The sequence below is a fragment of the Scyliorhinus canicula genome, chromosome 31 (assembly GCF_902713615.1).
Source record: "Scyliorhinus canicula chromosome 31, sScyCan1.1, whole genome shotgun sequence".
NCBI lineage: Eukaryota > Metazoa > Chordata > Chondrichthyes > Carcharhiniformes > Scyliorhinidae > Scyliorhinus > Scyliorhinus canicula.
In genome coordinates this window covers 4,203,810-4,345,992 of record NC_052176.1, presented here as the reverse complement: position 1 = coordinate 4,345,992, position 142,183 = coordinate 4,203,810, and the positions used below count along the sequence as shown (strand labels likewise).

The 142,183-nt window shown below is 53.6% G+C and overlaps 4 protein-coding genes and 1 long non-coding RNA gene across 6 annotated transcripts in view; 3 read left to right on the top strand and 2 right to left on the bottom strand.

The window, feature by feature from the left end:
• Nucleotides 1-12,681, top strand: part of LOC119958928 (mucin-17-like) — a 26,616-nt gene extending 13,935 nt beyond the window's left edge. Inside the window, exons 6-14 of the mRNA XM_038787449.1 lie at nt 611-782; nt 2,114-2,221; nt 3,037-3,201; nt 3,632-3,758; nt 7,694-7,962; nt 8,940-9,124; nt 9,794-9,868; nt 10,885-11,044; nt 11,435-12,681. Of these exons, the coding sequence (XP_038643377.1) occupies nt 611-782; nt 2,114-2,221; nt 3,037-3,201; nt 3,632-3,758; nt 7,694-7,962; nt 8,940-9,124; nt 9,794-9,868; nt 10,885-11,044; nt 11,435-11,497 (1,324 nt within the window). The 3' untranslated portion in view covers nt 11,498-12,681. The remainder of the gene's footprint in view (nt 1-610; nt 783-2,113; nt 2,222-3,036; nt 3,202-3,631; nt 3,759-7,693; nt 7,963-8,939; nt 9,125-9,793; nt 9,869-10,884; nt 11,045-11,434) is intronic.
• A 10,225-nt stretch (nt 12,682-22,906) lies between these two features.
• Nucleotides 22,907-77,633, top strand: LOC119958827 (solute carrier family 22 member 6-like). The gene is given in 21 exon segments (XM_038787330.1): nt 22,907-23,349; nt 28,151-28,254; nt 30,343-30,497; nt 33,816-33,984; nt 37,528-37,651; nt 41,395-41,443; nt 41,446-41,509; nt 43,288-43,502; nt 45,317-45,425; nt 47,316-47,519; nt 55,753-55,964; nt 55,967-56,151; nt 57,530-57,633; nt 61,123-61,277; nt 62,848-63,016; nt 66,860-66,983; nt 68,277-68,392; nt 70,706-70,920; nt 73,554-73,662; nt 74,370-74,573; nt 77,063-77,633. Coding segments are annotated over 21 exon segments (3,270 nt in total). The 5' UTR covers nt 22,907-22,959; the 3' UTR covers nt 77,157-77,633.
• Nucleotides 77,634-82,651: 5,018 nt separating this feature from the next.
• Nucleotides 82,652-94,196, top strand: LOC119958981. The gene is made up of 3 exons (XR_005459115.1): nt 82,652-83,289; nt 87,958-88,156; nt 93,628-94,196. It is a non-coding gene; the product is annotated as an uncharacterized LOC119958981 (long non-coding RNA).
• A 5,830-nt stretch (nt 94,197-100,026) lies between these two features.
• mrpl49 (mitochondrial ribosomal protein L49) lies at nt 100,027-111,712 on the bottom strand. Its single transcript, XM_038787514.1, has 4 exons — nt 111,582-111,712; nt 109,644-109,803; nt 104,554-104,678; nt 100,027-100,344 (listed from the first exon to the last, which is right to left on the bottom strand). Exons 1-4 carry the CDS (start codon nt 111,633-111,635, stop codon nt 100,198-100,200), a joined length of 486 nt encoding a protein of 161 aa, XP_038643442.1. The 5' UTR covers nt 111,636-111,712; the 3' UTR covers nt 100,027-100,197.
• A 6,405-nt stretch (nt 111,713-118,117) lies between these two features.
• tm7sf2 (transmembrane 7 superfamily member 2) overlaps nt 118,118-142,183 on the bottom strand; it is a 32,620-nt gene continuing 8,554 nt past the window's right edge. For both annotated transcript variants that reach the window (XM_038787513.1, XM_038787511.1), the window contains exons 2-11: nt 140,771-140,981; nt 138,911-139,107; nt 137,112-137,166; nt 133,364-133,558; nt 131,764-131,867; nt 126,440-126,559; nt 125,022-125,190; nt 124,601-124,681; nt 119,453-119,575; nt 118,118-118,330 (exon numbers count right to left, since the gene is read on the bottom strand). In XM_038787513.1, the coding sequence (XP_038643441.1) occupies nt 118,170-118,330; nt 119,453-119,575; nt 124,601-124,681; nt 125,022-125,190; nt 126,440-126,559; nt 131,764-131,867; nt 133,364-133,558; nt 137,112-137,166; nt 138,911-139,107; nt 140,771-140,828 (1,263 nt within the window). In that variant the 5' untranslated portion in view covers nt 140,829-140,981 and the 3' untranslated portion in view covers nt 118,118-118,169. The remainder of the gene's footprint in view (nt 118,331-119,452; nt 119,576-124,600; nt 124,682-125,021; nt 125,191-126,439; nt 126,560-131,763; nt 131,868-133,363; nt 133,559-137,111; nt 137,167-138,910; nt 139,108-140,770; nt 140,982-142,183) is intronic.

The window sequence follows — 142,183 nt, the reverse complement described above, 5'->3', positions numbered from 1 at the left end:
GCGGTGCCCTCTGTCGAGACTGGCAGTCCCTGCAGGTGAAGAATGGCTGCTTGGGCAAGATGCCGGGGACCCCCTCTCCGGCCAACTCTCCCTTGTGGGGTGGTACCCGAGTGAGAGTCGGTGACTCCAGGAGCGACCAGCGTGTTTCATCGTGACTAATGCAGTAAAAGCTCCCAAGGCTGTTTGCTCGGAGTGGTGGTCTGTTAGGCTTTGACACGAGGGCAGGTGGAAGCTTTAGTCCAAAGCGGGGGGGGGGTTCAAGGAACATCCTTAAAGGAAAGAGCTTTAGGGAAGGAATTCCAGAGCGTCGCACCCAGGCAGCAGCACCAGCGGTGAACCGTGCGAGTGGCCGGGAATGCATCTCGGGAATGCCCTGGGATAGCCGAGATGGGGAAGGGCGAGGCCACGGAGGGATTTGAACACGGGGGTGCGAATTTTAGAATCGGGCCGTCGCCCGCCCAGGAGATAATGTGGGTCAGCGAGCTGGGGGCGGGTGAAGAAAGGGGTAAGCGGGGATGTGGGGGGGGCGCAACTTGCCCGAAAAGGGGCGCGGTGGCAGCTTTGCCTAAACGGGAGCCGCGCTCTAACTCCAGGTCTCCCTGTCGCCCAGGTTTAAGGAGCACGTGCAGAGCTACTCGCCAAAGGACATACTGTCCACCGACGAATTCCTCCGGCTCAGGTCAGAGGTCGTGAGCAGCCTGGCGACGGCCGAGGCGGAATTCGACGAGGGTCCGCCCGGCGACGACCCTCCCCCCGGAGTGGGGACCACCGACCAGGAGAAGGTGACCCATTACGACTTTACCTCCGCCTGGGAGTCAGTCGCCCCCCCAGCTTGTCCGGCAGGAGCCTCATTTGTAACCTGCCCATCAGTGCAGAGGCTGATCCCAGAAGCTGCCATCCTGGGGCTGATGCGTTCGTCCTTGCGGGGGCGGGGGGGGGGGGGCAGAATTGGCTAATTGTGATTGCTGACCTGTTATCTGCTGTGTGGGGTGGGAAGGGGGGGAAAGATTTTGAACATGTGAATGCCTAGCAGGTGAATGCGGTCAAAAGAGCCTGTCTTGGAAATCACTCAAACGGTGATTCGGCTCTCGAGGATTGAGGCACAGTGGGACCTTCCCTCTTCAAGACAAATGTGCAAAATGGTCACCAATCGCCCTGTACTATCTCTGGCCTAGCATCAGCCACAACCAGTTTGTGCCGGTCCTGAGCACAGGGATCAGGCCCTTCGGCCCTCCAAGCCTGCGCCGATCCTGATGCCCGTCTGAACTAAAACCCGTCTACACTTCCAGGGTCCGTATCCCTCTAGTCCCACCCTATTTGCCTCTTAAACGTCGCTATAGCACCTGCTTCCACTACCTCTGAGCAGCGGGTTCAGGCACCCCCCTACCCACTGTGTAAAAATACTTCCCTCGCGCATGGGGCTGGTTTAGCTCACTGAGCTAAATCGCTGGCTTTTAAAGCAGACCAAGGCAGGCCAGCAGCACGGTTCGATTCCCGTACCATCCTCCCCGGACAGGCGCCGGAATGTGGCGACTAGGGGCTTTTCACAGTAACTTCATTGAAGCCTACTCGTGACAATAAGCGATTTTCATTTTCATCTCCTGTAAACTTTCCCCCTCGCACCATAACCTTATGTCCCCTAGTAATTGACTTTTCCACCCTGGGAAGAAAACTTCTGACTATCCACTCGGTCCACGCCCCTCACAATCTTGTAAACCTCTGTCAGGCCGCCCCCTTAACCTGCGTCGTTCCAGTGATAACAATCCCGAGTTTATCCAGTCTCTCGTAGCTGACCAACCGGGGCTGTGCTGTGGACATTAAGTTCACTCACCGAGTGTTTCATTCCATCCACTCCTCCGCTTCCTCATGAAGATGTTGGCCATACCGGGGGAGGGCGGGGGCATTCTGTGCCATGAGCTCGTGTAGCTGTTACATTGCACAGACCCACAGTGCAGCCAGCGTGATTCAGGAGGTCAGGTTTTTAATATGTATTATTTATATTTGTGCGGGAGCCGTTTTGCGCCTTCAAGTGCCAGTTCTCCGCGCTGATATTTCTTTCTCCACCATGCATCCCCCCCACCACCACTCCCGCCCCCCACCACTCCCGCCCCAGGCCGACACGGAGTTGGAGAAGATCCGAGCGCACTTGATGACCACTCGACATGAGCTGTACCTGCTGAACGAGGAGGAAGTCAGCAAGAGGTGGAATTTCGAGGAGGCGGTAAGGTTGAATCGGTGCATCCCCGCCCTTCCCACTGTCCGGCGCATAATCTGCTTTAGCAGCGCCGCTGTGTCGAAAGCAGGGCTGTGGTGCGGTGAGCTCGCAAGGTGGGCAAAGATGGGGGAAGAGTGGCCTGAGCTGAGTTGTGCGTCTCACTGTAAAGAATGAATAAGCAACCGCTCCACCATTCGGCTTGTACTACAGGCCAATCCTCCGGTGCCAGTGCTGAGGATGTGCTGCACTGTCTGGAGGTGCAGCCGTTGAGATATCAGAGGCCCTGTCTGCCGTTCAAGTGGCTCAGTTGGGGGGGGGGGGGGGGGGGAGTGGCTTTGGAAAGGAGCAGAGGGATGCGGGAGGACATAAGCAAGGAATTGCTGAGTTCAGGGCCCAGACAGCTGGACGGTGGGAACAGTGGTCAACGCAGCTGCCTCGCCGTGCCGGAGATCGATTCCAGCCTTGGGCCGCATTCTCCCTGGGTCTCCTCCCCACAGTCCAAAGATGTGCAGGTGAGGTGGATTGGCCGTGCCAAAATTTCCTCTCGGTGCCCCAAACAAAAAATGGTGTGGTTTAGATTAAGGGGTTAGTGGGATAGGGTCGGTGGAGCGAGCTTGGGTGGAGTACTGAAGAGGGTCGGTGCAGACTCGCTGGGCCGAATGGCTGCTCCCTGCACTGTAGGGATTCTAAGACATTCGACGGCGAAGCAGTTCAAATCGGTGAGGGAGGGGGGGGGACGAGTCCCCAAGATATCTCGGTTAACGGCGGGGTTTTGTCACCTATGGCCACTCCTGTCGCCCTCTTTCTTCCCCCACCCCCAGATCAAGCGGCCGTACTTCCACGTCAAGCCCCTGGAGCGAGTGCAGCTGAAAAACTGGAAGGACTACCTGGATTTCGAGATTGCCGGCGGCACCAACGAGCGGGTTCTGGTATTGTTCGAGCGCTGTATGATCGCCTGTGCTCTGTACGAGGACTTCTGGATTAAGGTGAACCCCCCCTTCTCAGAAGCCTAGCGCTCGGGATGCAGATCCCAGCGTTCCTGCCGATCGGACCCGATCGGCGGCTTCTCTCTCTTTTTCCCCCCTTTTTTAATTTTTGTGTTTGTTGATTTTTTTTGTTTTATTTGCAAGCGTTCCAACAACAAAAAAGAATTTCACGTTTTTACTTTTGATGATCTGACTTCTAACATAATCTTTTAATTCCATTGCTGTTTTATCTGCACGTGTTGCTTCAAACTAAAGAAGTTAAGGGATTGCTGAAGAAATGTGTAAGCGTGTTATCACTGTGAGTGCCCCCTCCAGTTCTCAATAAGCAGTATACCATGATGTCTTTTTATTTTTTAACACGGCGCCGTGTGCGTCGGGCCCACTTGATCCCGCTTTCCTTCATCCCTCTCTGGCCTCCTTCTGCCCGCAGTACGCCAAGTACCTGGAGAACCACAGCGTGGAGGGGGTCCGCAACGTGTTCCAGAGGGCCTGCATGGTCCACCTGCCCAAGAAGCCCACCCTGCACCTGCTGTGGGCGGCCTTCGAGGAGCAGCAAGGTAAGAGGGCGCCCCTCCCGCCCATCGATCGATCGCGCGCACCTCCCTCGTTTAAAAAGCATCTGAATCCTGGTAGCTTAGATTGTGGGGATGGGGGGGATGTCTGGTTTTGAAGACTTCACACAGGGGTAGTCTTCACGCTGTGCGTTACCCCCCCCCCCCACCCCGTGTGGGTCAACCCCAGCGTTTGACCGGAATGAGCGACGCTTCGGAGTGGATTGGCGAGTTTTAGATTCCCTCGGCGCAGTAACGTACTCAGTGAGGGCTGGACTGTACGGTGCAGAACCAGGGCAGATTGGGAAATTGGTGAGCCAGCACAGTGGTCTGCACCGCTGCCTCCCGGTGCCAGGGTCCCAGGTTCGATTCCCGGGCTTGGGTCACTGTCTGTGCGGAGTTTGCACGTCCCCCCACCGTCCCCCCGTGCCTGCGTGGGTTTCTTCCGGGTGCTCCGGTTTCCTCCCACAAGTCCCAAAAGACGTGCTGTGAGGTGAATCGGACATTCTGAATTCTCCCTCCGTGTACCCGAACAGGCACCGGAATGTGGCGACTAGGGGCTTTGCACAGTAACTTCACTGCAGTGTTAATGTGAGCCTACTTCTGACAATAAAGGTTATTTTTTAAAGCTGCAGACTGTCGTTTGAAACCCCCGCTGATCCCCCCCCCCCCCCCAACCTCCATGCTTATTTGACTTTTTTAAAAATAAATTTAGAGTACCCAATTATTTTTTCCAATTAAGGGGCAATTTAGCGTGGCCAATCCACCTACCCTGCACATCTTTGGGTTGTGGGGGTGAAACCCACGCAGACACGGGGAGAATGTGCAAACTCCACACGGACAGTGACCCAGGGCCGGGATTCGAACCCAGGTCCTCAGCGCCATAGGCAGCAATGCTAACCACTGCGCCACCGTGCTGCCCCGCTTATTTGACTGTTAAAATAAACCACTGCGATGACATTGATAACCAATTAGTGTGCCTTGTCCTCAAATACAATTAGTTTTTAATGAGTGGCAGAATCTCAAGAATAGGACGACTCGGCTTATTTTCTATTTATGGGTTGTGGGCATTGCTGACTGGGCCAGCATTTATCGCCATCCCTAACTGCCCCCTTGAGAAGGTGGCGGGTGAGCCGCCATCTTGAACCCGCCGCAGTCCCCGTGTGGTGTAGGTACACCCACCGTGCTGTTAGGGAGGGAGTTCGCAGGATTTTGACCCCAGCCACAGTGAAGGAACGGCCGATATATTTCCGAGTCGGGATGGGCGAACTGCTCGGGGGCGGGGGAACTTGCAGGCGGGGGTGTTCCCCGTGCGTCTGCTGCTGCCCTCGTCCTTCTAGACGGTAGAGGTGGCGGGTTTGGAAGGTGCTGTCGAAGGAGTCTTGATGAGTTCCTTGACGATGGAAGTGATGACCCAGCGCCGAGAGTCCCAGAGTTGTGCTGGGTACTGAGTATTAACCCCATATCTGCCTTTGGGGTGGGTGACTGACTTCCCCCCCCCCCCCCCCCCCCCCCCAGCAGTGTGGCTGACCTCTATCTGCTCCAACCTGGCAGGACAGCTGGACACTTCGAGCTACGGTCCAGAATCATGGTAATCAGATGGACCGCAGCGGAAGACCCACCTGCCACGTCCTGAGGAATGGTCTTGCCAGTGACTGCAGAGGGTGAGGGGGTAGATTGTCCTGTTCGCTGTGTTGGAGGGGGGGGGGGGGGGAAGAGCAGCAGCAGGTTAGAGAGACACCCTTTGCAGACGTGTAGAAATGCCAAAACTCCCATTAAAGACACACATCGCCAACAATACAGGGGCGGGTAAGAGGCGACCGTGTTTGCCTTCCCATTCCTGGGCTGGCAGAGGGCACGGGTCACCCACGGCCGCCACACCCGGTTACTCCGCATTGGCCAGTGTGGATGTCAAAATGAACACTTCCCTTCCACCGCCCCCAGTACCCGCAGAGTAGGTGAGAGCCGAGGAGCCCTATCCCGGCACGTCTGCCGTGAAACCTAACACTCGGCTGGTCAGAATAACTTGATTGGAAACATCTAGTGGTGATTGCCCATCAAATGGGCGCCATGTTCCATGTTGTCCTATCAGCCACTGTCCGCCTGCTAGACTATGGGTTGTAATTGATCTAACAGAGACCTAAAGCAGCTGGAGAAGGCCATTCAGCCCCTCGAGCCTGCTTAACCAGTTATTGAGATCATGGTTGATCTCCTACTGCTCCACTTCCTCGCTGTGTCCAGATATCGGTCTTGGACAAACTCCGCTGACTAGCAGCAACTCCTCTGGGGTGGAGAATTCCAAAGATATACCACCGTTTGGGTAAAGAAATTCCCCACCCCGCCTCGTGTACTGGTGTCAGGACAGCCAGGGGAAAAACAACCTCTCCGGATCCGCTCTGCCGATCCCTTCCAAGAATTCCATCAGATCCCCCCCCCCCCCCCCCCCCCCCGTTCTTCTAAACACCCAGGGAATGTCTGGGCCCGTTCTGCTCGATCACTTGGGCCCTCCCACTTTTTGAACCGGCCCCAACACGTTAGGGGGCGACCAGGCTACGTCGGTAATAGTTACAGAGGCTGTGGTGTTGACCGTGCACAGGAAGTGAGTTCAGCGACCTTTAAATAAAGATTAGCAAGGACATTGTGTCCCTTTTCATAATAATTACCGTTTTGCAAGCCTGCTGCAGCACACGTCCGTCCCGGCAATTCCGCCTTGGGCTTCCTGCACGGTTCAGGGTCAGGCTGCGCTGGCACAATGCCCATGCCAACGCAGACCACCGACCACGACCGTTTTCAGACCAACCAAATTCCTGGAGGCCGTTGCATGGGGTTTTTTCTGGTCACGCTTGTTCCCAGACGATTTGTATTACAGAGAATTTGTGAGCCAGGCTGGTACGATCCCAGACCAGTTGCCAGGATGTCAGACAGAAACCCCATTATTTTATTTAATGTGCAAGGCTGCGGAAAGGCTACCTCACTCTAGGATGACTCCACGCACAAATATGATAATGGTATATCAAAACAAACTTTTTATTACTAACGCAGTGTCACAAACTTTAACATCATGCAAGAAAATAGCTTCTTTCAATTACCCAGTAAACAATAAAATGAAACCTTTTTAACGCCTAACTGCTATCTCGCGAATCTCCACTCAAGCAAAACCCATCTCTGGTCAGAATCCATTTTTGAACACAGTTAGCAAACGCAGGGTTGCCTGCTGGTGCACTTGAATAGAGTTCCTTTTCAAAGACTGGAGAGAGTGATAGAGAAAACCGGTCAGGAAACAGCCTGCAGATTCTTGCCCGTGTCAGACTCCTGTTTAACCTGCCAATCTTTTCACAAAGAGCTGTTCTGTTCCCAGGCAAAGTCTAAACTGTTCTGAGAGAAGCTCCTGGTCTGTTCACACCCTAGTCTTTAACTGAGCTCCGCACCTGACTGCTTCAGCCCCTAGCCCATTAACTACAGCATCTTGATCTACTCCCCAGGGAACCTTCTCCATACAAACAAAATTGCATGAGCCCTTACTTTTACGGTGCTTTAATTATCCCTTTTGGAACCACAAAGTCTGGCTATCTTTCAAATCCGGATTTTATAAAAACATGACTGCTGTAGGCTTGAGGGGCCGAATGTCCTCCTTCTGCACTGTAAATTATATGACTTTGAATGCTGGCGACCGTCTCTCCCCCCCCCCCCCCCCCCCCCCCCCACACACACACCTGCTTCACAAGCTTGGCTTGCTCAGAGCTCCGCGACACAGCTCACCGTGCCCCCCCCCCTTTCCGGGTCCGTGGGGCTGGCAAATTGCTCTTCGTACAACTGCCCGCGGAAGAAATCTCCGCAGTTTTAGATTCCCCCCCCCCCCCCCCCCCCCCCCACCCCAAATGTTTGCCGTTCAAAACCTCCCCACCTTAATGTGTGAATTTGCTCTTGTGTTCCTCACCTAGGTGACCTCGAGGAAGCCCGGCGTATCCTGAAGTCCTTCCAGATGGTGGTGCCCGGCCTGGCCATGGTGCTGTTGCGGCGAGTGAGCCTGGAGCGGCGGTGCGGGCACCTGGAGCAGGCGGAGGAGCTCCTGCGCGAGGCCATCGAGCAGCACAGGGACACGGCCCTGGCCTCCTTCTTCGCCATCAAGCTGGCGAGGCAGCTCCTGAAGGTGCAGAAGAGCCTGGCGAAGGCCAGGAAGGTGCTGCTGGAGGCCGTCGAGAGAGACAAGGTGAGGGCTGGTGGGGGGGCCCGGGGGGGAAAGGGGGGGGGGGGGGGGTACTTCTTTACGGCAAATCAACGCGACTATATCAAAAATTGCAGCTCCTCAAAGGGACGCGGCGTCAAAGTAAACAGAACCTCAAAGGCAACTTAAAACGTTAATCCAAACCACGATCAGGGTCGATAACCCACCTCGAGTCGCCCGCATGGCCCCATCAGGCGCGGAAGACCTCGGCGGGAGAGGGGTGGGCGCGTAAGCGTTCCTGTGTGCGCTGGGGTTCTGCAAGGTCAGGCGCAGTAATCCTAAGGCGATGACGCCCTCCTCTACCCCATGGGGTGGATGTCAAAAAGAGTCTCTCCCTTCTCCCCCCCCCCCAGGCCACTGTTACAAAGATCTGCCTTGGTCTTGACCCCAATCCTTGTCTCTCGACCGACGTGATTAAACCAGGCGAGCAGTGTCACGTTGCGGAACCTTGCTGTGCACAAAATGGCCGCCCCGTCTCCCGCCTGCTCTTGAGGAATACCCGCGGGGCTCAAGTCTCAGCTGAAGTGTGATCGAATAGAGTTCCTCGCAAATGTGAGGGACTTTGACAAACGAAAGGTTGGGGGGGGGGGGGGGGGGGGGGGATGACTTGCACTGGTCAGTGAATTAGTAAGTAGGGGCAGCGATTTAAGATCACCAACTACAGAAAATTAACGGTTGAAAGAAATCGGTTACCCAGTGGGCGGCCAGGAACGTGGATTCCTAATTCACCAATTCGGTTTCCAATCCTGGGTAGTTTCCCGAGCAGACACCAGGTGGGTGGTCAGACGATGGCTCTCCTGACCGAACAGCCCATGCGAGTGGTGCGAGCCACCCCGGAGGCCCATGCGTGCGGGAGACTGGGAGAGCGCGCCAAGTTACTGGGGGACGGGAGAGCCGTGCGCGATGGGGTTCGGTGCCCTCCCACCTCCCCGCTAACGTGCCGTGACCTTTGGCCCCGCTAGGAGAACACCAAGCTGTACCTGAACCTGCTGGAACTGGAGTTCAGCGGGGACATCCGAGTCAACGAGGGCAACATCTTGGGCTGCTTTGAGCAGGTGCTCACCAGCTCCCTCCCCCTCGAGACCAAAATCGTCTTCTCCCAGCGGCGAGTGGAGTTCCTGGAGGATTTTGGCTACAACGTACAGACGTGAGTGTCAATCTCCATGTCTGCAGCAGGATGGGGGGGGGGGGGGGTGCGTGTGCGTACATGGGGAGGGGGGGGGGGGGAGAAACATTGAAGTCTGGGGCAAGAGCAAAACCAGGAACCATTAAATGCGAGAGTCTAGGAATCCAGTAGGGGAATCGGGGGAAACGTCTTTGGCAAAGGGAGCGGGGAGAATGTGGAACGCTCGCTCGGGGTGAATAGTTACAGATACGCTCGCCCTCGCTGTCGTTCACTGCCTGTGACACCTGTGTGTGACAGGCCAATCGATATTCCAGCCGGATCCTTCAGTGGGACACCCACAGCCGTTCAGCATGTGGGGGGGGTGGGGAAACAGTGATTCCTCAGCTGCCCGTCGCTGGCTGCAACAATGCCACCGTTAACTACCAGCCTGGCCAAATCCGGCGCAGTTGGGTGTTGACCCAGGACTTTCCCAGGTCTGCATGCACGCGGGCCCCTCTCTCGTCTTCAGTCAGGGTTTGAGAGAGATGCACTCGGGGCAATGTCAAAGTGCCTAAACGCTTCAGAGCAGGCTTTGAGCTTCTGTTTATTTGAAGCTTCGGGTCTCGCTGCTGCCCGAGGTTATGTATCTGTTCTGGTCTCTCGATGCCTGACATACGTCTCGTGTTTCTCTCCCCTTGTCCCCCGCTGCAGTTTGCTACACGCCTACGACGAACATCAAAGGCTCCTCAAACAGAACTCCAGTAAGAAGCGGGCAGCTGAGAATGGGTGAGTGCCAAGTTCCTGAATGGCGTGTTCACTGTATCTGCACGGGCACCACGAGGAATGTGTCATGTCCGTAGAATCTCTCCAGTGTAGATGGAGGCCGTTCGGCCCATCGAGTCTGCACCGGTCCTCGGAGGGAGCACTCTGCCTGGGCCCACATCTCTGCAATCCTGTTGCCTAATTGACACATCTTTGGACACTAAGGGGCAATTTATCATGGCCAATCCACCCAACCTGCACAGCCTTGGACTGTGGGAGGAAACCGGAGCACCCGGAGGAAACCCACGCAGACACGGGGAGAACGTGCAGACTCCGCACAGACAGTGACCCGAGGCCTGTAGAGAACCTGGTTCCCTGGTGCTGTGAGATAGCAGTGCTAACCACTGTGACCGCCGTATTGGTATCAATTTTATAACGTAACACTTGTAAAAAGCCTTTCTCTGGATATCCTGTGTAGGTATCAGAGCAGCCGGCCAGCTGTGCCTTGTCAGCCTCTACGACTGATGGCTGATCCAAGTAATTTGGTTTTAATATACGTTGGGGTGAATGTTGGAAACTTGCAGCACACCGAAGGCTGTTGAGCCCATTCTGCCTCCGACCTGGTTTTGCAATGTCAAACTTCCCTGTGCTTTTCCCAATAATGTCGTAGGATCTCTAATGTCCACATGGGAGCCGGGTTCGATTCCCAGCTTGGGGGTCACTGTCCATGCGGAGTCTGCATGTTCTTCACCCCCCCCCCCCCCCCCCCCCGTGTCTGCGTGGGTTTCCTCCGGCTGCTCCGGTTTCGTCCCACAAAGTCCCGAAAGACGCTCCCTCATCGCTCCCCCCAGCGGGCCGACGTAACACCCCCTGAACGTCAGCCCTCCGCCAGCGCAATGCGCTCTCTCGGCGCCGCATATGGCCAAAATCCCCTCGCCCACAATGCATTGCCGCCGCCATTATCGGCCGGAGTCCCCGCCTTCCTCTCCAAAGAGACACGGAGAGGCTGTTTATTGACTGTTCCCGCTTGGGCTTCGCAGCACCGAAGAGCCGGAAGGAGAAGGAAAGCAGGATTGGATGACCCGTTCCACCGTCCAGCATCGTGAGCGCGTGCCGGCCACCACTACCAACTCCACCGCCTTAATGAGCGGCGACGTAACCAGCAGCCAGGCTGCCTACAACTACAGTGCGTGGTATCAGGTAGGCCTAACTGCACGTCTCCTTCCCCGCCCCTCAGGCCATCCATGGGAAGTAAGGCCTCAATACCCCTTTGATAATTTCACACCAAGTCCTCCGTGATCGCCCTGAAGCCTCGAGTGTGCGCGTGGTCCGCGAATTCCCCCCAGCTACTCGGTCGCATCTTCGAAAGCACCAGGGGACCAGTCAACCGCTGGCAGCACAGACACGGGGCGTGGGAAAAATTCCCCGCTGTGGCCCCGAGGTTCCTGCTCCGGGCGTCTCTGGACTGGGCCTCGAGCAAGGGCACCTTCAGGCACGGATTAAGGGGGTGGGTAGGGTTGGGAGTTCCGAGCCTTGGGGCACCGCCCCTCACTGATTACTGTTTTTGTTCTTCCCTCCATCTCTCCGCAGCCGTACGGATCGTATGGTTATCAGAACCCGTGGAACTACAGTCAATATTACCCACAGAGCTGAGAGGAGCTGGGCCCACAGAATGTGAACTGTGTACATAATCAAACCAAGGGACCGATTTCTGTTTTTCCCCCCCCCCCTCCCTGTCTTTTCTAAAACTCCTGGTTTCCCCCCCCCCCCTCCCTCGGTCATCGAACATCGTCCCCACTCCTCGAGCAGGACGACACAGCCAGGACAGTCAATCTGCCAGGGGCTTTGCGTCTATTTGCAGATGTGACGCTGTCGTGGAAAGATGCCAGACTCTGGGAGAAGCGGCGATCTCCGCGTACGGTTCGCAGTCCCTGTTTGCAATTGAAGTTTCCTTTTCTCTCCTGTTATTTATTTTGGAAGGGGGAGAGGGAGAGGAAGTGAGAGCAAGGGGTGGGGGGGGGGGGGTCAGTCTGTGGGCGACGTCAGGCGGGTTCTGTTGGCGCGGCCTCCTGGGTGATCCCTGGCATGTTGTTACCCCCACGCCAGCCTGTTCTCGAACGAGATGGGAGTGGAGAGCGGCAGACTTCCGTCCTACCGCCCCCCCTCCCACCCCCAGATGGGAGTATGTAATCGGTGACCCCTGTTCAAGGTGGCCATTTGGAACATTCCCCGTTTCCCTCCACGATATGGAGCAGGCCGATGTGACAGGTGAACACGGTACCAGAGCTGCTGCAGACGTCTCCACAAACACAGGGTCCGTTTCATATCCAGCCAAGGCCCCCACCACCACCACACACAAGCACTTGACGAATCACGTGACAGCAGCCTGCGGGCAGGCGAATTACATTTTCCCCTGGGCGTGCATGGGAGAGAGTTCTCGGAAGTGAGGCTTCGCCCTCGAGCGCAGATACAGCAGCCTTCAGCGGGGGCTGGGGCCCTTGCTTCCCGGCCTGGAACCCCGGGTGACCCTACCGGGGGGGGGGGGGGGGCAGGCGTCGCGCGCATCGACCTCCCGAGATGGGTTTAGGGTCCACTGTGTGGACGAGCCGCACTTGTACGGCCGCCTGGCTCGTTTTCCCGGGGGCGCTGCTTTATCGTGTCCGATCCGCTGAGCGCGTTTGCCGCTCAACATCCTCTTCGTACCTTCGCAAAGCACAAATTATTCACCGGCTGGGGTCTGCTCCGTCCTGACTCTTCATCTGGCAAGCAGACCTGCTGCCCGGGCACATTTTCCTTGCCAACATGTATTCCCCCCCCCCCCCCCCCCCCCCCCCCCCCCCCCCCCCCCCCCCCCCAATCTCTTCGCAGGCCCCCTCCCCTCTCCATTTTCCCCCTTCCCCATTCCAGCCTCGTCGCCAGATTTAAATAGCAAAGCTACAGCTGCCAGGAGAAGGATGGGGGACAGGCCAGCTCTGCGGGCTGATCACTGAAGGCCCAATGCTCTCCTGAAAGGGGCGTTTCTCTCTCTTTCCCCCCCCCCCCCCCCGCCACAGGGGTGCCCCCTCCTCTCTCCCCCCCCCCCCCCCCCCGACCCAACACTAACCCGCTCTTCAATCTCTATGTGCTGCTACGTTGGTATTAATGTTCTCTGCATTTGTTTAGTGCTGTGACAGCACCGATGGAAGTCTGCAAGTTGGCACGGGGAAGGGGGGGGGGGGACATCTCGACCCTGCCTCAAGGCCACAGTAGCTGACAGCAGGTCCCAAATGTGAATCGTTTTTTATTTTTAAATTTTTCTGTACAAATCCTTGTTGAGGAAAAAAAAAACAGACGCCGTTTTTTTTTTTTTTGCGAGTACTTTTTTAAAAAAAAACAAAATCGAATGTGACGTTTCTCCTTTTTTTTGTGTGTGTGAGAATGGATGGTGCATATAAATGGACGATAAAGAGACCGGGGGGGGGGGGGTGCCTGTTTCTCTGCCTGCTGTCGGAAAAAACGCACCGCGCAGGGTTTGGGGGAGAGGAATGCTGGGAAGGATGGAACTGGCGTGCCGAGGGCTGACCGTACCGAATGGAAGCTTCGAGTGAGCGGGGCCGGTCTTGCCTGCCTGCCGCTGTGTCAGCCTGGCTCCGAATTGGACCAAAACACTCCTGCACACCGCCCATCACATCTTCCTGAGGTCGGGGTTAATCGCCTCTTCTGCCCCATGAACTCGCGGGTAGCCCACACAATCTCCTGACGGCTGCAAACCGGTGCTTTTGAGTCTATTCTATCGGTTCCTACGCTTTGCAGCCCAGGTGGAGGGCAGTTGGCCCACCTGGAGGGGGACAGGAGTAACCCAGTCAGTCACTCGAGTCGAGGCAGCACGGTGGTTAGCACTGCTACCTCGCAGCGTCAGGGACCCGGGTTTGATTCCGGCCTTGTGTGACTGTGGAGTCTGCACATCCCTCCCGTGCGTGGGTTTCCTCCCACAGTCCAAAGATGTGCAGGTTAGGTGGATTGGCCGTGCTAAATTGCCCCTCAGTGTCCAAAGATGTGCAGGTTGGGTGGATTGGCCGTGCTAATTTGCCCCTTAGTGTCCAAAGATGTGCAGGTTGGGTGGATTGGCCGTGCTAAATTGCCCCTTAGTGTCCAAAGATGTACAGGTTAGGTGGATTGGCCGTGCTAAATTGTACCTTAGTGTCCAAAGATGGGTGGGTTAACGGGGATAGGGCGGGGGGGGGGGGGGAGTGGGCCTGGCTCGGCTGCTCTTTCAGAGGGTTGGTGCAGGCTCGATGGGCCGAATGGCCTTTTCTGCCCTGTAGGGATTCTATGGAGTCCCTTTCTGAGATCGTGGCTCAATTATCCCCAACCCATTCCCCGTGAGATCCTGCACCAGCAGCTGAATTGGTAATTTTGCCTTTTGCGTAAAGAGTTGATACCTCGCCCTTCCCCGGCTTGCAATTTAAGGTATTCCCGAGATTCCCCACCGGAGGGGAAGGTTTTACTTTTTACGCTGCTCCCATCAAATGGCACCTTCATCTGATTTTCCCAGTTTTCCCTCATAATCTTAACGCTTGAAGCCCTGGTAAAATTCTGGGGAGCGCATTGTTTGTTGGAACAGTCAAACTTCCCCCCCATGTCAAAATAATGTCAGGTTTACTCCATAAAGGTGCTCCTGTCTCTGCTTCCCCACAAGAGTAGCTGAAGCAACCCCGAGCCTTGCTGTAAAGAAATATCTGCTACTGCCGCTTTCTCACTTTCTTTATTGTTTGAAGGAGTGTGAGGGCAGTGCTCCGGAAGCTAGTGATTCCAAACAAACCTGTCGGACTTTAACCTGGTGTTGTCAGACTTCTTACTGTGCCCAAATATTGACAGCAGCGGACATCCTAACCCCCACGCTATCGGACATGGTCTCGAAGGACGAGGTCAGATCAGTATTGGGCAGAGGTTACCGGATTCACTGGCCCCCTCGGGCACCGTTCGCACCCATACTCCATCCCAGGGAAGGACCCACTCGTGGGCGCTCGGGTGAGCCCTTTGTACCTCCCGCAGGTTGTATCGGGTTCAGCCCAGGGAATTCACTCCCTGCAAAACCTCTCTCCGGAGCATTTCCTCCAGCTCAAAGCCCAATTCGTTCTCCCACTTCCTCTTTGCATCCCCCCCCCCCCCCCCCCAGTTGGGATGAAAAACGGACCCCCTTGCAAAGAAAGACTTGTACCTGCAGGTTCCTGAACCCTCCCCCCTTGAGTTGAAATTTCTTCCATCTACTACGTCCACGTACGGGTCCCTGAATCTCTACCCCCATTCCTCATCCACATGTTGCATCCATCCCCGACACAATTCATTTGTGGTTACTGCATATTGGTGCCAAGGTGGACGTTGTCTCTCCCCCCCCCCCCCATCCCAGTCTGAAATGTAGCCGGAATCGGCCCCAGATTCTCAGGGATGCCACCACCACTGGGCTCATCGCGAACCTGGCTGGCGAGAACTGGCATGGGGCCGCAAGGGCGACCATGCGCACCTCCTCCATCTGCGGCCACTCTGACCCCGGTTCCCCCAAGCCATCCCCGCACCCTGCCGACGGTCGCCGCCCAGTCGTGAAACATTGGGTTTGGTCATTCTAGACCTTCCCCGATCGATCGCCGTCTCCTCTGCAGGTCAGCTCCTGGGTGTCTTCCCTGTCCACACCAAAGGCCAAAATTAATGGGGAGGAAGAGCAGCAGATCATCCACAGAGAGATACTCCTCTTCCAATGCCTCGATGACCTAAGTGCAATGGCCAGAGGTTCAATTGACAGAGCGAGCAACAATGGGCATCCCTGCCTCGTGCCCCTGTGCAGCCGGAGGTAGTCCGAGTTCACCGCGTTTTGTCCGGACGCTCACCATGGGAGCGTTGTACAGCGATTTCACCCACCAGCCGAATAATGGTCCAAACCCAAATCTATCCGAGACATCGGAAGGGGTGCCTCCACTCCACCCGATCAAAGACCTTCTCTGCGCCCGTGGAGAGCATTACTTCAGGTATCTCCTCCATGGATGGCGACATGACCACGTTGAACAGTTGGCTGATCTGCTCTTCTGCAATCGCCAATAGGAAGCGACCCTCCACCCACTTCGGCAGCACCTCCGCATCGGTGTTCAGTCGGGCGATGGGTCTGTACGACCCACACTTCCCCCCCCCCCCCCCCCCCCCCCGGCCGGGTCCGTGTCTTCGCCCTGACTAGCTGCCCCCCACTCTCATCCCTAACCTGGTCTATCTGCCTTGCGGCCTCCTCGACTGGCCTCGACACCGGGCTTGTAAAGGGCCCCTTGTGAGCTACGGAGTTGGTTCACTGCCTTCCGATTGAAACCAGCTCAAACCTCAAGATGGAATCGTTTCCTTTCCGCTAGCGGCCTCCGTCGTCGGGGCTTCGGAGTACTGCCTGTCCACCTATGTCCGTCCGCTCCCTCCTCTACCCCTTGTATGAGATAGCCTCCTCTCCGATCACTGCCTTCCGTGCCTCCCATTCTGGTCGTCACTCACGTGCTTTCCTACGACCGAGGCCATCTTCTCACCACCCCAGGAAGTGCCGATTTTCCCCACCGCAAGGCAGTCTACCAGCCCCTCCTTTGCTTCGCCCAGTTTACGAGCGCAGCCATTAGAGTGGTGGCCCCCCCACTTAAATGCAAGAACCGGACCCGAAAGAGCCCCAACCCCGTTCTCCCTGTCCAAAGTCACCAGCGCCGGAGGGAGAAAGAATAACAAATAGACCCCAACTTTCAACCAGATGAACTATCGCAAGCACCTATATGGTTCAACGTTGGGACCTCGATCTGCAAAACCTTTAGCGACTCCGGCTGCTGCTCCACGCTGGCCAACGATGAGCGAAGGGGTGACGCCGCCACCACGATCGCCGTGCCCAGGTCTTCCTTCGCCGGCTGCCCGTGCCTCTGGAATTCGCCCGGAATCCATCAGCTTCTCCGTGGGTGACTAGGGCGGGCGTCGGTGAGGCGTAAACATCAGCCATATTTCCCGACACCGATGCTCGTTTTACCGGGGGGGGGGGAGAAGATCTGAAATCGGGTGTATAAGTGGGAGCCCACCCTGTGTGTGACCATTTCATTCCGTGGCTACCACCGGTCGTCGTCTCCGATTCTTGCACGACTGGGAACGGTTTTATCCGATCTGCTCTGTCCAGACCCCTCACGATTCTGAACACCTCGATCAAATCCCCTCTCCCCCCTCCCCCCAAGGGTAAAAGTCCCAACTTCCCCAATCTATCTTCATGGCTGGAGTTCCACATCCCTGGAACGGTCCTCGTGAATCTTTTCCACGCACTCTCTAATCTCTTTGCATCTTTCCCGAAGTGCGGAGCCCGGATTTGGATGCAACGCACCAGCTGAAGCTGAATGAGTGACTTATGGAAGTTATAACATAACCTACTTGCTCTTGTACTCAATACCCCTATTAATAAAGCCCAGATACTGTACACGTCACAGAATAATAGTGCAGAAGAGGCCCTTTGGCCCATCGAGTCTGCAACCACACATGAAAGTCACCTGACCTGCCAATCCTAATCCCCATTTGCCAGCTCTTGGCCCATAGTCTTGAATGTTGTGACGTGCCAAGTGCTCATCCAGGTACTTTTTAAAGGATGTGAGGCTACCCCCCTCCCAGGCAGTGGGTTCCAGACCCTCACCACCCTCTGGGTAACAAGGTTTATCCTCAAATCCCCCCCTAAACCTCCCGCCCCTCACCTTGAACTTAGGTCCCTCTCGTAACCGACCCTAAGGGGAACAGCTGTTCTCTATCCACCCTGTCCACGCCCCTCATAATCTTGTCCACCTCGATCAGGCCGCCCCTCAGTCTTCTCTGCTCCAGCGAATACAACCCGAGCCCTATCCAACCTCTCTTCATAACTTAAACGCTCCATCCCAGGCAACATCCTGGTGAATCTCCTCTGCACCCCCGTCCAGTACAATCACATCCTTCCTATAATGTGGAGACCAGAACTGCACCCAGTGCCCCAGCTGTGTCCTCACCAAAGTTCTCCACAACTCCAACGTGACCTCCCTGCTTTTGCAGCACGGTAGCATTGTGGATAGCACAATCGCTTCACAGCTGCAGGGTCCCAGGTTCGATTCCCGGCTTGGGTCACTGTCTGTGCGGAGTCTGCACATCCTCCCCGTGTGTGCGTGGGTTTCCTCCGGGTGCTCCGGTTTCCCCCCACAGTCCAAAGATGGGCAGGTTAGGGTGGATTGGCCGTGATAAATTGCCCTTAGTGTCCAAAATTGCCCTTAGTGTTGGGTGGGGTTACTGGGTTATGGGGATAGGGTGGAGGTGTTAACCGTGGGTAGGGTGCTCTTTCCAGGAGCCGGTGCAGACTCGATGGGCCGAATGGCATCCTTCTGCACTGTAAATTCTATGTAATCTATGCCTCGATTGATAAAGGTAATAATAATAATAATAGCTTATTGTCACAAGTAGGCTTCAATGAAGTTACTGTGAAAAGCCCCTAGTCGCCACATTCCGGCGCCTGTTCGGGAGGCTGGTACGGGAATTGAACCCGCGCTGCTGGCCCTGTTCTGCTTTACAAGCCAGCTGTTTAGCCCACTGTGCTGAACCAGCCCCCAAGTGTCGGAATCAGGCAACGCATACACCCGACAAGAAAAAGAACAGCGGAATGGACTGCGGAATAATAATATAGGAAAAATTATCTTTGAGTGTCACATGTAGGCTTACATTAACACTACAATGAAGTTACTGTGAAAAGCCCCTAGTCACCACACTCCGGCGCCTGTTCGGGTACACGGAGGGAGAATTCAGAATGTCCAATTCACCTAACTAGCCTATCTTTCGGGACTTGTGGTAGGAAACCCACGCAGACATGGGGGGGGGGGGGGGGGGGAGAGAACGTGCAGACTCCGCACAGACTGTGACCCAAGCTGGGAATCGAGCCTGGGACCCTGGCACTGTGAAGCAGCAGTGCTAAGGGCCGTGCCGCCCATAATGCTGCGGTGCAGAGGGATCTGGGCGTCCTTGTACATGAATCACAAAAAGGTCAACACGCAGGCGCCAGAACTAATCGGGGGGGGGGGGTAAAAGAAACGTCGCCCCCGGGGAAGCCTTGCAGCAAATGGATAGGGTGAGGCCGCACTTGGAGCACTGGGTACAGGTTTTATTTAGATCACCTCAACTTCGTGTCGTACGTGCAGTGGAGGAAGTTTGGAGAACGTTTGCCAGGCTGGGTTCTTGGGAGGAAGGGTCTTCTCTTCATGATGGAACGGTTGGGCAAGTTGGCTCAACACCCATTGAAGTTGAGAAGCGAACCCCTTGAAAGGTAAGATTGAGGAGGCGTGAGAGGGTGGATACCGAGAGGATGTTGCCCCTCACGGAATGGGAGAGGGAGAGAGGGGGGTGGGGGAGGGAGAAGGAATCTAGAACAAAAAATAAGAGTTGTCCTAAACTTAAATCGCCAGAGAAATGTTCCAGAACAAAGAAAATTACAGCACAGGAACAGGCCCTTCGGCCCTCCCAGCCTGCGCCGATCCAGATCCTTTATCTAAACCTGTTGCCTATTTTCCAAGGATCTACTTCTCTCTGTTCCCCGCCCGTTCACATACCTGTCCAGATGCATCTTAAATGATGCTATCGTGCCCGCCTCTACCACCTCCGCTGGCAAAGCATTCCAGGCACCCACCACCCTCTGCGTTAAAAAACATTCCACGCACATCTCCCTTAAACTTTCCCCCTCTCACTTTGAAATCATGACCCCTTGTAACTGACACCCCCACTCTTGGAAAAAGCTTGTTGCTATCCACCCTGTCCATACCTCGCATAATTTTGTAGACCTCAATCAGGTCCCCCCTCAACCTCCGTCTTTCCAACGAAAACAATCCTAATCTACTCAACCTTTCTTCATAGCTAGCCCCCTCCATACCAGGCAACATCCTGGTGAACCTCCTCTGCACCCTCTCCAAAGCATCCACATCCTTCTGGTAATGTGGCGACCAGAACTGCACGCAGTATTCCAAACGTGGCCTAACCAAAGTCCTATACAACTGTAACATGACCTGCCGACTCTTGTACTCAATACCCCGTCCGATGAAGGTCCTCTCCGAGGTTGTTATTTTTTGGAATGTTCTATCCAGGGGAAGCTGTTGGTCATTGAATATATTCAAGGCCAGATTCGGCAGATTCTGTTGATCTTATCAAGCAGTCGAGGGAGAGGGGGGAGGGGGTATGAAAGTAGAGTTAAGGCCACTCTAAAGAACTGGTCATTGACTTCAGGAAGTAAAGCACTGTACACACCCCTGTCAGCATCAACGGGGCCGAGGTGGAGATGGTTAGCAGTTTCAAATCCCTAGGTGTGCACATCACCAACAATCTGTCCTGGTCCACCCACGTCGACGCTACCACCAAGAAAGCACAACAGCGCCTAGACTTCCTCAGGAAACTAAGGAAATTCGGCATGTCCACATTGACCCTTACCAACTTTTATAGATGCCCCATAGAAAGCATCCTATCGGGCTGCATCACAGCCTGGGTATGGCAACTGCTCGGCCCAGGACCTCAAGAAACTTCAGAGAGTCGTGAACACAGCCCAGTCCATCACACGAACCCGCCTCCCATCCATTGACTCCATCTACACCTCCCGCTGCCTGGGGAAAGCGGGCAGCATAATCAAAGACCCCATCCCACCCGGCTTACTCACTCTTCCAACTTCTTCCATCGGGCAGGAGATACAGAAGTCTGAGAACACGCACGAATCGGCTCAAAAAAAATCGGCTCTGGGTGGGGTGCAACATGGGGGCGGGGGGGGGGGGGGTGGGAGAGGGTGCCTCTAATGGCCATCCCCAAAAAAACCCTTGCCCAACGCCTATTGGCTGCATGCTGTTGGGCTACATACTTGGTATGGGGCCTCCCGCTGGCGTGGGTGGCAAGGCGGGTGAAGCCCCTTACGTCTACATTAATCGAGAGCTCATTAAGTGGCCACTCAAAGGCCTCAATAGGCCCCGGGGGAAAACAGGCGGCCACAAATCTCAACCGTGCGTTACCCGCTCACCCACCCCGCAGAATTGGGAGACAGGCTTGGGGGAGGGGGGGGGGGGGGCGGGTGGGGTCACCGTTTCGGGGGGTGAGGGGTCAATGGGAAGGTCGGGGGTCGCTGACTTTCGGAGGGCAGACGGCTGGCATGGGGGGAAAAGCTAAAATCCAGCCCGATGTTTCCAGTCCGTCGAACCATGGAATCCCCACAGTGAAGGATGAGGCCATTGGCCCATTGGGTCTGCACCGGCCCTTTGAAAGAGCACCCTACCCAGGCCCACTCCTCCCCACCCTATACCTGTAACCCCACCTAACCTTCACATCTTTGGACACTAAGGGGCAATTTAGCACAGCCAATCCACCTAACCTTCACATCTTTGGACACTAAGGGGCAATTTAGCACGGCCAATCCAGCTAACCTGCACATCTTTGGACACTAAGGGACAATTTAGCACGGCCAATCCACCTAACCTGCACATCTTTGGACACTAAGGGGCAATTTAGCACGGCCAATCCACCTAACCGGCACATCTTTGGGCACTAAGGGACAATTTAGCACAGTCACTCCACCTAACCTGTACACCTTTGGACAGTAAGGGGCAATTTAGCACGGCCAATCCACCGAGCCTGCACATCTTTGGACACTAAGGGGCAATTTAACACGGCCAATCCACCTAACCTGCACGCCTTTGGACTGTGGGAGGAAACCGGAGCACCCGGAGGAAACCCACGCAGACACGGGCGAGAACGTGCAGACTCCGCACAGACAGTGACCCAAGCCGGAATCAAACCTGGGACCCTGGTGCTGTGAGGCAACAGTGCTAACCACCATCACTGAAAAGTGAGTTTAATGCCGGATATCTCTCTGGGGCTGGTAGAAACACACAGGGCTGAAAACGGCTATGATTGTGGGACGCTATAAATAGTCCTATCTTTTAATCGGGACAGAATGCGATACACAAGCGATGCAGTATCTAAGGAAGGATGTGCTGGGGCCTTGGAAAGGGTCCAGAGGAGGTTCACAAGAATGATCCCTGGGAATGAAGAGCTTGTCGTATGAGGAACGGTTGAGGACTCTGAGTCTGTATTCGTTGGAGTTTAGAAGGATGAGGGGGGGGATCTTATTGAAACTTACAGGATACTGCGAGGCCTGGATAGAGTGGGCGTGGAGAGGATGTTTCCACTTGTAGGAAAAACTAGAACCAGAGACAATCTCAGACTGAAGGGACGATCCTTTAAAACAGAGATGAGGGGGAATTTCTTCAGCCAGAGGGTGGGTGAATCTGCGGAACTCTTTGCCGCAGAAGGCTGTGGAGGCCAAATCACTGAGTGTCTTTAAGACAGAGATAGATAGGTTCTTGATCAATAAGGGGATCGGGGGTTATGGGGAGAAGGCAGGAGAATGGGGATGAGAAAATATCAGCCGTGATTGATTGGCGGAAGAGACTCGATGGGCCGAGTGGCCTCATTCCGGTCCTATCCCAAATGGTCTTAAGTTACAATGGCTGCTTCTTCAGGCAAATGGACAAAGAATACAAAGTCAAGGTTCGGTGTCACGCAGTGTGCGTTCTAACAATCTGTAGAGTGCAGATGGATGGATGAAAGCAGATACTAGGTTTCAGGTCCAATATGCTGCAGTTGAAGTGGGTAACACTTCAATTCTTTATCGTCTGCCCCTCCACTTGTAATCATTTCAGCCGCGTCAATTGTTTTTTGAGCTCCGGGAGAGACGGTCGGGGAGCGAGGGCACGGGTGAGATGCTGCCTTGCCCACTGCGGGAATGTGCCCGATCAGATACAAACGTTGGTGGCAAGCACAGCCACATTGACCAATAACTCCCAAACCCCCCCCCCCCCCCCCCCCCCAGCCACCACGGCGCTGTGGCCTTTCTCTCACAGCCTCCAAACTCCTTGAACCAGGTCTGTCACAGTGGAGTGAAAATAGTAACTCTGTTATCGCCAGGTTAAACATTAGGCAACGAATGGATTAATGATCAGTCCGGCACCCAGCCCACACACTCTGTGCACCAGACTGTCCGTCAGTGTCGCTCTCTCTCAGTCAGGAACAGTCCTTCTCCCTCTATGCCTGCACCTTCTTGAGGTTTAGCCATGAGCTTCGAGGATATCTTGGAGGATGTCGGGAGTATGGGAAAGTTCCAAATCATCCACGTTTTCTTACTGGTGGTCCCTTCTTTCCTTTCGCCCAGTCACAACATGCTTCAGAACTTCTTGGCCGCCGTGCCGGACCATCACTGCAGGATCCCCTTGGGAACGAACGTCTCCGGGTCCCTCAACGCGACGGCGGAGGACCTCCTCCGGGTCTTCGTCCCCCTGGACGGGAATGGCCGGCCGGAGAAATGCAGCGAGTACTCCCCGCCCCAGTGGCACCTCCTGGGCCTCAACGCCAGCCGGAGCAACGCGACCGTGCCCGCCACGCAGGCATGCTCTGATGGATGGACGTACGACAGCTCCATGTTCAAAGCCACGATCGTCACGGAGGTATGTCTGAGAACGTGTGTGTGTTTGCTAAAAGTCTTCAGTAACGTTGTGCGTAACGTGGAGCCGAAGGAAGGTGCGGAAATGAATGTTTCCACCTTCCCTCGGGAGAGTTCGCAGTCCAGGCATCTGTAAACATGTGCAGGTGTGCCAATGCGAGGGGGGGTGGGGGTAATGCCAACATTGGCCCCCCTTAACAGCCCAGTGGGCAAAGTCCGCACCGCCGTGATGCGAAGGCTGGAAGATCCCATGCTTGCGTTATGCATTGAATCGGCCCACCTTGGGTGGGGTGACGGCGGTGACCACTCAGAAGCTGCAAATGTGGGGAACGAGCGGAGCGTGAGGCTGGGCGCCTGGCATCACCTTTGAGATTCACGGCAGACCGAAGGGACGACCGATATCGCCGTCGTGGCTTGTGGTTGGAGAACGGCTACTGCGGGAGGGGGGTGGGGGGCGGTGCAGAGGGCCACCAGCGGCTGGAGACCTCAACCAATGCCCACCTGACAAGATCACTGGGGTTTTAAAAAAAATAAACACTGTCGCTTACATATCGCTGAGTAGAATAAGCGCGCCGTCGAGGATTTCTGTCTGGCACGCGTCGCGGCAGGTGCAAGACTGCCAAACTTCAAGGGGGTGGGGGGGGGGGGGGCAGAGATTTAAGCTGCATGAGTAAAAAGGTGCCAATCGATTGGTTGACACGTCAACTCTGGCCAAGGAGTTGCCATGGATATTGCAACAGGGAGCAAGTATGCCCCGCATATTTAAATGAAAGGAAAAAATGCAATGCCTGGACCTGTACCTTTTGCTTGCAAAGGGCTGATCCCTGCGAATGAATATATGTCGCTTCCATCCAGCGTGGTGAACCCGACTGATGACCTTAAATTGATGGTTTAATGTAACTCTGCCCTGCAAGCGTTAGCTGTGCCCTCCCCGCCCCCCCCCCCCCCCCACCCCCCACCCGCCATTTCTCAAATTTCTGACATCATTCACCCCCCCCCCCCCCCCCCCCGAGATAGTCTGGGCTCTTTTGGGGGTACGAATCAAGAGGGAGGAGGTCGGAGGTCGTTCCGTGGATAATGCGTCTCTTGTGGAAATGTTAACGAGGGCGGAGAGGGGTTGCCGTGGCAAGACCACCCATTGGGCACACGAGGTTTCGTTAAAGCCGATAGCAACCGGGCAGGTTGGGACTGTTCTTCGCTCCGAGAAGGGAAGGCGAAGAGGCATTCAAAATCATGGCTAGCACCCTTAACGAAGAGATGTGTAAATTCCACAAATTCCGTACGCGATTGAACTTTCACCTGGGTTTCCAACTACGGCCAAGTATGTGAACGGCCGTCTTAAACAACTCTTGGCCACCCCGCTTTTCGAAATATAGCTTTAAAATTTGCAATATCGTTGTTCCTGGACTGGGAGGGCTGCTCGATCAAAAGAGTGAGTTTATTGTGCTTATTTATTTTGACATGTAGCGGGCGAAGGGAGGTCCATTGAGAACCAATCGAATGATAACATTTACAGAGCAGAAGGAGGCCATTCGGCCAATCGAGTCTGCACCGGCCCTTGGAAAGAGCACCCGACCCAAGCCCACACCTCCACCCCATCCCTGTAACCCGGCAACCCCACCTAACCTAATCCCACCCAACCTTTTTGGACACTGGGGGACAATTTAGCACGGCCAATCCACCCTAACCTGCGCATCTTTGGACACTAAGGGACAATTTAGCACGGCCAATCCACCCAACCTGCACATCTTTGGACACTAAGGGGCAATTTAGCACGGCCAATCCACCCAACCTGCGCATCTTTGGACACTAAGGGGCAATTTAGCACGGCCAATCCACCTAACCTGCACATCTTTGGACTGTGGGAGGAAACCGGAGCACCCGGAGGAAACCCACGCACACACGGGGAGGATGTGCAGACTCCGCACAGACAGTCACCCAAGCCGGGAATCGAATCTGGGACCCTGGAGCTGTGAAGCAAAGGTGCTTACCACTGTGCTCGATACGATTTACATAGAACATAGAACAGTACAGCACAGAACAGGCCCTTCGGCCCTCGATGTTGTGCCGAGCCATGATCACCCTACTCAAACCCACGTATCCATCCTATACCCGTAACCCAACAACATCTTTGGACTGTGGGAGGAAACCGGAGCACCCGGAGGAAACCCACGCACACACGGGGAGAACGTGCAGACTCCGCACAGACAGTGACCCAAGATGGGAACTGAACCTGGGACCCTGGAGCTGTGAAGCATTTATGCTAACCACCATGCTACCGTGCAACTAAACCCGCGCAGACACCGAGGGGGGGGGGTGGGGGGTAGAGCATAGGGTGTCCTTATATGCCGACGACTTGCTGTTATGTGTGTCGGAACCGAGTGTGTCGATAGGGGGAATATTGGAGCTGCTTCGAGTGTTTGGGTCTTTCTCAGGGTACAAGCTGAACCTGGACAAGAGTGAGTATTTCGTGGTATCTCGGCCGGGGGTGGGGGCAGGGGTGGGGGGCGGGGCTGCCATTCCGTAGGCCAAGGACTCACTTTCGATATCTGGGGGTGCAGGTTGCCCGGGAGCGGGGGGGGGGGGGGGGGGGGGGGGGGGGGGGAGGCTTCGCAGGTACAACATCACTAGTTTGGTGGGGAGAGTGAAAGCCGATCTGGCGAGGTGGGATGGTCTCCCTCAGTCAGTGGCGGGTTGGGTACAGACGGCTAAAATGAACGTGTTGCCGCGATTTCTGTTTATTTTTCAATGCCAACCGATTTTCCTGCCAAAGGCTTTTTTCAGGGAGATTGAGGGAAGGATTACTTTGTTCATATGGGGAGGGAAGGTGGCCAGAGTGAGGAAGGTGCTGCTACAGAGGGGAAGGCAGGCAAGGGGGTTTGGGTCTTCCGAATCTGATGTACTATTACTGGGCGACGAATGTGGAGAAGGTGCGGAGCTGGGTCAGAGGGGTTGATTCCCAGTGGGTCAGAATGGAGGAGAGTTTGTGCAGGGGGTCGGGATTGGAACCACTAGCAACAGCGCCGCTCCCGATAGCTCCGGGGAAATACTCAGGGAGTCCGGTAGTAATAGCTTCATTGAGAATTTGGAGGCAGTTTTGCCAACACTTCGGGGTTGGGGGCGGGGTCAAGGGAAATGCCGATTCGGGGGAACCACAGATTTGAGCCAGGGAGGTGGGATGGAAATTTTCGGAAATGGGAGGAGAAGGGGATTAAGACGCTAAAGGATTTGTTTCTTAGGGGTCAGTTTGCAGGGTTGAAGGAGCTGGAAGCAAAGTATGGGCTGGAGCAGGGGGAAATGTTTAGATACATGCAGGTTGGGGATTTTGCCAGAAAGGAGATACAGAGCTTCCCGGAGGAACCGGCCTCCACGTTGCTGGAGGAGGTGCTGACGACAGGGGGACTGGAGAAGGGGGTAGTGTCGGCGGTTTACGGAGCTATTTTGGAGGAGGAGAGGGCACCACTGGAAGGGATCAAAGCAAAGTGGGAGGAAGAGTTGGGAGAGGGTATGGAGGAGGGGGCCTGGTGTGAGGTGCTCCGGAGAGTGAATGCCTCCACCTCGTGCTCGAGGTTGGGGCCGATACAGCTGAAGGTGGTATACAGAGCACACCTCACAAGGGCGAGGACGAGCCGATTCTTTGAAGGAGTAGAAGATGTGTGGGAACGTTGCGGGGGGGGGGGGGGCGCTAACCACGTTCATATGTTTTGATCCTGTCCAAAGCTAGAGGATTACTGGAAGGAGGTTTTTAGGATAATTTCTAAAGCGGTGCACGTGAACCTGGACCCGGGCCCTCGGGAGGCCGTATCCAGGGTGTCGGACCAGCCGGGGTTGGAAACGGGCACGGAGGCAGATGTTGGAGCCTTCGCCTGGTTGATCGCCCGAAGGCGGATCCTGATGGGATGGAGAGCAGCCTCTCCACCCTGTGCCCTGGCGTGGCGGGGGGGGGGGGGGGGGGGGGGGGGGGGGGGGGAACCTGCTGGAATGCTTGACCCTTGAGAAGATTAAGTTTGAACTGAGGGGAAGGATGGAGGGGTTCTACAAGTCACGGGCATTATTCATCATGCACTTTCAAGAACTGGATAACATCGAACATTAGTTGGGGGGGATGGGTGGGAGGGTTGGGGGGAGGGGGGCTGTGTGTGACTATGGGCGATTCCTGATTCCTTTTTGTCAGTTGTTTGTGTGAACATGCGGCTGATGTTTGGGGTTTGGTAGGAGGATGGGATCGTTGTTATCGATATGGGGATTGACATATTTGTTACTGATTATTGTTTATTGTTGGTGGGTGCAAATTTGGGAGAAAATGTGAAAAACGAGGGGAATAAAAATATTTTGACAAAAAAGAAGCACATCAGGTTTAAATTCACTACTGAGAACATTTATAATTCTGAATTCACCAAATGATCAAGAGATAGTCTTTTGATGGCAGAGAGAACAGCAGCACACCTGCTCTGACTGGCTTCAGCTCCAACACTGAAAACTAAACTAAAACACACCCTGCAGCAAACAGCCTAAAACGAAAGTAAAAAGCTGACAGACAGCCCAGCTCCACCCACAGTCTGACATCACTGCAGTAGTAAACACCCATTTCTTAAAGGTACCCTCACTACAGATATTTATATACACACCCATTTATAAACACCCCTTTCTTAAAGGTACACTCACATGACTCTCCTTTCCTCACAGCTTACAAATCGAACAATTATTGGTGTCTGGTCCTGTGTACTGATATAAATTGGGGTCGGGTACTGTAATACACTGAGGGTGTAAAGTTCTCAATGACGATTGGCTCCATTCTTTGACAGTGGGACCTGGTGTGCAACTGGAGGTCACTGAGGAGGATCTCGCAGTCTATCTACATGGCAGGCTTGCTTACGGGCGCCATCGTGCTGGGCAGGCTCTCCGACAAGTAAGCAACCGGCGACACGGGCTCAGTGAGTTTCTACGGCAATCGATGATCGTTGTCACGGTCGCCGTTACCGAGCTTTACAATTCCAGATTTTATTCACTGAATTTAAATTCCGCCGGCCGCCCAGGGTGGGGTTCGAACCCGTCATCCCTCTGGAACACTAACCTGGGGGGTGGGGGTCTCCGGATTACTAGCCCAGGGACGTAACCCACTCCGCCACCATCTCCCCCCCTTTCAGAGTGGTTTGAAATGGTGGCATAGGAAGACACGGGCACGGGGAAAACCACATTCACTGCGCTGAGCGGGCCGGGTGCCAAGTCAGCCATGGGAGAGTGACGGGTGAGTGGGACGGAACAAGTGTCATATGGGGAAGGAGGGTGGTGGGGGTGGTGGGGGGGGGTTGGACAAGGAGGTGAGTGGAGAGAGACAGAGAGAGAGGGGGGAGAGAGGGAAGGGAGAGCGGGATGAGGAGAGGGGGCGAGAGAGAGAGAGAGGACAGAGAGGGGGGAGAGAGGGAGGGGAGAGAAGGATGGGGGAGAGAGAGGGGGCGATAGAGAGAGAGGGGGAGAGAGGGAGGGGAGAGAGAGAGGGCGAGAGAGAGAGGACAGAGAGGGGGAGAGAGGGAGGGGAGAGAAGGATGGGGAGAGAGAGGGGGCGATAGAGAGAGAGGGGGAGAGAGGGAGGGGAGAGAGAGAGGGCGAGAGAGAGAGGACAGAGAGGGGGAGAGAGGGAGGGGAGAGAAGGATGGGGAGAGAGAGGGGGCGATAGAGAGAGAGGGGGAGAGAGGGAGGGGAGAGAGAGAGAGAGAGAGAGAGAGAGGACAGAGAGGGGGAGAGAGGGAGGGGAGAGAGAGAGAGAGAGGGACAGAGGGGGGGAGAGGGAGGGGAGAGAAGGATGGGAAGAGAGGGGGAGAGAGGGAAAGGAGGGATGGGGAGAGGGGGCGAGAGCGAGAGAGGGGAGAGAGGGAGAGACAGAGAGGGTGGAGAGAGGGAAGAGAGAGAAGGATGGGGAGAGGGGGCGACAGAGAGAGAGAGAGGGGGAGAGAGGGAGAGAGGGCGAGAGAGAGAGAGAGAGGGGGAGAGAGGGAGAGGGAGAGAGGGCGAGAGAGAGAGGGGGAGAGAGAGACAGAGAGAGGACAGAGAGGGGGGAGCGAGGGAAGGGAGAGAGGGATGGGGAGAGGGGGCGAGAGAGAGAGAGAGGAGGAAAGAGAGAGGGGGCGAGAGAGAGAGAGAGAGGAGGAGAGGACAGAGAGGAAATAGAGAGAGAGGGGAGAGAGGGAGGGGGAGAGAGGGGGAGAGAGGGAGAGAGAGAGGGGAGAGAGGGAGGGGAGAGAGGGGGAGAGAGAGTGAGAGACAGAGAGAGAGAGAGATTCACACAGAACGATCCCAGAGGTGATGGGGTTTTAGCTCTGAGATTCGGATTGGAGAAGGAGTGGAGGAGATCGGCGGGGGGGGGGGGGGAGATTTGATCAGGCCAGACAAGGTGATGACTGGCTTGATAAGGTGAAGGAAGGGGGGGGGGTGCGGAAGAACATTATGTCCAAAGGGACGTGGGCTGGAGCTAGAGGAAGATAAACCAGTTGGGTTTAAACGGGTAGCGCGGGGGCGAGGGAACGGGTCTGACGGAATCGGCGCACTGGGGGGGGGGGGGGGGGGCGCATGGACCCAGAGGGCCGAGAGGCCTCATTCCGTCAGGTGACGGCTCTATCCTTCGGTGGCTGAACTCCGATTCCTCGCCTCCAGATCCGGGGAGTATTTCCGGCGCTTCCCGTTTCAATTGCTGAATTAAGCGGAAGCCCCCGTAACCTGGGGGGGGGGCACGTCGGAGGGCGGGAGGAAGAGTCCCCCCCCCTCCACCCTCCCCCCCCAGTCGCCGTGACACATCAGCGCTGGCTCACGGCAATGACCGATAGCACTTAACTCCCTCGGAGTCGAAAGGCCGTGTTGAACACCAATTAAATTATTCCAACACATTAAGCACATCACCAGACAGTGACACAGCCTGGAGGCGCATGGCTAAGCCACACTTTTACGTCGCCCTGTTGAACTCCCTCCTCGCTAACCTTGACCCTGTGTTTATCATTGTCAGGCTGGGACGAAGAACTCTCCTGCTGTGCTCCCACTTCACGATAGCCGTTTCAGGGATGTGCGGCGCTTTCTCCACCTCCTTCACCCTGTTCTGCTTCTGGCGGTTCCTCTGTGGAGTGGCCATGTCGGGCAACATGCTCAACTCTTTCTCCCTCAGTAAGTGCGACATTTAGTACGATTGCCAGGCGATGACAATCCCCACCCCGACCCCCCAACAAGAGGGAATCGAGCCCCTTAACCCCCCCCTTGACATTCAAAATGGCAGACAAATGGTTTGGAAGTGATTTGAGGAAAAGGGGTATCAGTTTGCTGCACATCTTTGGACACTAAGGGGCAATTTAGCACGGCCAATCCACCTAACCTGCACATCTTTGGACACTAAGGGACAATTTAGCACGGCCAATCCACCTGACCTGCACATCTTTGGACACTAAGGGACAATTTAGCACGGCCAATCCACCTGACCTGCACATCTTTGGACACTAAGGGGCAATTTAGCACGGCCAATCCACCCTAACCTGCACATCTTTGGACACTAAGGGGCAATTTAGCACGGCCAATCCACCTGACCTGCACATCTTTGGACACTAAGGGGCAATTTAGCACGGCCAATCCACCTGACCTGCACATCTTTGGACACTAAGGGGCAATTTAGCACGGCCAATCCACCTAACCTGCGCATCTTTGGACACCATGGGACAATTTAGCACGGCCAATCCACCTGACCTGCACATCTTTGGACACTAAGGGGCAATTTAGCACGGCCAATCCACCTAACCTGTGCATCGTTGGACACTAAGGGGCAATTTAGCACGGCCAATCCACCTGACCTGCACATCTTTGGACACTAAGGGACAATTTAGCACGGCCAATCCACCTAACCTGCGCATCTTTGGACACTAAGGGGCAATTTAGCACGGCCAATCCACCTAACCTGCGCATCTTTGGACACTAAGGGGCAATTTAGCACGGCCAATCCATCTAACCTGCACATCTTTGGACACTAAGGGACAATTTAGCACGGCCAATCCACCTAACCGGCACATCTTTGGACACTAAGGGGCAATTTAGCACGGCCAATCCACCTAACCTGCACATCTTTGGACACTAAGGGGCAATTTAGCACGGCCAATCCACCTAACCTGTGCATCTTTGGACACTAAGGGGCAATTTGGCACGGCCAATCCACCTAACCTGCACATCTTTGGACACTAAGGGGCAATTTAGCACGGCCAATCCACCTAAACTGCACATCTTTGGACTGTGGGAGGAAACCGGAGGAAACCCAAGCAGACACGGGGAGAATGTGCAAACTCCGCACAGACAGTGACCCGAAGGCGGAATTGAAAGCAGGGCCTCTGGCGCCGTGAGGCAGCGACGCCAGCCAGCCACGCCACCCCTGCCTCCCATACGTCCTGGGGAAGCCTGGAACTAGGTAGAAAATAACCCACAGGCCCGAGACTGCACGGAGAACGATCACCTGAGGCACAGCGACCCAGGTATTCCCGTGTTCCTCTCAGTGAATTGAGCCTCATGGACCCCAGATAGTGAGGAATTCGTCATTCCAGCACCTGGTTCCTCTATTCAATAGGATCATGGCTGTCTGGCAGGCTAACTCCGGGAGAACAGCCTTTGCCCCCACGTCCCTTAATCGGTGAACAGCATTCCGTTAATCTCAGATCGAGAAGTTAACGATTGATCGGGTGTCGGTTGCTGTTTGTGGGAGAGAGTTTTCTAAACCCCCCCCCCCCCCCCCCCCCCCCCCCCCCCCCCCCACGACGCTGAAATGTGATATGACTGCTGTTGTTAACCGAGGCCTAGAATACAGGCCCCTCACTGCAGAGGGCAAAGGTCAGCCGCGATCCCTGTTCGCTGTTCAGGGATTAGTGTCCACGCCTGGGTGTCAGGCGAGGCGCGAATCGGGCTTGTAAATTAGCCCTGAACCTGTGTCCCGCTCAGGAAGGTGTTCGAGCGTAAAACTAAAACCGTTCAAGCGGCCAAAGAGCCTGCCGCTGACCAACTCCCTCCTCCCACCAACAGCCTGCCAGCATTGACTCCCGAGGTTGGCCCGAATGGCCACCCCATGAATCGTACCCCCCCCAAGCGTGAGCTGGCATCCTGCGGAAGCAAACGTGCGTCAGCCACGTTTTATGCCCCCCCCCCACCGCGTAGGAGGGGGGGGGGCCGTGTGGCGCAGTGGGTGGAGTTTAGCGTCCCCCCCTGCCCCTGGGCACGAAGAGGCCCACCCCGGGACCTGTCGGCCCTGGGAAGGTGCGTCGCTAACCCGGCCGAAGGCAGGTTGTGGGCCTGCTTGTAAATGCTTCCGGTGGCAGGTTGTCAGAGCGGGAGGTATTCCTGGTCGGCCCGGAGAGATATTGGAGCAACTCAGAATCCTTGGGTGGGGGGTGGGGGGGGGGGGAGGGGGGATTCGATCTCCCATCTCGCCCCGATCTGGCTGAGGTGGCTCCAGGCCCCGCCTCCTTGCCCCACCTCTGGTAGACGCCCCGACGGTGTGAGGCGGATCCGCGTCCAGGTTGAAAACCGAAGACCCCTCGGGACGTCAGCTCGAATGGGATTCGCTATTGCCCCGATTCATCGAATCCCCACAGTGCAGAAACAGGCCATTCGGCCCATCGAGTCTGCACCATGTGGTGATATGCATCACTGTATGGGTTAATGTAAGTACACGTAGACTAGCTAGAGGGAGCACCAGAGACATGACGCACAGACACTCAACCTATAGGTCAGTAAGATAGGACACGACCAATGGGCATTCACGATACACACAGAGGTGACACTACCACAGGGGGGCATTACACCAACCCATATATAAAGGACATAGCCCACACGATCTTCCTCTTTCCAGTGGAGACACTCAGTGAGTACAGACACAGGGTTGATTGAACATCACACCCACCACGTGGATTGTAGCAGACTGGTTCGTCAGCCTGAGTAGCTATAGAAGGATTAACAGCAGTGGCGAACCCAAGTAGGAGAATTGTAAATAGTTCAATAAACGTGTTGAAGTTATCTCCACGTCTGAACCTTCCTTTGTCAGTGTGAACATCAAGGAAGCAGCTTATGCTACGCCAACAGCACTGTAAATTCTATGATCTAAGAGCATAACAAGACACGCCAACCCTCTGAAAGAGCACCCGACGTAGGCCCAAACCACCATCCTATCCCCATAACGCAATGGCCATGCCACTTAACCTGTACATCTTTGGACACTAAGGGACAATTTAGCACGGCCAATCCACCTAACCTGCACATCTTTGGACTGTGGGAGGGAACCGGAGCACCCGGAGGAAACCCACGCCAACCCATGCAAACCCCGGCACAGACAGTCATCCGAGGCCGGAATCAAACCCGGGTCCCTGGCCTCATGAGGCAGCAGCGCTAACCACCGTGCCTACCCTGTAATGGCTATTTTCATGTGTTCTGTACCTTGAACCCTTCTTTATCTTCCTGCAGAAGTTGAATGGATTGCCACGAGATTTCGAACGTGTGTCTCCATGATTAGTGGTTACCTTTACACGTTTGGTCAACTGTACCTGGCGGGAATGGCGTACGCAATCCAGGATTGGCGTTGGCTACAGTTCGCCGTCTCTCTCCCCTACATCATTTTCTTCCTCTACTCCTGGTAATGTCAAACGCTATTTGTGCCTTTCACAGATTGTAGCAGAGATTATCTGTCAGTAAGCAGGGGCACAGAATCCCAATAGTGCAGAAGGAGGCCATTCAGCCCATCGAGTCTGTACCGACTCTCTCTGAAAGAGCACCCTACCCAGGCCCACTCATCCCATCCTATCCCCATGACCCCACCTAACCTGTACATCTTTGGGCCGTGGGAGGAAACCGGAGCACCCGGAGGAAACCCACGCAGACACGGGGGGAGAATTATAGAATTTACAGTGCAGAAGGAGGCCATTCGGCCCATCGAGTCTGCACCAGCTCTTGGAAAGAGCAGCCTACCCAAGGTCCACACCTCCACCCTATCCCCATAACCCAGTAACCCCACCCAACACCAAGGGCAATTTTGGACACTAAGGGCAATTTAGCACGGCCAATCCACCCAACCCGCACATCTTTGGACTGTGGGAGGAAACCGGAGCACCCGGAGGAAACCCACGTACACACGGGGAGGACGTGCAGACTCCGCACAGACAGTGACCCAAACCGGGTGACCCACCGCCACGTCACGGTGGCGAAGTGGTTAGCACTGCTGCCTCACGGCACCCAGGACCCGGGTTCGATCCCGACCCTGGGTCACTGTCCGTGTGGAGTTTGCACATTCTCCCCATGTTTGCGTGGGTCTCACCCCCACGACCCAAAGATGTGCCGGGTAGGTGGATTGGTCACGCTAAATTGCCCCTTCATTGGAAAAAATGAATTGGGTACTCTAAATTTATTTTTAAAAATGAAATGAAAATGGCTTATTGTCACGAGTCGGCTTCAATGAAGTTACTGTGAAAAGCCCCCTAGTCGCCACATTCCGGCGCCTGTTCGGGGATCAAACCGTGCTGCTGGCCTGCTTTAAAAGCCAGCGATTTAGCCCAGTGAGCTAAACCAGCCCCTGGAAATAAAAAGAAATAAAAAAGAACTGTCCTCAACTTCAAATGGTAAAAACAAACAAAGCATTTACACTTTGCGTGGAGAGGGAGCGCACGGCTCTCACACTCACTTCACTCGCCCCTCGCTTTGCAGGCGAATCACTTCAGCCAGACAGGCAAGAAAAAAAAAACACGCGGATGGAAATCAGTGGAATGCGGCCAACCCGCGTGGGAGGGGGGGGGGGGGGGGGGCAACGGTCAACAAAACGTCTCTCGTGGGGAAGCACTCAGAACCCAGATGGGCAGAATCTGGCCCCCACCCAGGCCGCAGCTTGCCCACCTCTGAGCTTACGCCCTTCAATGGTGACCAACTGCGGCCAATGATTACAATATCTTCATGGTCCCAGCAGACAGGGAGTCAAAGCATGCTGGGAGGAAGGAAGGTCAGAGACAAGAACAGGCCCCCGGCGACTCCAAAACTTAGACCTTCGGTACTGAAATACTTCACCCATTTTGTCGGGGGTTGGACTTCGATCGAACCAATTCGGGCTTTTAAAAAGAAATTTAGTGCACCCAATTAATTTTTTCCAGTTAAGGGGCAATTTAGCTTGTTCAATCCCCCTACCCTGCACATAGAACATAGAACAGTACAGCACAGAACAGGCCCTTCGGCCCTCAATGTTGTGCCGAGCAATGATCACCCTACTCAAACTCACGTATCCACCCTATACCCGTAACCCAACAACCCCCCCCTTAACCTTATTTTTATTAGGACACTACGGGCAATTTAGCATGGCCAATCCACCTAACCCGCACATCTTTGGACTGTGGGAGGAAACCGGAGCACCCGGAGGAAACCCACGCACACACGGGGGGAGAACGTGCAGACTCCACACAGACAGTGACCCAAGCCGGGAATCGAACCTGGGACCCTGGAGCTGTGAAGCATTTATGCTAACCACCATGCTACCTTGCTGCCCCAATCTTTGGGTTGTGGGGGCGAAACCCACGCAGACACGGGGGAGAATGTGCAAACTCCACACGGACGGTGACCCAGAGCCGGGATCGAACCCGGGACCTCAGCGCCGTGAGGCAGCAGGGGCTGACCCACTGCCCCAAATCAATTCTGGCCTGACCTGACCTTGGGGGCCGGGCAGAGGCGTTCAGCTGTGCAATTCTGCAGCGTATAAGCGTCACTGTGAATCTGTCTGCCATTAAATCGGGGGAAGAAAGTTAAACTCTGAAGGGACAAGTTACCCATTTGAGATTGCGTGCAGTCGGGCGGGATGTTGGACCCTCGTCCTTGGCAGGACTGTGCGCACGGCAGTAAAACCACATGGACCTGGAAATCCTGAACTTCGACCCCTGCCCTCGTGCTGGTCACCTTCCCTGATCCGGGGCTGGGACGATCGGGAAAGTCGGTGGATGGGGGTGGGGGGGGTAGCGACTGGGATGTCTCCATAAAGATTGATGACTTGCATGTTGTTGTCGGGAGGGGCCTTGTCACCGTTTGCACAGTGACCGATACGGGAGATAGTCTAGGACGTAGGGACATCTGACTTCGGGACAGGAGGGAGGCCACTCGGCCCCTCCCCCCGAGCCAGTTCCGCCGTTCAATAAGATCACGGCCTCTCTGATTGTCACCTTAACACCAGATTCCTGCCGACCCCCCCGATAACCTATCGCCCCCCCCCCCCATTAATCGAGAATCTACCCACCTCGGCCTGAAAAGTATTCAAAGATTCCGCTTCCTCCGCCTCTCGGGGAAGACGGCTCCAGACTCGCCACCCCCATCCTAAATGGGTGACCCCTTATTTTCAAACTGTGACCCCTGGTGCCAGGGCAGCAGTTCTTGCACGGCAGGAGGTTTGGGGAAATCAGGGGAAGTGACGCAAAGCAAAATGGCATTGAGAATCTAGCCTTCGGGCAGCACGGTAGCATAGTGGTTAGCCCAATTGCCTCACAGCTCCAGGGTCCCAGGTTCGATTCCCGGCTTGGGTCGCTGTCTGTGCGGAGTCTCCACGTTCTCCCCCCCCCCCCCCCCCCCACCGTGTCTCTGTGGGTTTCCTCCGGGTGCTCCGGTTTCCTCCCACAGTCCAAAGATGTGCCGGTTAGGTGGATTGGCTGTGCTAAATTGTCCCTTAGTGTCCAGAGATGTGCAGGTTAGGTGGATTGGTCGTGCTAAATTGTCCCTTAGTGTCCAGAGATGTGCAGGTTAGGTGGATTGGCCGTGCTAAATTGTCCCTTAGTGTCCAGAGATGTGCAGGTTAGGTGGATTGGCCGTGCTAAATTGCTCCTTAGTGTCCAAAGATGTGCAGGTTAGGTAGATTGGCCGTGCTAAATTGCCCCTTAGTGTCCAAGATGTGCAGGTTAGGTGGATTGGCCGTGCTAAATTGTCCCTTAGTGTCCAAAGATGTGCAGGTTAGGTTACGGGATAAGGCAGGGGAGTGGGCCTGGGCCAGGGCGCCCTTTCGGAGAGTCAGTGCTGGCTCGATGGGCCGAACGGCCTCCTTCTGCCCCATCTGGATTCTACGACTCCACGAAGCTCCCTCGCCGCTGAATGACCTGAGAGAATGTTTGCCGCTGCGGTCAGAATAATAATCCGAAGTATCGGCGTTCCTGCTCACCCCCAGGTGGTTCCCGGAGTCGGCCCGCTGGCTCATCCTGAACGACAAGGCCGACGTGGCTCTGAAGCGTCTGCGGAGGGTGGCGAAGCTGAACGGCAAGGAGGCAGAAGGGGAAAGGCTCACTATCGCGGTAAGCGGCGATTGGGGGGGGGGTTTTCTTCCAAAAAAGGGGCAACATTTTGACGCTTGTGAAAATGGGGAGGGGGAGGGAGGGTTGGGTTGGTGTCAACCATTTAGCTCTGCTCACCCTCGCTCAGACTTTCCACGTGACTCCAGTCGGAAGGTACCCGCAGACATAGAACATAGAACAGTACAGCACAGAACAGGCCCTTCGGCCCTCAATGTTGTGCCGAGCCATGATCACCCTACTCAAACCCACGTATCCACCCTATACCCGTAGCCCAACAACCCCCCCCCTTAACCTTACTTTTTAGGACACTACGGGCAATTTAGCACTGGCCAATCCACCTAACCCACACATCTTTGGGCTGTGGGAGGAAACCGGAGCACCCGGAGGAAACCCACGCACACACGGGGAGGACGTGCAGACAGCGCCGGCCCTAGGGTTGCTGGCGCCCCGGGCAAGCTGAACTTCGGCGCCCTTGGGGAGGGGGGGGGGCGGGACCTGGGAGGGGGGGCAGGGCCTGGGAGGGGGGGGGCTGGGAGGGGGGGGTGGCTGGGAGGGGGGGGGCTGGGAGGGGGGCGGGGCCTGGGGGGGAGGGCCGGGCGGACCCGCAGGGGGGGGGGACCCGCGGGGGGGGGGGGGGGGGCGGACCCGCGGGGGGGCGGACCCGAGGGGAGGGCGGGGGGGGGTGGCGGACCCGAGGGAGGGCGGGGGGGGTGGCGGACCCGAGGGGAGGGCGGGGGGGGGGGCGGACCCGCGGGGGGGGGGGGGGGGAGCGGACCCGCGGGGGGGGGGGGAGCGGACCGGGGGGGGGGGGCCGCCCTGGGGGAGGGGTGCGGTACGTTTCAGCGCCGCCACTTCAGCGCCAGGACATTTCAGCACCAGAAAAAATAAATCATACAGCAGGAAAAACAAGACCTTGGGGAACTGCCCCTCATAAGCATCCTCCAGAAGGAACATCCCAAGTACCCAGGGACAACAGGATACTGGCCATATCATTGGACCTGCACCCCATCCAAATCCAAACCTCTCCCGTCCCAGCAGGGAAAATGTACTGTCCCCATTCATATTAAGAGGAAAAGGATAATCACTCCAGCCCCAGCCAGGGGGACCCCGGGAAACTAACCCGACCAACAGAGTGCACCATGATTAGAAATAACACCCTCAAGAGAGACGAAAAGAATGAAAGGAGCGGGATGCAGTCATAATAATAGTCCTTGGGGGGAGTGATAATTGATAATTGATTATTGAAACCGCATGAGCAGATGGTAAATTGTTTTCTAACCTACACCAGATGACATGTAGTTCAACGGAGGGTTTTTCAAAACTCTCACTGACAGTTTCAGCTTTTTCTCCCCTATGTTTAAAGAGCATGGGATTTTTATCCCCATGTTTAAAGAGAAGCAAATTTTAAAAGCATCAGACATGACATTTAAGCAGACCTTGGGGGTGAGGCTTCTGTATCTGGGTTCTGCACACCACTTAGCACACAGTAATAAAACTCCAAAAAAAGGCCAAATAACTAAGTGTTATAACTAAGTATACCTGTGTCACCACCTTTGCACTGCAGCTTTTTGGCTCCCCTGTTAATCTCGTTGCGCTTGTAAAGTGACCTGTGAATGAATGAGCGCTGGCCAGCTGAAATTTTTGGCGCTGAAATTTTTGACGCTGAAACGTCCAGGCGCTGAAACTGCAGCGCTGAAACGTCGGCGCTGAACTGTCCCATTCCCCTGGGGGAGGGCGGCCACAGCGGGGGAGGGCGGCCACCGCGCATGCGCTGGTTGGCACCGGCCCAACTGCGCATGCGCGGGACCCGAGTCTGGCGCCCCCTAGCACATGGCGCCCGGGCGACTGCCCGAGTTGCCGGTGCCTTGAGCCGGCCCTGCGTGCAGACTCCACACAGACAGTGACCCAGCCGAGAATCGAACCTGGGACCCTGGAGCTGTGAAGCATTTATGCTAACCACCATGCTACCCTGCTGCCCCTTAACGTTCAGTTAAGACCTGCTCTGTCCTCCTCCTGTGCAACGGCCTGCGGTTTGACATGCCACATTTTTTTATACAATGCCTCGGTCATCTTCATAGTGTCCGATACATGAAATTCTTTTTTTAAAAATAAATTCAGAGCGCCCAATTATTTTTTTTACCAATTAAGGGAGTAATTTAGCACGGCCTATCCACCTAACCTGCCCATCTTTGGACACTAAGGGACAATTTAGCACGGCCAATCCACCTATCCCGCACATCTTTGGACACTAAGGGACAATTTAGCACGGCCAATCCACCTAACCTGCACATCTTTGGACACTAAGGGGCAATTTAGCACGGCCAATCCACCTAACCTGCACATCTTTGGACACTAAGGGACAATTTAACACGGCCAATCCACCTAACCTGCACATCTTTGGACACTAAGGGGCAATTTAGCACGGCCAATGCACCTAACCTGCACATCTTTGGACACTAAGGGGCAATTTAGCACGGCCAATCCACCTAACCTGCACATCTTTGGACACTAAGGGGCAATTTAGCACGGCCAATCCACCTAAACTGCAGATCGTTGGACACTAAGGGACAATTTAGCACGGCCAATCCACCTAACCTGCACATCTTTGGACACTAAGGGGCAATTTAGCACGGCCAATCCACCTAACCTGCACATCTTTGGACACTAAGGGGCAATTTAGCACGGCCAATCCACCTAACCTGCACATCGTTGGACACTAAGGGGCAATTTAGCACGGCCAATCCACCTAACCTGCACATCTTTGGACACTAAGGGGCAATTTAGCACGGCCAATCCACCTAACCTGCACATCTTTGGACACTGAGGGGCAATTTAGCACGGCCAATCCACCCAACCTGCACATCTTTGGACACTGAGGGGCAATTTAGCACGGCCAATCCACCTAACCTGTACATCTGTGGACACTAAAGGGCAATTTAGCACGGCCAATCCACCTAACCTGCACATCTTTGGACACTAAGGGACAATTTAGCATGGCCAATCCACCTAATCTGCACATCTTTGGACACTAAGGGGCAATTTAGCACGGCCAATCCACCTAACCTGTACATCTGTGGACACTAAGGGACAATTTAGCACGGCCAATCCACCTAACCTGCACATTTTTGGACACTAAGGGACAATTTATCACCGGCAATCCACCTAACCTGTATATCTTTGGACACTAAGGGACAATTTAGCACGGCCAATCCACCTAACCTGTACATCTGTGGACACTAAGGGGCAATTTAGCACGGCCAATCCACCTAACCTGCACATCTTTGGACACTAAGGGCAATTTAGCACGGCCAATCCACCTAACCTGCCCATCTTTGGACACTAAGGGGCAATTTAGCACGGCCAATCCACCTAACCTGCACATCTTTGGACACTAAGGGGCAATTTAGCACGGCCAATCCACCTAACCTGCACATTTTTGGAAACTAAGGGACAATTTAGCGTTGGCCAATCCACCTAACCTGCACATCTTTGGGTTGTGGGGGGTGAAACCCACGCAGACACGGAGAGAATGTGCAAACTCCACCCAGAGCTGGGATCGAACCAGGTCTCGGCACCATAGGCAGCAGTGCTAACCACTGCGCCACCATGCCGCCCTGTGAATGGATGAAAGCCGTGGATCAATCACATGGTTGAGGACTGTGATGAAAAGGAGCGGCTTAGTAATGATGCGTGTGCGCGTGTGCTTCTGCGTACGTGTGTGTGTGCATGTGCGTGTTTTGCAGATTCTCAAGTCAACTATCGAAAACGACCAGTTGGCCGCCACAAAAGGCGCGGCGTGCTCGACCTGTTCAGGACCCCGGCCATCCGCAAGATTGCCTGCTGTACCATGCTTGTTTGGTAGGTTACCGGGGAACAGGGGGAGGGTTTTGTAACTTGAGCCAAGGTTAGCAAATGTGCGTGGTGGAAATCTCCCAGCTCGGTTATCAAGTGAAAGGCACGAGCCCGATGATGCCAGAGGGAACGGTGCAGCAGAAGGGGAAGGAAGGTCACCTTCGGCCTTTCAGAGATTGCAGCATGGCATCACTCGGAGGGAAGTGTGTCACGTCGTCCAGCTTCAGTCTGGCTTTTCACCTTCAGCGGAGGGGCGAGCGCACAGCTCTGATGTCACTCTATCCATGTACCACCTGTTCCACATGTGCCTCGAATGAATGAATTAACCGACAACGTGTTTGCACAATTCCTTAAGAGTGATTGTCGCCGTTACATCATTGCAGAAGCAAGGGGGCAGCGCGGTAAAGGCCTGGGGGGGGGGGGGGGGGTGTTAGACGTAGATCTGGCCACCACCGATATTGCTGTCCACTTGCCCAGGAGGCGGGCGGGCGTAGCAAGAGGTAATGGGCCAAGTCGCAACCGGGTCACAGATTAATAATAATAATCGCTTATTGTCACGAGTCGGCTTCAAATGAAGTTACTGTGAGAAGCCCCTAGTCGCCACATTCCGGCGCCTGTTCGGGGAGGCCGGTACGGGGAATTGAACCCGCGCTGCTGGCCTTGTTCTGCATCGCAAGCCAGCTGTTTAGCCCACTGTGCTAAACCAGCCCCCCCGGTGGCTGGTTTGTGCCAGATGGCCAGGGAGTCGTTACCAGGAATTAAAGGTGCGACTACTGGCCTCCGAGAATAGCCTGAAGCTGGGGGCCCTTTCCCCAGGCCTCAGGAGTTAAAGGGGGGGGGGGGGGGGGGGGGGAGAGGGGGGGGGAGGGGGGTGTGTGCCTACAATGAATCTTCCTGTCTTTGTGATGTGGGGTCTGGAGGCACATGTTATGGGGCGAGGGCAGCACCACGGGGATGAGAAACATGTCAGCCATGAACGAGTGGCGGAGCAGACTCGATGGGCTGAATGGCCTAATCCTGCTCCTTAAAAGTATTGACGGGCAGAGGGATCTGGGTGTACAGGTCCACAGGTCACTGAAAGGGGCAACGCAGGTGGAGAAGGTAGTCAAGAAGGCATACGGCATGCTTGCCCTCATTGGCCGGGGCATTGAGTATAAGAATTGGCAAGTCATGTTGCAGCTGTATAGAACCTTAGTTAGGCCACACTTGGAGTATAGTGTTCAATTCTGGTTGCCACACTACCAGAAGGATGTGGAGGCTTTAGAGAGGGTGCAGAAGGGATTTACCAGGATGTTGCCGGGTATGGAGGGCATTAGCTATGAGGAGAGGTTGAATAAACTCGGTTTGTTCTCACTGGAACGACGGAGGTTGAGAGGCGACCTGATAGAAGTCTACAAAATTATGAGGGGCAGAGACAGAGTGGATAGTCAGAGGCTTTTCCCCAGGGTAGAGGGGTCAATTACTAGGGGGCATAGGTTTAAGGTGCGAGGGGCAAGGTTTAGAGGAGACGTACGAGGCAAGTTTTTTACACAGAGGGTAGTGGGTGCCTGGAACTCGCTGCCGGAGGAGGTGGTGGAAGCAGGGACGATAGTGACGTTTAAGGGGCGTCTGGACAAATACATGAATAGGATGGGAATAGAGGGATACGGACCCCGGAAGTGTAGAAGATTTTAGTCTAGACGGGCAGCATGGTCGGCACAGGCTTGGAGGGCCGAAGGGCCTGTTCCTGCGCCGTACTATTCCTTCTTCTTTGTTCTTCTTTGTTCTTCTTTCTGCCACTCCAGGTTCTCGACCAGTTTTGCATATTATGGGTTGGCGATAGACCTACAGGGGTTTGGAATGGACATTTACCTCATCCAATTGATCTTCGGGGCCGTGGACATTCCAGCCAAGGCCATTGGCTATGTCTCCATGACTCTGATTGGGAGAAGGTTCACGCAAGGCATGTCTCTCATCCTGGCAGGGAGCGCCATTCTGGCGAACATCTTTGTCCCAAAAGGTACGGCTTTATAATGATGCGTCGTCTCTGTGCCCCCCCCCCCGGATCCCCCCATCGGACACAGAAAATTGGAGCGGGAAGCCATTCGGCCCTTCGAGCCCGCTCCGCCATTCATTATGATCGTGGCTGATCATCCAACTCAATAACCTGACCCAGCCTTCCCTCCATATCCCCTTCGCCCCAAGAGCTGTATCTAACTGCTTCTTGAAAACATGTTTTGGCCTCAACTACTTCCTGTGGTAGTGAATTCCACAGGCCGCCCACTCTCTGGGTGGAGAAATTTCTCCCCATCTCCGTCCTAAACGGTCTACCCCGTATCCTCAGACTGGGACCCCTGGTTCTGGGCTCCCCCCACCATCGGGGAACATCCTTCCTCCGTCTACCCTGTCCAGTCCTGTTAGAATCTTAGAGGCTTTTATGACATCCCCATCCCCTCATTCTTCTGAACTCCAGCGAGAACAATCCCAACCTCGTCAATCTGTCCTCGTGTGACAGTCCCACCATCCCTTGAATCAGTCTGGTAAACCTTCGCTGCCCTCCCTCGACAGCAAGAACATCCTTCCTCAGAGAAGGAGACCAAAACTACCCACAATGCTCCAAGTGTGGCCTCACCAAGGCAACACATCCCTGCTTCTATACTCGAAACCTCTCGCAATGAAGGCCAACATACTATTTGCCTTCTTTACTGCCTGCTGCCCCTGCACGCTTACCTTCAGCGAATGGTGCACAAGGACACCCAGGTCCCGCTGCACACTCCCCCTCTCCTCATTGATGACCATTCAGATAATAATCTGCCTTCACGTTTTTGCAACCAAAGTGGATAACCTCGCATTGATCCACATTAAACTGCATCGGCCGACCACCGGAGGGTCGCTGATAGCACATGGACGTATGAATCAGGAGCCAGGCCACTCGGCCCCTCGAAACTGCTGCAATTGTGCAATTGAGATCATGGCTGACCTGTTTAGAATCTCAGCTCCCTAAACGCATCTCATCGGGAATCGGTGTTTAAATCAGAAGCACAAAGGGACCTGGTTCACGATTCTCTTCAGGTTAACGTGCAGGTTCAGTCGGCAGTTAGGACGGCAAATGCGATGTTAGCATTCATGTCGAGAGGGCTAGAATACAAGAGCAGGGATGTACTTCTGAGGCTGTATAAGGCTCTGGTCAGACCCCATTTGGAGTATTGTGAGCAGTTTTGGGCCCCGTATCTAAGGAAGGATGTGCTGGGGCCTTGGAAAGGGTCCAGAGGAGATTCACAAGAATGATCCCTGGGAATGAAGAGCTTGTCGTATGAGGAACGGTTGAGGACTCTGGGTCTGTACTCGTTGGAGTTTAGAAGGATGAGGGGGGATCTTATTGAAACTTACAGGATACTGCGAGGCCTGGGATAGAGTGGACGTGGAGAGGATGTTTCCACTTGTAGGAAAAACTAGAACCAGAGGACACAATCCTCAGACTGAAGGGACGATCCTTTAAAACAGAGATGAGGAGGAATTTCTTCAGCCAGAGGGGGGTGAATCTGTGGAACTCTTTGCCGCAGAAGGCTGTGGAGGCCAAATCACTGAGTGTCTTTAAGACAGAGATAGATAGGTTCTTGATTAATAAGGGGACCAGGGGTCATGGGGAGAAGGCAAGAGAATGGGGATGAGAAACCTATCAGCCATGATTGAATGGCGGAGCAGACTCGATGGGCCGAGTGGCCTAATTCTGCTCCTATGTCTTATCGTCTAACACCAGGCAATTCTCATCAGTTAATCACTTTGTCCAAAATGTCAGACAGTAACATTTGTACGCTTCTGTCTCCCCTACAGACCTGCAGGCCTTACGAACGACATTTGCTGCTGTCGGGAAGGGATGTCTCGCATGTGCGTTCAGCTGTTGCTATCTCTTCTCGGGCGAACTCTACCCAACCGTGGTCAGGTAAGTGCGGTCCGTCAACGCTGGAGGTCGGACAAGGTCAGTGACTGCGTTTGCGAGCATCAGGATGATAAGGCCATCAACGGAGCGCAGGCAGATTGCGACAGAGTGAACGCATCGCAGCAAAGTGGACGGGGGGGGGGGGGGGGGGTTGACCAACCTGGGACCCACCCCACCCCCGGGTTAGGCCGGGAATGGTGAAAAACCCACCAGAACGCTCCGATTCCCGCGACCTCGTAACTCTGAGCGGAGAGTCTATTTGAGGGTGAATTTCCGTCAGACTTTCTCGTCACGCCCCCCCCCCCCCCCCCCCCCAGCACGGTCGCACAGTCGTCAGCATTGCTGCCCCAGGGATCCGGGTTCAATTCCCGTCTCCGGTGACTGTCTGTGTGGAGTCTGCACGTTCTTCCCCCATGTCTGCGTGGGTTCCCTCCGGGTGCTCCGGTTTCCTCCCACAGTCCAAAGATGTGCAGGTTAGGGGGGATTCGCCGTGCTAAATTGTCCCTTAGTGTCCAAAGATGTGCAGGATAGGTGGAATGGCCGTGCTAAATTGCCCCTTGGTGTCCAAAGATGTGCAGGTTAGGTGGATTGGCCGTGATAAATTGCCCCTTAGTGTCCAAAGATTTGCAGATTAGGTGGATTGGCTGTGCTAAATTGCCCCTTCGTGTCCAAAGATGTGCAGGATAGGTGGAATGGCCGTGCTAAATTGTCCCTTAGTGTGCAAAGATTTGCAGGTTTGGTGGATTGGCCGTGCTAAATTGCCCCTTGGTGTCCAAAGATGTGGAGGTTAGGTGGATTGGCCGTACTAAATTGTCCCTTAGTGTCCAAAGATGTACAGCTTAGGTGGATTGGCCGTGCTAAATTGTCCCTTAGTGTCCAGATGTGCAGGTTAGGTGGATTGGCCGTGCTAAATTGCCTTTCGTGTCCAAAGATGTGCAGATTAGGTGGATTAGCCGTGCTAAATTGTCCCTTAGTGCTCAAAGATGTGCAGGTTAGGTGGATTGGCCGTGCTAAATTGTCCCTTAGTGTCCAAAGATGTGCAGGTTAGGTGGACTGGCCGTGCTAAATTGTCCCTTAGTGCCCAAAGATGTGCAGGTTTGGTGGATCAGTGCTATAAGGCAGCACTGCTAACCACTGTGCCACAGGGCTGCCCCAATGTAGATGTCAATAATTTATGAGGGATTAACTAAGCAGGCCATAGTGGGAGGAGACTGGGGAATGTCGTATGCTTGGGAAACAGATGGTGTCACTAATGAGAGGAGCCAGGTCTGTCTGTAGTTTTGTGGGTTTGCCACAGGATTTTGGTCTGACAAGACAGAAGGATTTTCAGGTTGCTCCAGAAACGGCCTGCACAGAGATGCAAGTAACCCTTAGTGTTAACTTTATTTATAAGGGGCATTTGAGCTGTGTTGGGTTGCTTAATTGGAATAGTGGCAAGTGCAAAGAGGGAGTTATAGTTTTTCCCCCCCCTTTTATTTAAGTACTTTTTAACTGTGTTGCTAATATTATAATTATTTGTTTAAATTAAAGTTTGTTTCAACGCAATAGATACCAATTGGTCAGTGTTGTAACTCTTGGGGTTTAGTAGGCGACCCTCACAGCCTTGATGATTGCTTGGATTCCCGTTCAGGTGTCCTAACAATAGCCTCCCGGGTAATAGCAGCATGGTTCATGACTAGCGATTTGTGTGTGAGCTCTTGAGCTTTGGGGGGCATCAGGAAATGACCTGCGGCATTCCAGCGAGTTGCAGTCAGAGGTGCGAGATCTATCAGGGCCGTTCAGTGAAGGAGGCCGGTGTCAGATTCTCCCTGAGAAGAGGGAAGGACGTTAGAAGGTGAAATGTTTTATATTTATCTGTTTTCTCTCTCTCGTTTCTTTGCGTATCCCTCGCAGGCAGACAGGAATGGGATTCGTGAGTACGTTGGCTCGGATGGGAGCCATGATAGCACCGATCATACGGATGAGCGGCGACTACGTTTCGTTCCTGCCGCTCACTATATTCGGCGGGATGGCGATAATAGCCGGAGCCACCGCCTTTTTCCTACCGGAAACATTAAATATTCCCTTGCCGGAAACTATCGAAGAGGTTGAGAGGAGGTTTGTAACGCCAAACACTCACGGGTGGCTTGGGGGCACAGATTCAAAATGGCAGCCGGGATGCCAACGTAGAAACAAACTCTTTTAGGCTTCGGCCTAGTGCGCTGATAGTCAGAGCACAGGCCGGGGGGCCTTCGCAGTGAGAGTTGTCCAAATATTGTGGGGTTGTAGTGCAACCGCAAAACTACAGACAGACCTGGCTCCTCCCATTAATTACACCATCTGCACCCATGACCTTTTCTAGGAAGAGTGGGATATTCTGAGGGGGCAGCCCGTGTATTAATAGCCTGCCTCTTTATACAGAAGTGGTCACTGGGAATTAAGTTCCCGCCTGCCATTTGGCCCATACTGCCGTGCCTGTGCTGTTGTGTTTTTTCCTCTGTGTGACCCACTTAGTCTGATCCACTCTCTGGCGCGCTTGCCAAACCTTTCGATGTTCCCCTTTCTCAAGCCATTCGCCTTCGAAAGAATTTCTGGACTTTGCCTCAACCGGCCTGTCGAGATTTCCCCGTTCTATCGGCCTCCCATGATAGGTAGCTGTTGGGAGCCACAGCCTCGACCGACGAGGCCTGTCTCAGGCCTCAGCCACTCCCAGCGTTTCTCACTGAACTCACTCTGCAGCTAACTCCTGTCGGGAGGTGTGTGCGATGCTTTGGTTGTCCGGTGAGAAATACGTTTTAAACGTAGTGACGGTGCGCTCGATACTTTCTCTAACCACACTCACACACACACACAGGCACATACTCACATACACATACTCACACACACACACACAGGCACACACTCACACACACACACTCACACACACACAGGCACATACACACACTCACACACACACACACACAGACACACAGGCATGCACTCACACAGGCACGCACTCACACACACACACACATACACACACAGGCACATACTCACACACGCGCACACACACTCAAACGCACACACACACTCAAACGCACACACACTCAAACGCGCACACTCAAACGCACACACCCAAACGCACACACACTCAAACGCACACACCCAAACGCACACACACTCAAACGCGCACACACACTCAAACGCGCACACATACCCAAACACACACACACACTCAAACGCATACACACACACATGCACACACACAGGCACATACTCACATACACACACTCACACACACACACACACACACAGGCACACACTCACACACACAGGCATGCACTCACACACACAGGCACATACTCACACACGCGCACACACACTCAAACGCACACATACACTCAAACGCACACACACTCAAACGCGCACACTCAAACGCACACACACCCAAACGCACACACACTCAAACGCACACACACTCAAACGCACTCACACACTCAAACGCACACACACGCTCAAACGCACACACTCAAACGCGCACACACACTCAAACGCGCACACACACTCAAACGCGTACACATACCCAAACGCACACACACACTCAAACGCGCACACTCAAACGCACACACACCCAAACGCACACACACTCAAACGCACACACACTCAAACGCACTCACACACTCAAACGCACACACACGCTCAAACGCACACACTCAAACGCGCACACACACTCAAACGCGTACACATACCCAAACGCACACACACACTCAAACGCACACACACACACAAATGCACACACACACACACACAAATGGACACACACACACAAATGCACATACTCACACACACAAATGCACGTGCACTCACACAACACACACACACAGGCTGTTGAGGGGCTGTTTAGCACAGGGCTAAATCACTGGCTTTGAACGCAGACCAAGGCAGGCCAGCAGCACGGTTCGATTCCCGTACCGGCCTCCCCGAACAGGCGCCGGAATGTGGCGACTAGGGGCTTTTCACAGTAACTTCATTTGAAGCCTACTCGTGACAATAAGCCATTTTCAATTCATTTTTTCATGAACACGCAAGCCCGCACAGACATACACACTCACAAATGCACTTACACACAAATGCGCGCACGCACACTCACGTGCACGCTCGCAACTCACATGCATGTGCACACACATGCGCGCACCCTCACAACACACGTGCGCACATACGAGCATGCATACACACTGACACACGCGCATGCACGCCCACAAATCACACATGTGCACACACACACACACACTAGCTCACACGCACATACTCGCGCGCAGGACAGACGAGGGAAGAAACCGGAGCCCCGAGAGACAGATTGGCCGTTTTCCGTCTGTGATTTTATGCCTTCTTTGTTCCCAGAGCTTTGAGAGACGCCGAAAAGGACAAACGGTCCAACAGGAATGAGGACCCGCGGCAGGAAACGAACCTATCACTGATGAAGCAGACTATTTAACCAGACACAGCTCCCTCCCAACAATCAGCAGCCCCTGGAGCACAACCGATAAGAGAGAGTCCGTAATCTGTGTCCACCTTTCACAATAGGCCCCTTCACTGACATATTAACCTGAAACGTTCCCTACAAGCACATTAAACACTCATCAACTGATAAGGCAAAGCTGAAAGGAAGGACCACACGCCATGGGTTGAGACCGTAACAATTCAGATGCTATGCTTACATGGTTTGTAAGAATTCCAATTTGCTTATCGCGCCTCCCCAGTGGCTCAATTCTGAGAAGACAATTTTGAATTGAACAACATTGGAGATCCCAGGGTCGACCTCTGATCTCAGCCCGACCTCTGATCTCAGCCCGACCTCTGACCTCAGTGCCTGGGGCTCAGGGGGAGGGGCAGGCTTTGTGTCAAAATGTTCTCGAACGTGAGGTTAACGCTGCCGAATACTCCTTGATTGACCGTTTGTTAGTTTCAATGTAATCCTATTAAACGACCATTGCCCCTAAGGGATGCATAACTTCTTGTCTTGATTGTGTGTGTGTCGTGTATTCATTTTTTTTTTTTAAATTTAGATTACCCAATTATTTTTTCCAATTAAGGGGCAATTTAGCGTGGCCAATCCACCTACTCTGCACATTTTTGGGTTGTGGGGGCCAAACCCACGCAGACACGGGGAGAACGTGCAAACTCCACACGGACAGTGACCCAGAGCCGGGATCGAACCTGGGACCTCAGCGCCGTGAGGCGGTTGTGCTAACCCCTAGGCCACCGTGCTGCCCTAGTGTCGTGTATTCATAATGACGTACGTGAGTTCAGAGGACAAGATATAGGAGCAGAATTAGGCCATTTGGCCCATCCTTCCTGCTCCGCTACTCTATCATGGCTGATATGTTCCTCATCATGGCCGATGACACCACAGTAGTGGGTCGGATCTCAAACAAGGACGAGACAGGGCACAGGAATGAGATAGAGAATCTGGTGAACTGGTGCGACGACAATAATCTCTCCCTCAATGTCAACAAAACGAAGGAGATTGTCATCGACTTCAGGGAGCGTAGAGGAGAACATGCCCCTGTCTACATCAATGGGAACGAAGCAGAAAGGGTCGTGTTTTTAGGTGCCCAGATTACCAACAACCTGTCCTGGTCCCCCCCATGCCGACACTATAGTTAAGAAAGCCCCCCAACGACTCTACTTTCTCAGAAGACTGAGGAAATTTGGCATGTCAGCTACAACCCTCACCAACTTCAACAGATGCACCAGAGAAAGAATTCTTTCTGGTTGTATCACAGCTTGGTATGGAGCCTGCTCTACCCAAGACTGCAGGAAACTACAAAAGGTTGTGAATGTAGCCCAGTCCATCACCCAAACCAGCCTCCCATCCATTGACTCCGTCTATAATTCCCGCTGCCTCAGAATGGGAGGGCAGCACGGTAGCATGGTGGTTAGCATAAATGCTTCACAGCTCCAGGGTCCCAGGTTCGATTCCCGGCTGGGTCACTGTCTGTGCGGAGTCTGCACATCCTCCCCCGTGTGTGCGTGGGTTTCCTCCGGGTGCTCCGGTTTCCTCCCACAGTCCAAAGATGTGCGGGTTAGGTGGATTGGCCATGCTAAATTGCCCGTAGTGTCCTAAAAAGTAAGGTTAAGGGGGGGGGGGGTTGTTGGGTTACGGGTATAGGGTGGATACGTGGGTTTGAGTAGGGTGATCATTGCTCGGCACAACATCGAGGGCCGAAGGGCCTGTTCTGTGCTGTACTGTTCTATGTTCTATGTTCTAAAGGCAGCCAGCGTAATTAAGGACCCCCACGCACCCCGGACATACTCTCTTCCACCTTCTTCCGTCAGGAAAAAGATACCAAAGTTTGAGGTCACGTACCAACCGACTCAAGAACAGCTTCTTCCCTACTGCCATCAGACTTTTGAATGGACCCACCTCGTATTAAGTTGACCTTTTCTCTACACCTTGCTATAACTGTGACATTATATTCTGCAGTCTCTCCTTCCTTCCCTATGTACGGTATGTATTGTTTGTACAGCATGCAAGAAACAATACTTTGCGCTGTATACTAATACATGAGACAATAATAAATTAAATCAAAAATCTGCTCCCTACAATGTTACAGACCGAGAGCTGGATTGCGAAATGAGCCGGAGAATCTCCTCCCTGGAACGCATGAGCTCGGAGTGGGAGTCGGCCTCTCGGGCCTGACTCCCTCAATGTGATCGTGGCTGATCCCATCCTGGCCTCAACTCCACCGCGCTGCCCGTTCTCCATAACCCTTCACCCCCATCACCAATCAAAAATCTGTCTGACTCCCGCTTAAATTTAGTCACTGTCCCAGCATGCACCATACTCTGGGGTAGCGAATTCCACAGATTCATAACCCTTCGGGAGAAGTAGTTTCTCCTCAAATCTGTTTTAAATTTGCCGCCTCTTATTCCAAGATTAGGACCGCTCGTTTTCGAATGCCCCACACGAGGAAGCGCCCGCTCCGCGTCTACTTTATCCACACCTTTTAGCATCTTGTATACCTCAATTAGATCTCCCCTCATTCATAGAATTTACAGTGCAGAAGGAGGCCATTCAGCCCATCGAGTCTGCACCGGCTCTTGGAAAGAGCACCCTACCCAAGGTCAACACCGCCACCCTAGCCCCATAACCCAGTAACCCCACCCAACGCTAAGGGCAATTTTGGACACTAAGGGCAATTTATCACGGCCAATCCACCTAACCCGCACGTCTTTGGACTGTGGGAGGAAACCGGAGCACCCGGAGGAAACCCACGCACACACAGGGAGGACGTGCAGACTCCGCACAGACAGTGACCCAGCCGGGAATCAAACCTGGGACCCTGGAGCTGTGAACCGATTGTGCTATCCACAATGCTACCGTGCTGTCCCACTTCTAACCTCTGGAGAGTACAGGCCTAAACTGTTCAATCTCTCCTCGTACGACAAACCCCTCATCTGTGGAATCAGCCTAGTGAACCTCCTCTGAACTGCCTCCAATTTTACTACATCCTCTCCTCAAATAAAGGGACCAAAGCTGTGCTCAATACTCCAGGTGCGGTGGTACCAATGCCGTGGACAGTTGCAACATCACATCCCTACTTTTCTACTCTGTTCCTTTAGATCTGAAGGCCAAAATTCCACTTGCTTTCCTTATTACCTGCTGTATCTGCACGAGGACACCCAGATCTCTCCATTTAGATAATAAATTGCCTTTCCATTCCTACGACCAAAAAGGACAACCTCAAACATATCCACGTTAAACTCCACCTGTTTGTTTGATTTGTTTTATTCTCACGTGTCCCGAGGTAGAGTGAAAAGTGTTGTTCTGCCGACAGTCCAGACCGATCGTTCCATACGTGAAGAAACACAGGACATACGGTAAATACACAATGTCAATACGTAGACACAGGCATCGGGTGAAGCATACAGGAGTGTAGTACTTACTCGGTAGAGAAGATAAGTGGAGAGATCAGGTCAGTCCCAGAAGAGGGTCGTTTAGGAGTCTGGTGACAGCGGGGAAGAAGTTGTTTCTGAGCCGATTCGTGTGTGTTCTCAGACTTCTGTATCTCCTGCCCGATGGAAGGAGTTGGAAGAGCGAGTAAGCCGGGTGGGAGGGATCTTTGATTATGCTGCCCGCTTTCCCCAGGCAGCGGGAGGTGTCGATGGAGTCAATGGATGGGAGGCGGGTTCGTGTGATGGGACTGGGCTGTGTTCACGACTCTCTGAAGTTTCTTGCGGTCCTGGGCCGAGCAGTTGCCATACCGGGCTGTGATGCAGCCGGATAGGATGCTCTCTATAGTGCATCTGTAAAAGTTGGTAAGGGTTAATGTGGACATGCCGAATTTCCTTACTTTCCTGAGGAAGTATAGGCGCTGTTGTGCTTTCTTGGTCGTAGCGTCGACGTGGGTGGACCAGGAGAGATTGTTGCCACATTTTGGCCCACTCGCTGAACCGTGCAACATCCATTTGTAAATTTCTTATTTCCCCATTGCAACTTACCGTCCCTACTATTTTTAGTGTCATCTTCAAATTTGGCAAGAGAATCTTCTATCCCTAATCAAAGTGATTAATGTATATTGTAAATAGTTGGGACTGCAGGACCGAACCCTGTGACATCCCACTGGTTGCATCTTGCCATCCAGGAAAAGAACCATTTATCCCAAGTCACTGTCTCCTGTCCATCAGCCAATCTTCTGTCCAAGCTGGCTGGTTTAGCACAGTGGGCTAAACAGCTGGCTTGTAACGCAGAAACAGGCCAGCAGCGCGGGTTCAATTCCCGTACCGGCCTCCCCCGAACAGGCGCCGGAATGTGGCAACTAGGGGCTTTTCACAGTAACTTCATTGAAGCCGACTTGTGACAATAAGCGATTATTATTATTACCCCTAATCCCATGTGATCTAACCTTGTGAATTAACCTTTTGTGCGGAACCTTATCAAACGCATCCCAGAAGTCTAGATATGCTACATCTACAGGGTCTCCATTATCGACTTGATTTGGAATGGAAATCGCTTATTGTCACAAGTAGGCTTCAATGAAGTTACTGTGAAAAGCCCCTAGTCGCCACATTCCGGCGCCTGTACGGGGAGGCCGGGACTTGTTACATCTTAGCAAATTAGTCAAACACGCTTTGCCCTTCGTAAAACCATGCTGACTCTGATGGATAGCGTTTTGACTTTCCAAATGTCCTGTTATCGCTTCCTTAATAATGGACGCTAACAATTTCCCAACGGCAGACGTTAAACGAACCCGTACCCCAGTGAGAGTCAGTGTGTGTGGGACCCGTACCCCAGTGAGAGTCAGTGTGTGTGAGACCCGTACCCCAGTGAGAGTCAGTGTGTGTGGGACCCGTACCCCAGTGAGAGTCAGTGTGTGTGGGACCCGTACCCCAGTGAGAGTCAGTGTGTGTGGGACCCCTACCCCAGTGAGAGTCAGTGTGTGTGGGACCCGTACCCCAGTGAGGTCAGTGTGTGTGGGACCCGTACCCCAGTGAGAGTCAGTGTGTGTGGGACCCCAGTGAGAGTCAGTGTGTGTGGGACCCGTACCCCAGTGAGAGTCAGTGTGTGTGAGACCCGTACCCCAGTGAGAGTCAGTGTGTGTGGGACCCGTACCCCAGTGAGAGTCAGTGTGTGTGAGACCCGTACCCCAGTGAGAGTCAGTGTGTGTGGGACCCGTACCCCAGTGAGAGTCAGTGTGTGTGAGACCCGTACCCCAGTGAGAGTCAGTGTGTGTGGGACCCCTACCCCAGTGAGAGTCAGTGTGTGTGGGACCCGTACCCCAGTGAGAGTCAGTGTGTGTGGGACCCGTACCCCAGTGAGAGTCAGTGTGTGTGGGACCCCAGTGAGAGTCAGTGTGTGTGGGACCCGTACCCCAGTGAGAGTCAGTGTGTGTGAGACCCGTACCCCAGTGAGAGTCAGTGTGTGTGGGACCCGTACCCCAGTGAGAGTCAGTGTGTGTGAGACCCATACCCCAGTGAGAGTCAGTGTGTGTGGGACTCATACCCCAGCGAGAGTCAGTGTGTGTGGGACCCCTACCCCAGTGAGAGTCAGTGTGTGTGGGACCCTTACCCCAGTGTGTGTTTTGAAAGTGCGACCATTCAGTTGTAATAATTTCACTAACTCTCCCAAACCCCCCAGCCACCACGGCGCTGTGGCCTCCCTCGCTTAGCATCCAAACTCCTTGAACGAGGTCTGTCACAGTGGAGTGAATATAGTAACTCTGTTATCATCAGATTAAACATTAGGTAACAAATGGATTAATGATCAGCCCGGGACCCAGCCCACACACTCTGTGCACCAGACTGTCCGTCAGTGTCGCTCTCTCTCAGTCAGGAACAGTCCTTCTCCCTCTATGCCTGCACCTTCTTGAGGTTTAGCCATGAGCTTCGGTGATATCTTGGAGGATGTCGGGAATATGGGAAAATTCCAAATCATCCACGTTTTCTTGCTGGCCCTCCCAACCGTGTTCTTGACCATGCACAACCTGCTCCAGAACTTCTTGGCCGCCGTGCCGGACCATCACTGCAGTGCCCCCTGGGGAACGAACGTCTCCGGGTCCCTCAACGCGACGGCGGAGGACCTCCTCGGGTCTTCGTCCCCCTGGACGGGAATGTCCGGCCAGAGAAATGCAGCGAGTACTCCCCGCCCCAGTGGCACCTCCTGGGCCTCAACGCCAGCCGGAGCAACGCGACCGTGCCCGCCACGCAGGCGTGCTCTGACGGATGGACGTACGACAGCTCCAAGTTCAAAGCCACGATCGTCACGGAGGTATGCCAGAGAACGTGTGTGTGTGTGTTTGCTAAAACTCTTCAGTAACGTTGTGTATAACATGGACCGAATGAAGGTGTAGTAAATGATTTGTATGCACTGGGATAACCCCACATACATGAGGCAATCTCAAAGCACAATTCTGTGCAGGATCTGGTGGATTGGCCGTGCTAAATTACCCCTTAGTGTCCAAAGATGTGCAGGTTAGGTGGATTGGCCGTGCTAAATTGTCCCTTAGTGTCCAAAGATGTGCAGGTTAGGTGGATTGGCCGTGCTAAATCGCCCTTTAGTGTCCAAAGATGTACAGGTTCGGTGGATTGGCCGTGCTAAATCGCCCTTTAGTGTCCAAAGATGTGCAGGTTAGGTGGATTGGCTGTGCTAAATTGCCCCTTAGTGTCCAAAGATGTACAGGTTAGGTGGATTGGCCGTGCTAAATTGTCCCTTAGTGTCCAAAGATGTGCAGGTTAGGTGGATTGGCCGTGCTAAATTGCCCCTTAGTGTCCAAAGATGTGCAGGTTAGGTGGATTGGCCGTGCTAAATTTTTTCTTTTTCTTTTAAAAAAATTTAGATTACCCAATTAATTTTTTCCAATTAAGGGGCAATTTAGCGTGGCCGATCCACCTACCCGGCACATCTTTGGGTTGTGGGGGCGAAACCCACGCAAAAACGGGGAGAATGTGCAAACTCAACACGGACAATGACCCAGAGCCGGGATCGAACCTGGGACCTCAGCGCCGTGGGGCTGCAGTGCTAACCCACTGCCCCACCGTGCTGCCCTTGGCCGTGCTAGATTGCCCCTTAGTGTCCAAAGATGTGGCGATTAGGTGGATTGGCCGTGCTAAATTGCCCCTTAGTGTCCAAAGATGTGCAGGTTAGGTGGATTGGCCGTGCTAAATTGCCCCTTAGTGTCCAAAGATGTGCAGGTTAGGTGGATTGGCCGTGCTAAATTGCCCCTTAGTGTCCAAAGATGTGCAGGTTAGGTGGATTGGCCGTGCTAAATTGCCCCTTAGTGTCCAAAGATGTTGAGGTTAGGTGTATTGGCCGTGCTAAATTATCCAGGGGGAGGGGCTACTTTTGCTCCTCATTCATATGCTCGTACGTAATGGGCCCACTGGGGTCCCTCTCGCTTGTGTCGCACAAAGTAAACACGGGCCTTCGCAGCCAGCTGAGCCGGTGTCCACTTAATAACTGGGGCTTTGGGGCGCCGGTCGAAAATAAGGAGGGCCCCCATTTGAGGCGGGCAGGAGGAGAAATAAAATATTCCCTCTCAAACCTCCGCCGGCCTTTGGAACTCGTACGGGGGTTGGGGGGGGGGGGGTGTTGGGCCCCCCCCTCCCCCACCCCCCGATAACCGTCAGCTGCCATCTTGTTTTGACAGTGGGACCTGGTGTGCGATCAGAAGTCCGTGAAATGGATCTCTCAATCGGTCTACATGGCTGGCCTGCTGGTGGGGGCCATCGTGCTGGGCCGCTTCGCTGACAAGTAAGAAACGGTGGGCGGCGCTGTGCTGTACTGGGTTCAAGCCCCGGGGTCCTCAGTCCCTCCGGCTCCTTGCTCGGATGGGGCTGGGGGGGGGGGGGGACGGGGAGGAGGGGGGAGAGGGGGAGAGGGGAGGGTAGGGGGGAGGGAGGGTAGGAGGGAGGGGGGGGGGGGGGGGGGGGGGCGCTCTCTGCCGTTGCCAGCTCCTCCAGAACTGGGCCGGGGTCTCCAGGGTCAAAGGTCAATCTCCCCCCCCCCCGGATAACGCTGTGCGAAAACCTCCTTGGTTTATTCTCCCATTCTCTTTGCACATTTCTCATGACAAGATTCTGAAAATGGCGGGGGGTGGGGGGGGGGGGGGGGGGGGGGGGTGCTGTTTGCTTGACGGTCGAACATCATCCAATCGGGTAACGAGTCCTTTTTCTTTCCGATTGTCGGAGGAAGGCCGTTGCGCCACACGGGTGGACGTGTTGATTGGCTGATAGCTGGAGTGTGGGGCGGAGGGGTGGAGGGAGGGGGCTACCTCCAGGAAGACCATTGAATCCAGCTGGCAGTCCGATATGAGGTCCAGCTGCTGCCCCCGTGACATCGGGTCGTCCAGCACAGAAACGGGCCCTTCGGCCCACCGTGTCAATGCTGGCCATTGAGCGCCAATCTGTGCTCATATCCCGTTCGCCAGCCCTTGCTCCATTGACGATTTGAGTGCTCGTCCAGATGCTTCTCAGACGTGACTGGGGGTGGCGGGGGGGGGGGGGGGTTTCCTGCCTCCACCACCCTCTCAGGCGACGCGTTCCATATTCACAGGCCGCCCCAAGCGCTCCGCCTGCCTTCTTCGCCACCCTCTCCCCCTCTACTGCCAACTTCAGGAATCCATGGACTCGTACACCCAGGCAACCCTCTGTTCCTCAATAACTCCCTCGGGCCCTACCGTTCCTCCCCTCGGCAGACTCCCCAAAGTTAAACTCCAGCTGATTATACCTCCTACACTTACACCACGGTAGCACAGTGGTTAGCACAATTGCTCCACAGCTCCAGGGTCCCAGGTTCGATTCCCGGCTGGGTCACTGTCTGTGCGGAGTCTGCACGCTCTCCCGTGTCTGCGTGGGTTTCCTCCGGGTGCTCCGGTTTCCTCCCACAGTCCAAAGATGTGCAGGTTAGGTGGATTGGCCGTGCTAAATTGTCCCTTAGTGTCCGAAGATGTGCAGGTTAGGTGGATTGGCCGTGCTAAATTGTCCCTTAGTGTCCAAAGATGTGCAGGTTAGGTGGATTGGCCGTGATAAATTGCCCCTTAGTGTCCAAAGATAGAACATAGAACATAGAACAGTACAGCACAGAACAGGCCCTTCGGCCCTCGATGTGCCGAACAATGATCACCCTACTCAAACCCACGTATCCACCCTATACCCGTAACCCAACAACCCCCCCTTAACCTTACTTTTTTTAGGACACTACGGGCAATTTAGCATGGCCAATCCACCTAACCCGCACATCTTTGGACTGCGGGAGGAAACCGGAGCACCCGGAGGAAACCCACGCACACACGGGGAGGACGTGCAGACTCCACACAGACAGTGACCCAGCCGGGAATCGAACCTGGGACCCTGGAGCTGTGAAGCATTTATGCTGACCACCATGCTGCCGTGCTGCCCCTTATTTAGAAGGAGGCCATTCGGTCCATCGAGTCTGCACTGGCTCTTGGAAAGAGCACCCTACGCAAGGTCAACACCTCCACCCTATCCCCATAACCCAGTAACCCCACCCAACATTAAGGGCAATTTATCGCGGCCAATCGACCTCCACCTACCCTGCACATCTTTGGACTGTGGGAGGAAATGGGAGCACCCGGGAAAACCCACGCACACACGGGGAGGATGTGCAGACTCCGCACAGACAGTGACCCAAGCCGGGAATCGAACCTTGGAACCTGGAGCTGTGAAGCATTTGTGCTATCCACAATGCTACCGTGCTGCCCCATGTGCAGGTTAGGTGGATTGGCCATGCTAAATTGCCCCTTAGTGCCCAAAGATGTGCAGGTTAGGTGGATTGGCCGTGCTAAATTGTCCCTTAGTGCCCAAAGATGTGCAGGTTGGGTGGATTGGCCGTGCTAAATTGTCCCTTAGTGTCCAAAATTTGGGTGGGGTTACTGGGTTATGGGGATAGGGTGGAGGTGTGCGGTTGGGCAGGGTGCTCTTTCCAAGAGCCGGTGCAGGCTCGATGGGCCGAATGGCCTCCTTCGGCACTGTAAATTCTCTGAGCATCCAAGTCTAAGTCATTGGTGCACATAACAAGCAAAGGTATTCAGTGTCGGTGAGGCAGCAGTGCTAGCCACTGTGCCGCTGTGCTGCCCTCTTGTGGCTTGTCTTCTGCGTTCATTAGACGCTGCGGGTTCCTGTTAGACTCCGACATCGGGCCTGCCTCCTGATGACAGCAGCCCAGAGTGGTTGAAAACTCGGGAGGACTGCCCTGACCTCACCAACGAAGATGCCCCAGAATAGTTCGGCAATTTCTGCCTCTTCCCCGCCTGTCGCCCGAGCTAAATTCCGCCTCCGACGGCCTCCCCGTGGTGGCCGTTGTTTAATATCCGCCTCCAGTTCCCCTCAGAGGGCGACGGAGAGCAGCGGGTGTTTCCACAAGCCGAGAGCCGGCATTTACATCTCTAAAGTTCCGGACAAGACTGATTAAACACGGAACGGAACGTGCTCCAAATGTTCTTTTTCTATTGGTTCAGAGGATGTGTAATGCCCCTCCCTAATTGCCCTTCAACCGCGTGACTCATTCGGCCATTTTGAAGGGGGCAGATAAACGGCGTCCATGTTGCTGTAAGTGTGTGTGTGTGGGGAGGGCGGGGTCTGGAGTCACAAGTAGGCCAGACCGTGGTAAGGGCGGCAGATCTCCCCCTTCCCTCAAGCGAAAACGTTAGCGAACCGGGCGTTTTTTTTTACCACAATCGGCAACGGTTTTGTGGTCGCCTTTTAATCCCAGATTTTCCACTGGATTCCTGTTTCACCATCTGCCGGGGTGGGAACCGAAGCAGGGCGACGAACACAGAAACGAAGGAGTCGTCCGAATCGAAGGCTTTAATCTACAAGAACCGCGCCCAGCAGCAGGAGTACAGAAAGAACGATGGCTGCTGGGGCAACACGGGTTCTTATACTCCGCCGCGTAGGCGGAGCTACCTTACATTCCGACCAATGAGAAGACAACACTAGGGCCAATGGGCAGCGAGCCTTCTACACCAATAGCAGCTCACACCCCCAGGTACCGTAGTACCTCTAGTCATACTACCACACAGGGTCTCCCCCCCCCCCCCAGATCATTATCTTGGGTCCCTGGATTGCCAATCCAGTGACAATACTGGTGACAGCGACAGCGCGATGCCACCTCCTCTGCCAAGACACACACGGGGATGAATGACTCACTAATATCATGATGTTACACTGTTTGACACGGAACGGTAACGGCTGATTTTGCTTCATGTTTATGGTCCGTTAGGTTTGGTCGAAGGACTCTCCTCCTCTGGTCCTATTGCCAACTGGCAGCCACCGGGACGTGCGGAGCTTTTTCCACCTCCTACCCGCTCTTCTGCTTTTGGAGGTTCCTCTGTGGCATGGCAGTATCCGGAATCATCCTTAACAGCTTCTCCCTCAGTGAGTGAAAACACCTCGCGCGCCCCACGGGCCATTGCCAGAGATGGAGCAGGCACCCCCCCCCCCCCAAAATCTCTCATGGGGGGGTGCCTACAAACGAGAACATCGCCATCGCCTCAAAGATTAGATTAATAAACCTGTCATGATATGCACATAACGAGATACAGACAGGCAGTGACAGACACCCAGTACAGCCAATCAACACACAGGACAGCACACAACCAATCACCAGACAGAACACCAGAGCACAAGTGGCTAGCACTGTGGCTTCACAGCGCCAGGGTCCCGGGTTCGATTCCCCGCTGGGTCGCTGTCTGTGCGGAGTCTGCACGTCCTCCCCGTGTCTGCGTTCGTTTCCTCCGGGTGCTCCGGTTTCCTCCCACAGTCCACAGACGTGCAGGTTAGGTGGATCGGCCATGCTAAATTGTCCCCTTGGTGGAGGGATCAATGACCAGGCAGCAGGGATTTAAGGTGAGGGGGCAGGAGGTTTAGAGGGGATGTGAGGGGACAACCTTTTTGCCCAGAGGGGGGTGGCAGTCTGGAACTCACTGCCTGAAAGGGTGGTGGAGGCAGAGGCCCTCGTAACACTTAAGAAACATTTCGATGTGTGCTTGCGATGCCGGGGCCGACAAGGCTGTGGGCCGAGTGCTAAGAAATGGGATTAGATTAGTCAGGTGGTTGTGACGGGTGCAGAAGCGATGGGCAGAAGGGCCTTTTCGGTGCTGTATGATTCTCTGCACAGCGACTGGGCTTCCTACAGCTGTGAAAATCCACCCAATTCTGCGCAGTGGGCTAAACTGCGAAGTGTTTCTCCATGATAGACGGCACAGGAGGCCGCCTGAACACGGCAAGCCGCCCACGATGCATTTCCTTCAATCACTGTGCCACTGTTACGGGCCAGGGTTTAGAGAACCCCAAAGTGTATCATGGAGTTCCCCTCACCCACAACTTTTACTAGATTGTGGTATGGGGAGCACACGGCCCACTCTACAGGTGTGGTACAGCAGAAATGGAAAAGTTTTTTAAAAAGCAAAACAATGTTTATTCCATGAACTCAAGTTAACCTTTTTAAAACAGACAGTGAACATCTTAGCGACCATCAATTCAAATACAACCCCCCAGCACTACGTAACCCTGTAAGCTGTCCTTTAACATCCAAAAGACTTAACAAACCTTCAAACAGGAGCACATTAGATCCATAGATAGTCTTTGGATGGCAGAGATCAAGAGTGCAGCCCTTTGGTTAAACTTCAGATGCCGCTCACTGGAAAACACAGACACACCCAAAGCTTTTTCTCAAACTGAAACTAAGAAGCAGAAGTAGAGCTCAGCTCCCCCCACACTCTGACATCACTCCAGCGACACGAGCAGCTCCATTTCTTAAAGGTACATTACATAAACACCCATTTCTTAAAGGTACTCTCACATGACAGCCACCCCCCCCCCCCCCTCAGAGTTCCACTTTAAACGTGCGCGGCCTCGGGTGCGATTCGTTTTCCGTCACTTCGGACCCCGTTTTGAGGCGCCTTTCGTGATTATGGACCCCCTCTCCGCCTTTTTTTCCCTCCAGGGGTTGAATGGGTCCCGACAAGATTTCGCACCTCCGTGGAAATGATCTGCAACTACGTCTACACGTCTGGCCAAATGCTGCTGGCTGCGATCGCGTACGGGATCCAACACTGGCGTTGGCTTCAGTTCGCAGTCTCCGTCCCGTTCTTCGTCTTCTTCCTCTACGCCTGGTAAAGTCAACGGCGATCGGTCTGGTTCAGGAATTGTATCGGAGCCTATCAGCCCATAAGAACCCAAACAGGAGGAGGCCCCTCGGGTTTGCTAGGCCATTGAATAAGATCGTGGACGATCTGATTGGAACCTCAGCCCACATTCCTGTCGACCTCCGATAACCTTTCACCTCCCCCCCCCCCACCCCCTCCATTAATCGAGAATCTATCCACCTCGGCCTTAAAAACATTCAAAGATTCTCCTTCCCCCGCCTCTCGAGGAAGAGAGTTCCAGAGACTCGCCACCCTCTGAGGGAAAACATTTCTCCCCCGTCTCCGTTTTCAACGGGCCGCCCCCTTATTTTTAAACAATGACCCCCCCCCCCCCCCCGCTCTCGATTCTCCCACAAGAGGAAAGACCCTCTCCACATCCCACCCTGTCAAGACCACCCCCCCTCAGGATCTGAAAGGTTTCGATTGAGTCACCTCTCACCCTTCTAAACTCCAGCGGGTACGAACCCGACCTCTCCGACCCTTTCCTCATCGGACATCCCGCCCATTCCCAGTGTTAGCCTGGGAAACCTTCCCTGAACCGCTTCCCGCACATTGACATCTTTCCTCAGATAAGGAGAGTGATACTGTCCACGACACTCCAGGTGTGGTCTCACCAACGCCCTGTATAACTGAATAAACCTCCCTTCATTCGATGAGATCATGGTTGGTCTTCTACTCCATGCCATTTTACTGAACTATCCATGAATCCCTTGACGTTTTTTTGATATGTTTCGTCAATGACTGAGTTCCCATGGACCCTTTGGGACGGAGCATTCTGAAGATCCACCAGCTCCCGAGTGAAGAAATTCCTCCACATCCCAGTTCCAAACTGGCCCAGTCCTTCCCTGAACGAAGAAATTCCTCTCCGTCCCTGTCCCAAAATGGCCGACTCCTTCCCCGAGTGAAGAAATTTCTCATCAGTCCACAAAATGGCCGACTCCTTCCCCGAGTGAAGACATTTCTCCTCATCTCAGTCCCCAAAATGGCCGACTCCTTCCCCGAGTGAAGACATTTCTCCTCATCTCAGTCCCCAAAATGGTCGACTCCTTCCCCGAGTGAAGATATTTCTCCTCATCTCAGTCCCCAAAATGGCCGACTACTTCCCCGAGTGAAGACATTTCTCCTCATCTCAGTCCCCAAAATGGCCGACTCCTTCCCCGAGTGAAGATATTTCTCCTCATCTCAGTCCCCAAAATGGTCGACTCCTTCCCCGAGTGAAGATATTTCTCCTCATCTCAGTCCCCAAAATGGCCGACTCCTTCCCCGAGTGAAGACATTTCTCCTCATCTCAGTCCCCAAAATGGCCGACTACTTCCCCGAGTGAAGACATTTCTCCTCATCTCAGTCCCCAAAATGGCCGACTCCTTCCCCGAGTGAAGACATTTCTCCTCATCTCAGTCCCCAAAATGGTCGACTCCTTCCCCGAGTGAAGATATTTCTCCTCATCTCAGTCCCCAAAATGGCCGACTACTTCCCCGAGTGAAGACATTTCTCATCAGTCCACAAAATGGCCGACTCCTTCCCCGAGTGAAGAAATTTCTCCTCATCTCAGTCCCCAAAATGGCCGACTACTTCCCCGAGTGAAGAATTCTTTCCTCATCTCGGTCCCAGGCTTTTCCCCAGGATAGAGGGGTCAATTATTAGGGGGATATAGGTGCGAAGGGCAAAGTTTAGAGGAGATGTGCGAGGGAAATTTTTTTAAAATATAAATTTAGATTACCCAATTATTTTTTTTCTCCAATTAAGGGGCAATTTAGCGTGGCCAATCCACCTACGCTGCACATCTTTTGGGTTGTGGGGGTGAAACCCACGCAAACACGGGGGAGAATGTGCAAACTCCACACGGACAGTGGCCCAGGGCCTGGATTCGAACCCGGGCCCTCAGCGCCGTAGTCCCAGTGCTATCCACTGGGCTACATGCCACCCTGAAGTTTTTTACACAGACGGTAGTGGGTGCCTGGAACTCGCTGCCGGAGGAGGTGGTGGAAGCAGGGACGATAGTGACGTTTAAGGGGCATCTTGACAAATACATGAATAGGATGGGAATAGAGGGATACGGACCCCGGAAGTGTAGAAGATTTTAGTTTAGACAGGCAGCATGGTCGGCAAGGGCTTGGAGGGCCGAAGGGCCTGTTCCTGTGCTGTACTTTTCTTTGTTCTTTGACAGACGGAAACTCAGGCAGCTGAAGACTCAGCCACTCGATGGGTTCAAACCGAATACGCTCTCAAGAGGCCAGAATTGGAGGGATACGGGGGCGGGATTCACCCCTCCGGGGGGCTAGCAGGGGCGTCGCGCGATTTACGGGGGCGGGGCCTCGGCGTGGCGTCAGAGACCCGGCGGCGCGTAAAAGACGCGACGCCTTGGGTCCCGCGCATGCGCAGTTGGGCCGGCGCCAACTGGCGCATGCGCGGTAACCTCGCGGAGCGCTCCGGATTCTGGGGCCGGCCGCGGAAGGAAGTAGGCCCGGGGGGGGGGGGGGGGGGGGGGAGAGGCCGGCCCACCGATCGGTGAGCCCCGATCGTGGGCCAGACCCCATTGGAGGCCCCCGCCTGGGAACAGAGCCACCCCTCCCCCCCCTCCACAGGCCCCCCCCCCCCCCTCAAGGCCTTCAAGACGAGTAGCCGCCGGCAGCGACCAGGTGTGGACGGTGCTGGCGAGACCCTGCCGTTCACGCGCGTCAGCTCGGCCCATCCAGGCCGGGGAATCCCGTTTGCGGCGATTCTCCGAGCGGCCTGGCGCGATTCGCGTGGCGCTGGTTTTCGTGGGGGTGGGGGAATTGCGTGCGGGGGTCGGGGAGGCGTGGCGCGATTGGCACGGCGCCCCGACCACCCGGCGAGGGAGGGCGGGGAATCCCACCCATGGTTTGCGGAGGGACGTAGGGCAGGAGGAGTCACGGGGATGGGGAGGGGCGAAGCGAGGAAGGATTCAGAAACACGGAGAATTTTCAAATTGGTTAACGAAGGGCCAATGTGCAAGGATGACAGATAGGTGCAGATTGGTGCGAGATAGGAAACGGACAGCAGAAATAAAGATAACCTCAAGTGTGCGAAAGATGGAATGTGGGAGATCTGCCAGGAGTGTGTTGCATCAGTCAACCATTAAGATAACACAGCAGAACTGAGAATGCCAACCCAAATTACAACCACAGAACCTAATAAATGAGCCAACGGTGTAACTCATTTGCTTTTGATTTGAAATTCTGACTTTTGAGACTGGTTATGCTCAACATTGCTTAACAGCCCCTATAAATAATAATACAGTCCGGTGTATTTAAGAAAGGCAGGCCTGAATCCTCAGCGAGTGTGGCGGCAGGGGACTTGAACTAGGAAGGTCCAAACTTTGTGTGGGGTTTGCACATTCTCCCCGTGTCTGCGTGGGTCTCACCCCCCCACAAACCAAAGATGTGCAGGGTAGGTGGATTGGCCACGCTAAATTGGAAAACAAAATAATTGGGGACACTTCAATCCTCAATCTGTGGGTCAGGGGTTAGCACCGCTGTCTCACAGCCGCCAGGGTCCTGGGTTCGAATCCGGCCTGGGGTGGAGTTTGCACGTTCTCTCCGCCCTGGGTTTCCTGTCTCCCGTTTCCTCCCACCGTTGAAAGACGTACAGGTTAGATGGATTGGCTTTTAGTGCCCAAAAGGTTGGGCGGGGTTCCCGGGATACGTTGGGGGCGTGGGCCTTGGCTGGAAGCTCTCTCAGTGGGCCCGACGGGCCGAATGGCCTCCTTCTGCGCTGCGGGGCGAAATCAACCGAGAGGATTCTTGCCTTTGAGGTGATGGGCCTAAACACGCGCGGGTCTTCTCACAGGTGGTTCCCGGAGTCCGCCCGCTGGCTCATCCTGAACGGCAAGGAGGACGTGGCCCTGAAGCAGCTCCGGAGGGTGGCGAAGCTGAACGGCAAGGAGGCGGAAGGGCAGAAACTCACCACCGCGGTAAGCAACGGCGGTTTTGTCACCAGTGGGTTCTGGTGCCTTCAACATCTTCCCAAAGTGAAGGCAACTGGTCGTCACTTTCTGTACTGCTGTTGTCCAGCCGAAGTCATCGGTTCCCCCGATAGCGAGCTATGCCAAACGCCACAGGCATTGCCAGCAGAGGCAGATTCCTTCGGAGGGGCCAATGCGCCATCTCCACTGCTCGTTAACATACCGCAGAGGGGGTTGGAATCCTGCCCTCTGTACTTGCCTTAGAAGAAGAGCAGATCAGCCAGTGAGCTTGTTCTATAAGACCCAGAAGACATAGGAGCAGAATTAGACCACTCGGCCCATCCAGTCTGCTCCCATTCAATCACGGCTGCTATTTTTCTCATCCCCATTCTCCTGCCTCCTCCCCATAACCTGGGCTGGTTTAGCTCACTCAGCTAAATCGCTGGCTTTGAAAGCAGGCCAGCAGCACGGTTCGATTCCTGTACCAGCCTCCCCGAACAGGCGCCGGAACGTGGCGACTAGGGGCTTTTCACAGTAACTTCATTGAAGCCTACTCGTGACAATAAGCAATTTTCATGTTCATAACCCCTGATCCCCTTATTAATCAAGGACTGTCTATCTCTGTCTTAAAGACACTCAGTGACTTGGCCTCCACAGCCTTCTGCGGCAAAGAGTTCCACAGATTCACCACCCTCTGGCTGAAGAAATTCCTCCTCATCTCTGTTTTAAAGGCTCGTCCCTTCAGTCTGAGGCTGTGTCCTCTGGTTCTAGTTTTTCCTACAAGTGGAAACATCCTCACCACGTCCACTCTATCCCAGGCCTCGCAGTATCCTGTAAGTTTCAATAAGATCCCCCCTCATCCTTCTAAACCCCAACGAGTACAGACCCAGAGTCCTCAACCGTTCCTCATACGACAAGCTCTTCATTCCCAGGGATCATTCTTGCGAACCTCCTCTGGACCCTTTCCAAGGCCCCAGCGCACCCTTCCTTAGATACGGGGCCCAAAACTGCTCACGATACTCCCAAATGGGGTCTGACCAGAGCCTTGTACAGCCTCAGATGTTTGCTGTTCCTGCTATGTTGCTCCAATGTTTATGAAAAGTTAATACTCCTCCGCCTTGCTGTTGCCCTACAGTGGGTTGATGCCTAAGTTATTACGGAATGCCTCGGTCGCGCTAATGGCACTGGGAGGTGTAATTCTGAAGGGATTGATCACATGGTTTAAGGCTGTAATAAGAGGAACAGGTTAGCAATAATCCATCGCTTTGTGTGTTTGCGTGTGTGTATGTGTGTGTTCCACAGATTCTCAAGTCCAAAATGGAAAACGACCAGTTGGCCGCCACGAATAGGCGCGGCATGCTCGACCTGTTCAGGACCCCGGCCATCCGCAAGATTGCCTGTTGTACCATGCTTGTTTGGTAGGTTATTGGGGAACGGGTGGGAGGGGGGGGGAGGTATAACCTGAGCCAAGGTTAGCAAATTTGCCTGACGAAAAATCCCAACTCGGATATCAAGTGACAGTATTGAGCCAGACGATGCCAGAGGGAACGCTGCAGCAGAAGGGGAAGGAAGAGTTGGGGCAGCACGGTAGCATTGTGGTTAGCACAATTGCTTCACAGCTCCAGGGTCCCAGGTTCGATTCCCGGCTGGGTCACTGCCTGTGCAGAGTCTGCAAGTTCTCCCCGTGTGTGCGTGGGTTTCCTCCGGGTGCTCCGGTTTCCTCCCACAGTCCAAAGATGTGCGGGTTAGGGTGGATTGGCCGTGCTAACTTGCCCTTAGTGTCCAAAATTGCCCTTAGTGTTGGGTGGGGTTACTGGGTTATGGGGATAGGGTGGGGGGGGGGGATTGTACCTTGGGTAGGGTGCTCTTTCCAAGAGCCGGTGCAGACTCGATGGGCCGAATGGCCTCCTTCTGCACTGTAAATTCTCTGATTCTATGAAGAGGGGTGTCGCCCTGGGCCTTTAAGGGATTGCAGCACGGCATCACTCGGAGGGAAGTGTGTCACGACATCCAGCTTCAGTCTGGCTTTTGCTCTTGACGCAGCACACGTGCACAGCTCTGATGTCTTTCTCTCCGTATATATCGGTTCCCCAGGTGTCTCCAATGAATAAATCAACCGGCAACACATTTGCACCATCCCGTAAGAGTGATCGCTGCCGTTATATCATTCCAGGGGCAGTCAGGGAGTGACCGAGGATGTTGCAAGTAGATGTGGCTGGCACTGATATTGCTGTCCACTTGCCCGGGAGGAAGGCTGGAGGAGCGAATCATTAAGCTGATGGGCCAAGGGGGAGATGGGGGGGTCTCGTCGTAATGTCGGTGGACTGGTAATCCAAAGGCCGATGCTCTGGGGGCACAGGTTCAAATCCCACCACGGCATTCTATGGGGCCGCCATTGTTCTTCCCCCTCCCAAACTGATGAGGCCAGAAAGGCAGAGTGGTTATCTTACCAGAGTGGCCAAGTGGGATTGTCACTGGGCAGCCCGGGAGCACAGTGGCTGGCACTGTGGCTTCACAGCACCCCGGGGCCCCGGGTTCGATTCCCGGCTTGGGGTCACTGTCTGTGCGGAGTCTGCACGTTCTCTCCCCCCCCGTGTCTCCGTGGGATTCCTCCGGGTGCTCCGGTTTCCTCCCACAGTCCAAAGATGTGCAGGTTAGGTGTGGATTGGCCGTGCTAAATTGTCCCTTAGTGTCCAAAAAGGGATGGGATGAGGTGGGGTTACTGGGTTATGGGGATAGGGTGGAGGTGTTGACCTTGGGTAGGGTGCTCTTTCCAAGGGCCGGTGCAGACCCGATGGGCCGAATGGCCTCCTTCTGCACTGTAAAATTCTATGTTTTTAGTAATCCAGAGACCCCTAGGTTAGTGTTCCGGGGGCGGGGGTTCGAATCCCACCCCGGCAATTGGTGGGATGTAAATTCAAGGAATAAAATCCGGAATTATGAAGTTCAGTCTCGGTAACGGCGACCGTGACAACAATCATCGTTAATAAAAAAAACCCATCTAGTTCACTAATATTCCCCCTTTAGGGAAAGGGGGAATTCTGCTGTCCTTACCCCCGTCTGGCCTACCTGTGACTCCAGACCCCCCCCCCCCCCCCCCCCCCACCCCACACAGCAATGTGGCCGACTCTTAACTGCCCCCTACTGAAATGGGCCGAGCCGGACACTCGACTCAAGAGGGCAATTAGGGATGGGCAACAAATACTGCGCCTGGCCCAACGATGCCCCCATTACCCCCCCCCCCCCCCCCCCACGGAACGTTAAAGAAGATATTCGGAATCGGGACACGGATGCACAAATCGACAGGGTTTCATTAACTCGGAATCAAAGGCGTCCTCTGAGAACAGGTTGTGGTTGGGAACAGAGTAGTCGGGATGGACCAAGCAACCGGGGTGGGGCGGGGGGAGAGGAAACCCTTGAAAATGGTGGTTAGGTTTTGGAAGCCTCCTTGCCTGCCACCCTCCCATCCCCCGATCTGAGGGGATCACAAGGCCCGAGGCTCGACGCCAACTTCTCGAGATATCGGCGGGAGGGGGAAAACGCTGTGGGTCACCCTGAGAAAAAAAAATGGCCGACCTCGTTTCAATTATTATGCCGGGGTTTGCGCCCCTCTGCAGGATCCCTGAACAGAAAGGCCCCCCCCCCCCCCCCGACGAATCTCCCCCTCCGACAGAGCGGAACCTTTGGGCCCAGTCGCTCTGTGGCTACACTCTCTCTTTCTTCCGCCACAGGTTTGCAACGGGCTTCGCCTATTACGGGCTGGCGATGGACCTGCAAGGGTTTGGCGTCGACATTTACCTCGTCCAGTTCATATTTGGGGCCGTGGACGTTCCGGCCAAGTCTGTGGGGTTTCTCACCTTGAGTCTGATCGGAAGACGATTCACCCAAGGCTCTTCGCTTATCCTGGCAGGGAGCTTTATTCTGGCAAACATCTTTGTCCCAAAAGGTATGGGTCTGTAGAGTGTTTTTAACAGCACAGCGAGAGGCCCTTTGGCCACCAAGAACCTATCGATTCAAATCCCATTTCCCAGCACTTCCTCCGTAGCCTTGTACGCTGTAGTGTTTCAAGTGCTCACCGAAACACTTCTTAATTGTTGTTAGAGTTCCCGCCTCCGCCGCCCTATCGGGCAGCGAGTTCCAGACTCCCACCACCCCTCTGGGCGAAAAGGTTTTCCCTCACATCCCCCCTACACCCCCTGCCTCTTACCTTAAACCTCTGCCCCCTGGTTATTGAGCCCTCTATTAAGGGGAAATGTTCCTTCCCATCTACTCTATCTCCTTCATAATTTTGTCCACCTCGATCAGGTCCCCCCTCGGCCTTCTCTCCGCTCTGAGGAAAACAGCCTCGGCCTAACCAGCCTCTCTTCATCGCTGCCACGCTCCAGCTCCAGGCGACATCCTGGGTGAATCTCCTCCGCACCCTGTCCAGGGGCAATCACATCCTTCCTATTGAGTGGCGACGAGAACTGCACACAATACTCTAGTTGTGGCCTAACCAGCGTTTTATACAGCTCCGCTATAACCTCTTATATTCAAGGCCTCAGCGAACAAAGGTAATAATCCCATAGGCCTCTGGAAACACCTTATCTACCTGTCCTGCTGCCTTCAGGGATCTGTGGACCTGCACCCCGAGGTCACTCTAGTCCTCTGTACTTCCCAGTGTCTTCCCCTTGATTGTGTATTCCCTTGCCTTGTTCGTCCTCCCCAAAATAAATCACCTCACACTTTTCAGGGTTAATACCAGTTGCCACTTTCTTTCTTTTTTAGTAAATTTAGAGTATCGGTTTCTTTTCTTTTTTTCCAATTAAGGGGCAATTTAGCATGGTCAATTCACCTACCCTGTCCACCTTTTCAAATTATTCCTCAGCTCAGTCCCAAAATGACCGACTCATTCCCCGAGTGAAGAAATTTCTCCTCATCTCAGTCGCCAAAATGGCCGACTCCTTCCCCGAGTGAAGAAATTTCACCTCATCTCGATCCCCAAAATGGCCGACTCCTTCCCCGAGTGAAGAAATTTCTCATCTCAGTTCCCAAAATGGCCGACTCCTTCCCCGAGTGAAGACATTTCTCCTCATCTCAGTCCCCAAAATGGCCAACTCCTTCCCCGAGTGAAGACATTTCTCCTCATGTCAGTCCCAAAATGGCCGACTCCTTCCCCGAGTGAAGAAATTTCTCCTCATCATGGTCCCAAAATGGCCGACATCGTCCCCAAGTGAAGAAATTTCTCCTCAGCTCAGTCCCAAAATGGCCAACTCCTTCCCCGAATGAAAAATTTCTCCTCATCTCGGTCCCAAAATGGCCGACTCCTTCCCCGGAGAATTCCAAAGATTCACAAACCCTTTGAGGGAAGAAATGTCCGACTGCTTCCCCAAGTGAAGAAACTTCTCCTCATCTCGGTCCCAAAGCTCCACACAGACAGTGACCCGAGGCTGGGATCGAACCAGGATCCTTAGCGGCGTGAGGCGGCAGTGCTAACCACTGCGCCACCGTGCCGACCTCAATTGCCACTGTCTGCCCCTCTGAACAGCCCGTCCAGGTACAATTACATCTCATCTCTGTCCCTTCCAAATAAGGGGTAACATTCCTATCTCCGGGACTGGAGGTCAGAAAATCCGTTGAGGGTCCTTGCTCCTGATCCCTCTGAATGACTCCCCTTCCCAAAGCTCTGTAGCTCTTAAGAAGAAAATAAAGGTCTTGTATTTAAATAGCACCTTTCACAACCCTGCAAACATAAAATGTTCTTAAAACTATGTCACACAGTAGAAACAAACCCATGCATTTATTCTCCGTGTCCCAGACCTTAATGTTTGCTGTTTTGCCCCATGTCCCAATCCTTAGAATATTCCGCAGATATTCAGAGCCAGAAATCCTTCTATTTTTAACCAACCCTTAAATATTCAGGTGGAACATTTGTACCTACCGCTTAATGCATCTCTTAACAACATTAAAATCCTAGAAACAGAAGCAGGAGCTCATTCGACCCTTCGAGCCTCCATCTCAATACCATATTCCTGATTTCGCCCCATACCACTCGACACCTTTAGAGTCGGGAAGTCTTATCTATTTATTTCTTAAATATATCCATGACTTCATGGCCTTCTGTGGTGGAGAATTCCGCAGGTCTCCCACCCTCTGAATTAAGACATTTTTCCTCATCTCAGTCTCAAAATGGCCGACTCCTTCCCCGAGTGAAGAAATTTCTCCTCATCTCGGTCCCCAAAATGGCCAACTCCTTCCCCAAGTGAAGAAATTTCTCCTCATCTCCGTCCCCAAAATGGCCGACCCTTTCCCCGAGTGAAGAAATTTCTCCTCATCTCGGTCCCCAAAATGGCCGACTCCTTCCCCGAGTGAAGAAATTTCTCCTCATCTCAGTCCCCAAAATGGCCGATTCCTGCCCCGAATGAAGAATTTTCTCCTCATTCCAGTCAATACAAGCCCGGTCAACGCAATCTCTCATCATAGGTCAATCCTGTCATCCCAGGATTAAACCAATCGGTACGAACAGCAGTTTTTATTCTGCTTATCAATTTGTCCAAAATGTCAGACAGTAACATTTGTACGCTTCTGTCTCTCCTACAGACCTGCAGGCCTTACGAACGACATTTGCTGCTGTCGGGAAGGGATGTCTCGCATGTGCGTTCAGCTGTTGCTATCTCTACTCGGGCGAACTCTACCCAACCGTGGTCAGGTGAGTGGTCACCTGGTGTTTTAGCACTCTGCTGGAAGTCTGGGCTCTCAGCCAAGAATACATAATGCGGCTTGGCCAAGAGCCCAGAAATCTCCTCTCCTGCTGAAACACCAGAGCCCCAGGGAAAACGTGGCTCGGCCGACAGCTCTGCCTCCCTGACCCATACTGTCAGTTGCACAGTGTTGATTTACACAAGATCAAGGGGTATCAAGTGCTTGCAGTTTCTGCTATGGATCGGCTAAAGACACATGAAACCCAGGGACGACTAGGGGATGGGCCCATCTGTTGTTGAAGCCAGCCAGGCCGGGAATGCTGGGCCGGGTGACCAATCCCCCCCCCCCCCCCCCCCCCCCCGCCAAAAAGCAAGACATAAAGGCCTGAAAACCGTGGAACGGGTCAAAGAAATCCTGGGAATTGGGTGCCGGCTGCCGTTTCCCAAAAGCCCGCGGAATCTCCTTGGCTCCGCGAAAATCCAGCCCGTGGTGGAGCGAGGGGTGTGAGGCCTTGAGCCTGTGGGGGCATCAGGAAGTGGCAGCGAGGGACCTGCGGCATTCCAGAGAGTTACAATCAGAGGTGCGGGATCCATCAGGGCCATTCAGTGAAGGAGGCCGGTGTCAGCGTCTGCTCAAGAGGGAAGGATGGATGTTAGCAGGTGAAATGTTTTATATTTATCGGCCTTCTCTCGTTTCTTTGCGTATCCCTCGCAGGCAGACAGGATTGGGACTCGTGAGTACGATGGCTCGGATGGGAGCCATTTTAGCACCGATTATACGGATGAGCGGCGACTACGTACCGTTTCTACCGCTGACTATATATGGCGGGACGGCGATAATAGCTGGAATTACTGCCTTCCTCCTACCGGAAACACGGAACGTTCCCTTGCCGGAGACTGTCGAAGAAATAGAGAACAGGTCGGTGACGCCAAACACTCGCGCTGGCTTGGGGGGGGGGGGCACACATTCAAAATGGCAGCCAGGATCTCTCTGAGCTCCCCCGTGGTATGGCCCTGCTTGGGATCCGAGTGCTGTTGACGCGACCCTTTCCCGGAAGATATGACAGTGGAATATCCTTCGCAGGGCCCCGGCAATCTCACCTCAAGTGAAAAGGCCCCAATCAAAATTAAATTACGGCTTCAACAGCTATACGTTGGCTCCACTCTCTCGTCCTGTGAGGTAATCCAGGTCTCCAGCGGCAACAAAGCCAACTAAAAAGCATCTTTATGTAGGAATACCGCCCAAGATTATCAGGAGAGGCTGGATAGGCTGGGAGCGTAGGAGGCTTCGGGGTGATCTTATAGAGGTCAATTAAATAATGAGGAGCATCGATAAGGTAGATAGTCGACATCTTTTCCCAAAGGTAGAGGAATCTAGAACTAGAGGGCAGAGGTTAAAGGTGAGAGGGGAGAGATACAAAAGAGACCAGAGGGGAAATTTCTTCACACAGAGGGTGGTGAGCGTTTAGAACGGGCAGTCAGAGGCAGTGGTAGAGGTGGGTACAATTTTGTCCTTTAAAAAGCGGTTACATGGGCAGGGCGGGTATAGAGGGATATGGGCCAAATGCGGGCAAGTGGGACTAACTTAGTGATAGAAACGGGGCGGCATGGACCAGCTGGGCCGAAGGGCCTGTTTCCGTGCCGTAAACATCTCTGACTCTAAGATGCTTCAACGGGACATAGCAGGGGGAAGAGCTACATTGAGTGGCAGTAGGTGACTGAAAGCTCGATCAAAGAGGCAGGCCGACTTGCAGGAGAGGGCGAGAGAGGGGGAGAGGATTTCTAGAGCTTGAACCATGAACCGCCCCCGGCCACCCTCCTCCCCCTCCGCCATCCTCCTCCCCCCCACCCCACTCCCCCCCCACCCCACCCTCCTCCCCCCCCACCCCACCCTCCTCCCCCCACCCTCCTCCCCACCTCCTCCCCCCACCTCCTCCCCCCCCGCCTCCTCTCCCCCCCCGCCTCCTCCCCCCCACCTCCTCTCCCCCCCACCTCCTCCCCCCCCACCTCCCCCCCCCACCCCTCCTCCCCCCCCCTCCCCCTCCCGAACCTGGGACCCTGGAGCTGTGAAGCATTTATGCTAACCACCATGCTACCGTGCTGCCCCTTTGGATTGTAGGGAGGGCTGTAGGGGGCTGGAGAAGGTTATGGAGATAGGGAGGACTGGATGGGGCTGGAGGGCTTTGTTTTGAAACACACAAGTGAAACTTCAAGCCACCCTTCTTATCTTCCTGACGCAAATTCCCGTTCCTCACTGCTCACTGGCATCCCATCTTAGCCCTGCTCATCTCCACTTTGAAACATTTGCCTTCACCCCTTTTCTTGATATTGTCAACCTTGCAGCCTCACCATCTTCAGCCTAATTAAATTGCTCAACTCACGCACACATAACGCCACGGCGATATTGGGTAAATATTGAAAAATGTGGCACTTCCATCACAGAGTAAAGGAGTTTGTTTTAGATGATGTGACAGCGCCCTCAGGGGGCTGGTCTAGCACACTGGGCTAAATCGCTGGCTTTCAAAGCAGACCAAGGCAGGCCAGCAGCGCAGGTTCAATTCCTGTACCAGCCTCCCCGAACAGGCGCCGGAATGTGGCAACTAGGGGCTTTTCACAGTAACTTCATTGAAGCCTACTCGTGACAATAAGCGATTTTCATTTCATTTTCATTTCAATGCTTTTGTTATGGGCCATGGTTTATAACACTCCAAAATATATCATGGAGTTCACCTGACCTACAACTGTTTTTGATTTTGGTTATAGGGAGCACACAGGCCTGACTTTCAGGTGTTATTCAACAGCGTCTTTAAGCACTTTTAATAAAAAACAAAGTGTTCTCTACAAATTCAGTTAACATTTTTATAAACACATAGTCAGCATTTTTATCAACTACAAACATAAATACCCCACACAGCTACAGTACTCTATATATAACCCTTAATTACTTCCCTTAACTGTTTCAATTTAACAACAACGTCCCATGAAGATGAAAACCCTTTTACCAAAACAGTCGGTTTGAATTCCTTCCAGAAAACAGTTATCACTTATTAATTATCAAGTGATCTGGAGACACCTTTTAACCTGCAGAGAGAGAGAGAGACAGGACAAGACTTCTCCGTCTGAATCCAGTAGCCAAATGCGAAAATGAAAACAAAATACAGCCCCAAACCAAAACGAAAGTAAAACCCAGAACCACAGCCCAGCTCCACCCACACAATCACATTACTGAAGCCATGTGATGAGACAAAACATTTCTTCAAGTGACACTCAGGGCATTTTCTCCAACCACATGCACACACAGGCAAACACGCGCACACACAAGAACAATGGGCAAGGGAAGAAAACAAAGTCACGGGAGACAGATTGGCCGTTTCCTGTCTGTGATTTTCCTCGCCTCTTTATTCCCAGAGCACTGAAAGTCGCCGAGAGAGACAAGGACTCCAAGAGGAATGAGATACCGCTGCACGAAACGCACCTGTCGCTGATGAAGCAGACCGTTTAACCAGACGCACTCAACGATCAGCCCTCCGAGAGCACAAATAATATCAGAGATTCTGTAGCCTGGGTCCGCCCTCTCACAATAAACTCCCCCCCCTCGCCAACCTGTAATATTCCCAAACACGCACATCGCCCACTCAGGTGATCGCCCACATTTCCTCAAACCCGAAAGTGAGACCGATACGGTCTGCACCTCAATGCAGATTTCCGACTCTTCCGTTGACTTTTAAGGAATGATCTTTGTGCTCGCCACACCTCTGCCAATGTCTCAACGGTTAAAAGGCCATTTCAGGTTGAAGGATGGACATCGATACGGGATCGATCTCTACATTCCCTTGGTAGGTCTGGCCAAGGGACTAGGAAGGGGGACAGTCGGGGGAAATGTTCTTAACTGTGAGGTAAACGCACTACCGAATATTATTTGATTGCCCTTCACAAGTATCGAAGCAATAGTATTAAACTCATATGAAGCAACTGTCAATTGCATTGAATGGATCCATTATTTGATTAACGACTCAGCCATTTTGGAAGATAGTCTGGACTATGAACGTGTGTTGGCGACAGCTAGAAGTATATTTTCTTCAGCCTGACGGGGATTTATTGGAGATTGCATTGGCGGACGATGGTCCCAGCTAAAGGCAAAGAGTGAGAGCGTCGTGGGATCACAGAGTGCAGATGGAGGCCATTCAGCCCATCAAGCCTGCACCGGCCGTGCGAAAGACTACCTTCGGCCCGCTCTCCTGCCCCATCCCCGTAACTCCACCAAACCTTTGGACACACTAAGGGGCAATTTAGCACGGCCAATCCACCTAACCTGCACATCTTTGGACACTAAGGGACAATTTAGCACGGCCAATCCACCTAATCTGCACATTTTTGGACACTAAGGGACAATTTAGCATGGCCAATCCACCTAACCCGCACATCTTTGGACACTAAGGGGCAATTTAGCACGGCCAATCCACCTAACCTGCACATCTTTGGACACTATGGGGCAATTTAGCACGGCCAATCAACCCAACCTGCACATCTTTGGACACTAAGGGACAATTTAGCATGGCCAATCCACCTAACCTGCGCACCTTTGGGCTGTGGAAGGAAACCGGAGCGACCGGACGAATCCCACGCAGACACGGGGGGGGGGGGTGGGGGGGGGGGGACATGCAGACCCCGCGCAGATAGTCACCCTAGGTCGGAATGGAACCCGGGTCCCTGCCGCCGTGAGGCAGCAGTGCTAACCGTTGTGCCGCCGTCCCGTCTTAAAATCATGACCGTATTAGAGAGCGAACCACTTGGCAGGATGGCGAGGAGTCCATTCGGCCCATGGCCGCCATGCTGGCTCTCTGTACACCGATCCGGTCAGTCCCACCCCCATCACCCCTCCCCACATCCCGCCGAGTTTATTCCCCTCGACCCTCCCCCCATCCAATTTCCTCCAGGAACCATTTATCGTCTCAGCTTCCACCCCCTTCGGGGCAACTCATTAGATAGATAGATAGATAGAACAGTACAGCACAGGCCCTTACCACTCATTGGGTAACAAAGTTGGTTTTGACATCCTCCCCACCTTGCCCAAAAACCTTAAATCTGTCGGTTCGCTTCCTGGGCTCGGGTGACTGACTGTCTGTGCGGAGTCTGCACGTTCTCCCTCCCCATGTCTGCGTGGGTTTCCTCCGGGTGCTCCGGTTTCCCCCCGCAGTCCAAAGATGCGCAAATTGGATTGGCCGCGATACTTTGTGCACTTCGTGCCCAAGGTGTTTAGGTGGGGGTTATTGGGTTGTGGGGATAAGGTGGAGGTGAGGGCTTGGGTCGGGTGCTCTTTGCAAGGGCCGGTGTAGACTCGATGGGCCGAATGGCCTCCTGCTCCACTGTAAGGGCAGCACGGTAGCATTGTGGATAGCACAATGGCTTCACAGCTCCAGGGTCCCAGGTTCGATTCCCGGCCTGGGTCACTGTCTGTGCGGAGTCTGCACATCCCCCCCGTGTCTGCGTGGGTTTCGTCCGGGTGCTCCGGTTTCCTCCCACAGTCCAAAGATGTGCAGGTTAGGTGGGTTGGCCATGCTAAATTGCCCCTTAGTGTCCAAAAGTGCCCTTAGTGTTGGGTGGGGTTACTGGGTTATGGGGATAGGGTGGAGGTGTTGAACTTGGATAAGGTGCTCTTTCCAAGAGCCAGTGCAGACTCGATGGGCCGAATGGCCTCCTTCTCCACTGTAAATTCTGTGATCCTATGACCCGAACCTCGGTGCTAAAATCCCCTCATCTCCGGGACCATTCTGCGTGGATCTCCTTCGGCATCAAGCCCCCCTCTGTCTCTCGTGGTTACCCTCCCTAAAGTGTGGACGACCAGAACTGGACGCAACACTTTAAACTGGGGCCGACCCGGAGCGGTCTAAAGTTTTGACATAACCCCCCCCCCGGCCTTTGTACTTAATGCCGCTATGTATGAGGCCCAGGATCCAGTACGCATTGCGAACCACTCTCTCAATACTATGGGCCAGGTTTTCAAAGACTCCAAAGTATATCGTGGCGTTCACCTGACCTACAACTGTTTAGCGATTTTGGGTACGATGAGCACTTGCCTTTCAGGTGTTACGCAACAGAGTTCCTGGGCGCTTTCAATCAAAAACAAGCTTTATTCTAACAATTTAGTTATATAAACACACACCTGCAAGATTTTTTATCAACTACAAACATAAAAGCCCCACACAGCTGCAGTAATTATGTATAACAAAGAACAAAGAAAAGTACAGCACAGGAACAGGCCCTCCGGCCCTCCAAGCCTGTGCTGACCATGCTGCCCGTCTCAACTAAAATCTTCTACACTTCCTGGATCCCTATCTCTCTATTCCCATCCTATTCGTGTATTTGTCAAGATGCCCCTTAAACGTCACTATCGTCCCTGCTTCCACCACCTCCTCCGGCAGCGAGTTCCAGGCACCCACTACCCTCTGTGTAAAAAAACTTGCCTCGTACATCTACTCTAAACCTTGCCCCTCGCACCTTAAACCTATGCCCCCTAGTAATTGACCCCTCTACCCTGGGAAAAAGCCTCTGACTATCCACTCTGTCTATGCCCCTCAGAATTTTGTAGACCTCTATCAGGTCGCCCCTCAACCTCCGTCGTTCCAGTGAGAACAAACCGAGTTTATTCAACCGCTCCCCATAGCTAATGTCCTCCGTACCAGGCAACATCCTGGTAAATCTCTTCTGCACCTTCTCTAAAGCCTCCACATCCTTCTGGTAGTGTGGCGACCAGAATTGAACACTATGCTCCAAGTGTGGCCTAACTAAGGTTCTATACAGCTGCAACATGACTTGCCAATTCTCATACTCAAACAGCTGCAACATGACTTGCCAATTCTGATACTCAACCCTGAGTGAATTCCCCCTTAACTGTTCCAATTCAATAACAAAATCCAAATAAACCCAGAAACCTCTTTTCAAAGGTGCAGCCCAGCACATGGCATTCTCACTGGTATAAGGCTTATTATTGATACTCATTCCCCTTTTCAAACAACAGATTTGAATTCCTTCCAGAAAGCACTTATCTCTCTTTTAAGTTACCAAGTTGTCTGGAAATAGCTTTCAAAATGAAGAGAGAGACTCGTCTTTCAACCTGTGCATTTCAAACCAGCCCTGGAGTTACAAGACTTCTTACTGCGCCCACCCCAGTCCAACACCGGCATCTCCACATCATTATTAATGTCATAGAGAGATATTAAAGATATCCGCCAATATTTAAAGCAGCATTTACCTTCAATTTCTGGGTCGTAAGCTACTGAGTCGAGTAAGATACCTCTGTCCCAATTAAGAGGAGAACTATCGTCAGCCCATTGCAGAAGCTACTCGTGCCTGAGATGCTCCAATATTTGCACTCTAAAAGAGCTAAAGCCAGCGGAAAGCATGTTGAGCACATATGCTGGACAACATCCTTTCATCCGCATCCGCTAAACAAAGAGGACATTGAACGGTGCAGATAGTGTTCACTCAGTTTTCAGGATTCAGTTTGATGAGTTGTCATAAAATACGCCACAGGATGTTGCTGTTGCCCTTGAGTACACAATTACACGCAGGCTGGTTTATAAACTTTTTAACTCTTGTCTCTGCAAGGGCGGCGCAGTGGTTAGCGCTGCTGCCTCACGGCGCCGAGGACACCTGTTCGATCCCGGCCCTGGGTCATCGTCCGTGTGGAGTTTGCACATTCTCCCCCGATGCTGCGTGGGTCTCACCCCCCACAACCCAAAGATGTGCAGCGTAGGTTAATTGGCCACTCTAAATTGTCCTTTAATTGGAAAAAAAAAGAATTGGGCACTCTAAATTTATTTTTATTAACTCTTGTCTCTGCTGTCAATGTAAACCCTGATTTAATTTTTAATCCCTACTTCATAGGGGACTCACCCTTCTTCATCTTACAACTCACTTATTTATAGTTGGGTTCTCTCAATAACTTTGTATTTATAGCTGCGTCCTTCACGCAAGGAGCTGTCGCAAACTGAGCGTTGCAAATTGACAAAAGATTGCTAGGACTATGTGCTGAGGGGGATGCTTTCAAACTTGCGGCATTTGCTACAAGGGGGTCAATGGGGAAAGGCCACAGTTTAAGTCTCTGTTGGCAAGGCACAGTGAGGTACTTGTGAATGTAGATGTGATCTGCACTATAAGCGGAATAATTACCCAAGGCACAAGTCAGGAGTGTGAGGGACTCTCCACTCGCCTGGATGAGCGCGGCTCCCAACAACACTCGAGAAGCTCGACACCATCCAGGACAAAGCAGCCCCGCTCGATCGACACGCTAACCACAAACATTCACTCCCTCCACCCCCCGACGCACAGCGGCAGCCGTGCGCACCGTCTACAAGACGCCCCGCAGCCACTCGCTCCTTCGACAGCACCTTCCAAACCCGCCACCTCTACCGTCTAGAAGGACGAGGGCAGCAGCAGACGCACGGGGAACACCCCCACCTGCAAGATCCCCCCCCTCCGAGCCGCTCGCCATCCCGACTCGGAAATATATCGCCCGTTCCTTCACTGTGGCTGGGGTCAAAATCCTGGGAACTCCCCTCCCTAACAGCACGGCGGGTGTACCTACACCACACGGGGTCTGCGGCGGGTTCAAGATGGCGGCTCACCCACCACCTTCTCGAGGGGCAATTAGAGATGGGCCCAGCCAGCGACGCCCACATCCCGTTAAAATGATATTTTAGAAAGCACTTTCGCGTATTGTTATGAATAAAGGATATTGTGGAAGAGGTCAACGGGAGTAAGTTGCGACGCTTGATTGAACACGCGACGTCCGGGCAGATCGCCGAGACTCGAACCAGCTTTGAAAAGGTTAAATCTACAATGCTGCATTCAGCCAAACGAGGGCTAAAGGTCACAGGGTTCAAACCAGCCGGAGGTGACCTGAAGACTGAATTGAGCTGCATTTCCAGGTAAGCTGAGCAGGGAAACACAAAGTAATCATTGAACAATTAGTTAAGTCGGCCGGAAGGAGGCAGGATTTTTCTGGATGAATGAATGAGCGTGGAACAAAAACTTTCCTAGCCGTAAATATCTTGCGATCTTCCCAAATGCTCGTTGCAAGTATACCATTGGCCAGTAAGTGGCTGAAAGATTTGCCCTTTCGAGTGACAGCGTCACCCTGTATTCGTCAGGTTAAGCTTTATATAATCTGTGCTCGAATGTTCGCTGCACCCAGGGATAGCGGGCTCGCTGCAAATAACTCTCTCTCCCTCTGCCCTCCGCAGCCATGGGATTTGTCGACATCCTGGAGGTGGTTGCCGGCGTGGGGAAATTCCAATTGATCCACGTTCTTTTGTCAAGTCTTCCCAGTTCTACTTGGCCTCCCATAACCTGCTCCAGAACTTTGATCCGTGCCGGATCACCGCTGTCGGACTCCTTCAGGAGGGAATGGTTCGGAGGGCGCTTGCGATGCCAGGGCGCTGTGGGCGGAGGAGGTTCTCTGGGTTTACATCCGCCTGGACCGGGACCGGCGGCCGTAGAGATGCCGCGTGTACTCCTCGTCGCTGTGGCACCTCCGGTATCTCAACGTGACGCCGGGGAGCAGGACCGGATACGAGACGAAGGTGTGAGCGGACGGCCGGGTCTGTGACAACCCCGAGCTCATCGTCGGTGAGGTAGGCCTGGCGACGCTGGCTCGCCCGCGGACCGGGGTGTCGGGCGACAGGAGGGGCGAAACCACGCGAGAGAGGCCCTCAAAACGTGCTACAGGTTGGCAGGCAGTCCCGGCGCCAATGCCTCCGCCCCCCTCACCTCACGCCAGTGACGTAACGGGATTCCTGACATTCAACATCGCCGGTGGGGGGGGCACGCCCGGGCAGGATCTGAACACCAAGAGATTGGAGAACCGCCTACCAGAGGTGGTCGCAGAGGACCAGACGGGCTTTGTCAAGGGTAGGCAGCTGACTGCAAACATCTTGACGGGGCTGGTTTAGCACAGGGCTAATTCGCTGGCTTTGAAAGCAGACCAAGGCAGGCCAGCAGCACGGTTCGATTCCCGTAACGGCCTCCCCGAACAGGCGCCGGAATGTGGCGACTAGGGGCTTTTCACAGTAACTTCATTTGAAGCCTACCCGTGACAATAAGCCACTTTCATTTCATTTCATTTTTCATTTCTTGCAGCCGCTGAATGTAATAATGACCCCTGAGGGGGTGACAGAACTGTAGGGACTACCATTCAACCTAGCCCAAGACAAATTCCAGCTAGCCCAAGACAGGGATGCACAAGTGGAATCTGACCAGTCGGGCGGAGGGAGTTAAAATGGACCCACAGAGATGGAATGCACTCCCGTTTCCCCGCCGGGGAGAGGGCAGCCAATCAAAGCGAATTTATTGCCGAGGTCCCTCGTCCTTTTGAGATCCATACCGATCCACATCCCCGAGGACTATTTCCACAAAGTAGACAAAATGATTATGCTGCTGCCGTGTAAATATCGCGTGCCTTACATGTCAAACTGTTACGCTGTTAAATGAAATGAAAATTGCTTTATTGTCACGAGTAGGCTTCAATGAAGTTACTGTGAAAAGCGAAAAATTGCTTCACAGCTCCAGGGTCTCAGGTTCGATTCCGGCATGGGTCACTGTCTGTGCGGAGTCTGCACAACCTCCCCGTGTGTGCATGGGTTTCCTCCGGGTGCTCCGGTTTCCTCCCACAGTCCAAAGATGTGCAGGTTAGGGTGGATTGGCCATGATAAATTGCCCTTAGTGTCCAAAATTGCCCTTAGTGTTGGGTGGGGTTACTGGGTTATGGGGAGAGGGTGGAGGTGTTAACCTTGGGTAGGGTGCTCTTTCCAAGAGCCGGTGCAGACTCGATGGGCCGAATGGCCTCCTTCTGCACTGTAAATTCTATGAAATGGTAAGCAGGCAGGTTATAACAGTCACCATCTGCCAATGGTGGGATTCGAAGCTTGACTCCCCAGAGCACGACCCCTGGGCCTACTCGTCCAGTGACAACACCCGTCAATGCCTCCCGGTCCGTTACCGCGCAAAGTTTTTAATAAAATATTTATTTTTTCTCCTCCTTTTTCACATTTTCTGCCCAATTTACCCACCAACAATAAACAATAATCAGTAACAAATATGTCAATCCCCATATCAATAACAACAATCCCATCCTCACACCAAACCCCAAACATTAGCCCGCATGTTCAGATAAACTGACAAAAAGGAATCAGGATTCCCCCATAGCCCCCCATTAACACCCATCGCCCCCCCCCCTCCCCCCCAACCCTCCCACCCATCCCCCCAACTAATGTCCGATGTTATCCAGTTCTTGAAAGTGCATGATGAATAATGCCCGTGACTTGTAGAACCCCTCCATCCTTCCCCTCAGTTCAAACTTAATCTTCTCAAGGGTCAAGCATTCCAGCAGGTCCCCCCCCCCCCCCCCCCCCCAGCCACGCCAGGGCACAGGGTGGGGAGGCTGCTCTCCATCCCAGCAGGATCCGCCTTCGGGCGATCAACCAGGCGAAGGCTCCAACATCTGCCTCCGTGCCCGTTTCCAACCCCGGCTGGTCCGACACCCCGAATATGGCCTCCCGAGGGCCCGGGTCCAGTTTCACGTGCACCACTTTAGAAATTATACTAAAAACCTCCTTCCAGTAATCCTCTAGCTTTGGACAGGATCAAAACATATGAACGAGGTTAGCCCCCCCCCCCCCCCCCCCCCCCCCGCCACGTTCCCACACATCTTCTACTCCTTCAAAGAATCGGCTCGTCTTTGCCCTTGTGAGGTGTGCTCTGTATACCACCGTCAGCTGTATCAGCCCCAACCTCGAGCACGAGGTGGAGGCATTCACTCTCCGGAGCACCTCACACCAGGCCCCCTCCTCCATATCCTCTCCCAACTCCTCCTCCCACTTTGCTTTGATCCCTTCCAGTGGTGCCTTCTCCTCTTCCAAAATAGCTCCGTAAACCGCCGACACTACCCCCTTCTCCAGTCTCCCTGCCGTCAGCACCTCCTCCAGCAACGTGGAGGCCGGCTCCTCCGGGAAGCTCTGTATCTCCTTTCTGGCAAAATCCAGAACCTGCGTGTAGCTAAACATTTCCCCCTGCTCCAGCCCATACTTCGCTTCCAGCTCCTTCAATCCTGCAAACCGACTCCTAAGAAACAAAACTTTTAGCGTCTTAATCCCCTTCTCCTCCCATTTCCGAAAATTTCCATCCCACCTCCCTGGCTCAAATCTGTGGTTCCCCCGAATCGGCATTTCCCTTGACCCTGCCCCCAACTCGAAGTGTTAGCGGAACTGCATCCAAATTCTCAATGAAGCTATTATTACCGGACTCCCCGAGTATTTCCCCGGAGCTATCGGGAGCGGCGCTGTTGGTAGTGCTTTCAATCCTGACCCCCTGCACAAACTCTCCTCCATTCTGACCCACTGGGAATCAACCCCTCTGACCCAGCTCCGCACCTTCTCCACATTCGCCGCCCAGTAGTAGTACATCAGATTCGGGAGACCCAAACCCCCTGCCTGCCTTCCCCTCTGTAGCAGCACCTTTCTAACTCTGGCCACCATCCCTCCCCATATGAACAAAGTAATCCTTCCCTCAATCTCCCTGAAAAAAGCCTTTGGCAGGAAAATCGGTCGGCATTGAAAAATAAACAGAAATCGCGGCAACACGTTCATTTTAACCGCCCGTACCCGACCTGCCACTGACTGAGGGAGACCATCCCACCTCGCCAGATCGGCTTTCACTCTCCCCACCAAACTAGTGATGTTGTACCTGCGGAGACTCCCCCCACTCCCGGGCAACCTGCACCCCCAGATACCTAAAGTGAGTCCCTGCCCTACGGAATGGCAGCCCCGCCCCCCACCCCTGCCCCCACCCCCGGCCGAGATACCACTAAATACTCACTCTTGTCCAGGTTCAGCTTGTACCCTGAGAAGGACCCAAACACTCGAAGCAGCTCCAAATGAGGTTGATGTATTTTTGTTCGGCCAGGGTCTCGATCGAGAAAGAGAGAGAGAGTTTGACTCAAAAGCCAATCGGGTTTCCCCGCGCAGCTTCGAAAACCTGCTCACAGCGGCTCTGGTCCGAAATATTTGTGGGTGGCACGGCAGCACAATGGTTAGCGCTGTTGCTTTGCAGCGCTAGGGTCCCAGGTTCGATTCCCGGGCTTGGGTCACTGTCTGTGCGGAGTCTGCGCGTTCCCCCCGTGTCTGCGTAGGTTTCCTCCGGGTGCTCCGGTTCCCTCCCACAAGTCCCCGAAAGACGTGCTTGTTAAGGTGAATCGGACATTCTGAATTCTCCCTCTGTGTAGCCGAACAGGCGCCGGAATGTGGCCACGAGGGGCTTTTCACAGTAACATCATTGCAGCGTTAATGTAAGCCTACTTGTGACAATAATAAAGATCACTAAAAAGAGCTTGGTATATGTAGTTAGGTCACAGATACGCCACGGTCTCGCTGAATGGCGGGCAGAACAGGTTCGTGGGGCTGAATGTGCGCTGCCCGCTCCGATGTGTCTGGGGCACACTAGGGGTCTCACTGAAGAATAGCGATGGGCAATTCGGCTAGTGCGTAGGCCGCAGGCGTGGCCCTCCTTCATCTCAGTGGGCGGCAAGATTGAAATCAGGCCTCGTTCGCTCACTGTGACCTCCATGAATCAGATTAATACACGCCAAATATTTCATAATGAGAAAATGCAGGGCAGCACGGTGGCCTAGTGGTTAGCACAACCGCCTCACGGCGCTGAGGTCCCAGGTTCGATCCCGGCTCTGGGTCACTGTCCGTGTGGAGTTTGCACATTCTCCCCGTGTCTGCGTGGGTTTCGCCCCCACAACCCAAAAATGTGCAGAGTAGGTGGATTGGCCACGCTAAATTGCCCCTTAATTGGAAAAAATAATTGGGTAATCTAAATTTAAAAAAAAAAAAAAAAATAATCAGAAAATGCTGCCTCATTTATATATTAATATAACCGTCATCAGCTTCAAATGGTAAAAGCAACAGAAATAATTACATGGCTCTCACAGTCGATGTTGTGAGGGATCGGCGGGCGCCTCACTTCACTTGCCCCTCACTTTGATGCGAATCGCTTCAGCCATACCGGCAGGAAAAAAAAACCGCGCAGACGGAGATCGGCCAATGTGGCCAACCAGCGCGTGGGGCAGCGGTCAACAAAACGTCTCTCGTGGGAACCTAGATGGGCCGAATGTGGCCCCCACTGCCCTGGAATGACTAAGCAGCTGCTGTGGAGGATGGCGCGGGAGAGGGGTGGGAATGTTAGAAGCTGAAACGTTTCATCGACGTCTGACCCTCACCCCGTTTATTTGCTTCCCCTTGCAGGCAGACGGGACTGGGACTCGTAGCTACGATGGGCCGGATTGGATCCATGGTGGCGCCGATCGTAAGGTTGATTGGCGACTATGTGCCAGTCCTGCCGCTGGTTATATACGGCGGGACGGCGATACTGGCTGGAGTCCATTTTCCTAACAGAGACACTGAACGTCCCTTTAACGGACACGATTGAGGAAGTGGAAAGCAGGTTTGCAATGGCGCAGATACGCAGCAGTTTGGGAGTTCAATTTGGACAACAGCAACCCCAAACAAAACTCCCCCCCAGCACCACCACACCCCCCTCCGGAACACCCCCTCCCTCCCTCAGCAGTCAACGGTAACCAACTCCCAATGGTGCGTGATGAGCAAACCCCAACAATTGTAGAACACCTCGCTCCCCCCCCCCCCCCCCCCCCCGCCCCCCCGTCACCAGGGTCAGAAACTCCGGCAGGTGTCCCACGTCCCCACCATGCCGAGACACAGAGTGGAGAAGCGAGGCGAAGGTTAAGACGTCTGTTACCCCGCATCCCCGCCTGCAGCTCCGACACGGTCCGACACCCCCGAATGTGACTTCTAGGGGATCCACATGTCGAACCCACAAAATGGTGCTCGTAACAGCCCTCCAAAACCCTTTCCCGCTTCGGGCAGGACATGTGTACATGGTTTGCAGGACCCCTCCCTCATCGCTCACAAGCACCCTTCACCCCCCTCGAACAGCCAGCTCATCCTAGACTTTGTGAGGTGCGCCCTGTACACCACGTTCAGCTGTATCAGCCCCAGCTTCACACACGAGGTCGACGTGTTCGCCCTCCGGAGCACCTCACACAACCGACCCCCCCCCCCCCCCCTCCCCCCCCAGAGCCGCCCACAACTATTCCTCCCACTTCGCCCTAACCCGCTCCATGGACATCCCATCCTTCTCCAGTAAATCGCTGAGACGACCCTCCTCTCCAACCCCCCCCTCCCCCCACTGTCTCCAACAACGAGTATGCGGGCGCTATTGGGAAGGTCGGAGAGACCTTCCTCGCAAAGTCCCGCATCTGCATATACCTGAAACTTACGCCCCTGCGCCTACCCAAACTTCTCACCCAACTCCTCCAAGCTCGCAAATCGCCCTTCCAGCAACAGATCCTTCATTTCCTTAATCCTCACCTCTCTTCCCATCTCCGAAACCTCGCATCCATCTTCCCCGGCTCAAACCCATGATTCCCCCTAATCGGCATCCCCCCCTGACCCGTCCCCCAGCTTAAAATGCTGTCGAAACTGCCTCCAACAAGGCAGACCGTCAACAAAGGCCACCATCGGCGGACTCGGCGAATACTTCCCTGGGCCATCGCCCGCAACCCCAATCACCTGCAAGATCCCCTCTATCCTCACCCACAGAGCCACCCCCCCCCCCTCCCTGCTCCAGCCCCAAATCTTCTCTGCCTTTGCCACCCAATAATAATATAACACATTTGGGTCCCCTCTGCAGTATCACCCTCCTAAACCTGGCCACCTTCCCTCCCCTCCTCAAACAAGGAGATCATCATGTTCACCCCCCCCCCCCCCCCCCCCCCCGAAAAAAAGCCAAAGGCAAAGAAGGCCGTCAGACATTGAAACAAAAACAGGAATCCCTCTTGGAACGCCTCCATCACACTTCCAGGCCATAAACCGCTCGATGTGTGGAAAAGGTTTCCCCCACATCACTTGTGCTTCTTTTGCAAAACACTTACATATCCGTCTCCCGCTCTGTCCGGCCCCCTCAGCGATTTTGAACATCTCCGTCAAATTCTCTTCGGCCTTCTTCTCTCCGAGGGGAACTGTGCCGACCCTCTCCACGCTATCCTCATCACTGAAGTCTCTCCTCCCTGGGGAGAACCATTTCTTGTAAACCTCTTCCGCGCTCTCTGCAACGCGGACACATCCTTCCCACAGCGTGGCGTCCAGATCTGTGCCCGATATTCCAGCCAAAGTCCATGGAATGACTGGGCATTTATTGCACATCCCGAGTTGCCCTGGAGGGGGCAGTCTTAAGAGCCATTGCTGTTGGCCTGGAGTCACATGTAGGTCAGGACTACAGATTTCCTTCTCTAACGCACATTAGTGAACCAGATGGGTTTTTACAACAATCGACAATGGTTTAATGGTCAACACCAGACCTTTTAATTGCAGGTTTTTATTGAATTTAAATGTCACCATTTGCAGCAGCGGGATTTGAACCCAGGTCCGCAGAGCATTACTCTGGGTTTCTGGTTTACTAGCCCCAGTGACAATCCCACTACGCCACTTCCTTCCCTAGGTCACAAGCTCCTTTCTCTTGTGCTCTATGCCTCTGTTAATAAATCCCAGAATACTCTGAGTTTTATTAACTGCTCTCTCCGCCTGTCCCGTCACCTTCAATGATCTATGCACATATACACTCAGGTCCCTCTCCTCCTGCAACCCCTGAAGAATTGTACCCCTTATTTTGTATTGTCTGTCCATGTTCTTCCCAGAAAGTAATTACTGGTGTTACAATACCCTGGACTAGCGTGCGGTCAATTCCAGCCCCACTTGACCCAGAGTCGCAACTCAGTTGAAGTTAAGTCTTTAATTTTAAAAATACCCCAAGAAGGTGGTTAGCATCGCTGCCTCACAGCACCAGGGGCCCTGGTTCAATACCGGCCTCGGGTGACTGTCTGTGCGGAGTCTGCACGTTCTCCCCCCGTGTCTGCGTGGGTTTCCTCCGGGTGCTCCGGTTTCCTCCCACAGTCCAAAGATGTGCAGGTTAGGTGGATTGGCTGTGCTAAATTGTCCCTTAGTGTCCAAAGATGTGCAGGTTAGGTGGATTGGCCGTGGTAAATTGCCCTTAAGTGTCCAAAAAGGTTAGGACGGGTTATTGGTTGACAGAGATAGGGGGGAAGTGAGGGCATAAGTGGGTCGGTGCAGACTCGAAGGGCTGAATGGCCTCCTTCTGCACTCTATGTTCTAATTTCATTTTTAAAAAAATTTAGAGTACCCAATTCATTTTTACAATTGAGGTCCCAGTGTATTGGGAAACATAAATGTAACAATTGGCGTGGCCAATCCACCTACCCTGCATATCTTTGGGTTGTGGGGGCGAAACCCACGCAAACACGGGGAGAATATGCAAACTCCACTCAGAGCTGGGTTCGAACCTGGGACCTCAGTGCCGTGAGGCTGCAGTGCTAACCTACTGCACCACTGTGCTGCCCCTACGTTCTAATTTCCAACCCCCTTAGCCCCTCCCAACCACAAGACAGACAAACACTGAGGGGAAAGAGGGGTGTAATAATACTGAAAATGAAAGGATAAAAGTCTGTTTCAGATTAATGTCTTCCAGTTAGATTCTTTCTTCAGTGTACGGGTCCTGTTGGCTGTCTTTGATTTCAGTCTGTAATGGTTTTCACTGTGGACTCATCAGTCTCGAGACGCAGAAAAGGTAGGGCAAGAAACGTTTTAAAGAGAGCAGCATGCAGCCTCTCCTTTCAGTGTCCGGGAGCTTTCTGCTGGGTCCTCTGTTCATCCCACCTGACATAACCAATCACTGTCTGTTGCCAAGCAGGATTAGGGCAGCACAAGTGGCTAGCACTGTGGCTTCACAGCGCCAGGGTCCCAGGTTCGATTCCCCGCTGGGTCACTGTCTGTGCGGAGTCTGCACGTTCTCCCCGTGTCTGCGTGGGTTTCCTCCGGGTGCTCCGGTTTCCTCCCACAGTCCAAGGACGTGCAGGTTAGGAGGATTGGCCATGCTAAATTGCCTGTAGTGTCCAAAAAAAGTTAGGAGGGGTTATTGGGTTACGGGGATAGTGTGGAAGTGAGGGCTTAATGTGGGTCGGTGCACTCGATGGGCTGAACGGCCTCCTTCGGCACTGTATGTCCTATGTAAATGAGATACTGTCCTTGGCCAATCCAAGCCAGCCAATCAATCGAACCAAATCTCTTGGGTGCCATAAAGTCTCAGTTCCTCTGTTCAAAATCTAAACCTTCAAAGCACAGTGTACCATCTTGCAACGCTTGAGTTCCTCACTCCCCGCCTCGTCTTAAAGGTTTGTGTCCATTCAAGGTCCATAGGTCAAAAACGATAACGACAAAATGGGAAATAAGGGAATCAGCCGGAATCGCCATTACACTGGGCGTCATTCCTGATTGGGAAACCAAAGAAATAGGGACAGTTTGTAGAGCAAGGGACCGTAAGAGGAGGCAGTGTAACGACATTGCCGCTGGACTAGTAATCCAGAGACCCTGGGCAAAGTAGATCGAGACTTTGAACAAGTATTTCCATCTGTCTTTGCAATAGCATCCCAAGCATTGTAGAAAACCAAGGGAGAGGGGAACTTAAAGCAATTACTATTACTAAGTAAATGGTTCTCTCGGCATCCTAATAGAACTAAGGGCTTCAAATCCTCTGGGCCTGATGGTCTGCACCCTAGAGTCTTAAAGTAACTGATGAGGCTGCGTGTATTCTTCCAAACTTCCCTAGATTCCGGAAAGGTCTCAGTGTATTGGGAAACATAAATGTAACACCAATTATTCAGAAAGCACCCATTGAGGCAGCACGGCGGCGCAGTGGTTAGCACTACTGCCTCACGCCGCCGAGGTCCCAGGTGCGATCCCGGCCCCGGGTCGCTGTCCGTGTGGAGTTTGCACATTCTCCCCGTGTTTGCGTGGGTTTCACCCCTCCCACAACCCAAAGATGTGCAGGGTAGGTGGATTGGCCACGCTAAATTGCCGCTTAATTGGGAAAAAATGAATTGGGTACTCTAAATTTATTTTTCAATAAAAGAAAGCACCCATTGGGAAAATGTTGGAATCCATTAGAAAGGGAGTCATGGCCGGACATGCAGAGAATCATAATACAATCGGGCACAGTCAACATGGTTTCGTGAAAGGGGCATCATGTTTGCCAAATTCATCGTCGCTTGGCAGCATAGAACTTGAGTATAGTTGGCGGAAGAAGAGACAGGCTGTCAAAGGCATCAGGACAGATGCAAGACTGCCACGGGTGCCTGGACATGTTCCTTTTGCTTGCAATGGACAAGTCCCTGCGTACGGATAGATGTAGCTCCCAGCAATGGTCAAGTGACCCACGTCGCAAGTCCGACTGATAATCTTAAATCGGTTGTTAGGATCATTCTTGGTACAGTCGGGGTTGTGCTGTCCAGTAGCGGAATCGCATTGAACATAATAATAATCTTTATTAGTGTCACGTAGGCCTAAATTAACACTGCAATGAAGTTACTGCGAAAATCCCCTCGTCGCCACATTCCGGCGCCCGAGGGAGAATTCAGAATGTTCAATTCACCTAACAAGCACGTCTTCCGGGGCTTGTGGGAAGGAAACCAGAGGGCCCGGAGGAAACCCACGCAGACACGGGGAGAACGTGCAGACTCCGCACAGTGACCCAAGCCCGGGAATCGAACCCGGGTCCCTGCCGCTGTGAAGCAACAGTGCTAACCACTGTGCAGCCCAATATTAAACATTGCGTTCCAAACTTTGCCTCTTCGGTGCTAAATTCTGCCGGGAAGTTGGTGTTTTGGGTGTTTGGTGAGGCAAGATTTAGCTTTGGCGTTACGTCGGGGCCTCGATCCTCCATCGAGGCACCCGCACGAGGGGGGCGTGGGAGGAAAACAAAGCCGTGGGGGAAAAGTTACACGTGTTCTAATCACTGTCCGTCTGGCGACTTCTATTTATTTCCAGAGCAGAGAGTGACGCTGAAAAGCTCAAGGAGCCGGAGAAGGGCGAGGTTCCACTGCAGGAGATGCAGGCGTCATTGCTAAAACAGACCGTTTAAACCACGCGCGGACTCGCTCTCGCCCCACCAGCGGCTTCTGGGTCGCAACACAATGGGTGACGCTGTTCGGCACACCTGTTCGCAACTGGCGCCCAATCCCGTCGTACATATCTGAACGTTTTCGATAGTGGACAATATGTTTCAGGACACACTCCTTCCACCGTGACCTTAATATATCACCTTGAACCTGCAATCACCTGTACGGCAAGCACCAAAATCTCCTGGCAGTGTGAGTTCCAGATGCCAGCTTCGGTGAATGGCGATGTACGTTCTGTTAGTGGTGATCAGTGCCGGCGATTGTGGATTAAAAGGAAAATTGTTGATGCGCACAATTTCACAGGTCCGTTACGAAAGACAAATAAAAATCGACTTTCTGAAACTGGTTCCTGTTGTCTGCAATCACTGTCCCAGTTACTCTGATCACCACAGTGACCCACGTGGTCCTTTGATTCTTGCACAGCTCCAAATAAACGTATTTCGGTGCTCGGTCTCTCCTCTGTGGGATCGCTTCGTCTCAATCCAGATTTTAAAAACATTTATTATTTTGCAAGAGATACATCCGCTCCTGGCGAGGCACAGCCCTAACTGTCCTTGAGAAGGTGGTGGTCAGCACCCTTCATAATCATAGAATTTACAGCACGGAAAGGGGCCCTTCGGCCCAACGTGTATGTGATGGCCGTCAAGCACCGATCTATTCTAATCCCATTTTCCAGCACTGTTAGCCAATGTTGTTCCTTTGTTTAAGAAGGGTAGCAAGGATAAGCCAGGGAACTACAGGCCGGTGAGCCTTACGTCAGTGGTAGGGAAATTCCTGGAGAGAATTCTTCGAAACAGGATCTACTCCCATTTGGAAGCAAATGGACGTATTAGCAACAGGCAGCATGGTTTTGTGAAGGGGATGTCGTGTCTCACTAACTTGATAAAGAGTTTTTCGAAGAGGTCACAAAGATCATTGATGCAGGTAAGGCAGTGGATGTTGTCTATATGGACTTCAGTAAGGCCTTTGACAAGGTCCCTCATGGTAGACTGGTACAAAAGGTGAAGTCACACGGGATCAGAGGTGAGCTGGCAAGATGGATACAGAACTGGCTCGGTCATAGAAGGCAGAGAGTAGCAATGGAAGGGTGCTTTTCACATTGGAGGGCTGTGACTAGTGGTGTTCCGCAGGGATCAGTGCTGGGACCTTTGCTGTCCGTAGTATATATAAATGATTTGGAGGAAAATGTAACTGGTCTGATTAGTAAGTTTGCGGACGACACAAAGGTTAGTGAAATTGCGGATAGTGATAAGGATTGTCAGAGGATACAGCAGGATTTAGATCGTTTGGAGACTTGGGCGGAGAGATCGCAGATGGAGTTTAATCCGGACAAATGTGAGGTAATGAATTTTGGAAGGTCTATTGCAGGTAGGGAATATACAGTGAATGGTAGAACTCTAAAGAGTATTGACAGTCAAGAGAGATCTAGGTGTACAGGTCCACAGATCACTGAAGGGGAAACACAGGTGGAGAAGGTAGTCAAGAAGGCATACAGCATGTTTGCCTTCATTGGCCGGGGCATTGAGTATAAGAATTGGCAAGTCATGTTGCAGCTGCATCGAACCTTAGTTAGGCCACACTTGGAGTATAGTGTTCAATTCTGGCCGCCACACTACCAGAAGGATGTGGAGGCTTTAGAGAGGGTACAGAAGAGATTTACCAGGATGTTGCCTAGGATGGAGGGCATTAGCTATGAGGAGAGGTTGGATAAACTCGGTTTGTTCTCACTGGAAGGATGGAGGTTGAGGGGCAACCTGATAGAGGTCTACAAAATTCTGAGGGGCATAGACAGAGTGGATTGTCAGAGGCTTTTCCCCAGGGTAGAGGGGTCAATTACTAGGGGGCATAGATTTAAGGTGCGAGGGACAAGGTTTAGAGTAGATGTACGAGGCACGGTTTTTTACAGAGGGTAGTGGAACTCGCTGCCGGAGGTGGTGGTGGAAGCAGGGACGATAGTGACGTTTAAGGGGCATCTTGACAAATATATGAATAGGATGGGAATAGGATACGGACCCAGGAAGTGTAGAAGATTGTAGTTTAGTCGGGCAGCATGGTCGGCGCAGGCTTGGAGGGCCGAAGGGCCTGTTCCTGTGCTGTACTTTTCTTTGTTCACTTGGCCTGTAGCCTTGTACGCTGCGGCGTTTTCAAGTGCTCACCTGAATACTTCTTAATTTGAGTTCCCGCCTCCACCACCTTTTCGGGCAGCGAGTTCCAGACTCCCACCACCCCTCTGGGTGAAAAGGTCTTTCCTCAAATCCCCTCTAAATCTCCTGGCCTTTATCTTAAATCCATGCTCCCTGGTTGACCCCCCCATCCCCCAGTAAGGGGAAAGGTTCCTTCCTATCCACCCTATCTATATCGCTCATAATTTTGTACACCTCAATCAGGCCCCCCCCCCCCCCCCCCCCCCCCCCCCCCAGCTTTCTCTGCTGTGAGGAAAGCAACCAGTCTCTCTTCACTGCTCAAACTCTCCAGGTAACATCCTGGTGAATCTCCTCTGCCCCCTTGAACTGCTGACATCCGTGTGGTTCAGGCGGGGGTGTTCCCCGTGCGTCTGCTGCTGCCCTCGTCCTTCTGGACGGTAGAGGTGGCGGGTTTGGAAGGTGCTGTCGAAGGAGCGAGTGGCTGCGGGGCGTCTTGTAGACGGTGCGCACGGCTGCCGCTGTGCGTCCGGGGGGGGGGGTGGGGGAGCGAATGTTTGTGGTTAGCGTGTCGATCGAGCGGGGCCGCTTTGTCTTGGATGGTGTCGAGCTTCTTGCGAAGCGCAGGGTCCCCCCAATCCCCTCCTTTGCTTTCATTTAAAGTGCCCAATTCTTGCAGAGGAGATTTACCAGGATGTTGCCTGGTCTGGAGGGTGTTAGATACACGGAGAGGCTGAATAGACGTGGACTGTTTTCATTAGAAAGACAGAGGTCGAGGAGCGACCTTATAAAGTTCTACAAGATTACGAGGGGCATGGATAGAGTGGATGGGCAGGCACTCTTTCCCAGGGTGGAGGGGTCAGTCACCAGATGTTTACAGCATGGAAACAGGCCCTTCGGCCCAGCTTGTCCACGCCGCCCAGTTTCTAAGCTGGTCCCACTTGCCCGCATTTGGCCTATATCCTTCGATACCCTCTATAGAAAGAGTGCAGAAGAGATTTGCGAGGATGCTACCAGGACTTGATGGGTCTGAGCTAGAAGGAGAGGCGGGATAGGCTGGGACTAAGAGACCAGAGGAGAGATTTCTCCACACAGGGGGTGGTGAGCGTCTGGAACGGCCAGTGGGAGAGGCGGGTACAAATATTTACTTCACAAAACAGTTAAGAGAGTTACTTGGGCAGGGTGGGTGTGGAGGGAGATGGACCATGCCCCTCTATACCCGAAGGAGAACATCAGGGGCTGGTTTAGCTCACTGGGCTAAATCGCTGGCTTTGACAGCAGGCCAGCAGCACGGTTCGATTCCCGTACCAGCCTCCCCGGACAGGCGCCGGAATGTGGCGACTAGGGGCTTCTCACAGTAACTTCATTTGAAGCCGACTCGTGACAATAAGCCATTTTCATTTTTCAGTGCCGTGTTCCATATGAATCACCAAGCGGGTGTAAAAAATCCCGCGGCGGACTGGCCTGGCGGTGGGCCGGGCAGGGGTTTCCGTCTACTTCCACGCTTTCCAAACTTATCATGGAATCCCGACACGGCAATTCGGCCCATCGAGTCAGCACCGACCCTCTGGAAGAGCAACCTGCCTAGGCCTAGGCCCACGCCCCCCTCCCCCCCGCCCTATCCCTGTAACCCCACCTAACCTGCACATCTTTGGACTGTGGGAGGAAACCGGAGCACCCGGAGGAAACCCACGTAGACACGGGGGGGGAGAACGTGCAAACTCCACACAGTCACCCGACGCTAGAATCGAACCCGGGTTCCCGGCGCCCACCGATTATGGTAGGGGGGGGCAACAGCACAGCGATTAGCGTACTGGGCGCGTGATGCAGAGGCTTGGACTGCAGGTCTGCAAGGCTTTGAGCTCAATTTCCACCGTTACCTTCCTGAAATGGAACATTTCTGACAGGGAAAAATAAACAGCGTAACGGCCACGAAACCACCGCACTGCTGCAAAAAACCCTCATCCGCTCTCGCGTCCTTTTGGGAAGGAAATCCGCCACCCTTAGCAGGTCTGGCCTACACGGGACGTGGACCCGCATTTATTCCCCAACCTCGAACTGAGTGTCTCGCTCGGCCCATTTCAGAGGGGGCTCAGGGGTCACATGTAGGCCAGACCAGGGTAAGGACGGCAGATTTCCTCAGCGATCCAGGTGGTTTTGTAACGGCAATCGGCGACGGTTTTGTGATCATTGAATTCCAGAATTTTATTCTAGAAAAATATTGAGTTTAAACTTCACCATCTGCTGGGGTGGGATTCGAACCCGGGTCTGCCTGTATCCTGCGAATGGCTCGAACCAAAGAGACAACAATCCCGGCCCTTCCGTCCGCCCGAGGTCGCCAGCCATCCGATCCTGTACACCTGCATCAGGCCGCATTCACATGGAACTCGTGACCATCTGCCCACTGCTGGTCATGTCGAGTCTTTCCTCTGATCACTTCAGAAGAAGCTTGCCTCCCCATCCTCTGAAAAGCAGGATTTTTGGGTTTTTTTATTTTTGGTTTACCCCCCCCCCCCCCCTCCCCTCCAACAAAGCCACTCCTTCCATGTCCCTTTCCATCAGACATAAGAGCAGATTTAGGCCACTCGGCCCATCGAGTCTGCTCCGCCATTCAATCATGGCTGATATTTTTCTCATCCCCATTCTCTTGCCTTCTCCCCATGACCCCTGACCCCCTTATTAATCAAGAACCTATCTATCTCTGTCTTAAAGACATGCAGTGATTTGGCCTCCACAGCCTTCTGCGGCAAAGAGTTCCACAGATTCATCACCCTCTAGCTGAAGAAATCCCTCCTCGTCTCTGTTTTAAAGGATCGTCCCTTCAGTCTGAGATTGTGCCCTCTAGTTCTTCCTACAAGTGGAAACATCCTCTCCACGTCCACTCTATCCAGGCCTCGTAGTATCCTGTAAGTTTCAATAAGATCCCCCCCCCCTCATCCTTCTAAACTCCCAACGAGTACAGACCCAGAGTCCTCAACCATTCCTCATACGACAAGCTCTTCATTCCCAGGGATCATTCTTGTGAACCTCCTCTGGACCCTTTCCAAGGCCCCAGCACATCCTTCCTTAGATACGGGGCCCAAAACTGCTCACAATGCTCCAAATGGGGTCTGACCAGAGCCTTATACAGCCTCAGAAGTACATCCCTGCTCTTGTATTCCAGCCCTCTCGACATGAATGCTAACATTGCATTTGCCTTCCTAACTGCCGACTGAACCTGCACGTTAACTGCAAGAGAACAAGGACTCCCAAGTCCCTTTGTGCTTCTGATTTCCGAAGCATTTCCCCATTTAGAAAATAGTCTGTGCCTCCATTTCTCCTTCCAAAGTGCAGAACCTCACACTTTTCTACCTTGTATTCCATCTGCCGCTTCATTGCCCGCTCTCCTGTCCAAGTCCTTCTGCAACCCGCCTGCTTCCTCAATACTACCTGTCCCTGGATTTTCCCCTCTCAATGCTCCCACTTCTAGGCCCCCAGCACCCGCAGAATGTTGCATTTATTGTCGCATTCCCCCTCGCGTTTTTGTTCGCGGGGTGCGGGGGGTCGCGGGCTCACGGCCCGGCATTTGTTGCCCGCCCCGAATTTCCCCTGGAGAAAGATGGCGGCTGAACCGCTGCAGTCGACGCAGTGTCGGTACGCCCACAGTGCTGTTCCAGGAGGGAGGATTTCGGCACGGCAGCAATGGAGGGAGATATTCGCAAGTCAGGATGGTGTGCGGCCTGGATGGGAAAGTGCAGGTGATGGTGGAGCTCCCCAATGATCAGTCTACCCTCAATTGGGGCAGCACGGTAGCATTGTGGATAGCGCAATTGCTTCACAGCTCCAGGGCCCCAGGTTCGATTCCGGCTTGGGTCACTGCCTGTGCGGAGTCTGCACATCCTCCCCGTGTCTGCGTGGGTTTCCTCCGGGTGCTCCGGTTTCCTCCCACAGTCCAAAGATGTGCAGGTTAGGTGGATTGGCCGCGATAAATTGCCCCTTAGTGTTGGGCGGGGTAACTGGGTTATGGGGTGGAGGTGTTGACCTTGGGTAGGGTGCTCTTTCCAAGAGCCGGTGCAGACTCGATGGGCTGAATGGCCTCCTTCTGCACTGTAAATTCGATGATAATCTATGAATTACACGCCGAAGAGGCGACTGGAACAAAACATTTAATGGATTGCCCTGCATTCCAATCAGTGCGAACGGTCACAACGAGGGTTTAGCGACGGTAAAGGTACAGTTTCTTTTTTAAAAACAAAGAAGCTCCTGCTGCCGAGCGGAATATCACCTTTCCGACACAGCTGGCGAATCCAGTCACAACCCTAGAAACCCTTCTCCATCAGCCACGTTTTCAGTTCCTTGTCAAAATAACCTTTGACCCGGAGGCTCATGGCCAACTCGTTCACCTGAGTAAGCGGCGTCTTGCCCGTAATCTGCGCCAGGAATTCTTTCAGGTCCTTCTCGAGCATCTGAGGAGGGGCAAAAGAGCGCCAGAGCGGTTAAGAATTGAAGCATCGGGCAGCACGGGGTGGCGCAGTGGGTTAGCCCCTGCTGCCTCACGGCGCCGAGGTCCCGGGTTCGATCCCGTCTCCGGGTCACTGTCCGTGTGGAACATAGAACATAGAACAGTACAGCACAGAACAGGCCCTTCGGCCCTCGATGTTGTGCCGAGCCATGATCGACCTACTCAAACCCACGTATCCACCCTATACCCGTAACCCAACAATCCCCCCTTAACCTTACTTTTTAGGACACTACGGGCAATTTAGCATGGCCAATCCACCTAACCCGCACATCTTTGGACTGTGGGAGGAAACCGGAGCACCCGGAGGAAACCCACGCACACACGGGGAGGACGTGCAGACTCCGCACAGACAGTGACCCAGCCGGGAATCGAACCTGGGACCCTGGAGCTGTGAAGCATTTATGCTAACCACTATGCTACCGTGCTGCCCTTAAAGTGGAGTTTGCACATTCTCCCCGTGTCTGCGTTGGTTTCGCCCCCACAACCCAAAGAGGTGCAGGGTCGGTGGATTGGCCACGCTAAATTGCCCCTTAATGGGAAAAAATGAATTGGGTACTCTAAATGTAGAAAAATAATATATAAAAGAATTGAAGAATCCCAACCCCGTTAAGCGGGACGGCAGTGGGAAACTCTTCAGAAGTCCTTTGAAATGGCTAATTAGGAACAGTAAAAAGAAATGTATAGCTTTGTACGGATCGGCCAGGCTCCATTAAACGATTCTGATTTGTAAATGACAGGTTATAAAGGATTGCAACAGGATCTTGACCAATTGGGCCAGCGGGCCGATGAATGGCAGATGGGAGTTTAATTTGGATAAATGCACCTCAGTGGTGCATTGTGGGAGATCAAATCAGGGCAGGACCGACTCAGTTAATGGTAGGGAGTTTTTTTTTTAATAAATTTAGATTACCCAATTATTTTTTCCAATTAAGGGGCAATTTAGCATGGCCAATCCACCTACTCTGCACATTTTTGGGTTGTGGGGGCGAAACCCACACAGACACGGGGAGAATGTGCAAACTCCACACGGACAGTGACCCAGAGCCGGGATTGAACCTGGGACCTCAGCGCCGTGAGGCGGTTGTGCTAACCACTAGGCCACCGTGCTGCCCTAATGGTAGGGAGTTGGGGAGAGTTACAGATAAAGAGATCTATGGGGTACAGGCTCATAGCTCCTTGACGGTGGAGTGGCAGGTGGGCAGGGTGGTGAAGAAGGCATTCAGCAATGCTGGGTTTTATTGGTCAGAATATTGAATCCAGGAGTTGGGGCGTCTTGTTGAAGTTGTACAAGACATTGGTTGGACCACACATGGGACATAGAACATAGAACAGCACAGCACAGAACAGGCCCTTCGGCCCTCGATGTTGTGCCGAGCATTGTCCGAAACCCAGATCAAGCTATCCCACTCCCTGTCATTCTGGCGTGCTTCATGTGCCTATCCAATAACCGCTTGAAAGTTCCTAAAGTGTCCGACTCACTGTGTTCAGTTCTGGACACCCTATTATAGGAAGGATATTGTCACACCAGAAAGAGGGCAGAAGAGATTTACGAGGATGCTACCAGGACTTGATGGTCTGAGTTATAAGGAGAGGCCGGATAGGCTGGGACTTTATTCCCTGGAGCGTAGGAGGCTAAGGGGTGATCTTAGAACAGTACAGCACAGAACAGGCCCTTCGGCCCTCAATGTTGTGCCGAGCCATGATCACCCTACTCAAACCCACGTATCCACCCTATACCCATAACCCAACAACCCCCCCCCCTTAACCTTACTTTTATTAGGACACTACGGGCAATTTAGCATGGCCAATCCACCTAACCCGCACATCTTTGGACTGTGGGAGGAAACCGGAGCACCCGGAGGAAACCCACGCACACAGGGGGAGGACGTGCAGACTCCAGACAGACAGTGACCCAGCCGGGAATCGAACCTGGGACCCTGGAGCTGTGAAGCATTTATGCTAACCATCATGCTACCCTAATAGAGGTCTATAAAATAATGAGGGGCATAGATAAGGTAGATAGTCGACATCTTTTCCCAAAGGTAGAGGAGTCTAGAACTAGAGGGCCGAGGTTAAAGGTGAGAGGGGAGAGATACAAAAGAGACCAGAGGGGGAATTGTTTTCACATAGAGGGTGGTGAGCGTCTGGTGAGGGGCAATTTGGCGTGGCCAATCCACCTACCCTGCACATCTTTGGGTTGTGGGGGTGAAACCCATGCAGACACGGGGAGAATGTGCAAACTCCACACGGACAGTGACCGGGGGGCCGGGATTCGAACCTGGGACCTCAGCGCCGTGAGGCAGCAAAGAGGCAATGGTCGAGGCGTGTGCAATTTGTTTCCTTTGAAAAAGCGGGACAGTTGCACGGGCAGAGGGATATGGGCCAAATGCGGGCAAGTGGGACTAGCTTGGTGATAGAAACTGGGCGGCACAGACCTGCTCCCACGGCTCGTAGTTCCCCGGAACAGGTTCCGGTGGGGTGGGGGGGGGGGATTGGCTGGAATGATTTTGCAGGTTGACGCACCCAAACGCAAAGTTATGCACCTTGGTAGGAAGAATAAAGAAGCTGAGTATTATTTAAACGGAGAGAGATGGCAACCGAGGGGTTCGGGGGTCCTCGTGCATATATCGCAAAAAAAGCCATCAGGCAAATTCAGCGGGTAATTTGAGAAGGCGAATGGAAGGTTTTTTTCATAATTTAGAGCGCCCAATTTTTTTTTTCCAATTAAGGGGCGTTTTAGCGTGGCCAATCCACCTACCCGGCACATCTTTTGCGTTGTGGGGGGGTGAGACCCACGCAGACACGGGGAGAGGCGAATGGAACGTTATTTCAAAGGGAATGGGGTCGAACAATAGGGCAGTCTGCTAATACCATACAAGGTTGGGAGGGGTTACTGGGTTACGGGGATAGGGTGGCGACGTGGGGCTTAAGTGTGGTGCTCTTTCCAAGGGCCGGTGCAGACTCGGTGGGCCGAATGGCCTTCTTCTGCACTGTAAATTCTATGAAGAGGCTAGTTAGACCACAACTGCAATGCCATGAAGGGTTTTCGTCCCCTTATCTAAGGGAAGATACGCCGGCTTTGGAGGCTGTCCGGGGAAGGTTCTCTCGGTCGATCCCGGGAATGGAGGGATTTTCTCATAAAGGTTGAGCCCCTGGGGCAGCACTGCGGCACAGTGGCTAGCTTTGCTGCCTACGGCGCTGAGGACCCGGGTTCGAATCCTGGCTCTGGGTCACTGTCTGTGTGGAGTTTGCACATTCTCCCCGTGTTTGCGTGGGTTTCACCCCCACAACCCAAAGATGTGCAGGTTAGGTGGATTGGCCACGCTAAATTGCCCCTTAATTGGAAAAAAAAATTGGGTACTCTAAATTTATAAAAAAAGACTAAACAAATATATTGTATTAATTGAGAGTTTAGAAGAAAAAGGGGCGACCTTATTAAGACACAGAGGATTCTCAGCCGGGCCCTCGACAGGGGAGATACTGAGAGGTTATATCCTCCTGTGGGAGAGTCTGGGACCAGAGGAAGACTGGGACTCGTTGGAATTTAGAAGGATGAGGGGGGAACTTATAGAAACATAAAATTATGAAGGGAACAGATAGGATAGATGCGGGCAGGTTGTTTCCACTGGCGGGTGAAAGCAGAACTAGGGGGCATAGCCTCAAAATAAGGGGAAGTAGATTTAGGACTGAGTTTAGGAGGAACTTCTTCACCCAAAGGGTTGTGAATCTATGGAATTCCTTGCCCAGTGAAGCAGCTGAGGCTCCTTCATTAAATGTTTTTAAGATAAAGATAGATAGTTTTTTGAAGAATAAAGGGATTAAGGTTTATGGTGTTCGGGCCGGAAAGTGGAGCTGAGTCCACAAAAGATCAGCATTGAATGGCGGAGCAGGCTCGAGGGGCTAGATGGCCTACTCCTGCTCCTAGTTCTTATCTCAAGAGTGTGTGGCCCATTTCAGACAAGAGATGAGGAGGAATTTCTTCTCTCAGGGGGGGGGGGGGGGGGGGGGGGGGGGGAGTGAATCTGTGGAATTCTTTACCACGGTGGCTTCCCAGCCAAAGCCAAACCAGGCTCGTCGACCCGGGATTGATCAAGGAATTGCCCAGCGGGAACGAATCGCGAGCCCCCCCGCACCCAAAACAAGTCGCACTCACCCAAATGTCACCCTCTATTTTCCGAATGACGGTCATCTTCCTGTTGCCATGGGTGATGTCTGTGTAGACAGGGATGTTGTGCATCCGGGAGCGACGTACCATGTAGGGCAAGTCAGGAGGTGGATCTGAGAAGGCATTAAAAAAAATCGCTGTAGTGGGAAAATCTCCTGCACGTACACTAAAAGACGTTTTGTGAAAGTTTCATACGGTCTGAAAAACTCGACTCGTATAACTCCGCGAACAAACGCCAACTCAGCATTCTTGTAGGAGCAATCACCAGATGCTTTCATGAATTTAAGGCAGTGTCGGTAAAAATGGATAAAGTTGACAACCAGGTTTTTGCTTGCTTATCTTGGTGCAGAGTCCTTGGAGAGAAACTTTTTTTAAGGACCAAGCTGAGAGCCTTTTGCCCAGCTTCGGGCCCTGGAAGCCACTCCTTCACCCAGACAGACCTGGCCCCTCCCATTAGCTATACCAGCTGCACTCAAAGCACACAGCATTCTTTTGCCTCTTGTTGCAAGGCGTACCTTGATTTGTTTAGCCACGCTCAGACTGGTGCAAGATCACATTAGCTCTCTATCGGCAAACAGGTAAAATGGTTTTCGATATCCGTTAGCCAAACTCTTCCATGAGACATAGGAGCAGAATTAGGCCATTCGGCCCATCGGGTCTGCTCCGCCATTCAATCACGGCTGATATTTTTCTCATTCCCATTCTCCTGCCTTCTCCGCTTAACCCCAAATCCCCCTGGAAAATTCACGGATTACCTCACTTTTAATCACACTCTAGCAGACGTAATGCCGGTACGCATTTTAACCTAGGCTTCAACAACATTACTGCAAAAATACAAACTGTGAAACATGGTTATTCTTTCCATTCATCACCGCCCAAGGACAGTAGATTGGATTACACTTCAATGCCTGCACCAGAAGGCCCGGTGTCCACCCCCCCCCTCACCCCACCCCGGCCAGCGGCGTTAATCCGCAAGTTGGCAGGGCATGGGGACTGAGAAAGTCTAGGCGGATGGGCCAAACCTCACCACGTGCAACGCCACAAGGCTGCAAGACCCAATGGGGAACACAAAGTAAAAACAGAAAATGCTGGTAAACTCAGCAGGTCAGGTCGCACCCGTGCGAGAGAAACAAACGTCAACAGTCCGAGTCCATACGTCAAGTGTACAGCAAGCATCCTTGTGTTTGCGAACTTTATTTATAAGTGGCTTTTGAACTGTGATGGGTTTTGCTTAATTGGAGATAGAGACGGTAGAAATTAAAGTTTTTCCTTTTATTGTGAAGAAATGTTCAACGGTTGTTTGAAAAGATATTTTCTGTGATGTTAAATGTGTTTAATCCTGCGTTAAGAATAAAGTTTGTCTCTCTTCACTGACGCTGTCAGACCTGCTGGGTTTTTCCAGCATTTCCTGTTTACATTTCAGATTTCCAACCTCTGCAATATTTTGCTGATGTTTTAGGGTAAAGGGTGTGGATCCAAAAGGTGCAATTAAGATGTTGTAAAAGTATGATCAGCAGTCACTCCAATCATCGTGTGCACCATGGACTTTTGTTTAATAATAACAATCTTTAGTATTATCACAAGTAGGCTGACATTTACTGTAAGTTACTTTGAAAACCGACTCGTCGCCACACTCGGGCGCCTGTTCGGGTTCACTGAGGGAGAATTCAGAATGTCAAATTCACCTAACAAGCACGTCTTTCGGGATTTGTGGTAGGAAACCGGAGCACCCGGAGGAACCCATCGCAGACACGGGGAGAACGTGCAGACTCCGCACAGGCAGTGACCAAGAATCGAACCCGGGACCCTGGCGCGGCGAAGCAACAGTGCTAACCACTGTGCTACTGTGCCGCCCATAAAAGTCAAGGTCAGGAGTGAGATTCGAACCCACACCTCCAGCGGAGACTGCAACCTTAACGCCGCACCTTACAAGCGCTCGGCCATCCTGACGGGTTTATAGAAAGACGATTCTCTGAAGAGTAGAATATTTGAGACTTAACAGAGCTGGGGATCTGAGTGGGATAAAGATGATGTAATTAATAGGAGGAGCCAGGTCTGTAGCAGGCAGTTTTAGTCTCCCCAAAGACAGCAAGCGTTGCAGCGGGTGTCTGAAAGGGTTTCTCTCTCTTCAAGAGATCTCTATTCAAGTGTACAGCAAGTGTCCCTGTGTTTGCTAACTTTACTTATAAGTGGCTTTTGAATTGTGATGGGCTTTGCTTAATTGGAGATAGAGAAGTTAGAAGTTTAAAGTTTTTCTTTCTATTGTGAAGAAATGTTTAACGGTCATTTGAAAAGATATTTTCTGTGATGTTAAATGTGTTTAGGATAACATTTGAAAAGATAAAATGGCAAAATGCTGAGGAAATCAGAAGCACAAAGGGATTTAGGAGTCCTAGTTCAAGATTCTCTTAAGGTTAATGTGCAGGTTCAGTCGGCAGTTAGGACGGCAAATGCAATGTTTTTTTTTTATAAATTTAGATTACCCAATTATTTTTTCCAATTAAGGGGCAATTTAGCGTGGCCAATCCACCTACTCTGCACATTTTTGGGTTGTGGGGGCGAAACCCACGCAGACACGGGGAGAATGTGCAAACTCCACACGGACAGTGACCAGAGCCGGGATCGAACCTAGGACCTCAGCGCCGTGAGGCGGTTGTGCTAACCACTAGGCCACCGTGCTGCCCTGGCAAATGCAATGTTAGCATTCATGTCAAGAGGGCTAGAATACAAGAGCAGGGATGTGCTTCTGAGGCTGTATAAGGCTCTGGTCAGACCCCATTTGGAGTATTGTGAGCAGGTTTGGGCCCCGTATCTAAGGAAGGATGTGCTGGGGCCTTGGAAAGTGTCCAGAGGAGGTTCACAAGAATGATCCCTGGAATGAAGAGCTTGTCATATGAGGAACGGTTGAGGACTCTGGGTCTGAACTCGTTGGAGTTTAGAAGGATGAGGGAGGGGATCTTATTGAAACTTACAGGATACTGTGAGGCCTGGATAGAGTGGACGTGGAGAGGATGTTTCCACTTGTAGGAAAAACTAGAACCAGAGGGCACAACCTCAGACTGAAGGGCGATCCTTTAAAACAGAGATGAGGAGGAATTTCTTCAGCCAGAGGGTGGTGAATCTGTGGAACTCTTTGTCTTTAAGACAGAGATAGATAGGTTCTTGCTTCATAAGGGGATCAGGGGTTCTGGGGAGAAGGCAGGAGAATGGGGATGAGAAACACATCAGTCACGAATGAATGGAGGAGCAGACACGATGGGCCGAGTGGCCTAATTCTGCTCCAATGTCTTATGGTCTTATACCTATTTGTCAGCGGGTATCAGTCCTGAAGCAAAGTATCCTTTCCATACAGTTTTACAAATTTTTAATTAAGTGTTTGGGGTTCAAGTCTGGTGTCCGAAGAAATGTTGGGGTCTGGTCGGGCTCTTAACAAGGGGAGCAGATGGACTAAATCAAGTGATCGTGGGTATGGAACAGCTTGAGGTTTAAACAATACAGGGAAGAAACAGTGAGGGGTTTTCTGGAGAAGCCAACGTGGAAAACACCGCAAGGAACTTTGTCGAAGAGACACAGGACCACAAAGGCGGAGGTTGCGCCAACCGACAGAGAGACGCACCTCGAGAAGGCTCGAGAGGTGGAGCGGCGGAGGGGCTTTGACTGGCGCGTCGAGAGTAATGGAGGTGGCAATAGAGGGCTGCTGAAAGGGAGGCAGAGGATGGACAGAGGCTCGTGACACAGACAAAGGGGACAGTCCACGAGGGCTATAGCAAACAGAAAATGACCCAAGCCGGGAATCGAACACAGCGCCAGGGTTCGATTCCCGGCTTGGGGGGTCACTGTCTGCGCGGAGTCTGCACGTTCTCCCCGTGTCTGTGTGGGTTTCCTCCGGGTGCTCCGGTTTCCTCCCACAAGTCCCGAAAGACGTGCCGTTAGGTGAATTGGACATTCTGAATTCTCCCTCCGTGTACCCGAACAGGCGCCGGAGTGTGGCGACTACGTGGCTTTTCACAGTAACGTCATTGCAGTGTTAATGTCAGCCTACTTGTGACACTAATAAAGATCATTATTATTAAAAATTCCTGAGGTAGGGTGTGGTGAGGCAGTGGAAGGCGTCACAGCGGTTAGCACTGCTGCCTCACGGCGCCGAGAACCCGGGTTCGATCTCGGGTCACTGCCCGTATGGAATTTACGCATTCATAGAATTTACAGTGCAGAAGGGGGCCATTCGGCCCATCGAGTCTGCACCGATTCTAGGAAAGAGCACGCTACCTAAGCCCACACCTCCACCCTATCCCGTAAAACAGCAACCCCACCTAACCTCAGGGCAATTTAGCATAACAATCCACCCTAACCTGCACATCTTTGGACTGTGGGAGGAAACCGGAGCACCCGGAGGAAACCCACGCAGACGCGGGGAGGATGTGCAGACTCCGCACAGACAGTGACCCAAGCCGGGAATCGAATCTGGGACCCTGGCGCTGTGAAGCAACAGTGCTAACCACTATGCTACCGTGCCATCCTTCTCCCCGTGTCTGCGTGGGTTTCACCCCCACAACCCAAAGACGTGCGGGGGTAGGTGGATTGGCCGCGCTAAATTGCCCCTTAATTGGGAAAAAAAGAATTGGGGGCTCTGAATTGAGGATGGGATCAGAGCAACATGTCTTCACTTCAGCTTGGGAAGGAGGCAGAGAACATTTCAGACAGAGGTGAGGAGGAATTTCTTCCCTCAGAGGGGGGAGTGAATCTGTGGAATTCTTTACCGCAGAGAGGCCGGGTTGTTAAGTGTGTCCGAGACCGAGAGAGAGAGACGGATTTTAAATCAGTGAATCGAGGGTTACGGGGATGAGGCGGGAAAGCGGAGTCGAGGATTATCACAGCAGATCAGTCGCGATCGCGTTGAATGGCGGAGCAGATCTGATGGGCCGAATGGGCCCTTCGTTCAAGCGCAAGGTGGTAAGTGACGCGGGCCGGTTACAAATACCAAGTGAGGGATGACCGCCGTGGCCTGCAACACTAAAAGCAAAACCCTGGGGTGCCGAGGAAGTGGCAAAATGGATCAGCTGTCAAGTAACACGCACCTCGGGGTGGGCGCCATCCCGATGGCGTTGGGTAGTGGCCGTGTTTCGGAGGGATGGGCACCGTGATAGGCGGAATCAATCTCTCCACAAACTTAAACTCCTCCGTCGACTCTACAATCCCTGGGTATTTGGCATCAGAGCTTGCCGATTTGGCGGATTTCTGGGAAAGAAGGAAAATATGTTGGTCAGAACTTTAAGGAAATATTACAGAGCTTGATTAAACTGAGGGGGTAATTGCTTCAGCTACCGCCCAGGGACACTGGAAAATAAAGGCCTCTCTATCCATTAGTCACAGGCGGGGCTTCCGTGAGCACCGGAATAGCCACCGATTGTTCGCTGACATCTGAACGACTCAGCAATGACGGGCATTGTCACTGCCCATGACACCACTGGGCACCCGACTGGTACAAATCCCACCACTGGTCCTCTACCCGGACTGACGGCACGACTAGAGCCCTTGCTTGAACTGGCACTGAGACAGGGATGAGCAATGAACGCTGGCCTTCGGGATGTTCAAGAATGACCAGCTTATAATAATAATAATAATTGCTTATTGTCACGAGTAGGCTTCAATGAAGTTACTGTGAAAAGCCCCTAGTCGCCACAATCCGGCGCCTGTTCGGGGAGGCTGGTACGGGAATTGAACCCGCGCTGCTGGCCTTGTTCTGCATTACAAGCCAGCTGTTTAGCCCACTGTGCTAAACCTGCACACCTTTGGACACTAAGGGGCAATTTAGCACGGCCAATCCACCTAACCTAACAATAATAATAATCGCTTATTGTCACAAGTCGGCTTCAATGAAGTTACTGTGAAAAGCCCCTAGTCGCCACATTCCGGCGCCTGTTCGGGGAGGCCGGTACGGGGAGTTGAACCCGCGCTGCTGGCCTTGCTCTGCATTACAAGCCAGCTGTTTAGCCCACTCTGCTAAACCAGACGGTGTCTCAAACTTGCACTGTGGACCCCTACTCTCCTCACCACTGGATGTCAACTGTCACTGTCGTCACCACTGGATTCCACATCACTGTCGTCACCACTGGATTCCCCGTCACTGTCGTCACCACTGGATTCCCCGTCACTGTCGTCACCACTGGATTCCCCGTCACTGTTGTCCCCACTGGATTCCCCGTCACTGTCATCCCCACTGGATTCCCCGTCACTGTCGTCCCCACTGGATTCCCCGTTACTGTCGTCACCACTGGATTTTGCATCACTGTCGTCACCGTCACTGTTGTCACCACTGGACCCAGAGGGGAATTGGCTCTACCACTGGATCCAGAGTAGCACAGGCAACCAAGGGAACCCCCCCAAAATAAAACACCGCTGGCAACCCATTGGATCCAGAGCGACACTGGCTCTGCCACTGGATCCAGATCGACACTGGCTCTGCCACTGGATCCAGAGCGACACTGGCTCTGCCACTGGATCCAGAGCGACACTGGCTCTGCCACAGGATCCAGAGCGACACTGGCTCTGCCACTGGATCCAGAGCGACACTGGCTCTGCCACTGGATCCAGAGCGACACTGGCTCTGCCACTGGATCCAGAGCGACACTGGCTCTGCCACTGGATCCAGAGCGACACTGGCTCTGCCACTGGATCCAGAGCGACACTGGCTCTGCCACAGGATCCAGAGCGACACTGGCTCTGCCACTGGATCCAGAGCGACACTGGCTCTGCCACTGGATCCAGAGCGACACTGGCTCTGCCACTGGATCCAGAGCACACTGGCTCTGCCAATGGATCCAGAGCGACACTGGCTCTACCACTGGATCCAGAGCAACACTGGCTCTGCCACTGGATCCAGAGCGCCGCTGGCTCTAGAGTGCAACTGGCTCTGCCACTGGATCCAGAGCGACACTGGACACCCCCTTCACCTAAAGAAACCTGGCACCCCTCACAACTGGATCCTGAGCAGCACTGGATCCTCCCCCCGGTACCTGGAGCCAGGTCCACGCGGACGGAGCGAGCAGCCGCCTGCAGACCGCCGCCATCACAGCGCAGGGGGCGGGGCTACGAGCGCAATGACGTCAGACGCAGTCCCGGCCTGACTGCCCCAGGCCGCGCGCAATGACGTCAGACGCAGTCCCGGCCTGCCTTCCTGGCCCACCTACTCGGCGATGGGGAAGGGGCTACGCGCGCAATGACGTCAGACGCAGTCCCGCTGCCAGCCTCGCCCTCCCCCACGGTGCCCGGGGGGGAAGGACACCGTGCAATTACGTCAGACGCAGTCCCGGCCTGCCTTCCTGGCCCGCATCCTCGTCGCGCGGGGGTGAGGCGAACACCCCCAATGACGTCAGGCGCAGTCCCGGCCTGCCTGCTAGGCCCACCCCCTCGGTGCGCGCGGGGAGGGGCTCCGCGCGCAATGACGCCGGACGCAGTCCGGCCTGCCTGCCTGACCCAGGCCGCGCGCAATGACGTCAGGCGCAGTCCGGCCTGCCTGCCTGCCCCAGGCCGCGCGCAATGACGTCAGGCGCAGTCCGGCCTGCTTGCCTGACCCAGGCCGCGCTCAATGACGTCAGATGCAGTCCGGCCCGCTTGCCTGGCCCAGGCCGTGCTCAATGACGTCAGACGCAGTCCGGCCTGCTTGCCTGGCCCACTCTCCTCGGCGCGGGGGCGTGGCCTCGCGCAATGACGTCAGACGACTGCCTCCTCCCCCCTCCTCCAGTTGCCAACGCCTCCCGGGCTGGCCCTGGAGTCTCCCGGGATGGAAGGTCAATCCTCCACCCCAACATGGCAACACACTGCTGTGTGCAAACCCTGACCCCCACCCCCCCACCCTCTCTACCCAACAGCACCGTCTTCCTCCACAAATACTGCCCATGGTTAAAAAAAAATAATTTTCCCTGCGCGGAAAAATATCGAAAATGGGGAAAATCGGTCCCAGGCGGGCATCGTCCCTAATGGGCAACGGGGTCTCTCCTTGCCGATTGGCGGAGGAAGGCCGGGCATCACACGGTGGGGGGGGGGGAGCGTGTCGGTCAGCACCACTGCCCGGGTCCGATTCTGGCCACGGGTCACCGTGCGAAGTCCGCACGTTACCCCCCCCCCCCCCCTGTGTCTGCGTGGGTTTCCCCCGGGTGGTCCGATTTCCTCCCACAGTCCAAAGATGCGCAGGTTAGGTGGATTGGCCGTGCTAAATTGTCCCTTAGTGTCCAAAAATGTACAGGTTAGGCGATTGGCCGTGCTAAATTGTCCGCTTAGTGTCCAAGATGTGCAGGTTGGGTGGATTGGCCGTGCTAAATTTGCCCCTTAGTGTCCAAAGATGTGCAGGTTAGGCGGATTGGCCGTGCTAAATTGTCCCTTAGTGTCCAAAGATGTGCAGTTAGGCGGATTGGCCGTGCTAAATTGTCCCTTAGTGTCCAAAGATGTGCGGGTTAGGGTGGATTGGCCGTGCTAAATTGCCCCTTAGTATCCAAGATGTGCAGGTTAGGTGGATTGGCGGTGCTAAATTGCCCTTAGTGTCCAAAGATGTGCAGGTTAGGTGGATGGCCCGTGCTAAATTGCCCCTTAGTGTCCAAAGATGTGCAGGTTAGGAGGATTGGCCGTGCTAAATTGCACCTTCGTGTCCAAAGATGTGCAGGTTAGGTGGATTGGCCCGTGCTAAATTGCCCCTTAGTGTCCAAAGATGTGCGGTTAGGTGGATTGGCCGTGCTAAATTGTCCCTTAGTGTCCAAAGACGTGCAGGTTAGGTGGATTGGCCGTGCTAAATTGCCCCTTAGTGTCCAAAGATGTGCAGGTTAGGTGGATTGGCCGTGCTAAATTGTCCCTTAGTGTCCAAAGATGTGCGGGTTGGGTGGATTGGCCGTGCGGTCTTGGTCTCCTTATCTGAGGAAGGATGTTCTCGCTATGGAGGGGGTGCAGGGAAGGTTTACCAGGCTGATTCCTGGGATGGCGGGGCGGTCATATGAGGAGAGACAAAATTGGTTTGGATTATACAGTATTCATTGGAGTTTAGAAGAGTGAGAGGGGATCTCATAGAAACGTACAAAATACTAACAGGATTAGACAGGGGAGATTCAGAATGTTCCCGATGGTGGGGGGGGGGGGGGGGAGGGGGGGAGGGGGGGTTCAGTGGTAATAATGTGGTCCGGTGGTGACCTGAGGTTGAGGATCCGGCCACGTCAATGACAATAGGGTGGGCGACCGGTGACGTCAATGGCAGTAGACTCTAGATTGAAGGGGGGGGGGGGGGGGGGGTGGTCAGTTCCAGTAATGGACCCATTAGTACGTCAGTACCAGTGCGGGGGGAGGGTTCAATTCCACATCAATCTGTCGATCGGCCATCAGCAGATTATCGCACCCGATTGATACGAACCCGGCCTATTGTCAGTCGCCCAGATCGAGCCAGATTCTCGGTCGCCCAGAGTTTCCTCTGCTACCTTATCCGGGTGGCAGGTTATGTGCCGCCCACCCCACCAGGGATGGGTCACCTGGGGCGGGCTCAGGTGTCCTGTCAAACGGTCATCATTGGGTGCTGAGACCTCCCCCCGCCCCCCAAACCCCTCTCCGGGGGGGGGGGGGATCACTGACAGAAAGCCAGAGGAAATTTCGAAAGGGCGCAAATGGAGCGGGGACAGAAACAGGTGTTAACTGTTCAATAAATGTGTTAGACCTCTCTCCAAGTCTGAACCTTCCTTTGTCAGAGCGTACATCAAAGAAGCAGCTTATGCTACATGAAGAAGCAGAACACAACATGGTACCAGAGAGTGCCTGTTGAATCTATATAGTTCAACTCAGCGAGATCCGTGACTACCAGCAAAAGTACCCAGGCAAGATGATTGAGATTCCGGTTCCTCAGCAGCTCAGGTGCGCAACACGCAACAAAGGACAGGGGCAGATCAGAAGCATCACACCCACCACATGGCTTAGAGCAGACTGGTTAGTTAAACTGAGTTACTATAGGAAGATTAGCAGGAGAGTCGAACTCAAGTAGGAGAATTGTTAACTGTTCAATAAATGTGTTAAACCTATCTCCAAAGTCTGAACCTTCCTTTGTCAGAGTATACATCAAGGAAGCAGCTTATGCGACATGAAGAAGTAGAACACAACAACAGGCACCCCCGAGATACATCAGCAGCGAAGACTCCAGGCGGAGGCAATCGAGACATCGGAGGAGGAAGGAAGAAGCTGTCAGTGAGACTCACCCTTGCAACAACGGACCAGAGGGACTCGGGAATCGGAGCCACAGTTCAATCTATCTTTGTGGGTCGGTAAAAGATCCAAGTCTTGGGTGTTTCTAGTATATATTTTGGGTTAATTGTGTGTTCAATAAGGATGGCACGGTGGCGCAGTGGTTCGCACCTCTGCCTCACGGCACCGAGGTCCCGGGTTTGATCCCGGCCCTGGGTCACTGTCCGTGTGGAGTTTGCACATTCTCCCCTAGTTTATGTGGGTTTCACCCCCACAACCCAAAGATGTTGTGGGTGGGCAGCACGGTAGCAGTGGGCAGCACGGTAGCATGGTGGTTAGCATAAATGCTTCACAGCTCCAGGGTCCCAGGTTCGATTCCCCGCTGGGTCGCTGTCTGTGCGGAGTCTGCACGTCCTCCCCGTGTGTGCGTGGGTTTCCTCCGGGTGCTCCGGTTTCCTCCCACAGTCCAAAGATGTGCGGGTTAGGTGGATTGGCCATGCTAAATTGCACGTAGTGTCCTAATAAAGTAAGGTTAAAGGGGGGGGTATTGGGTTACAGGTATAGGGTGGATACGTGGGTTTGAGTAGGGTGATCATGGCTCGGCACTACATTGAGGGCCGAAGGGCCTGTTCTGTGCTGTACTGTTCTATGTTCTATGTGCAGGCTAGGTGACTAGATACAAAACTTTTGGGGTTTTTTTTGATAAATTTAGAGTACGCAATTATTTTTTTCCAATTAAGGGGCAATTTAACGTTAAATTGCCCCTTAATTGGAAAAAATAAGTGGGTACTCTAAATTTATCAAAAAAAAAAGTTTTGTATCTAGTCAGCAAGGGGCTGGTTTAGCTCACTCGGCTAAATCGCTGGCTTTTAAAGCAGACCAAGGCAGGCCAGCAGCACGGTTCGATCCCCGTACCAGCCTCCCCGGACAGGCGCTGGAATGTGGCGACTAGGGGCTTTTCACGGCAACTTTGTTGAAGTCTACTCGTGACAATAAGCGATTTTCATTTCATCATTTCAATGCGACCTCGTGCCAGCTGGTGGCGACAGAGGATCTAACATGTGACTCAAGACACCTGCCAGTTGGCAGTAAGTCGTACCTGAGGATAGTCGCACTAGAAGTAGCTCCAGGAGAATTCGCTGAATTCATTTATTCGTTACTGTCTGTATTATAGTTCATTCATTATCTTTCCCCCGTGTTGGTTAATAAATCATTCTACTGGTTAAAGAACGAGATGTTCTGTGTGCATCTGTACGACGGCCACAACACGAAACATAACAGCAACGACATGGTAAAAATGGTGCACACTTCACGAGTTGCGATTGCTCCTCACAGCCAAAGAAAATATGGGATCAGATTTTCGCGCCCTTCCCCGAACTCGTTACACCAGTGATGAATTATAACGTATTTTTCTCCGAGATGAGGTTTGCCTGCACCTTTGTAGGATACAGTCAACAATTCTTTTAAAGCCAAAACAAGGAAAAGGAAATACAGAACAAAAATGTGCAAAAGCATTAGTTTGAAGGGGCTATTTTACATTTATTCACCAGAACAAGTCCCCAAAATCCAGTACAGTACAGTGATCATTATTCCACACACATAGAACCACAGAATCCCTACAGTGCAGAAGGAAGCCATTCGGCCCATCAAGTCTGCACCGACCCTCCGAAAGAGCACCCTGCCTAGGCCCACTCCCCTACCTTATCCCCGAAAGCCCACCTAACTGTAAGACACTAAGGGACAATTTAGCACGGCTAATCCACCCAACCTGCACATCTTTGGACACTAAGGGGCAATTTAGCACGGCCAAGCCACCTAACCTGCACATCTTTGGACACTAAGGGGCAATTTAGCACGGCCAATCCACCTAACCTGCGCATCTTTGGACACTAAGGGGAAATTTAGCACGGCCAATCCATCTAACCTGCACATCTTTGGACACTAAGGGGCAATTTAGCACGGCCAAGCCACCTAACCTGCACATCTTTGGACACTAAGGGGCAATTTAGCACGGCCAATCCACCTAACCTGCGCATCTTTGGACACTAAGGGGCAATTTAGCACGGCCAATCCACCCAACCTGCGCATCTTTGGACACTAAGGGGCAATTTAGCACGGCCAATCCACCTAACCTGCACATCTTTGGACACTAAGGGGTAATTTAGCACGGCCAATCCACCTAACCTGCACATCTTTGGACACTATGGGACAACACGGGGCAGCACGGTGGCGCACTGCTGCCTCACGGCGCTGAGGTCCCGGGTTTGATCCCGGCCCTGGGTCACTGTCCGTGTGGAGTTTGCACATTCTCCCCGTGTCTGCGTGGGTTTCGCCCCACAACCCAAAGATGTGCAGCTTAGGTGGATTGGCCACGCTAAACTGCCCCTTAATTGGCAAAATGAATTGGGTACTGTATATTTATATTAAAAAAAGAACGGAGGGACAATTTAGCACAGCCTAGCCACCTAACCTGCACATCTTTGGACTGTGGGAGGAAACCGGAGCACCCGGAGGAATCCCTCGCAGACACGGGGGGGGGAGAACGTGCAGACTCCGCACAGACAGTGACCCGAGGCCGGAATTGTGCCTGGGGATAAGGTGGGGGAGTGGGCCCGGGTAGGGACCCTATGATTCGATGAGAGATAACCTTGCCAGCAATGGCCACGCTCTGTGAATGAAGGAGGCTTCAAAACTCCAGGATCTGTTCGTACCCAAGAAGCAGAGCTGGACGTGGTGGGATGAACTTACTCCTGTCCCGACGTGATCACGAAGATTTTTAAAAGTTAAAAAAAAGTCAGAAGCTCCCGATTTACTTCACAAATCCCGAGTGAGAAAGGAGCCGGGCCTACCCAAACAGCCGCAGCCTAGAGCCTCACCGGCTCCTGGCAGCTGGGGTTCTATCAGGATCGAGTCAAGTGGAGCCTTTGGGCCGACGCGACTCGGCGCCCGGCGAGGCTCGTGTCCGTCTGGCTTCCCGCCGCTGGCTCACCGAGCTTGGCCCGAGTTGCCCCGCGGGGTTCGACCCCCGGGGCTCCATCCGGTGGGCGGGAAACCAACGCCCGTTAACCCCGAAAGCCGCCCCGCTTCAAAAGCCCCCCCCCCCCACGGGCGCCCAGCTTCCGCCAGTTTGTCGGCGCCGACGCCGAGCCAACGGGCACGTCACATGGTTTTCCCCCCCCCTCTACCCGCCCCACCCCCCCCCCCCCAATTCCCCATGGCGTTGTGCTCGAGGGGGAGAGGGTTCAAATTGCCCCCTTCCCACCCCCCCCCCCAACAGGCTGCGCAAAACAGGTTTGATTCCCGGCCTACGCCGGGTTTGCTGACCCTACTGGGGACCATGGGGGTTGGGGTGGGGGAGCGGGGGAGGGGGAGGGGCTCAGCGGCGCACGCGGTCCTCAGTACACGTAGGGAAAGATCCGGTAGGGGACCCTCTTGCAGTACTCGCTCCAGGCCGAGCCGTACTTCCTCCGACACAGGTGCTCATCCCTCGCCTCCCGGTGGATCAGCAGGACGGTGAAGTAGCTGACGTAGAAGTAGGGGAGGGCGTGCGCCAAACCTGGAGGGGGGAAAGAACAGGCACGTCAGCCGAGGGAGTTACGGCACCTCCCGAACTATCCCCCCCCCCCCCCCAGACAAAACAATCCACCCAGGAATCCCAGTGCTTTCCAGTATTGAGGAGGAAGAGTGGGAAACCTTCGAATCTCGACTACCTTAGCCCCGGCAACGCTGAGGCCAACAACTACGGGAAGGCGAGCGCTATTCCAGCTGCGGTTTGGTCGGAAATACAGGCCTTCCTGGTGTCATTCCCGCTTCAGGATAGGGAGAGAGAAGGTTCACAGCGCAGGGGCTGGTTTAGCACACTGGGCTAAATCGCTGGCTTTGAAAGCAGACCCAGGCATGGCCAGCAGCACGGTTCGATTCCCATACCAGCCTCCCCGAACAGGTGCCGGAATGTGGCGACTAGAGGCTTTTCACAGTAACTTCATTTGAAGCCTGCTGGCGACAATAAGCGATTTTCATTTCAGGATGAGGCCACTCGGCCCCCAAAAAAAGGAGCTAACTCCAGCCCACCTCCCACTCCACACTTTCCACCATTTGGTCCGCGGGTTAGGACCCTCGAGGCACATCTCTGGACACCTATGAAATGAGATGGCCGTTTCTGTCTCTCCCTGTGCCAGTTCCAGACCCTGCTCCACACCTCCTTCCCCACCCCCCCCCCCCCCCACCGCCTCTAATCCTACAGCCAATCAGTTTAAAATCTATGCCCCCCACCCACACACTGGTTATTGACCCCTCTACTAAGGAGAAAATTCCTTTCCTATCCACCCTCCCTCATGTGGTAGTATGACTAGAGGTACTACGGTACCTGGGAGTGTGAGCTACCATAGGTGGAGAAGGCTCGCTGCTCATTGGCCCAAGTGTTTGCATTTCATTGGTCGGAATGTAATGTAGCTCCGCCCAGTGAGGCGGGGTATAAGAACCCGTGTTTTGCCAGCAGCCGGCCTTCTTTCTGTACTCGAGCTGCTGGGGAAACATCTTGTTGATTAAAGCCTTCAGTTCGGACCACATCCTCGTTTCAGTAGTTATTGATCGCGCATCACCTCATGACTTTGGCCAAATGGCTCCCCCCGCCAGTCAGGAAGACAGCCCGCCATTTCGACAGGCGCTCAGGACTCACCGCAGGGCAGCGACCACGCCAACGCCATGATCAGGTCTCCGAGGTAGTTGGGGTGACGCACCAGGCCCCACCAGCCTGAGACGAGGAGCTGCCGCCCGGTTGCCGTGGGGATCGTCTCCAACCCTGGAACACAATGGCGGCGGGGGGGGGGGGGGATGGAAAGAATGAAAACCAATTTGAAGCCCGTCGACCGAACAAGAAACAAGAGGTGCGCCACACACACCCCCCCCCCCCCCCCGACTCCCGTATCGCGCTCCCCCCCCAGTTTAACCTTTAACCTCGAGCGTCGCATTCGTCCATTTCAGAGGGGGGCAGTTAAGAGCTGACCACACTACTGTGTGTGTGTGTCTGTGTCTGTGTGTGGGTGGGGTGGGGTGGGGGGGGAAAGAGTCACGTGTAGGCCAGACCGGGGTAAGGACGGCAGATTTCCCCCCCCTTCCCCTGAAAAGGGGGGCGCTCGTGAACCAGATGGGGGTCTCACGGTCGTCATTAGATTTTTAATCGTTTTTTTTAATGAAACCGAATTCAAATTCCACCATCTGCCGGGGTGGGATTAGAACCCACGACCCCGGAGCATTACCCTGGATTACTCGTCCAGTGACAATATCGTCGCCACGTTGAATGGCAAACATGGACCATTCAGCCAACTCCTCCCATATCACCAGTTCTACTCAGAATATATCCGTTTATTTAATCTACGCCCCCCCTCCCACAAACCCCAATCGACCTGATCAAGGCCTTGATCCCACTCCTTAAACCCTCCGCAGCCCATTTACAATCCAGCCAACCATGCACTGTGCCAAGGCATTTAAACTCCATCTGCCATCCATGTGCCACTGTAGAACCCACCACAGAGTTGGCAAGAATCATAGAATTCTGCCTCACGGCGCCGAGGTCCCAGGTTCGATCCCGGCTCTGGGTCACTGTCCGTGCGGAGTTTGCACATTCTCCCCCGTGTCTGCGTGGGTTTCACCCCCACAACCCAAAGATGTGCAGGGTAGGTGCATTGGCCGCGCTAAATTGCCCCTTAATTGGAAAAAATGTAATTGGATACATTAAATTTTTTTTTTTAAAGTTGGCACGGAGTAGAAGAATCATAGAATTTACAGTGCAGAAGGAGGCCCATCAAGTCTGCACCAGCCCTTGGAAAGAGCCCTCCGCCTAAGCCCACACCCTATCCCCGTAACCCAGCCCAATCTTTTTGGACATTGAGGGCAATTTAGCGCGGCCAATCCACCTAACCCGCACATCTTTTGGACGTGTGGGAGGAAACCCACGCTGACACGGGGGGAGAGCATGCAGACTCCGCACAGACAGTGACCCAAGCCAGGAATCGAACCTGGGACCCTGGAACTGTGCTACCCACTGTGCTACCGTGCTGCCCTCAGAAGAGCAAGGAGGATGGGCAGCACGGTGGCCGAGTGGTTAGCACAACCGCCTCACGGCGCTGAGGTCCCAGGTTCGATCCCGGCTCTGGGTCACTGTCCGTGTGGAGTTTGCACATTCTCCCCGTGTCTGCGTGGGTTTCACCCCCACAATCCAAAAATGTGCAAAGTAGGTGGATTGGCCACGCTAAATTGCCCCTTAATTGGAAAAAATAATTGGGTAATCTAAATTTAAAAAAAGAAAAAAAAAAAGAAGAGCAAGGAGGTTACGCTGAACTTATACACGACACCAGTTAGACCTTAGCTGGAATATCGGGCACAGTTCTGGACGCCACGCTGTGGGAAGGATGTGTCCGCGTTGGAGAGAGAGCCGAAGAGGTTAACAAGGATGAGAAACCTCAGCTGAGAGGGTGGATTGGAGAGGTTCGGGATTGTTCTCCGTGGAGAGAAGACTGAGGAGATTTGGCAGAGATGTTCAAAATCGTGGACAGAGCGGACAGGGAGAAAGCGTTCCCACGATCGAGTACGGGAGGGATGCAGATTTAAGGTTGACTTGCAAAAGAAGCAAATGTGATGTGAGGAAGTATCTTTTCCACACCGCGAGCGATTCGGGATGTGGAATGCACTGTCTTGAGAGTGTGGTGGAGGTAGGTTCAATCGAGGTGGTCAAGGGGGCGTTCGATGCTTCTATCCCGATAATTAATGTGTGAGGGGGGGGGGGGTTACGGGGAAAAGGCTGGGCGGGTGGCACTAACACACGATGCCCGGTTGGAGAGCCGGTGCAGGCATCATGGGCCGAATGGTGGCCCACAACGATGATGCAACCCACGCAAGCTCTCAAAGGGAATTTCAGCGGTATTCCCTGGCATGGGGCGAATTTTAAAGTTGGATAGACTTGTCCATTCTCGCCGTTGGGAAGGAGTTCATGTTCCCCAGTGCTCAAGTTAGAATCAAGAGCTGAAATTGTTTCATAGACCGCGCTTATCGTTTGACACACCGCACGTGTACGCAAAGGGGGTGCAGGTGGCACTGTGGGGCTGGGGGAGAAGCGATTGAAGAACAGAGTAAAATCGGGAGGTGAAGAAGAAGTCAAGACCTGCTTGCTTTCAAGTTCTCATTAGAGAGATACCCTCAAGGCTTTTAACGCTCACGTCTCCCTGTTGGGACCTCAGTCAACCGCCTTCCCCAAGTATAAACCCTACCCAGAAACACATGACCCATCCCATGATGCATTTAATCTGCCCCTACCCCTCCTTACAACTAGGTCGGTTGTGGGTGTGTGGGGGGGGGGGGGGGGGGGGGGGGAGAGAGTTGGTGAGGGAACGTCACAACTTAACTCAAGTTAAATGCTCTGGTACATGGGGGGGGGGGGAAATTGCAGGAATTTCCCCAGTTAGTCCACATCAAGGTCGTTCAATCCATTTTGCCGGAACAAGGGGGCAGCAGGGTAGCATGGTGGTTAGCATAAATGCTTCACAGCTCCAGGGTCCCAGGTTCGATTCCCGGCTGGGTCACTGTCCGTGCGGAGTCTGCACGTCCTCCCCCTGTGTGCGTGGGTTTCCTCCGGGTGCTCCGGTTTCCTCCCACAGTCCAAAGATGTGCGGGTTAGGTAGATTGGCCGTGCTAAATTGCCCGTAGTGTCCTAATAAAAGTAAGGTTAAGGGGGGGTTGTTGGGTTACGGGTATAGGGTGGATACGTGGGTTTGAGTAGGGTGATCATGGCTCGGCACAACATTGAGGGCCGAAGGGCCTGTTCTGTGCTGTACTGTTCTATGTTCTAAGCACTGATTCGGAACCATTTTCGGCCCTCGGCGAATTATCCATCCAGCCCTTCTTTTTTTTTTGAGGAGGAAATTCATCCAAGAGTTTACGCTCCAGGATAGCGGGAATGTCACTGGGCTGGCAATGCAGAGACTGAGGGACAGGGGTTCGAATCCCACCCCGGCGGCTGGTGGAATTTAGATTCAATTCGGAACATCTGGAATTATGAAGCTGGGACTCGGTAACGGCGACAACGATCATCGATTGTCGTAAAAATAAAACATCTGGTTCATTAATGTCCCCCATTAGGGGAAAGGGGTGAATCTGCCATCCTTACCCCCCCCCCCCCCCCCCACACACACACACACACACACACAGCAACGTGGTCGACTCTTAGCCGCTCCCCCCTCTGAAGTGGTCCCGAGCGAGAGACTCGATTCAAGGGGGGGTTATGGGCCAGGGTTTTAAAAACTCCAAAGTGGGGCTGGTTTAGCACACTGGGCTAAATCGCCAGCTTTGAAAGCAGACCAAGGCAGGCCAGCAGCGCGGTTCAATTCCCGTGCCAGCCTCCCCAAACAGGCGCCGGAATGTGGCGACTAGGGGCTTCTCACTTCATTTATAGAACATATAGAACAGTACAGCACAGAACAGGCCCTTCGGCCCTCGATGTTGTGCCGAGCAATGATCACCCTACTTAAACCCACGTAACCCGTAACCCAACAATCCCCCCATTAACCTTACACTACGGGCAATTTAGCATGGCCAATCCACCTAACCCGCACATCTTTGGACTGTGGGAGGAAACCGGAGCACCCGGAGTAAACCCACGCACACACGGGGAGGACGTGCAGACTCCACACAGACAGTGACCCAGCCGGGAATCGAACCTGGGACCCTGGAGCTGTGAAGCATTGATGCTAACCACCATGCTACCGTGAGGCCCTAATAAAGTCATCATTAGACTTTTAATTCCAGATTTCTTTTTATTGAATTCAAATTTCACCATCTGCCGTGATGGGATTTGAACACAGGACCCCAGAGCATTACCCTGGATCTCTGAATTACTAGTCCTGTGACAGTACCACTATGCCATTGCCTTCCCCGTTTGAAGCCTACTTGTGACAATAAGCGATTTTCATTTCAAGTGTATCATGGAGTTCCCCTGACCTGGAACTTTTTGTTGAACTTGGCGAGGATGAGCCATTAAAGTGACACTTTAATCAAAATAAGCTTTATTCTAAGAACTTAGTTAACATTTATATAAACACACAACAAGAGTTTTTTTATCAGTTACAAACATAATGACACCCCCACAGCTACTGTAATCTATGTATAACCCTCAAATGAATTTCCCCTTAACTGTTCCAATTCAAAAACAAAATCCCACAAAGCAAAACCCCTTTTCAAGGGCGTGGCTCTGCAATCTCACTTGAATAAGACTGGCTTTCCCTGAGATTCTGACCCCGTCTCACCAGCAGGTTTAACTCCTTCTGAAAAGCAAACTATATCTTTTGAGTTACCAAAGGCAGGTAGCGAGAATTAATTTTTTTTTTCCCCAAAATGACACGGAAACCAAAAACCTCACAGAGCCACAGCCCAGCTCCGCCCACACAATGACATCACTGAAGCCGTGTGATCAGCCAAAAACCTTGCTTCAAGGGGCACTCACGTGACGGGGGCAATTAGGGGTGGGGAACAAATGCTGGGTCCCGGCCCAGCGACGCCCACGAGCCCCCAAGAACGTTGCCAGTGTTTCAACCAATCAAGGGGCAGGCTCGTTATTGTCACGGGAGGGGGGGGGGGGAGGGAGCATCGGCAGCTCGGCCAGCGTTTATTGACCACCCCTTAATTGCCCCCTCGAGTCGTTTGCACTGGGCTCAGATTATTCGAGGGACACTCCCCCCCCCCCCCAACCTCCCCTCCCCCTCCCCACCCCGTCTCCTTCTTTGTGCCACGCCGGCCAAAGGACGGAGAATCCACGGGGATAATGCGCGTTACCTACCCGCCACTCGAGGGTCACTGGGGTCCCGACGGAAAGTGTTCTTCTGCGAGTTCGCGCGGCGGAATATGAAATAGCCGAGAGCTGCAAGAGAAATTAAACGAGTGGCGATGAGGAGTTACTGCATCGGAATTAATTTGAGATTAGTTTTCCTTTTTGAAAAACTTTAGTTTGTCCAGTAAGTGCTGAGGAGGTTAATCACTTCTGCGTCAATCTAGATCACACACGCAAGCCGTTCAGCTGAAGCTGCCAACTGTACGGAGAGACCCCGCGGAACGAACCCCGGTCGCTCGGCGCCGTGCGAATTCCAACGGTTCTTGAGGTGAAGAAACCCTTCCTCAAACCCCCAGACTCCCACCTACCCTCCCCTGTCACCTTCTGGCATTAATCCAGGAGGTGGGTGGAGACGTCGGGCGGCTCTTACCGTTGAGGAGGACGATGGCCGCCGCCGTGGTTCCTGCGAGGTCCCGAGGGTGACTGACCAAGAAGTGCGCCTGCAGGCTGTACGTGAAAGGCACCCACGTCAAGTCTCCGAACGCCAACATGAAACCAAAGCCATCATTGACGATGTCCATCGTGGTCAGGACAGCCTCCTGCGGGGTACCACCACGGGGGTAGATGGGGGGGGGGGGGGGGGGGGATGACAGAAAGACAAGAGGTATCGTTAGAGTCATAGACACACACAAGTGCTGAAGAGGCCTTTCGGCCCATCGACTCTGCATGAACAAATGAAAGACACCTGACCTGCCCACCTAAATCCCATTGGCCAACACTTTGCCTCGAAGGTTATGACGTGCCAAGTGCCCATCCAGGTACTTTTTCCAAAGGTTGTGAGGCAACCTGCCCCCTACCACCCTCCCAGGCTATAAGATCCTCATGGGGCTGGACAGACTGGACACAGGGGTATTGCTTCCTCCGGCAGGAGAAGAGTCTAGATCAAGGGGTCACAGTCTCAGGATAAGGGGTCGGCCATTTCGGACTGAGGCGAGGAGAAATGTTTTCTCTCGGGAAAGGAGTCGGCCATTTTGAGGACCGAGATGAGGAGACATTTCTTCACTCGGGGAAGGAGTCGGACATTTTGGGGACCGTGATGAGGAGAAATTTCTTCACTCGGGGAAGGAGTCGGCCATTTTGGGGACTGCGATGAGGAGAAATTTCTTCACTCGGGGAAGGTGTCGGCCATTTTGGGGACTGAGATGAGGAGAAATTTTTTCACTCGGGGAAGGAGTCGGCCATTTTGGGGACTGAGATGAGGAGAAATTTCTTCACTCGGGGAAGGAGTCGGCCATTTTGGGGACTGAGATGAGGAGAAATTTTTTCACTCGGGGAAGGAGTCGGCCATTTTGGAGACCGAGATGAGGAGAAATTTCTTCACTCGGGGAAGGAGTCGGCCATTTTGGGGACCGAGATGAGGAGAAACTTCTTCACTCGGGGAAGGAGTCGGCCATTTTGGGGACCGAGATGAGGAGAAATTTCTTCACTCGGGGAAGGTGTCGGCCATTTTGGGACCGAGATGAGGAGAAATTTCTTCACTCAGGGAAGGAGTCGGCCATTTTGAGGACCAAAGGAAACGGGGAGTTGACACAGAGTTGAGATGGCAGAGGAGGCTTGAAGGGCCAAACGGCCTCCCCCTGCTCCAATTTGTGATGCTCCGAGGCTCTCTCCAACACCTTCACATCCTCGAGCATCCCTCAAACGCATTGAGGGTTGGTACCCCGACCACCCTTTCAGGCAGTGACTTGCAGACACCCCCCCCCCCCCCACCCCTCCACCACCGCCTCTCCCCAAACCCTACCAATTCTCAGAGGCGGCACAGAATTTTTTTTTAAAACCTCCTCTCACCTCATGCCAGAGGGCATCGAGCACGTAGAGGAGTTGGAAACAATTGACGAGGACCATGGCGACAGACGGGCTGCCCCGTAATTCGGATTCCTTCATCAGCATCGCGAGGTTGATGACCAACTGGAGGGGGGTCGGTGGGGGGGGGGGGGGGGGGGAGAAAGGTTAAAGGTCAGCAGGTGGAACCAATCGAATCAAGGCACCCCCGTGGCGGGTTCCTCTTGCACCCTCAGACATGAATCCCAGCTCAACAATTAATAGCAACGTCACTGTTTATTGCGAGTAGAACGGATTACAAAAGCCGGGAGGTTGGGCTGGACCACCGCGCCGCGCACAGATTCGGTCCCCTTACTCGAGGAAGACCCTAAACCGCGTTCGAGGCGGTTCAGAGGCGTTTCACTCGATCGATCCCGGGGACGCAGGCCTTGGCTCGCGCAGAGAGATTGAGACGGGTAGGCCCAACCTCGCTGGAGTTTACAAGAATGAGAGGCGATCTAATCGAGGTGTAGAAGGTTCTGGAGGGGGTGGATGGGGTAGACGCGGAGCGGGTGTTCCCCCGTGTTGGACATTCCAGAACGAGAGGCCGCGGTTTTAGACTAAGGGGGGGGGAGACACATTTAAAACCGAGATGAGGAGGAATTACTTTGTTCATAGGGAGGGGAATATGTGGAATTCTTAAACCCCCAGAGCGCAATGGACGCCGGAACACTCAACAAATTTAAGGAGGAGATAGATAGGTTTTAGCGGGATGAAAGGTTTATGGGGAGCAGGGAGGAAGGTGGCGACGAGGCCACGACGATCGGGTCGAACGGCGGAGCTGGCTCAAGGGGTTGAATGGCCGACAGCTGCCCCCTAATTCTTAGGTGCCGATCTCCTCATCCGAGGAAAGATGTCAACGTGCGGGAAGCGGTTCGGGGAAGGTTTCCCAGGCTAACACCGGGAACGGGCGGGTTGTCCGATGAGGAAAGGGTCGGAGAGGTCGGGGTTCGTACCCGCTGGAGTTTAGACGGGTGAGAGGCGACTCGATCGAAACCTTTCGGATCCTGAGGGGGGGGTCTTGACAGGGTGGGATGTGGAGAGGACGTTTCCTCTGGTGGGAGAATCGAGAACGAGGAGTGGGGGGGGGGGGGTGGGGGTCGCAGTTTAAAAATAAGGGGGCGGCCCGTTTAAAACGGAGACGGGGAGAAATGTTTTCCCTCAGAGGGCGGCGAGTCTGTGCGACTCTCTTCCTCGAGAGGCGGCGGAGGCGGAATCTTTGACTATTTTTGAGGCTGAGGTGGAGAGGTCCTCGATTAACAGGGGGGGTTGGGGGTGAAAGGTTATCAAGAGGAGGGTAGGTGGCCATTGGCCACTGCGCTGATCTCAGGCTCGAGAGGCTCAATGGCCTACTCCAGGGTCCTTGCTGCTATGAATGTCGGTTGACCCTTGAACTCCGACAGGCCCTTGTCTCAGAGGGTGCTCTCCGGGTGCTCAAGCGGGCCCCCGAAGATTATTCCGCAGGCTTCTCTGAGGTAAAGTACGAGGGGTAACAAAGATATTAAATGAATGTCGGTTCCAGCCCCACCCCTCGCCACCATCCCCACACACCCCCCTCCCCCCACTTTTAAAAGCAGCAGGGGTGATCGCTATTGTCAACCACAACTTCAAAACAACATTTCAGATGTGAAAGAGGTTTATTAAACGCACTGGAAAGCATGCCAGCTGCTGTAGGGGTGGGGGGTTGGGCTGGAGGGGGGCGGGAGGGAGCAGATGCTCAGGGAGTAGCGCACGCATGGTTAACGTGACTAATCTACTTCATCGAACTGCAGCGAGTCGGGTTACAGCCTGCGGAGGCTCAGGTTACAGCGACGCCTCTCGGCCTGCTTAACCCCTCGTCTCGAGGCACGACAAAGGGGGGGGCCTCTTCGAGAGCCGAGGCGGCAGCCGTGAACATCGCCAAACCCCGGTCAATCGTCCAAACCCACGTACAGCGGGGTGATTTTGCCAGAGAGTCTCGACAGCGCAAAAGGAGCCCACCCAGCCCGTCGTGTCTGCACCGACCGTCCAGAAAAGGACTCCACCCAGGATTCCCCCCTGCCCACCCCTGGCCCTGTAGCCTAAATCAAACATCTTTGGACAGTAAGGGACAATTTAGCACGGCCAATCTACCCAACCTGTACATCTTTGGACACCAAGGGACACTTTAGCACGGCCAATCCACCTAACCTGCACATCTTTGGACACCAAGGGGCAATTTAGCACGGCCAATCCACCTAACCTGCACATCTTTGGACACTAAGGGGCAATTTAGCACGGCCAATCCACCTAACCTGCACATCTTTGGACACTAAGGGGCAATTTAGCACGGCCAATCCACCTAACCTGCACATCTTTGGACACCAAGGGGCAATTTAGCACGGCCAATCCACCCAACCTGCACATCTTTGGACATTAAGGTACAATTTAGCACGGCCAATCCACCTAACCTGCACATCTTTGGACACTAAGGGACAATTTAGCACGGCCAATCCACCTAACCTGCACATCTTTGGACACTAAGGGACAATTTAGCACGGCCAATCTACCCAACCTGTACATCTTTGGACACCAAGGGGCAATTTAGCACGGCCAATTCATCTAACCTGCACATCTTTGGACACTAAGGGACAATTTAGCACGGCCAATCCACCTAACCTGCACATCTTTGGACACTAAGGGGCAGTTTAGCACGGCCAATCCACCTAACCTGCACATCTTTGGACACTAAGGGGCAATTTAGCACGGCCAATCCACCTAACCTGCACATCTTTGGACACTAAGGGACAATTTAGCACGGCCAATCCACCTAACGTGCACATCTTTGGACATTAAGGGACAAATTGGCACGGCCAATCCACCCTAACCTGTACATCTTTGGACACTAAGGGACAATTTAGCACGGCCAATCCACCCAATCTGCACATATTTGGACACTAAGGGACAATTTAGCACGGCCAATCCACCCAATCTGCACATATTTGGACACTAAGGTACAATTTAGCACGGCCAATCCACCTAACCCGCACATCTTTGGACGTGTGGGAGGAAACCGGAGCGCCCGGAGGAAACCCAGGCACACACAGGGGGGGTAGAACCGTGCAAACGCCACACAGTCACCCGAGGCCGGAATCGAACCCGGGACCCTGGCAGGGTGAGGCAGCTGGCACTGGGGTTACAGAAGTTTGCCTAACTACCCGTACCACAGGAGGCCAAATCGTCCCAGATTCCAGCTCAAACCATGATCTTTAAATTTTTTCTAAATTTCCCTCACGGGACGTGGGCGTCGCTGTCCGGGCCCGACATTTGTTGACCCTCGAGAAGAGGATGGCGGGTGGGCCGCCATCTTGAACCCGCTGCAGTCCCTATGGTGTAGGTACACCCACCACGCTGTTAGGGAGGGTCTTGACCCGGTGGCAGTAAAGAAACGGTCGATATTTGTGCGGCAGTCAAACCCTTTCGACCGACAATGGCTTGAATCGCACGGCCTTCTAAAGTAGTGAAACACGCAGGGACCCTAACACAGGCCTGGAGACACCGGCCTCCATTACCTCAGACACCGATTGTGAAAGGACAGGTCAGTAAATAATCTCCAGAACAGTAACCGGGCCTTGAGCAAACGTTCAGATGAGCCTTGACCATAATAGGAGCAGGGGGCCATTGGGCCCATCGAGTTTGCTCCGCTATTCAACGACTGATCTGAGGTGATAATCCTCGAGCCCACCTTCCCGCCTTATCCACGTAACCCTCACCGATTAAAAATCCGTCTCTCTCTCTCTCGGCCTCGGACACACTTAACAACCCGGATCCTACAGCTCTCTGCGGTAAAGAATTCCACAGATTCACTCCCCTCTGAGAGAGGAAATTCCTCCTCATCTCCATCTGAAATGGGGCCCACCCCCCTCACTCGGAGATTACTCCCTCTGGTCCCAGACTCTCCCACAAGAGGAAACATCCTCTCAGCATCTCCCCCAAGAATCCTCCGTGGCCCAATACGAGAGCCCCCCAGCAAACCCACCCCTCCCCCCCAAAAGAGATTGATTGATTCCCCTCCCCCACCCGTGAATTCATTCAGGAGATGCGGCCGTCGCTGGCTATAGGCCCAGTATTTGTTGCCCATCCCTAATTGCCCCTCGAGAAGGTGGTGGGTGAGCCGCCATCTTGAACCCGCCGCGGTTCCCGTGGGGTGTAGGTACACCCACCGTGCTGTTAGGGAGGGAGTTTCCAGGATTTTGACCCCAGCCACAGTGAAGGAACGGCCGATATATTTCCCAGTCGGGATGGCGAGCGGCTCGGAGGGGGGGGGGACTTGCAGGCGGGGGTGTTCCCCGTGCGTCTGCTGCTGCCCTCGTCCTTCTAGACGGTAGAGGTGGCGGGTTTGGAAGGTGCTGTCGAAGGAGCGAGTGGCTGCGGGGCGTCTTGTAGACGGTGCGCACGGCTGCCGCTGTGCGTCGGGGGGGGTGGAGGGAGCGAATGTTTGTGGTTAGCGTGTCGATCGAGCGGGGCTGCTTCGCCCTGGATGGTGTTGAGCTTCTCGAGTGTCGTTGGGAGCCGCGCTCATCCAGGCGAGTGGAGAGTATTCCCTCACACTCCTGACTTGTGCCTTGTAGATGGTGGACAGGCTTTGGGAGGGGGTCAGGAGGTGAGTTACTCTCCGCAGGATTCCCAGCCTCTGACCTGCTCTGGTAGCCACAGTATTAATGTGGCTGGGTCCAGTTCAGTTTCTGATCAATGGTAACCCCCAGGATGTTCAGGGGAATTCAGCGATGGGAATGTCAAGGGGCGATGGTTAGATCCTCTCTTGTTAGTGATGGTCATTACTTGCCACTTGTGGGCGTGAATGTAACTTGCCCCTTGTCAGCCCCGAGCCTGGATATTGCCCAGGCCTTGCTGCATTTGGACACGGACTGATTCAGTATCTGAGGAGTCACGAATGGTGCTGAACATTGTGCAGCCATCCGCAAACATCCTTGACCTTATGATGGAAGGGAGGTCATTGATGAAGCAGCTGAAGATGGTTGGGGCCGAGGACACGATCCTGAGGAACTCCTGCAGTGACGTCCTGGAGCTGAGATGATTGACCTCCAACCACCACAACCATCTTCCCTTGGGCCAGGAAGAGAAAGATTGGACGGGCAGACTGGGGAGGTGGTCTTGTGCACACAGTGGGTGAGGGTCCCTATCTCGGGGTCAGAGGCTCCAGGATGCAATAACTGCAGGAAGATGATGGATGAAGCGGCTGAAGGTGGCTGGGGCCTGTTTTGGGGCTCGCCGCACACCACCTACTCTCCCGGGTTTACGCGCATGCTTACCCAGCCGATCAGTCCCGGCCGCAGTTCACAGAAATACTTGAGGTCGAAGCTCCCGACTCGAGGGTTCAGCTCGTGGCCGATGAAGAAGTCGTAAATTGGGTTGCCTGCGGCGGGAAAGGATGGGGGAAAAAAAAAAAAAAAACGCCGTCAATGTTGCCACTCGCCCAGCACGCTGGGTTGCCACTGGCAAGGGCAGCCATGCCTGGCGCCCTCTGTAGGTGCTGCGAACAGCGGCTCACAACACAGGCCGCTACACGAGGCCATCCGTGGCACTCACCGCCTGTCAATGCAGCCAAAACCAACTGACCTGCGCTAGGATCCCAGACGCGAACCCAACTATTTTCAATTTGTAAAACTATGAGGAACTGTTACTGCCCCACAGGAGCGGCGACACTGACCAATTGGTATCTTTTAAGTCAACCACTTTGGCACCACAGAAATAGGTCAACAATTAACAAGCAACAACAGTTCTTAAGTGAAAGAGAAAACCTTAACTGACTTCCTAAATCTGCCTCTATATTCTAATTAAGCAAACCAATATATTTCAAATACCACTCATGAATAAAGTTAACACCCAGGTTTCTACCTGCTTTTCCCTGTGCAGAGTCTTTGGAGAGAGAACCTTTCAGGACCAAACGGATTCACCTCCGTTCAGATGACAGTTCTGGGACCAACTGATTCTTTTAAGACGGACCTGGCTCCTCCCATTAACGATATAATCTGGGAGAGCGGCATGCGGCACAGTGGTTAGCACTGCTGCCTGTGGCACTGAGGACCTGGGTTCGATCCCGGCCCTGGATCACTGTCCGTGTGGAGTTTGCACATTGCTCATCCACTCAACCCAAAAAAGATGTGCAGGGTACGTGGATTGGCCACGTTAAAATGCCCCTTAATTGTTAAAAAAAAGAATTGGGTACTCTAAATTTATTTAAAAATATATATATATATATTCAGTGACTTGGCCACCACTGCCTTCTGTGGTAGAGAATTCCACAGGTTCCCCATTCTCTGAGTGAAGAAATGTCACCTCATCTCGGTCCTCAAAATGGCCGACTCCTTCCCCAAGTGAAGAAATTTCTCCTCATCTCAGCCCCAAAATGGCCGACTCCTTCCCCGAGTGAAGATATTTCACCTCATCTTGGTCCTCAAAATGGCCGACTCCTTCCCCGAGTGAAGATATTTCCCCTCATCTTGGTCCCCAAAATGGCCGACTCCTTCCCCGAGTGAAGAAATTTCTCCTCATCTTGGTCCTCAAAATGGCCGACTCCTTCCCCGCGTGAAGAAATTTCTCCTCATCTCGGTCCCCAAAATGGCCGACTCCTTCCCCGAGTGAAGATATTTCCCCTCATCTTGGTCCCCAAAGTGGCCGACTCCTTCCCCGTGTGTAGAAATTTCTCCTCATCTTTGTCCCCAAAATGGCCAACTCCCCCGAGTGAAGAAATATCTCATCTCAATTCCTAAAATGGCCGACTCCTTCCCCGAGGTCCTCGCGCGATAGTGAGCCTGCCACGCCAAAAGGAATCCTAAAGATATAAAACAAGTTGCCACAAAACCATCAGACCAAAAACGACAACCACGCGGGCGCGGCAGAGGAGCTCACCTGAGTTTCCACCCGGCGCCAACGCCGACTCGGGCACCCCCAGCGAACGGCCGTACAGGAAGACGCTCAGCGCGAAGGAAGCCACGGTGGAGGCAAACGCCAACTGCACGCACCGGTCGTGGACTGAACTCAGCCGCAGCCCTCCGAGGAGGCCGAGGCCCAGCAGGAGGGAGGTGGCGACAAAGGAATGGAGCCCTGCGGAGAGAAAGGCGGCCCACGGGTGACATGAGAGACGGCGGACCGCGCGCACCCGCACGGCGACGCAGCGAGCCTGCCCGACGTCCATTCCCCAGCGTCCCGCCTCCTCCGTCGCAACCCCTCCTCGCCCCCTCGAGGAGCTTTCACCTCCTTGCGTTTGCGATTAGGAAGCACCGATTAAAATAATTCATCAGAGGAACTGAGCAAAAATCATTGGCTAGATTATTCTCAAATCATAGGAACAGGAGGAGGCCATTCAGCCCCTCAAACCTGTCAATGAGATCAGGGCTGATCCGCGGCCTACTCCATAAACCTGCCTTTAGGCCCGTATCCCTTAATATCTTTGCTCAACAAAAATCTATCTCAGATTTGAAATGAACGGATTTCGCTTCAACTGTGGGAGAGAGTTCCAAAACTCCACCACCCTTGGAGTGAAGCAGTTCTTCCTACAATTTCTCCTGAACGGTCTGGCCCTCATTTTTAGACGATGCTCCCGAGTTTTAGAATCTCCAACGGTGGAAACAGTTTATCTTTATCTACCCTGTCCTTCCCTGTCAATACCTTGACGATTTCGATCAAACCAACCCCTTAAACTTCTGAATTCCAGTGAAAACAGGCCTAATGAGTGATCTCTCCTCATAACTCAACCCCTGTAATCCAGGTATCACGTTTGTAAACCTACGTCGCACTAACTCCACGGCCGAACTATCCTTCCTGAGGTGTACAACCATCAAGAGTATTGACGGGCAGAGGGATCTGGGTGTACAGGTCCACAGGTCACTGAAAGGGGCAACACAGGCGGAGAAGGTAGTCAAGAAGGCCTACGGCAGGCTTGCCTTCATTGGCCGGGGCATTGAGTATAAAAATTGGCAGTCGTGTTGCAGCTGTGTAGAACCTTAGTTAGGCCGCACTTGGAGTATAGTCTTCACTTCTGGCCGCCACACTACCAGAAGGATGTGGAGGCTTTAGAGAGGGCGCAGAAGGGATTTACCAGGATGCTGCCTGGTATGGAGGGCATTAGCTATGAGGGGCGGTTGAATAAACTCGGTTTGTTCTCACTGGAACGACGGAGGTTGAGGGGCGACCTGATAGAGGTCTACAAAATGATGAGGGGCATAGACAGGGTGGATAGTCAGAGGCTTTTCCCCGGGGTAGAGGGGTCAATTACTAGGGGGCATAGGTTTAAGGTGGGAGGGGCAAGGTTTAGAGGAGATGTACGAGGCAAGTTTTTTTACACAGAGGGTAGTGGGTGCCTGGAACTCGCTGCCGGAGGAGGTGGTGGAAGCAGGGACAATAGTGACGTTTAAGGGGCATCTTGACGAATACATGAATAGGATGGGAATAGAGGGATACGGACCCCGGAAGGGGAGAAGATTTTAGTTTAGACGGGCAGCATGGTCGGCGCAGGCTTGGAGGGCCGAAGGGCCTGATCCTGTGCTGTAATTTTCTTTGTTCTTCGTGTGGTGCCTAGATGGCATTGAGGTGCGTAGAGAAGAAGTGTTGGCAATTCTGGACAATTCTGGACAAGGTGAAAATAGATAAGTCCCCGGGGCCGGATGGGATTTATCCTAGGATTCTCTGGGAAGCCAGGGAAGAGATTGCTGAGCCTTTGGCTTTGATTTTTAGGTCATCATTGGCTACAGGAATAGTGCCAGAGGACTGGAGGATAGCAAATGTGGTCCCTTTGTTCAAGAAGGGGAGTAGAGATAACCCCGGTAACTATAGGCCGGTGAGCCTAACGTCTGTGGTGGGTAAGGTCTTGGAGAGGATTATAAAAGATACGATTTATAATCATCTAGATAGGAATAATATGATTAGGGATAGTCAGCATGGTTTTGTGAAGGGTAGGTCATGCCTCACAAACCTTATCGAGTTCTTTGAGAAGGTGACTGAACAGGTAGACGAGGGTAGAGCAGTTGATGTGGTGTATATGGATTTCAGTAAAGCGTTTGATAAGGTGCCCCACGGTCGGCTATTGCAGAAAATACGGAGGCTGGGGATTGAGGGTGATTTAGAGATGTGGATCAGAAATTGGCTAGTTGAAAGAAGACAGAGAGTGGTAATTGATGGGAAATGTTCAGAATGGAGTTCAGTTACGAGTGGCGTACCACAAGGATCTGTTCTGGGGCCGTTGCTGTTTGTCATTTTTATAAATGACCTAGAGGAGGGCGCAGAAGGATGGGTGAGTAAATTTGCAGACGACACTAAAGTCGGTGGAGTTGTAGACAGTGTGGAAGGATGTTGCAGGTTACAGAGTGACATAGATAAGCTGCAGAGCTGGGCTGAGAGGTGGCAAATGGAGTTTAATGTGGAGAAGTGTGAGGTGATTCACTTTGGAAAGAATAACAGGAATGCGGAATATTTGGCTAATGGTAAAATTCTTGGTAGTGTGGATGAGCAGAGGGATCTCGGTGTCCATGTACATAGATCCCTGAAAGTTGCCACCCAGGTTGATAGGGTTGTGAAGAAGGCCTATGGTGTGTTGGCCTTTATTGGTAGAGGGATTGAGTTCCGGAGCCATGAGGTCATGTTGCAGTTGTACAAAACTCTAGTACGGCCGCATTTGGAGTATTGCGTACAGTTCTGGTCGCCTCATTATAGGAAGGACGTGGAAGCCTTGGAACGGGTGCAGAGGAGATTTACCAGGATGTTGCCTGGTATGGAGGGAAAATCTTATGAGGAAAGGCTGATGGACTTGAGGTTGTTTTCGTTAGAGAGAAGAAGGTTAAGAGGTGACTTAATAGAGGCATACAAAATGATCAGAGGGTTAGATAGGGTGGACAGCGAGAGCCTTCTCCCGCGGATGGAGGTGGCTAGCACGAGGGGACATAGCCTTAAATTGAGGGGTAATAGATATAGGACAGAGGTCAGAGGTGGGTTTTTTACGCAAAGAGTGGTGAGGCCGTGGAATGCCCTACCTGCAACAGTAGTGAACTCGCCAACATTGAGGGCATTTAAAAGTTTATTGGATAAGCATATGGATGATAAGGGCATAGTGTAGGTTAGATGGCCTTTAGTTTTTTTTTCCATGTCGGTGCAACATCGAGGGCCGAAGGGCCTGTACTGCGCTGTATCGTTCTATGTTCTATGTTCTACGTTCTAACTGCTCCCGGTGGTTCGAAGTGGGGTCTAACCAAAGCTTTGTAAAGCTGCAGCGTAACCCCAGTGTCTTCATACTCCAATCCTCCGGAGGTAAAGGCCTACATTCCGTTAGCCTTCTTGATTACTGTCTGCCCTTGTTCTGATCTCCGACAGTGGGGAGGTCCCTCTAACTACAAAAGGGCATCGTGTTCGGTGGGGATCGCATGTTGGGACAGCCGGCTGCAAAAAAAAACTTGCGGGAAAAGTTATTTTTTATTTGTAGAGACCCCCCCCCCCCCAACCTTACTTTGTATCAACTCCTCTTGTCCCACAACGGAAGCCTCCTCATGCCCCCCCCCCCACCCACTCAAGGCTCAACAACTCCCCTCCTCCCCTCTCAACCAACACCCCCCCCCCCCCCGAGAGGCTGGTACTCCCAACGTCCCCAGGGCGCGCCCGAAAAACGTACCGTTGATTCGGTAGGCGAGCCTGGTGCCGTCCCGAAGCTGCATGCCTTGCGTGACCTGCCGAGACACAAGGTGAAACCCCGACGGTGGGGGGGGGGGAAGAGGAGGAGGCGGAAAAAGTCATCGAGAGTTAAGGAAATCTGCCCCCGTGCCCCGGCCTGGCCTACACGTGACTCCAGACCCCCACGCCCGGCAGTGTGGCCAGCCAGCCACCCCTCCCCATTAAATCATTCAAAAAAAAAAAGCCTATCCCGGTGACCTCGAGGACAATCCCCCCCCCCCCGCCCCCCTCCCCCGCCATCCTCCCCAACAACACGGACAGCAATCCCGCTTCTCTCAGACGAAGGTCGCGCCAGGGAACTTTACCGCTCTGCGCTCCAACTTCAGTCAAATTCAATCTGGGCCACCTCGCTGGCAACGTCCAACATTCATTCCCCCCCCCCCCCCCCCCCCCCCGCTTTTGGCAGGGGGTGGGGGAGCAGTTTAGCTCAGTTGGCTGCACAGCTGGTTCGTGAAGCAGAGTGAGGCCTCCAGCGTGGGTTCAATACCCGTACCGACTGAGGGTATTGGCAAAGGCCCCCCGCCCCCCTTCTCAACCTCGCCACCCCACCCCCTCGCCTGAGGTGTGGCGACCCTCAGGTTAAATCATCGCCAGTCAGCTCCCCCCACCCCCCTCTCAAAGGGGAAAGCGGCCTATGGTCGTCTGGAACTCTGCCGAGTTCGCTTTACTTTAATAACCTTTGAGCAAGCGGTGGAGGGCCACCTCCATCACCTGCTGCACAGCCCTTGACCTTGTGTGCAGTTCTGGTTGCCGCATTATAGGAAGGGTGTGGAAGCATTGGAAAGGGTGCAGAGGAGATTTACCAGGATGTTGCCTGGTATGGAGGGAAGATCTTACGAGGAAAGGCTGAGGGACTTGAGGCTGTTTACGTTAGAGAGAAGAAGGTTATGAGGTGACTTAATTGAGGCATACAAGATGATCAGAGGATTAGATAGGGTGAGAGCCTTTTTCCTCGGACGGTGATGTCCAGCACGAGGGGACATAGCTTTAAATTGAGGGGAGATAGATATAGGACAGATGTCAGAGGTCGGTTCTTTACTCAGAGAGTAGTGAGGGCGTGGAATGCCCTGCCTGCAACAGTAGTGGACTCGCCAACACTAAACGCATTCAAATGGTCATTGGATAGACATATGGACGATAAGGGAATAGTGTAGATGGTCTTTAGAGGGGTTTCACAGGTCGGCGCAACATCGAGGGCCGAAGGGCCTGTACTGCGCTGGAATGTTCTATGTTAAGCTGTAACGGTTTGATACAAGGGAGCTCCCGGCTCGGCCCATTTCTGAGAGAGCGCGGTTAAGACTAGCTAAGGTAGCTCTTTCAAGAGCCGGTGACGACACGATGGGTCGAATGGCCTCCTTTCTGTGCTGTGAAATTCCAACATTCTATCAACTGGGTAGTTTCACGATCACCTCTCCCTAATCTATCAATGAACTGAATTTAAGTCCCTTCCAACGTGTCGACGGGGTTTGAACCCATGTGGGCGGCGCGGTTGCACAGTGGTTAGCACTGTTGCTTCACGGCGCCAGGGTCCCGGGTTCGATTCCCGGGCTTGGGTCACTGTCTGTGCGGAGTCTGCACGTTCTCCCCCCCCCGTGTCTGCGTGGGTTTCCTCCGGGTGCTCCGGTTTCCTCCCACAAGTCCTGAAAGACGTGCTTGTTGGGTGAATTGGACATTCTGAATTCTCCCCCTGTGCCCCAAGTGACGCTTTCCCCTTCCGTCGGTCCAGCGGTTCAACCTTACCTTCCCGACGGGAAGCAGGCCCAAGGCAGCCTGCAGGCCGAACCAGCCCAACACCAGGAGGAACGCGTCGAGGTCCCAGAGCTCACTGGGCGCCGGCAGGGGAGACGGCAGGCTCCAGACACTTCCTCCCTCGGTGCGACAGGCGAGCAGGAGGTAGAAGACGGTGCAGGGCAACAGCACCGGGAGGAACAGCGCACCTGTCCAGAGAGGAGGAGGGTTTTACTCGCCTGACCAATCGTCTTCCCCGACTCCGCGACGGCCCCTGAAAATCTATCCCCCCCCGCCCCCCCCAATCTCCCCTCCAGCTCCCACGTCCAACCCTGCAATCCGTCCTCTCGAATCTGCCTCTAACTGCCAATGAAGGCCCGCTCCCCTTCATTTGTAACCGCCCTTCCATCAGTGAATCCCCCCACCCCCCACTATCAACACCTACCCCTGACCATTCATTCTCTTCCACCCCCCTCCGCCTCTACAACGGTACAAAATCCACCACGTTCCTCTCTCTCTAGTTCAGAAGAGGCACGCTTTTCCTCCGCTTCTCCCTCGCCACAGATGCTGTTTGCGTTTTCCAGCGCTTCCCGTTTTTATTCCAGATTCCCAACACTCACAGCACTTTGCTTTTATATTATCCTGGTTGACAAAACATACTTGGGCCCAGCCATATTAATACTGTGGCTACCAAGGGCAGCACGGTGGCCTAGTGGTTAGCACAACCGCCTCACGGCGCTGAGGTCCCAGGTTCGATCCCGGCTCTGGGTCACTGTCCGTGTGGAGTTTGCACATTCTCCCCGTGTCTGCGTGGGTTTCGCCCCCACAACCCAAAAATGTGCAGAGTAGGTGGATTGGCCGCGCTAAATTGCCCCTTAATTGGAAATAATAATTGGCTAATCTAAATTTAAAAAAAAAAAAAATACTGTGGCTACCAGAGCAGGTCAGAGGCTGGGAATCCTGCGGAGAGTAACTCACCCCCTGACTCCCCCCCCAAAGCCTGTCCACCATCTACAAGGCACAAGTCAGGAGTGTGAGGGAATACTCTCCACTCGCCTGGATGAGCGCGGCTCCCAGCAACACTCGAGAAGCTCGACACCATCCAGGACAAAGCAGCCCCGCTCGATCGACACGCTAACCACAAATATTCACTCCCTCCACCCCCTCCCCGACGCACAGCGGCAGCCGTGCGCACCGTCTACAAGACGCCCCGCAGCCACTCGCTCCTTCGACAGCACCTTCCAAACCCGTCACCTCTACCGTCTAGAAGGACGAGGGCAGCAGCAGACGCACGGGGAACACCACCGCCTGCAAGTTCCCCCCCTCCGAGCCGCTCACCCATCCCGACTGGGAAATATATCGGCCGTTCCTTCACTGTGGCTGGGGTCAAAACCCTCCCTAACAGCACGGTGGGTGTACCTACACCACACGGGGACTGCGGTGGGTTCAAGATGGCGGCTCACCCACCACCTCCAGGGGGCAGTCAGGGATGGGCGATAAATACTAGGCCTGGCCAGCGAGGCCCACATCCCTTAGGATTCGTACGGTACAGAAGGAGGCCATTTGGCCCATCGCGACTCCACCGACCCTCTGAGAGAGCACCCATGAACGAATAATCTACTTCTCCACCCACCCAACCTCCAACTGACAAAAATCAAGAAGCAATTCGTTCATCAAGATAAGAGCACCGTGGATGTTGGGATACGGAGGTACGCGGGTAAGCAGTTTAAGGAGATTGCATTCTGGGAAAGGGTTAACCAACCGTAACCTCCTGACACTCCCCCCTGTCCTTTCCGACCCCCAATCTCCGGCCTGATAGTCCTCTTTGCCGCTTTTGGTGGGGTTGTCTTACGTCCCAACACTGTCCCTTACCTACAGGCCCTCCAAACTCCAGCTCCGTGGTCCTGGGCATTTTGAACTTGTCGCCCATCTTTCGTCCCCCCCCCCCGGTACCCAAGTCGCCCGGTTGGCCTTGGTCTCGCGCTGGATGTCAACGCTTCAGCGTTCCCGTGCGACAGCCCGGCCCGCCATCCTTCGGGGACCCGTCCTCGAGCGTGGCCACGAGTAGGAGAGTCGGGAGCACCTGCAGAAAGCATGAAGCAATTTCCCCGTATTTTTTAAAAATCACAATTTAGCACAGCGCCTTTGTGAGCGTCGCTGGACCCAGCATTTGTTACCCATCCCTGACTGCCCTTAGCGTCTCGCTTGGCCATTTCCGAGGGGGGGCGGTTAAGAGTTGACCACATTGCGATGTGTGTCTGGAGTCACGTGTAGGCCAGACCGGGGTAAGGCCGGCAGATTTCCCCCCTTTCCCCTAAAGGGGAATATTAGCGAACCAGATGGGGTTTTATTTACGCCAATCGATGATCGTTGTCACGGTGACCGTTACCGAGACGGAGCTTTAGAATTCCAGATTTTATCCACTGAATTTAAATTCCAGCAGCATGCCTTTGTGGAGTTCGAACCCGTGTCCCCCTCCCCCTCCCCCCGAACACTAACCCGGGATCACGTTCCAGTGACGTTCCCACTCCGCCACCATCTCACCTGGGGCTCAGGACACTTCATCGACAATGGACCATAGGGTCTTAAAGAGTGCGGAAGGAGGGCGGCACAAGTGGTCAGCCCTGCAGCCTCACGGCGCCGAGGTCCCGGGTTCGATCCCGGCTCTGGGTCACTGCCCGTGTGGAGCTTCCACATTCTCCCCGTGTCTGCGTGGGTTTCGCCCCCACAACCAGGGTAGGTGGTTTGAACGCGCTAAATTGCCCCTTAATTGGAAAAAATGAATTGGATACTCTAAATTTGTATTAAAAAAAGTGCAGAAGGAGGCCATTGAGCCCATCGCACCCATACTAGTTCTTTGAAGGAGCGAACCAACTAGCTCAGCGGCTAGCACCAGTGGCCTGAGCCAACAGCTATCAGGTCCCACACTCCTGTTGGACACACAGAGCATCCATGAATTAATCTGAATCTTTATTAGTGTCACAAGTAGGCTTACATTGACCCTGCAATGAAGTTACTGTGAAAATCCCCTCGTCGCCACATTCCGGCGCCACATTCGGGTACACCGAGGGAGAATTCAGAATGTCCAATTCACCTAACAGCACGTCTTTCGGGGACTTGTGGGAGGAAACCGGAGCGCCCGGAGGAAACCCACGCAGACACGGGGGGGGGTGGGGGGGGGGGGGGGGAGAACGTGCAGACTCCGCACAGACATTGACCCAAACCGGGAATCGAACCTGGGACCTTGCCGCTGAGAAGCAACTGTGCTAACCACTGTGCTACCGT

Excerpts from the sequence above, each read along its gene's own strand:
- mrpl49 (XM_038787514.1), bottom strand. The coding sequence starts at position 111,635 with ATGGCGGCGGTCTGCAGGCGGCTGCTCGCTCCGTCCGCGTGGACCTGG. Across the intron at positions 109,804-111,581 it reads CCGCGTGGACCTGGCTCCAG|AAATCCGCCAAATCGGCAAG; the intron begins GTACCGGGGGGA and ends CTTCTTTCCCAG. Across the intron at positions 100,345-104,553 it reads AAATAGAGGGTGACATTTGG|ATGCTCGAGAAGGACCTGAA; the intron begins GTGAGTGCGACT and ends GCCCCTCCTCAG.